The sequence below is a fragment of the Acomys russatus genome, chromosome 29 (genome assembly GCF_903995435.1).
Source record: "Acomys russatus chromosome 29, mAcoRus1.1, whole genome shotgun sequence".
Taxonomy (NCBI): domain Eukaryota; kingdom Metazoa; phylum Chordata; class Mammalia; order Rodentia; family Muridae; genus Acomys; species Acomys russatus.
Window position 1 is genome coordinate 36182281 of NC_067165.1, and position 109632 is coordinate 36291912.

The 109632-nt window shown below is 47.7% G+C and overlaps 4 protein-coding genes across 4 annotated transcripts; 2 read left to right on the forward strand and 2 right to left on the reverse strand.

Moving 5' to 3' along the window:
• The first annotated feature begins 31024 nt into the window (after positions 1 to 31024).
• Agmat (agmatinase) lies at positions 31025 to 45437 on the forward strand. The gene is made up of 7 exons (XM_051171959.1): positions 31025 to 31339; positions 34036 to 34238; positions 39295 to 39343; positions 40287 to 40482; positions 42283 to 42462; positions 44446 to 44530; positions 45184 to 45437. The coding sequence occupies exons 1-7, from the start codon at positions 31065 to 31067 to the stop codon at positions 45255 to 45257; spliced, it is 1062 nt and encodes a 353-aa protein (XP_051027916.1). The 5' UTR covers positions 31025 to 31064; the 3' UTR covers positions 45258 to 45437.
• Positions 45438 to 49692: 4255 nt separating this feature from the next.
• On the reverse strand, positions 49693 to 80143 carry Dnajc16 (DnaJ heat shock protein family (Hsp40) member C16). The gene is given in 16 exon segments (XM_051171272.1): positions 49693 to 50355; positions 51619 to 51789; positions 53534 to 53632; positions 53713 to 53793; positions 54774 to 54850; positions 55001 to 55183; positions 57150 to 57333; positions 58433 to 58467; positions 58470 to 58565; positions 61193 to 61351; positions 62058 to 62162; positions 66761 to 66945; positions 71173 to 71506; positions 73136 to 73202; positions 78181 to 78365; positions 79936 to 80143. Coding segments are annotated over 15 exon segments (2319 nt in total). The 5' UTR covers positions 78348 to 78365; positions 79936 to 80143; the 3' UTR covers positions 49693 to 49979.
• Positions 80144 to 82956: 2813 nt separating this feature from the next.
• Positions 82957 to 96692, forward strand: Casp9 (caspase 9). The gene is made up of 9 exons (XM_051171661.1): positions 82957 to 83088; positions 85469 to 85868; positions 89833 to 89867; positions 91522 to 91698; positions 92086 to 92175; positions 93260 to 93407; positions 94321 to 94500; positions 94978 to 95087; positions 96175 to 96692. The coding sequence occupies exons 1-9, from the start codon at positions 82957 to 82959 to the stop codon at positions 96262 to 96264; spliced, it is 1362 nt and encodes a 453-aa protein (XP_051027618.1). The 3' UTR covers positions 96265 to 96692.
• Positions 96693 to 97648: 956 nt separating this feature from the next.
• LOC127211440 (chymotrypsin-like elastase family member 2A) lies at positions 97649 to 109303 on the reverse strand. Its single transcript, XM_051171318.1, has 8 exons — positions 109258 to 109303; positions 108831 to 108925; positions 105281 to 105378; positions 104792 to 104920; positions 104351 to 104487; positions 102132 to 102277; positions 100925 to 101077; positions 97649 to 97748 (listed from the first exon to the last, which is right to left on the reverse strand). The coding sequence occupies exons 1-8, from the start codon at positions 109295 to 109297 to the stop codon at positions 97731 to 97733; spliced, it is 816 nt and encodes a 271-aa protein (XP_051027275.1). The 5' UTR covers positions 109298 to 109303; the 3' UTR covers positions 97649 to 97730.
• Between the last annotated feature and the right edge of the window lie 329 nt (positions 109304 to 109632).

Here is a 109632-nt window from a genome sequence, read left to right on the forward strand (position 1 = left end):
TGCTATGGGAGAGACTTAAGTAAGCAGATCTTCCTAAAAGAGATGTTTCGAAATGGGAATTGGGTCGTTTTCGTCTTGGTAATGGACGTAGGACGAAAACTCAAATCCTTACTTTGATCCCTAGAACTACCTTTGCTGTGCTCCGGGGCCCATCCCCGGCTTCGGAGGCCCAGTGCAGTGCGCCTCCACCTCGGTGCTGCTGGCAGCCACACCACTCAGTTCCCCTCTGTCTTAAGTTACCTCACTCTCAGACTGCATCCTTTTCCCAGCCTTAGCAACTTCAGCATTCAGCACAGGGCCTTTACTGGGCACAGTTTAGAATCTATTTGTTATACTGGGACTGGTGGTACAAACCTGTCATCCCAGCCACGGGGGTTGGGGTGGGGGTGGGGTGGGGCCATTAAACAGAAGACTGGCAAGTTCAAGGCCTGCCTAGACTATATGAGTTCCAGGCCAGTCTGAACAACTTATTTTGAGAAGGTTGTTGCTAAATAGCTCATTGATAACTTGCCTAGCACTCAACAAAACACAATCCCTTGCCCCCCCGCCCAAAAAAAGTAAATATGCTGTTTCAGTGGCCACCCAGTTCTTAAGGAGATATAGAGACCAAGGCATAAGAATGGTAAAAATCAAGCCGGGCGTGGTGGCGCACGCCTTTAATCCCAGCACTCGGGAGGCAGAGGCAGGTGGATCGCTGTGAGTTCGAGGCCAGCCTGGTCTACAAAGTGAGTCCAGGATGGCCAAGGCTACACAGAGAAACCCTGTCTCGAAAAACCAAAAAAAAAAAAAAAAAAAAAAAAAAAAAAGAATGGTAAAAATCCAAAAACTCCTCAGGGCCCACTAGGATGGATGATCACTGCAAATACGAGGATTCCCACTTCTGGCACCAGGGATCGGGCAGCCTCCTCTAGCATAACAGGAAGGAAATAGGGAATAGAATGGCTGTGGATGCTGCAAGAACTTTGGTCTGTTTGCAGAAAAGAATTGATGGGTGCAGACTTTTACAAAGACAGAAATAGAGAAGCTGGGACCCGAAGACAGATCAAGGATCAACTGACAGAAAGACCGGCCACTGTGCAAACAAAAGGAAAATTGTAATGAGGGGCTGGAGAGATGGCTCAGAGGTTAAGAGCGCCGCCTGCTCTTCCAGACATCCTGAGTTCAATTCCCAGCAACCACAGGGTGGCTCACAACCATCTGCAATGTGATCTGATGCCCTCTTCTGCAGATAAAGCACTCATGCAATAAATAAACAAATCTTAAAAAAAAAAAAAAAAGAATAAACTCGTCTTAAAAAAAAAAAGTAATGAAAACAACTTAATGAGCCTTTAAAAATGGAGTTAGGCCAGGCGTGGTGGGGCACGCTTTTAATCCCAGTACTCAGGGAGGCAGAGGCAGGTGAATCTCTGTGAGTTCCAAGCCAGCCTGGTCTACAAAGTGAGGCCAGGACAGCCTAGGCTACACAAAGAAACCCTGTCTCGAAAAATAAAAACAAAAACAAAAACAAACAAACAAAAAAGGAGTTATGAACCGGGAGTGGTGGCACATGCCTTTAGTCCAAGCACTTGGGGGGCAGAGGCAGGTGGATCTCTATGAGTTCTAAGCCAGCCTGGTCTACAAAGCGAGGCCAGGATAGCCTAGGCTACACAAAGAAACCCTGTCTCGAAAAATAAAAACAAAAACAAAAACAAACAAACAAAAAAGGAGTTATGAACCGGGAGTGGTGGCACATGCCTTTAGTCCAAGCACTTGGGAGGCAGAGGCAGGTGGATCTTTGTGAGTTCAAAGCCATCCTGGTCTACATAGTGAGTAGCAGGAAAGCCAGGGCTGTTACACAGAAAAACTTTGTCTTGAAAAAACAAAAACAAGCCAGGCATGGTGGCCCATGCCTTTAACCCCAGCATTCAGGAGACAAAGGCAGATTGCTGTGAGTTCGAGGCCAGCCTGGTCTAAAAAAAAAAAAAAAAAAAAAAAAAAAAAAAAAAAAAAAAAAAAAGTCTAGGACATCCAAGGCTACACAGAGAAACCCTGTGTCAAAAAACCAAAAACAACAACAAAACAAAACAAAACAAAAAACCCAAACATAAAACAACAACAAAAATGGAGTTAGGAAATATAAGAAGATTGCTGAGGACAGTAGATGCCCCTCAGGATGTGAACTCTGGTGACCTCCACACTTCAATTGTGTCGTCTGAAAGAGATGACTACCTTGTGCCTTGGTATTTAACTGGATCAAGATATTGTTGTATGAATTGTTCATTTAAAAATATAAAATTTTGCCTTTAATCCCAGGACTCGGGAGGCAGAGGCAGGCGGATCGCTGTGAGTTCGAGGCCAGCCTGGTCTACAAAGTGAGTCCAGGACAGCCAAGGCTACACAGAGAAACCCTGTGTGGAAAAACCAAAAATAAATAAATAATAATAAAAAAAGAAAAGAAAGAAAAATATATAAAAATTTAAGATGACCAGTGACAGTGGTACACACTTTTAATCTCAGCACTTGGGAGGCAGAGGGAGGTGGATCTCTGTGAGTTCCAGGCCAGCCTAGTCTACACAGAGAAACCCTGTCTCAAAGACAATTTAAATTGTATATGTATGTGTGTTGGGCCTGAGTGCTTGTTGGTGCACCAACTGTGTACAGTGCTGGTGAGGGTGAAGAGGACATCAGATTCCCTAGGGCTGGAGTCACTGACAGTTATGAGCCAACATATGGGTGCTGGGAAATAAACTTGGCCCTAGCCTCTGGACGAGCAGCCAGCTCTTATCTGTTGAGCGATCTCTCTAGCAGCCCCAACCCTTTTTTGATAGAGGGTCTCACTAACCCTGGAACTTACTAGGTAGTGCAAGTTGGTCTTGAACTCAGAGAGATCCACTTGATTCTGCCTCTCAAGTGCTAGGATTAAAGGAATGCACCACCATGCTGGCTTGAAAGCATCAATCACATAAAGCCTTTCATACAACTCCAATTCTTTCCCAGTTTCAATGGCGTTTCTCTACTCACCCACTTCCAACCAAATTCTCCCTGCCTTCTTTATTGGAAACCCTGACTCTACATTCTATGAACCAGTTACACCTGACTTGCCATTCCTACTAATCTAGCTTCTGAGTTTGGATTGGCAGATGTTATCTGGGGCTTTCACAAATGACGGTTTGTTTTCTCACAGGCCAGGGGCCCAGATGGGCAGCTGTTCCGGTTCAGTGGCTCAATGGTATAAGGATCTCTAACGATTCAAAAATTCTTTTGGCTTTTCCCCAACGATTGTGGTGTGGCTGGAGTCTCCACACCGTGAGTCATTTTCTTGTCCAAGGTGGGAGCTTGCCAAGAAGTCAGTCAACCAATTTGTGGCTTGTATCTTACTGGACAGACCTGTGTCGAGCAGCTATAAGAGAGGCTAGGGAAGCAGTCTCTACAAGTTTTAATGGACACGGTCAGGGAAAAGAGGATGAGGATATTACTAGGTAAAACATACGGGACGGGTCTGGGCATGGTGGCACACGCCTTTCATCTCAGCACTCGAGAGGCAGAGGAAGGCAGATTACTGTGAGTTCAAGGCCAGCCTGCTCTACAAAGCAAGTCCAGGACAACCAAGGCTACAGAGAAACCCTGTCTCAAAAAACCAAAAACCAAAAAACAAAAACAAAAGCCATACCTGATGCTTTCTAGAGCAGAGAAGGGTTAGAGCGAGTTAGCCAAATGCAAGAGGCTTTCAGAGTGGTATTGGTTCAGCTGAGGTGGAGTTTTGAAATATACATATAATTTTAAGTGTATAGTGTTTTGCCTACGTGTATGTGTGTGTGCCACGTGTCTGCTCATGCCCTGGAGGCTAGAAGAAGGCATCTGATCCCCTGGCACTGGAGTTGCAGGTGGCTGTGAGCCACCACGTGGGTGCTGGGAACTGAACCTGGGTCCTCTACAAGAAGGACAAGTGCTCTTCGTGGCTGAGCCCTCCCTACAGCCTGTCTGTGATGTCCTTGCTACAAGTGCTCAGGTTCTTGGTTCTGCAAGAACTTATTTTTCTGAACGTGGCCATAACAATCACCCCTGTCCTATATGCTTTTCCTCCCAATCAGAAGTAGGGTGTGGCCAGGCGTGGTGTGAGTTGAGACTAGCCTGATCTCCAGAGTGAGTCGAGGACAGCCAGGGCTGTTACACAGAAAACCGTGTCTAGAAAAACCAACCAACAAATAAATAATAAACAAATAAATAAATAATAAAAGAAGTGGGGTGTGGGGCTGGAGAGATGGCTCAGTAGTTAAGAGCTCTTCTTGCTCTTTTTTTGTTGGTTTGTTTTTTGTTTTTTGAGACAGGGTTTCTCTGTGTAGCCTTGGTTGTCCAGGACTCACTTTGTAGACCAGGCTGGCCCCAAACTCACAGAGATCCGCTTGCTTCTGCCTCCCAAGTGCTGGGATTAAAGGCGTATGCCACCTTTCAGAAGATCCTGACTCAATTCCTAGCACTCACATTGGGTGGCTTTTGCGACAGCCAGGGGATCCAATGTCCTCCTCTGTGTCTTTGGATACTGCATGCACCGTGGTGCACATACATACATGCAATCACATGCACACACACACACATGTATAAAATAAAGAAGTCTAAAAACAAACAAAAAGAAGCTGGGTGTGGTGGTGCACGCCTCTAATCCCAACATTTGGGAGGCAGAGGCAGGTGGATCATTGTAAGTTCGAGGCCAGTCTGGTCAACAAAGTGAGTCCAGGACAGCCAAGGTTTTGAGAAACCCTGTCTCAAAACAAACAAAACAAAACAAAAACCAAAGCAAAACAAAAAAATAAACAGAAAGAAATAATATGTGACTGGATATGGTGGAACATATGTGTAATCCCAACACTCGGGAGGCAGAATTGAGAGGACTGCCCGTTTTCAGCACCTGACCAATTATTCCAACTATTGACATTGTGTCTCAAGACAAGGTAGGAGTGGGGCTGTGGCTCAGCTGGCAGAGTGCTTACCTAGCACGAAGGAAGCCCTGGCTTCAGCCTCCTGCACTGCATACACCGAAGCAAGGGCACACAGGCCTGTGATCCCAGCACGCTGCCATAGAGGCAGGAGGATCAGAAGAGCAAGGCCATTTTGAGACCAGTTTGACCAGGGAAGGTGGAAGTCCCTGCGTTTGAATTGTGTGTAGACTGACTCTGTGTATGCTGTATATGGCTTCTGAGCAACTTGGATTTAACCTGGTTCTCTTAAACAATCCGCTCTTGGGATCCAGTGGGGAAGCCCATATTCATATTCTCTCTCTCTCTCTCTCTCTCTCTCTCTCTCTCTGAGACCACCCTGAAGAAAACACAGAGCCACTCCAGGCAACAGCTGCTCACCAGGAAGACCTAGCAAGCATCTGAGTTTAGAAACTTCCAGAAGAACTCAGCCCTCGCCACTGAGTCATCGACAGCCCTTGAGACTTTCCAGCTGAGGCTCCAGACATCTCGGAGCCGTCTTCCTCTGTATGTTGTGCTCTCTGAATTTCTGGCTCCCCGAATCGACGACTAATAAAATGCAGTTGTGAGTTAAAAACACAAACAGGCACCACCCACTAGGGTGGGCATGGCAGCAAGTGCAGGAGGACAGGGGGAACTGTTAAAGGCTCACGGTCAGTGGTGGCCTTTGGGGGAAATGACACCGTTGTGCATTCATGTAGCTTTGGACTCACAGTTGAATGGAATGCTGGGGGATAGTGGATAGGGCCTGACGGGATGAAGTGAGTTGGTGATGTCATCCCTTTGAAGGGTGTAGCTTGTCCCAGGTTGGTCTCACCCCCTTTCCCTTTCTTCTTTCCAGCTTTCTTTCAAGAAAGGAACAGCTTTCTCTGTCATGTGCTACTACCTCTGTGGCGTTTTGTGGGGGTTGATCTAGAGCCACCACATATTCAGATGTTAATTGCTCCCCCCCCCCAGATTCTTACTGATCTGCAAGCAAATCCTCACGTACATCAAATGATGTCGAGAGGAAATACTCCTGTATATCAAGTGATGGTGTGTAACCTTGCCTCCAAAATGATCCCTGATCGGCTAAGTAAAGTTGCCTTCGCACCTGGGTTGGACAGAAATAAGGTAGCTGGAGCTAAGGTTCAAGGGCTTAGAGGACAGAAGCATCACTGGATAGGAACAAGGAAAGACAGAAGAGGAGGAGGAAGAAGAGAGATCACCCTGGGTTAGCGCAAGGAAGAGCCATGTGACGGAGAGGAGCTTGCTCTGAGGATCTGCGAGGGAGGGAAACAGCCCAGATGGAAAGCTTGGGGAGTATTTACGGATATGATGGATGGGGAGTAGCCCAGATAAAAACAGTTAAAACCCATGGCATGGGATGTGGGGCTGGGAGGTAAAAGGTAGCTTAAGGGTTAGTTTCTGTTCAGTGCCAGTGTGTAGGCATATTAAAGCTATAACAGGTGTCTGTGTCTTCTATTGACATTATAACAATTTAGATGATAACACCACAATAATTATATGGATTAATAGTAAACATTAATAACCATTTTCTACAACAATGTTATGCTTTACCACATCCCCACGCTAATGGAAAAAATAAAAATAGACCTTGGGCCAAAACCTTTTAACCATGAGCCAATGTAAATTGCTCCTCCTTTAAGTTGGCATCCCTAGGTAACTGGTCACAACAATAAATAAATACATAGTTGACTTTTTAAAGCCTGGTGTGGTAGCACATGCCATTAGTCCTAGTACTTGAGAGGGAGTGGCAGGTGGATTTCTAGGAGTTCCAGGCCACCCTGGCCTACATAGTGAGTTCCAGGACAGTGAGAGATACATATTGATTTTTGTCTTGTTTTGTTTTACTTACTTTTATTATTGTTTTGCCTGTATGTATGTATGTATGTATGTATGTATGTATGTATGTGCACCATGTTGGGGCCTTGTACACTCAGAGGTCAGATGAGGAAGTCAAATCCCCTGAAACTGTAATTACTGTGAGTTATTGTGTGGGAGCTGGGAATTGAACTCAGGTCCTCTGTAAGAACAAGAATTATTCTTTTTTTTTTTTTTTTTTTGAGACAGGGTCTCTCTACAGAGCCCTGGATATACTGGGAGAATAACAAGAGTTCTAAATTGCTGAGCAATCTCTCCAGATGACAAAAATTAAATAATTAAAAAAGAAAGTCAAGCCAGGCATGATGGCACATGCTTGTAATCTCAGCACTCGGGAGGCAGAGGCAGGGGGTCTTCATGAGTTAGAGGCCAGCCTGGTCTACAAAGCAAGTCTAGGACCACCAAGACTACACTGAGAAACCCTGTCTTGAAAAACAAAACAAGAGCCAGGCATAGTGGCGCAAACCCTTAATCCCAAGCACTCGGGAGGCAGAGGCAGGCAGATCACTGTGAATTCAAGGCCAGCCTGATCTACAAAGGATCGCTATGAGTTCGAGGCCAGCCTGGTATACAAAGTGAGTCCAAAACAGCCAAGGCTACACAGAGAGACCCTGTCTTGAAAAATCAAAAACACAAACACAAACAAAAAGAAAAATAAAAGAAAGTCAAACCCGGCATGGTGGTGCACACCTGTATCCTAGCACTACAGAGGTAGAGGCAGGAGGATCTCTGTGAGTTCAAGGCTCGCCTTTTCCACAAAGTGAGTCCAGGACAGCTAAGGCTACATAGAGAAACCCTGTCTTGAAAAACAAACAAAAAAAAAAAAAAAAAAAAAGAAAGAAAGAAAGAAAGAAAAAAAGAGATAAATGGTATGGTTCTAAGCATATGAAATATCTGAGAATGAAAATCAATAGAGACAGAAAATGTATTTGTGGCTGCTAGGGGCTGATGGTGCTGTTGCAAGATATTTGCTCACGCTGAGCCCCTAGATTGTGTACTGTAAAAATGTGTTTCTTGTTGTGGTATGGCTCAGCCCTAGCACACACCTTTCATGCAAGAACTTTCTGTTTATTGTAAGCAGGTAGTTGTGGCTCAGCCCTAGCACGCACCTTTAATCCAAGAGCTTTCTGTAAACAAGATTAAAGAAAGTCAACCACACTTCAAGAGGGGGAGTAAGCAACCAGTTGACAGGGAATGAACATAAGAAAAAAAAAAAAACATAGGGCTGGAGAGATGGGTCAGTGGTTAAGAGCACCGTCTCTTCTTCCAAAGGTCCTGAGTTCAATTCCCAGCAACCACATGGTGGTTCACAACCATCTATAATGTGATCTAATGCCCTCTTCTGGTATGCAGGTGTACATGCAGGCAGAACACTGTATACATAATAATAAATAAATAAATCTTTAAAAAAGAAAAAAAAAAGAGTGAAAGGAAGTCTGGGGGATGAATAGGGAGACACAAAGGAAGTAGGAAGGAGAGAGATTCAGTTTGAAGGGTTTTAAAGACAGCCTGGAGAAGGAGAAGGGTTTTGTCCTTCTGGGACATCAGCTGAGTAGGAAGGTCAGCTGGATGCTTTCTCTACGTCTCTGAGCTAGTAGGCTTTCACCTCAGCATCTGGCACCTGAGTCTTTATTGATAAAATCGAACATTTGAGATTTTGTTTTAAACACACACACACACACACACACACACACACACACACACACACACACACACACCAGGGCTGGAGAGATGGCTCAGTGGTTAAGAGCACTGGCTACTCTTCCAGGGGACACAGGTTCAAATCTCAGCACCCACATGGCAGCTCACAACTGTCTATAATTCCAGTACCAGGGGATCTGACTTTTGGGAGATGATGAAAATGTTCTAAGATTGGGTGTGGTGAAGCTCATATCTGATCTAGCTTGGTAGTGCACACCTGTAAATCTAGCACTAAAGAGGTTCAAGTTGACTTGGGAGGCAGAGGCAGGGCATCTCCAGGTTCGAGGCCAACCTGGTCTATAGAGTGAGTTTCAGGACAGCCCAAGCTACACAGAAAAGCCCTGTCTTGAAAAACCAACCAACCGAGCCGGGCATGGTTGCACACGCCTTTAATCCCAGCACTCGGGAGCAGAGGCAGGTGGATCGCTGTGAGTTTGAGGCCAGCCTGCTCTACAAAGCTAGTCTAGGACATTCAAGGCTACACAGAGAAACCCTGTCTTGAAAAACCAAAAAAGAAAAGAAAGAAAGAAAGAAAGAGAAACAAACCAACCAAATAAATAAATAAATAAATAAAGAGCCAAATCCAGGAGCACAAAGTTCTCTCAGCTCCTTCTGGTCAACTTGGTTCCTCTCATGCCTCGCCCCATTTGGACTCTAGTCAACTGCCTCTTGGGATGTGATTCAGAGTGTGGACTTTTGTCCACTCACCCTACAAGGCGGACTTTGTACTTCCATCCGCCTGTCACCATTAATGACTGGAGACATTTCAGTCCTCCTTCCTAACCTAGGCTGGAAGGGTTAGAAGCAGGACACTCAGAACCTGGAGTTTGCTCCAGGGCTTACCAAAAATGGATCCCGTTAATTAGTCGCTGCTGTCAAACATCTTTCTTTTCTTTCTTTCTTTTTTTCTTTTTCTTCAAGACAGGGTTTCTCTGTGTAGCCTTGACTATCCTGGACTCACTTTGTAGACCAGGCTGGCCTCGAACTCACAGCGATCGGCCTGCCTCTGCCTCCCAAGTGCTGGGATTAGAGGTGTGTGCCACCACTGCCCGGCTTCTTTTCTTTTCTTTTTTCAAGATTTATTTATTATTATACAGTGCTCTGCCTGACTGTACACCTGCAGGCGAGAAGAGGGCATGAGATCACATTATAGATGGTTGTGAGCCACTATGTAGTTGCTGGGAATTGAACTCAGGACCTCTGGAAGAGCAGTCAGTGCTCTTAACCTCTGAGCCATCTCTCCAGCCCCACCAAGCACCTTTCTAATGAGCACTACATTTACCCCAATGCTCACTGTGTGCCAAGAACTCCTCAGAGCACTTTGTGTGTGAACCCTCGGGAAGATCCCATGAGATAGTTATAATGTCCATTTTACAGATGTAGAGGTATAGAGGGGTCAGCCTGCCACCTAAGGACATGAGAAAACTGAATAGCAGCTCCGGGAATTAAAACAGGCAATCGGACTTGAGCCTACAATCTTGTATATTTTTTGAGATAGAACCTATGTAGTTTAGACTCACCTAGAACTCTCAATCATGTTGCCTAACTGAGCCTACAGTCTGTTTCAGGAGCTTTTGTGTCACCAGGCCCAGCAAGCCTACAATCCTAACCCCTATGTTAAGATGCCTCATATAGGAATTTGCTCTTCAAAATGTTTCCAGAGATGGCTGGGTGTGGTGGTGCACGCTTTTAATCCCAGCACTCAGGAGGCATAGGCAGACTGATCGCTGTGAGTTCAAGGCCAGCGTGGTCTACAAAGTGAGTCCAGGATAGTCAAGACTACACAGAGAAACCTTGTCTCGAAGCCCTCCCCCCCAAATGTTTCCAGAGGGACTGGAGAGATGGCTCAGAGGTTAAGAGTACTGACCTCTTTTCTAGAGGTCCTGAGTTCAATTCCCAGCAACCACATGGTGGCTCACAACCATCTATAATGTGATCTAATGCGCACTGTATACATAATAAATAAATTAAAAATAAAAACAAAATGTTCCAAGAAAGCCTCATTTTCATTTCATGAAAGAAAACTGAGGCCTGGGGACTTTACTTTCCTAAATACACACACACACACACACACACACACACACACACACACACACACACACACACACACGAGAGAGAGAGAGAGAGAGAGAGAGAGAGAGAGAGAGAGAGAGAGAAATCAGGAGACTTTTCAAACTGGAAGAAGGTAAGAATCTAAACTGTTGGCCTGGAGAGATGGCTCAGTGGTTAGGATCATCCTGTTCTTGCAGAGGACCAAGTTTAGCTCTCAGAGCCCATGTGGGCTAGCTCACAACAGCCTGGAACCTCCTGGAACCCATGTGGGCTAGCTTACAACAGCCTGTAACTCCAGCTCCAGTGGATCTGAAACCTCTTCTGGACTCTGTGGACACCTACTCACATTCCCTCACACATATGAATGTAATTAATAATAATAAAAAAAAAATCTAAACGTCTATTTCTTCCCTTAGCTGGAGCACAGGCTCTCTGCTCACACCTGTGGCAGTGCTGTGCTCCAATGCCCCTTGGTTACTCCATGGTCCCTACTAACAAGGTTCCTGCTTCCTCCTCCTCCTCCTCCTCCTCCTCCTCCTCCTCCTCCTCTTCCTCCTCCTTCTCCGTTCTTGCTTGATTCTTCTCTGCTTGAAACAGCCAACCAAAAAAGAAAAAAAGAAAGAAAAAGAAAAAAAAAAAAAAAAAGAAAAAGAAAAAAGAAACAGCCAACCAGTTAAAGATACCTGCTCCAATTTTGCTGTTTTAATTGTGAAAGCATACTTATTTATGAATGCTGTGTTATGTGTTGGTGGGTGTGCGCATGCCAACAGGTGCACGTAGAAGTGAGAGGGCAATTTGCAGACTCAGTTTTCTCCTTTCATAGTGTGGGTGCGGCATTGGCAAACTCAGGTCACTAGGGTTGGCAGGAAGCACCTTCACCTGTGGAGCCATCTTACCAGCCTGTTTCGGTTTTGAAGACAGGGCATCTCTGCGTAGCTCTGGGTGTCCTGGAACTCACTCTGTAGACCAGGCTATCCTTGAACTCAGAGATCCACCTGCTTCTGCCTCCCTAGCGCTGGGATTAAAGGCCCAAACTGTCATAGCCTGGTTTGTGTTGTTTTGAGCCAGAGTCTTATTATGTAGCTCTGGCTAGCTTCACAGATGCCTGGCACCTCTCTGTTCCAAGTGCTCAGATTAAAGCGCACCACCACCATACCCAACTGGCAGACTCTAATTGTAAGACATCATTTCAACTCTGTATGGTGACAAAAATCTACCAAGGGCATCTCCATAACATCCAACTAACAGAACTGAGGTAAACACTAGAGACACACTGCAAAAATGGAGGGCCCCCAGCCTGATGCTGTACACCTGTAATCCCAGGTGCAAGAGGCAGAGGGAAGAGCATCACTGCAAGAGTGAGGCAGCCTGCTGCACACAGTGGGCTCCAGGCCAGTCAGGCCTACATAACAAAACCATCCTTCAGAAACAGCAGAACACAAACCACAAGCCCAGGCTGGGAGTACTGGGCGCTGTCTGACTTGGTAAAGTGTGTTTGCTGTGCAGGCGTGAGGACCTAAGTTTGGATTTCCCGGTATTCATCAAAAAAGCCATCAGACCTGGTGCCTTCAGCTTTTAATGTGGATCCTGGGAATCCACCCCCTTCATTAGCCTTGTGCTTCTCTATCCATTGAACCATTATCCTCGCACATGATGGTTGATTTTTTTTTTTTTTTTTTGAGACAGGGTTTCTCTGTGTATCTTTGACTGTCCTGGACTTGCTTTGTACACCAGGCTGGCCTCAAACTCACAGAGATCCACCTGCCTCTGCTTCCCAGAGTGCTGGGATTAAAGGCATGTGCCACTGTGTCTGGCTTTGCTGGTTGATTTTTAAATGCCTTATATTGTAAATACTTTTTTTTTTTTTTTTTTTTTTTGAGGCAGGGTCTCATTATGTAGCCCTGGCTGCCCCAGAACACTCTAGACTAGACTGGCTTTCTACTCACAAAGAGCTGCCTTCCTCGGCTTCTCCAGTGCTGGAGTTAAAGTTCCCTGTCATTCGGGGGCTGGAGAGATGGCTCAGTAGTTAAGAGCACTGACTGCTCTTCCAGAGGTCCTGAGTTCAAGTCCCAGCAACCACATGGTGGCTCACAACCATCTATAATGTGATCGATGCAGGCATACATGCAGATAGAGCACTCATATACATAAAAATAAATATTAAAAAAAAAAAGTTCCCTGTCATTCTCAGCACTCTGGGAGACAGAGACAGGAGGATCTTTGTGAGTTCTATGCCATTCTGGTCTAAAAAGGGAGTCCAGGACTGCGAGGACTACAAAATAAGCCCTCTCTCAAAAAGAGAAGAAAAGGAAGAAGAAGGAAGAGGAGGAGGAGGAAGAGGAGAAAGAGGAGGAAAGAAAGAAAGAAAGAAAGAAAGAAAGAAAGAAGGAAAGAATTCCTGCCATTCCCAGCCTTGTAAATACTTTTTGATACTTTGGAATTATTATTTTTCTTTAGGGAATTACACATAGAGGTTTTTTGTTGTTGTTTTGTTTTTTGGTTTTTCAAGACAAGGTTTCTCTTTGTATCCTTGGCTGTCCTGGACTCATTTTGTAGACCAGGCTGGCCTCGAACTCAGAGAGATGGGCCTGCCTCTGCCTCCCAAGTGCTAGGATTAAAGGAGTGCACCACCACACCCGGAAGAGTTCTTTAAAAGGTCTCTTTGATTAATCCTAGCACTCAGGAGGCAGAGGCAGGAGGACCTCTGCAAATTTGAGGCCAGCCTGGTCTACAAAGCTAGTACAGGACAGCCAAGGCTATCATAGAGAAACCCTGTCTGGAAAAAAAATCAAAACAACAACAACAAAACCCCAACAAACAAACAAACAAAGGTCTCTTTGAAGCTGCTCGTCCCAGGCGCATGCCATCTTATTCCTCTTAATTTCTAGCTATCATATGAGTAGATAGAACTTAATTTTATTTGGTTTATTTCTTTTTGTTTGATTGGTTTTGTTGTTGTTGTTTTGTTTGTTGTTGTTGAGACAGGGTCTCCCTGTATAACTCTGGTTGTCCTCACGTTCACTATGTAGACCAGGCTGATCTTGACCTTACAGCCTCTCTTGTGAATTCACACATAAACTTCCTGTTTATTTGGCCTGGATCATGGGCACTCGTGTAAGGTGCCAGCCGCTCCCTTGTCAGATTCCAGTCCCATACATTCCCAGTGACCTCCTCTCCAATGCACCTGTACCCTGGATTGTGAAAACATTTCAGATAAGCTTGAACTTTGCTCCGTTCTGATAGCGGGCACCATCATTTGCTGCCTAACTCCTATGTTTGGAGCCAAAGACTGATCGTTTGAATGCAAGAATCAGCCTTGGACAAAACTACAAACTGGGTCAAAGTTGGTCTGTGGCTAGCTCAGCCTCGTCGCTCCTTCCTCTCCTCCTGGACTCTTCTCGTTTGCTCCCACTTATTCTCCTGTACTCTTAAGTAAGGTCCTTTTTCAAAACCTGCTCTTGTTGGGTATGGTGACATATGTCCTTAATCTGGGCATTTAGGAGGAAGGGACAGGCAGATCTTTATTCCTTTGAAGCCAGCCTGTCTACATAGGGAGTTCCAGGCTAGCTACGGCAACACAGAGACCTGGCCTTAAAACCAAACAAAACTCAACATGCTCTTTAGAAAGGGCCTGAACTAGCCCTAATATCTTTTTGTTTGAATGTTTATTTGTTTGTTTGTTTGTTTGTTTTGGGTTTTTCAAGACAGAGTTTCTTTGTGTAGCCTTGGCTGTCCCAAACTTGCTTTGTAGACCAAGCTGGCCTCTAACTCACAGCAATCCACCTGCCTCTTCTTTCCCTGAGTGCTAGGATGAAAGGCATGTGCTACTATACCTGGTTTTAACCCTAATATCTTTATGGCTGCTGATAATTTGTTTTTTTTCTGAGGTTGAGTTTTGATCGGGAATAAAATTATCAGTTGGAGGCTGCAGGTCCATAGGTAAGCTCTGAGGAAACTTCTGGGCTCAAAAGAATCCACTTACTGTTGACACCTGAGTGGGGATTTGTTACTCTAGCCTGGGCACTCCTACTTCAAGATCCCCACCTTGGTAAGAGAGATGAGTGGTGGTTCCATTTTTCTATGCTCTGAGGTGTAGTGTGCCACATGTCCATAGTCCCAGCACTCAAGAGACAGAGAGGCAGGAGCGTCACAAATTTGAAACCAATGTGGTTTGAAACTTCAGTGTAAGTTCCAGGACAACCAGAGCTACAGTTAAACAGCATCTCAGAAAATGAGAAGAGGAGGCAGCCCCATGTGTGTCCTTCTTGGAAAACTATAAGTGTGAAGGGATTTTAAAGCTAAGATTATAAAGAAGGCAGTTGGGATAATTCAAGTCTACAATTCTAGCACTCTGGAGGTGGAGGCAAGCTCATTATGAGTTCAAGGCTAGCCTGGGATCCAAAACCAGTCCCAAGCGCTCTCAGACCAGCTCCAGGAAGAGAGAAGAGAAAGTCTTAGTGGTTCCTTGGTAAGGAGAATTGAACGGGCAGGCAACAGCTGGTGAAGGGAAACCAACTGTTGTTTAAACATAGCTAGAGGAAGTAGTTGTTGGGGAGAGATTGAAGAATAGACAAGAAAAGAAATTTAAGATCCAGGCATAAAATGCTGTGCAAACCAAAAGGTCTTCTAGCCCAGGAAAACTTTTTTTCTTCTGCTTTCTCTGTCTCCTTGGGCCAACCTCAATACTTTATTTAAAGTGAAATTCAGTTTGTTTGTTTTCATTACAGATTATATCGTGATTTTCTCATCTTTTACAATCAATAGAGCCTTTAAAAATCAACAGAGCAAGAAGACAGTCTAACAAAGAAATACAAACAGTTCTATATAACCTACAATAAGGCATATAGCAAAAATCCTTCAATTTCCAATCAATGGTCAGCATGACCTGATTATTAGTTCTTAAACAATACTTGGGAAAATTAAATCATAAATTTCCCTGGGCTAAAGCCATTGTACTTACATGATTGTCATAGCAACATAGCTTGAAACTAAATGTCCTTAACGCAGAAAAAACTTGACTTACTTCCAGTCCCAAACCAACAGATATGCTATCCAAGCCTAGGCTAACTGCCAAGGGGTCCTCTATTGTAAAATACATATAAAGCATGATGTTCCAAGCCTACCTTCTATTACTTTCAAAGCAGATTCTAAAGATGCAAGTTTTACTTTTCTACAGCTAACCATCTAACCAGGTGCTGTTATGTCAAAGTCTTAACTTTCTTTTCAAGCAGTTTCTGCCTAGCTGCTCACAACAGTCAGAGCCAAGGCTCTCTCATTGTCTCAAGCCTTTGGCCAGATGCCTTCTTTCAACATTCTCTGTGGAAAGACATTTTCCAGTGTGAATTTCATTAGGGCTGAGAAGTAGAGAGAAAAGCAGTTTAGGACAAAAAGCAGATTTCAAAGTAGTTTTTAGGCAAAATTACACCCGGACCATACATAATATTTAAGGACAGTGACGATCCTCTGGAGATCTTTGGAACTTGGTCACGCAAAGCCTCAACAGCTGTTCTGGATCTCTAAACACCATGCTGGACAGTCGGAGGTCTTTGGAATATTGGTAAACAAAGCCTCTACGACGTGTCCTCATGTCTGTGACATCAAGCCATTCTGGACTCCAGAGTGAGACACTGTCTTATGAAGCCCAAATTCAAGCTGTTTAAAAACAGAGTAAAAAGACACAACTTTAAAGAGTCAAAGTAGTTACATCTCCCGAGTGGGCACTACCAATATTTTGGGTACAGTCAAAGGCTTTTTAGTCACTGGAGATAACAAAACAGAGCAGTTTTCTGTTTGTTGAGACAGTCTCATGTGGGCTCAGCTGGCTTCAAACTCACCTTAAAGTCCCTCCTCCATCTCCCACATACTCAAATCGCAGGCTTGTGCTTACTCAGTATGCGTAGTTCCAAGAATTGAACCCAGGGCTTTTGCACATGCTAGAAAAACTACCAATTGAGCTGCGTCCGCAGACTATATGGGCTGTTTGTTTGTTTGTTTGTTTTTTCTAAAAATTTATTTATTATGTATACAGTGCTCTGCCTGCATGTACATCTGCAGGCAGAGGAGGATATCAGATCACATTATAGATGGTTGTGAGCCACCATGTGGTTACTGGGAATTGAACTCAGGACCTCTGAAAGAGCAGACAGTGCTCTTAACCACTGAGCCATCTCTCCAGCCCCGTTTGTTTGTTTTTCAGAGCTGAGGACTGAACCCATGGCCTTGCGCTTGCTAGGCAAGCACTCTACCACTGAGCTAAATCTCCAACCTCCATATGTTTGGCTTTTTTTTTTTTTTAAGATTAATTTTATTTCATGTGTACCTGTGTTTGCCTGCTTGCAGCACGTGCATACCTGGTGGGATGGATCCCCTGGAACTGGGGTTACAGATAGCTGCGATCTGTCTTGTGGGTGCTAGGGCTTGAAGCCCGGTACTGTAGGGGAACATCCAGTGCTCTTAACCACTGATCCATCTCTTCAGCCCCCAGACTATAATCTTTGTTTGGTTTTTCGAGGCTGTTTCTCTGTGTCCCCTTGGCCCTCCTAGAACTCACTCTGTAGAGCAGGTTGGCCTTGAACTCAGAGATTTGCTTGTCTCTGCCTCCTAAGTGCTGAGATTAAAGGTGTGCACCACCACCACCACCAGCTCAGGCTATCGTGTTGGTTTTGAGACATTCTTTCTATGCATGTACCTTGGCTGGGGGACTACTCACTATGTAACCTGGCTTCACTCTGAACTCATGGTACACTTCCAGTCTCAGCCTCCCAAATTCTGGAATTACAGGCATGCCCCCTCTCACTCCTGGCTAGACCCTGTTGAGAGCAGAACATTTATTCTTTTTATTTTTATTTTTTGAGACAGGGTTTCTCTGTGTAGCCTTGACTGTCCTGGACTCACTTTGTAGACTAGGCTGGCCTCGAACTCCCAGCGATCCACCTGCCTCTTGCTCTGCCTCTCAAATGTTGGGATTCAAGGTGTGTGTGAGCCACCACCGCCGTGCTTAATCTTTTTGTTTGTTTGTTTGCTTTTGTTTTTGTTTTTTGAGACACAACGGTTTTTTGTGTAACAGAGGCCTGGATGTCTTGGACTTGCTTTGTAGGCCAGCCTGGCCTCAAACTCACATTGATTCACCTGCCTCTGTCTCCTGAGTGATGGGATTAAAGGCATGTGCCATCTCGCCTGGCCCTATTTATTAATTTCTTCCAAAAGTACTAACCTATGGCATGCCTGCCTTGAGTGCATGCCTCCATTTGCTGGAGGGAGGTGTCAGAAAAGATGTTTTTGGCCTGAAAGTGTGGCACAAGCCTGTACACTGGGAAGCTGGAGGCAGGAGGTTCAGGAGTTCTGGCCTGGACTTCCTGATGCTTCCAGTGCGTGAGTTTTTTTTTAAAGCTTGCCCCACACAAATCATCTCAAATCTCTTTTATATTAGTCACTGTTGGGTTTGGGGTGGAAGCCGAGAAAACTCACTTCAGACACAGAAGCTTTGTTTTCTGAGCTCAGGGAGGTGGCCAGTTCAGGATCTGAACCAGAGAAGTTGTATTGCATATTTAAAGGTGAAAACTGTAATTAGCTCATGGGGTTGGTGGTGGTGGGGAGGTAGATGGTGGAGCAGGGCGGTGAGCTCTGACTCAAGTTATTTTTGCTAACAAGAAGTCCTAGCTGACCTTGAAAATGTGCCTGGTAGCTGGGAGCAGCTGGGCTTGTGGCTGTGGAATCTTTGCTTATTAATAAGGCCATAGGGTACGCTGAGCATAAATATCATTTATGGTCAACCTGACCATGTATAGAGAGGTTTTTAACATCAGCAAAGAGCTGAGATGATGTGGCTGGTGGGCCTGAAATAAAATTACCTATAGTTATGCAACCCAAGAGGAGCAGGCCTCAACAGTTACTATGCATGTTGGTCTTCAAAACATCGAACAGCCAGGTGGGAACAGTTATAAACCAGTTCCTCTTAAAATTCATCAAGGAATGAGCTGGGCGTGGTGGCCCACGCCTTTATTCCCAACACTGGGGAGGCAGAGGCAGCCAGATCTCTGAATTCTGAATTCGAGGCCAGCCTGGCCTCCAAAGAGAGTTCCAGGACAGCCAGGGCTATTATTACACAGAAAAATCCTGTCTAGAAAAACCGGGGGGGGGGGGGGGGGGGAAGCGGTGTAATTGTTGGGCAGCACTGGGGAATACATAAAATCATGACTCAGAAGTAAACTAAAGTACAGCAACTACCCCAGCAGCCATATGCCCGGATGCAGTCTCTTTTTCCAGGCAGGCAGAAGCAACTCCACATCCTTAAAGTTCATCCTTTGTCACGAAATTCCTTTGGCGTCAAACCGGTTGCCGAGAAGTTTTTCTTTCCAGGGAAGTCAGATTTTAATCTAAAATGTGAAATGTTTTGTCCAAAGGAAACGCTTCCCACGCAGACTCACGAAAAGCCTTTGAAAGGCACGTCTGCCTCCCTGCAGTCACATCTCCCCAGGGAGCGCTTGTCTGCAGCTGCCTTCGCCTCCACTGCGCCTGCGTGGTAGCACCAGCCTGGGACGCACGCGCATAACGGGCGGTTCTGCTTACGCGTCACTCTCTGGTCGAAGACCACTGACTGATAGTGTGTGGCTGTGGTTGCTAGGTGACCGTACGGCGCGGATGCTACGGAAGTAAAGATCCAGCCTTGGTCTTGCGGAATGCAGCTTCTCCTTGCTGCTGCTCTCCCCTCAGTCTAGGAGCCCGCGAGTTCTGGAAAGCTCTGAATCCTGAGGGAACCAGTCGGGGTGTGGCTGGGCTGCACCCACTCAGGGACTTTATCTCCTGCTTCAGAGAAAGGGCGAGGTCCCTCGTGGTACAGGGATGGGGCGGAGTCCTGGGCATAACTTCCTCAAGCTTCTCTGAGGCTTTGGTCAGGGCTGGTTGGTCATGCCCAAAGGAGCTGTGCCTTAGGGACTCTGCGGCCGCTCGTCCAAATGAGATTTTGTGATGGAGGATAACTAGTTCAAGAATAATAATTCAACTTATAAAGATAAAGCAAAGGTGCTGAATGAGGTGTGTGACTCAGTGATAGAACGCTTGCTTAGAATTCTCTGGGTCTCTAGGTTGGTTGAATCTCCAGCAACAGCAGAAGCCTCCCGAAAGGAAAAAGCTCAAATACTTAAATAAAAAATAATAATTTTTGCACCTTTTGAGACAAGTGCTGGGATTACAGGCACACTCCAACACGCTGAAGTACTGCAGATGGAATCTAGGGCTTCAACTCTTGGACTCAAATGCTTCCTCAAAGGCTTAGAAGTAGCTCCATTGGCCAGGCGGTGGTGGAGCACGCCTTTAATCCCAGCACTCGGGAGGCAGAGACAGGCGGATTGCTGTGAGTTCGAGGACAGCCTGCTCTACAAAGGGAGTCCAGGACAGCCAAGGCTACACAGAGAGACCCTGTCTCAGAAAAACAAACGAACAAAGTAGCTCCATTACAAGAGAGCTTACCTAGCATGCTGAAGGCCCTGGGTTTGATCCGTAGAATACCATGAATTGGGCATTGAGGCATAATTCTGTGTTTACTACTCTGGGGAAAGCGGTAGGCGCTGAAGGCCATCCTCAGCTAAATAGCCAGTTTGGCACTGCCCCGGATTATATGAGGTCCTGTCTCATATAAGCAGGTTGTGATGGTGCATGCCCTTAGTCGAGCATTCCAGAGGCAGAGGCAATCAGATCTCTGTGAGTGGAGGCCAGCCATAGTGAGTTCTAGGACAGCCAGAGCTACATAGAGAGACCCTGCTTCAATAAAAAACATGCTGGGGAGATGGCTTAGTGATTTCTTTTTCTTTTTTAGATTTCTTTTATTTTATTATTATGTATACAGTGCTCTGCCTGCATGTATACCTGCAGGCCAGAAGAGGGCATCAGATCACGTTATAGATGTTTGTGAGCCACTTTGTGGTTGCTGGGAATTGAACCCATGACCTCTGGAAGAACGGACAGTCCTCGTAACTGCCTGAACCATCTCTTCAGTCCTGGCTCAGCGATTTCTTAATTGCTGCAGGAACTCCTACAGAAGACCTAGGTTCAGTTTCCAGCACCTCTATCAGGTGACTCTCTGGCCTTCAAGGGCACCTTTGAATACATGGTACACATAAAAATCCAGCTACACACATATAATGCAAAGTTTAAAGACATAATAGCTGGGCGGTGGTGGCACACACCTTTTAATCCAAGCACTTGGGAGGCAGAGGTAGGCAGATCTCTGAGTTAGAGGCCAGCCTGGTCTACAGAGCAAGTTCCAGGACAGCCAGGGCTACCCAGAAAAACCCTATTTTGAACCTCGCAAATACGTATATTAAAAACATAGCCGGGTGTGATGGTGTATGCCTGTAATCCCAGCACTGGGGGAGGCAGAGGCAGGTGGATCTCTGTGAGTTCGAGGCTAGTCTGGTCTACAAAGCCTAAGGCTACACAGAGAAAACCCTGTCTCTAAAGACAAAAAACCAAACCCCCAAAAGAAAACAGAACCAGAAAAACACGACCCCCCCCCAAAAAAAAAAGAACAGCAACAAAAACTCTTTCAGGGCTGGAGAAATGGCTCGGTAGCCAAGAGCACCGGCTGCTCCTACAGAGGACCCAAGTTGAGTTCTCAGCACTACGTGGTGAGTCCCAACAGTCTCTAACTCCAGTTCCAGGAGCTCTGACGCCCTCTTCTGGCCTTCTTGGGTACCGGCATACAAATAGTTCATAGACAAGCATGCAGGCAGAATGCATATAAATGAATGTCCAAATCTCTTCTACCTTGACTATATCTTATTGAGCTTACAGCCAATTACTCCTCGGGGAGACGCCTATTACCTCGCTTCTTATCCCCGACAGACTTAACCAGCACCTGTCACTTGCCTGATACTCAGCAAAAGCTGGGCTCCATGGTAAACTATTTCTAGGCAGCAGCTGCTGAGCAGCTTGTGGTGTTTTCATCCAGCATTTGTCGACAGGCACCTTCTGCCTGCCAGCAGCCAGCCAGGCAAAATGGCCACTCCTGAGCCTTGTAACCCGGGACTGTAACGGTCTGTGAGAATGTCGGGATGGCTGTACAGTACAGAGGCAGGGTGCTTGCACTGCGCACACAAAGCTCTGACCTTAATGCCCAGCACCACAAAACATACAGAGCGCCATCATTTCAGCCATATGAGGGGCACCAGCTGCACAGGAGGATGGCTTGAGCCCAGGAATTCCAGATACATGTGTTCAATGGAGAGACAGTCCATGTCAAAGACTCTTGTGCCAGAACCTGTTCGGGTGTCATGATGAAGTCAGATGACTCGGCTGTTTTGGGGTGGGTTTGGAGGCTTCTGGCTCCCAGCTTTAGGGGCTTTCCAGAAGTCTCAGAAACTTGATCTGTTACCTCTGATAAGCTTTTTGGAGACAGAAACTAGGGTGTGAGTCGGCTAGGCAAATGCTCACCCACTGAGCTACGTCCCTGCCTCCCTCAGCCTCTGTTTGAGAGGAGCATATACAAACTGTCATAACAGTAACATAAAACCATGCCATATGCTTGGATGGTTGCAGGAGAGCTCTGTCCAGTGCTCTGAGTCCACCCCTTCTTTTCTCTGTTAGATGACCATGCAGAAGATTTTGTATCAGCTGAGCGTGGTGGCGCACGCCTTTAATCCCAGCACTTGGGAGGCAGAGGCAGGCGAATTGCTGTGAGTTCGAGGCCAGCCTGGTCTACAAAGCGAGTCCAGGACAGCCAAGGTTACACAGAGAAACCCTGTCTCAAAAAACCCCAAAACCAAACCAAACCAAACCAAACAAAAAACCAAGATTTTTTTTTATCCCCTCCCACGTCTGAGTCCAACAATGTTTAACTGCAGTGACCTTTCCCCATCTCTGGTTGGGTCTTTCCTGTATGTAAATTCATGTCCCCTCACTTTCTCATGCTCTAGGAAGGTCATTTTAGACTAGACAGGGAAGCGGAGGCCAATTACCTGGTGCCTGGAGCTGGATAAAATGGTTGTTTGGACTGCCCAAGAGTGGTATAGTAATAGGCCTTTAATTCTAGCATCTGGGCGGGGGGGGGGTGGGGGGGGCTGGAGAGATGGCTCAGCGGTTAAGAGCACTGACTGCTCTTCCAGAGGTCATGAGTTCAATTCCCAGCAACCACATGGTGGCTCACAACCATCTATAATGTGATCTGATATCCTCCTCTGGCCTGCAGGTGTACATGCAGGCAGATCTCTGTATACGTAATAATAAATAAATAAAATATTTAAAAAAAAACTTCTAGCATCTGGGAAACGGAGGCTGGCGGATCTCTATGAGTTTGAGGCAACCCTAGTCCCTGATCTACATTGGGAATTCCAGGCCAGCTGGGTTTACACGGGGGAATTAGGGGTGTAAAAGCCAAGTTGTTGCTAAGGACACTACAAACCTAATATAGCAAGAAGTCTCCACCCTGGCCTCGGTGTCTGATCACCCTCAGTGTCTCCTCAGTTCTCCCTCTACCATCCTGCTGTGATATCACTCAACCTTCTTCAGCCCTTGGGAGGCAGAGGCAGGCAGATCTCTGTGAGTTCGAGGCCAGCCTGGTCTACAAAGTGAGTCCAGGACAGTCAAGGCTATCACAGAGAAACCCTGTCTCGAAGAAAAATAATACAGCCTAGACTCACCTGAGAAGGGAACCTCAACTGAGACATTCCTTAGAGCTGATTGGCCTGTGGGAAGTTATCTTTGTTGATAACTGATGTGGGAGGACCCAGCCCACTGTGGGTGGTGCCATCCCTAGGCAGGTGGTCCTGGGCTCTATAGCAAAGGCAGCTGAGCGTGAGTCTGAGTGAGCTAACAAGCAGCGTCCTCCGTGATTCCTGAGTGAGTTCGTTGATCAGAGGTTGTGCAGAATAGCACAAGTTCCTGTTTGAGTTTCTGCCTTGTTGGGCGGTGACCTGTAAGCTGACCTAAATCCTTTCGTCCCCTAAGTTGCTTTTGGTCCGAGTCTCTCTTTTTTTTTTTTTTCTTCCCAAGACAGGATTTCTCTGGGTAGCCTTGGCTGTCCTGGAACTTGCTCTGTAAACCAGGCTGGCCTTGAACTCACAGACATCCACTTGCCTCTGCCTCCCTAGTGCTGGGATTAAAGGCATATGCCACCAGGCTGGGTGGTCAGAGTGTCTTACACCAGCAACAGCATGAAACTAGAACAGCCTGTGATGGTTCCTCTTTGTAATTCCCCTCCAATGATCACTCCCTCCCCCAACTGCTAGGGTATAAATTCCTACCTGATATGTTGTATTGATTTGAACTAGTCTCTCCTGCTGCTGGATCACCTGTCAAAGCACTCCCTAGCCCCATTACTGTTGTCTACCTTTCCATGTCTTCTCAGGTACGATTGTTTGTTTTTTGTTTGTTTACGAGACAGGGTTTCTCTGTATTATCCTTGGCTGTCCTGAAACTTGCTCTGTAGACCAGGCTGGGCTCGAACTCAACAGACATCTGCCTGCCTCTGCCTCCCAAGTGCTTGGGATTATAGGCGTGCACCACCCCTGCCTGGCTTGTTTGTTTTTATGTCACAATAAAATGTACTCATGACGCTCTGGTTCTGTGCACTTTGTCCCTGAAAGGCTGGTGTGTCTGTGTGGCTTTAGGAGGCTTAATGGGAAATGATTAAGTCATTTATTGTGGTGTCATCCTTGAAAAGAGTAGACTACTTCTCAGGGCATGGCAGTTCATTCCCAAGAGAATAAGATGTTAGGAAAAGTGCATTCCTGCCCTTCCTCAGTCTTTGGCTTCCTGCTTCCCATTTGATCATTCCCACATACTGCCTCCCACTGAATACCTTTCTTTCTTTCTTTCTTTCTTATTTGTTTATATTTTGCTTTGTTTTTTGAGACAGGGTTTCTTTGTGTAATAACCCTTGGCTGTCCTAGACGCACTTTGTAGACTAGGCTGGCCTCAAACTCACAACGATCCACGTGTCTCTGCCTCCCAAGTGCTGGGATTAAAGGCGTGTGCCACCTCCGCCTGGCTTATTTATTTATTTATAATTTATTTTTATTTTATGTGCATTGGTGTTTTGCCTGCCAGTATGTCTCTGTGAGGGTGTCAGATCTTGGAGTTACAGACAGTTGTGAGCTGCCATGTGCGTGCTGGGAATTGAACTTGGGTCCTTTGGAAGAGCAGTCAGTGCTCTTAACCACTGAGCCATTGGCTTTTGTGTGTGTGTGTGTGTGTGTGTGTGTGTGTGTGTGTGTGTGTGTGTCTTTTTGAGGCAAGGTTTTCTGTGTAGCTTTGGCTGTCCTGGACTCACTTTGTAGACCAGGCTGGCATCAAAGTCATAGTGATCTGCCAGGTCTCTGCCTCCCGAATGCTAGGATTATCGGTGTGGACCACATTCCATGCCTTTTTTAAGGGCCTAACCTGATAGTGTTGTCCAATTTTGGACCTTCAGAGTCCAAAACTGGATCAAATAAACAACTCCCTCCTGTTCTTCGTTTTCTTGTCGTCCTCTTTCTCCTCCCTCTTGGGATCTCATACAGCTCAGGCTATGCCCTAACTCATTCCATAGCCCAGGATAACCTTGAACTTCCCAGTGCTACCTCTCAGACGCTGTTGCTACAGGCCTAATCCACCAGATCCGGATTTGTGCTGTGTTGGGGACCAAACCCAGGGACTTCGCTTTTGCTAAGGTGTGGGACTCTGCTTGAAGTCTTACATCTCCGGGAAGCCATTTTTGCACTTGGTCTATGACGTGGACTCCCTTTTCTCAGGCAGGTTCTCACTCCACCTCATCCTGTAACCTCAGATTTTGTAAGGAGTATTTCGTAGCCCTCAAGGAAAATGACAGGCCTGACCCTTTCCTGATAAGGAACTTGTTCAGCAAGCACAGGGAATTCCTGGAAGTACCCCACCCTGTGCTGAGGAGATCCTTGCCTACAGTAAATGACCTCTAATCCTACCTAGAAGTTATCCCCTCTCCCATAGGATAATTATGTACTGTGTTCTCCTTCACATGATAGGGCCCCATGTTACCGCATGTAAATGAGCTACTGTACCACTGTATGTAAATTAAGTATCCTGGCACCCTTAGCCATAGCGACTCAGACACACTCATCCTCAAACCCCGACTGACCAAGGTTTATAAATAAAGGCTTGCTTGCTCTCATGTTCACTGTCTCAGACTTTATTTATTCTGGGGAAGACTCTCTGCTGAATGCCGGAGCTTGTCTGCTGGTTAAGGTGGTGAAGGCAGCTATGGCAGAGCTGCCTTGGCAGCCACTCCGCTGCTGCTAACTAGGTGCTCACTCTTGGTGAAGCCCTGCTGGGCTTGCGTCTCACTGGACCTGCCTGCTGATTTGGACGTCCACCTGCTTCCTCTCCTGTGCTCAGCAGCTCAAGGAACAGTAACACTTTGGGTTATCACAGGCTTACGGAGCTCCTGAGTCTCCTCTGCCTCCTGATACCAGCACTCTCACTCTAAAAGAGCTAAACTCTAACACTCCATGGAAAACCCATTTTCCACCTTCCCTGATGAGACCAGGAACCTGGTCTAGTGCCCAGGCCAGAAGCCTCACCCTGAGTGTTCTAAGCTGCCCCTGAGCAAGAAAGCAGACCTTGGGACCTTTGATCTCAAGGCCCTTCCACTCTCCCGAAGGAGGCAGCACCTGCACCAACCGGACACTGAACAACACTAAGGCAAATATTTTGCTAGCTGATCTGCATCCAAGGCTAGTAAACCTCTTTATAAGTAGTCGGCTTCAGGTATTTTGTTATAGCAGCAGAAAAAAGACTAATGTACTATATACTAATATACTAATCATAGTTTTTAAACTGTTATTGGCGCTAGAGAGACCACTCAGGGGTTCAGAGCTCTTCCAGAGTGCCCAAGTTCCGGTCTAAGCTCCCACATATGCTCATAACCATCTGTAACTCCAGTTCCAGAAGATCTGACCCTCTTTTGGTCTTCATGAGCGTTTGGTGCACATAGCCAGTCGTGGTGGCGCACGCCTTTAATCCGAGTACTCAGGGAGGCAGCGACAGGTGGATCTCTGAGATTTGGACGCCAGCCTGGTCCACAGAGCGAATTCCAGGACAGCTGAGGCTACACAGAAAAATCCTGTCTTGAAAACAAAAACAAAAACAAACAAAAAGGCATTAGCCAGCCCTGTGTGTACCTGTAATTTTTCCACTGAAGGAACTGATGCAGGAGGATTGACAGTTGGGTGAACAGATTGGGCTAAGTAGAAAAGGAAAAAACAAAAACAACAACAAGAACAAATCACACACAAAGCAAAGTAAAACAAAAGGGTTGAAGCCAAGGAGGTGCTGGTGAGAAAAGCATGGTGGGAAGAGCGTTGTGTCCTGAGTGGCACATCGAGCCGGTGTTGTCACATGTCATGTCTAGGCCTCTACAAGCAGAGACAAGTTCAAGTGCTGACTCCTACAGAGCCCTTGCCTCGCTGAACAGGTCAGAGGGAGCTGCACAGGCGCTGAAACGCACAGGGTTTCCTCAGTCTTGGGCTCTCACTGGTTTGTTTTTCTAAAATGGGCATCATCCCCAGAGCCACTCTGCACTGCCCCAGAGCTGTTCAATCATTCACTCACTCACAAAACATTTCCTACATGTTCCCTACAAAGTTCAGAGACCAGCTGGGAGTGTGAAGCCTAGAGTTTGCAGGGACAGCGCCTCCCCCACCTTCCTGTCCTGTAGTTCATTGGAAGAGTGCTGCTTTCCACCAGGAGGGTGTGGGGAGGTGGGGAGGGGGAGGAGTGTAGGGAAAGATTCAGTTTTTTTCTATTAACAATCCACTGAAGTAAACTAGGAGACAGTGGTGGAAGAAAGTCATATTTGGAGAAAAAAGTTAGTTTGTCTTCTATATTTTGAAGCTCTGATTTGAACACACTTTCCTTGCAGGCTGATGGTCATTGCCCCTGGCCAAAGTCTGTGCATCTGAGACATTAAATTTGTGTGACGTTACCCTGCCCTTGTGTTACTGAGGCATTCGTCAACTCTGTTCAAAATGGCTCTCCAACAGGACGTGACAGACACAGGGAACACATAGGGTTGGCCACCTGGGCTGCTACAGCCATAGGCTCCAGCCAGTGTTGGTGCCTGCTGCCCCTGCCCCAACAGCTGCTTTCTTTCTTTCTTTTTTCTGATACAGGGTTTCTCTGTGTAGCCTTGGCTGTCCTGGAGTCACTAAGTAGACCAGGCTGGCCTCGAACTCACAGTGATCCGCCTGCTTCTGCCTCCCAAGTACTAGGATTAAAGGCGTGGGCCACCACACCCAGCTCTCACCAGCTGCTTTCTAAGTACCTCATCATCCTGCTGTGTCCTCTGAACCCACTGTTCCAGTGGAGTCCTGGGATGGGTTTGTTCATTTGTTTGGAAGAGCTATTTTTTATCTATTTTTCATTTATTTTAAGTGTTGACAAGAAGCACCTTGAGGTAGGCTTCCTTCTTAAGTTTATTTTAAACTTATTTTTATGCACATGAAGGTTTTGTCCCTATGTGTGCATGTGCACTTCATACGTTCTTCATGCCAGTGGAGGCCGGAAGAGGGCATCAGACACCTGATTCTGGACCTGAAGCTCCACCTGAAGCTGGAGTTACAGGCAGTTGTGAGCCACTGACATGGGCCGTGGAACCCAAGTCAGGTCCTGTGCAAAAGCAGTGAGCTCTCTTGATGGTGGAGCCAGGGCTCTCGGCCCAGAAGGCCCAGGTGCACTTTCCACTTTCTACTTGGCCTCTGAGGTGGTATCAGCAGGTGTTTCTGCTGAGCTAGTGCCTCCTTGTGGGGATGGCAGGGTGGGACATTGGATTGTAGAGGCTTCTGCATGAGGAATTGTTCATCTGCAGAAGAAAACCATCACTTCAGTATGAAAAGAGTGTTTTGAGGGAAGCTGGGGCGGGAGAAATGCCAGATCATGCATTCGGAAGGCGTTCTTTGGAGCATGAGGAGGGAGGGTTCCCCAGTCATGAGCAGAGAGTGTCGACACACAGTGGGCATCCATAAATATTTATGAGATGAATGAAAAGAAGACCAGCAGTGAGAAAACGGTGTGTTCAAGGGCAAGTGATGGGAGAGAAACCGTATTAGAATACGGCGTCGAAAGGACACACTATTGCATTTGTTCTAGAAAATGGCCAGACCTGCCTAGAAACCTCTTCTAATGTTGAATACTCTCAATCCCAACCTCAGAGAACTTTGCCCTGTCCTCCAAAGTGCATCCTAGAGTGAGTGATGTGGAGTTTAGGAGGTCGTGCACCAAGGCACACAGTTTTTTTTTTCCATCCAGTATTAATTGCTAGAAGAAAAAAAAAAGAAAAGAAAGAAAATTAGCGTTTGTGGCTTTTGGTTTTTTACATTTATTTGTGTTGCATATGTGAGTGCACGTGTGGCCCGATGCTCCTGTGGAGGGGCAGAGGACACCCTTTATGAGTAAGTTCTCTTCTGCATCAAACTCAGTTTGTTTGGCTTGCCAGCTGATTCTTTTACCAACTGAGGTATCTTGGTGGCCTGAGTGATTTTTTTATTTCCTTAGACTTAAGAACAATACTGGGCATAGTGGCACACACCTTTAATCCCAGCACTCAGGAGGCAGATCTCTGTGAGTTCGAGGCCAGCCTGGTCTACAAAGTGAGTCCAGGACAGCCAAGACAGAGAGACCCTGTCTTGAAAAACCAAAATCCAGGGCTGGAGAGATGGCTCAGTGGTTAAGGGCACTGACTGTTCTTCTAGAGGATCGAAGTTCAAATCCCAGCACCCACATGGCAGCTTAGAACTGTTTGTAACTCCAAGATCTGACACTCTCACAGAGGCATACTTGCAGGCAAAACACCAATGCACATAAAATAAAGGTAAAACAATTATTTAAAAAAAAAATAAATCTTTAAAAACAAAACAAAACAAAACTAAAATCCAAGCCAAACAAACAAAAACACAAGTGCCCTGGCTGTTCTGGACTCACTTTGTAGAGCAGGCTGGCCTCTGAACCCACAAGATGCACCTTTTTCTTAGCCTCTGGAATTCTGGGATTTAAAGGCCTGTGCCACCATGTCTGGCAAGTTTTGCTTTGTTTGTGTTAAGGATGTCACTCCGCGGTGGTGGCACACTCAGTTGTTAAGAGCACTTCCAGAGAACTCAGGTTCCATCCCGAGCACCCACATATGCTCATTAACCATCTGTAACTCCAGTTCCAGAAGATCTGACCCTCTTCTGGTCTTCATGAGCATTTGGTACACATAGCCAGGCGATGGTGGCGCACACCTTTAATCCGAGCACTCGGGAGGCAGCAGCAGGTGGATCTCTGAGTTTGAGGCCAGCCTGGTCTACAGAGTGAGTTTCTGGACAGTCAGAGCTACGCAGAAAAACCCTGCCTTGAAAAAATAAACAAATAAACAAAACAAAAAGCAGGATGCCACTATGTAGCTCTAGCTAGGCCAGTACTCCTCAGGTAAACCAGGCTGACTTCGCTCTCTGCCTCTGCCTCCTTGTGTTAAAGGCTAATATTATCTTGCCCAAGTGTAAAGCATTTTTATTTTATATTCTCTTTACTCAGAATGCAACTGAAGGTCTTGCAGATATGACGCAAATATTCTACCCCTAGCTATCCTTTAAAAAAAAAAATTATGTCGCCGCCAGGCGTGGTGGCGCACATGCCTTTAACCCCAGCACTTGGGAGGCAGAGGCAGGTAGATCACTGTGAGTTTGAGGCCAGCCTGGCCTACAAAGCAAGTCCAGGACAGTTAAGGCTACACAGAGAAACCCTGTCTCGAAAAACAAAAACAAACAAACAAAAAAACCCCAAAAAAACAGAAAAAAAATTATGTTGATTCTGGTGTCAAATGCCTTTACTTTGTGCTGAGGCAGGTGGATCTCTAAGACTTTGAGGCTGCAGCCTACTTCCAGGCTGGAGCAGAGAAGTCTACATAGACAGACCCTCTCAAAAAAAAAAAAAAAAAAAAAGCCTTCTGTTTCCTGAGATTCCCAACCTTAAGCATTTCTTTATCTCTTCTTGTCATCATTTATTTATGTGTATATTCTTATTTCTGCGTGCTTGTGTGAATGGCTGCCTCGGGGTGCCAGAAGAGGCCAGTGGAATCTGGAGTTAAAAGCAGTTGCAAGCCTCCTGGTTATGTGGGTGGCAAGAACCAAAACCCGGCCACACATGTTCCAGAGCAGCCTGGGCCACAGACTGAGACTATTAACAACAGCAAACAAAGCGAAACAAAACTACTCTAAATAGGCCAGGTGTTGGGGTGGGATGGGTGGGGGTGGGGTACTCCTTGCACTGACAAACCTGGAGTGGGGCAGGTGGGTGTGAATGGAGAGCCCTGGCCTGGCTTGTTAACCATCCAGGGGCTGAACTCCAGGGCGGGGGGTGGAGGGGGACAGGTGGAGAACTGCTTGGGCCCTGGGGCCCTCCCTGTCTCTTTGATCCCAGGGTGTCCCTGCCCTTTGAGCCCTGCAACTGGGGCCTGGCGCACTGGCCCGGTTGGCTTTCTCAATAGGCGGCATGCTGCGGCTACTGGCATCTAGCTGTGCCCGGGGCCCAGGGTCCGGGGTGGCCACGTGGCGTTCCTCTGTGGGGCTCTTCCGTCCTGAGTGCCTGGGGATCCGCCAGGCTTCAGATGCCCCATGTCACCAGTCCCCCAGCTCTGAGTCATTGGTACAGCCGGTGGGTGTCTGCTCCATGATGCAGCTGCCCTTGCAGTCCTCCCCCGAGGGACTGGACGCTGCCTTCATCGGTGTGCCTCTGGACACGGGGACTTCAAACCGGCCCGGGGCAAGGTAAGGCCAAAGCATCTGGGCTTGGGAACGTGTAGCTGGGCTGAGCTTAGCAGCCAGAAGCGCAGAAGGCACGTGGGCTTGCACCTTTTTATCCAGGTCATTTTGAGATCAGGGCAGGCCTTGGAGAAAGTGATTTCTCTCTTCCCTCAAGCAACGCCAAGGGCTTAACACAGGGTTCAAAGGCCAGCAGTGATATCTCAGGGTCATCAGTAGTTAGGAATGGCTTCAGTTTACTCTTGTAACCTCCGGACGCCTGGACAGCGCTCAGAAAGGTCAGCCTGTGCTCCAATAGCAAGCCAGGAGAGTTTCTAGAACCCCAGCCTTGCTGGGATGGTAGGTGTGCACACACTCCTAGTCCCATCCCAGGGACCACTGGTTTGAGAACAGAAATTGGTTGTCCCTTCCTGGTTCCTCTAGCTAGCAAAGTCAAAGAGACATAGGATCTATTTTCCTAATTAGTAAGCACCAGCAGTTTCTGCTTAAGCTCATTACATCTGACTGGGTTGGTCTGAATTTTAAAAGCTGTCTTTAAATGTCAAGGAACCCTGGTGGCGCATGCACACCTTTAATCTCAGCACTCAGGAGGCAGAGGCAGGTGGATTCCTTTGAGTTTAAGGCCAGCCTGGTCTACAATGCAAGTCTATGACAGCCAAGAAAAAAAAAAAGTTAAGGAACCCATGATGATTTTGCAAAAATGACCGTGTTTAATTCTTACAACCACACCATGAAATAAATATTTTATTTATTTTAAAGAGCTGGAAACAGAAACTCAGATTAAGGAATTATCTTGTCTTCTAATAAATTGGTGGGGAGTGGGCTCTTGAATCAGGGATAGAGGGGTATAGTGGAGCAATGAAAGTCCCATTCAGTGTGCGATGCTCCTGGTTAGATCTCCAGCAATGAACAGGCAACCAGGCAAAGAACAAAGTGGGGTGTGTATCACATGCTAGTACTTTTTTTTTTAAAAAGAGGGCATCAAATCACATTATAGATGGTTGTGAGCCACCATATGGTTGCTGGGAATTAACTCAGGACCTCTGAAAAACAGACAGTACTCTTAACCTCTGAGCCATCTCTCCAGCCCCGTGTTGGTCCTTTTTTTTTTTTTTTTTTTTTTTTTTTTTGGTTTTTTCGAGACAGTGTCTCTCTGTATAGCCTTGGCTGTCCCAGACTCGGTTTGTAGACCAGGCTGGCCTCGAACTCACAGCAATCCACCTGCCTCTGCCTCCCGAGTGCTGGGATTAAAGGCGTGTGCCACCACGCCCAGCTTCATGTTGGTACTTTTAAAACATTTTAAAAAATTATTTTTTGGTATTTTTTTTTTTTTTTTCAAGACAGGGTACCCCTCTGTGTACCCCTGGGTATCCTGGAACTCACTCTGTAGACCAGGCTGACTTCAAACTCACAGAGATCTGCCTGCCTCCGCTTCCTGAGTGCTGGGATTTTTTTTTTTTTTGTAAACCAGGCTGGCCTTGAACTCACAGCAAATTGTGAGTTCTGCCTCTGCTTCTTGAGTGCTGAGATTAAAGGCGTGTGCCACCATGCCCGGCTAATATATCTATTTTTATGTTATGTGCACACATGTTCTTGCTTGCATGTATGTTTGCACCCCACATCTCTGCCTGGTGCCGACTAGCCAGGAAGGGACTGTGTTACACTGTTGGATCCTCTGAGAACTGGAGTCAAGGGCGATTGTGAGCTGCTATGTGCGTGCTGGAAACCAAACCCAGATCTTCTGCAAGAGCAGCCAGTGCTCCTAACTGTTCAACCATCTCTCCAGGCCTTTAAAAAATGTTTGCCAGGCAGGGGCAGGCAGATCTCTGTGAGTTCTAGGCCAGCCTGGTCTACAAAGAGAGTCCAGAACAGCCAAGGCTACACAGAGAGACCCTGTCTCACGAAAAAAAAAATGTTTACTTCATATGTATGCTCATGTGCCTACATGCCACAGCCCACTGAGCTGTCTTTCTGTATAGCTGTCCATCTTGTTTGAGACGGACTCTCTCAGGGGACTCTCTCAGATCACTGGGTAGGCTACAGCGGTGCCACAGAGCCTTTACCGACCCTCTGGTCCTGATTCCCAGTGCTGGGATTCTGAATGGGTGCCACCATACCTGGCAGTTACCTATGGGCCTTACCTAGGGCTCAGACCTGGATCTTTGCCCCTCACATGGCAAGTGCTTAAACTGACTGCGCCTTCCTTGTACTAAAAACAATAATCAGCCTCAGATAGCGTGTTACAGCAGTGGACAACTAATAAACTGAATATGATCAGAAAGAGTTAGCCTGCTGTGATCGTGGCATATTGGTAATCCTAGCACTCAGGAAGCTGAGGCAGGAGGGTTGAGCTTTTGAGGTGATCTTGGGCTACACAGTGAGTTTGGGCCAGCTTGGCCTTTATCACCAGACCCGGTAAAACAAACAATTAAAAAAGGCCCAAATAGACATAGATGAGTGGTTCTCAGCCGGCCTTGTTTTATACCCAGTGGTGATATCTGTTAACAGCCGGACAGCCCTACTTTTTCTGGGTGCAGGTTTGGGGAATAGGTACTCCTGACTGCTGGTGGTTACAGACTGAAAAAGCAATCGGACAGCACAGTCTGTCCCAAAATGTTAAGAGTTGAGAGAAAAGTACCACTGCACTGAGAGCCTTCAGAGCTCTGTAGCGGCTGGACACAGAGCCGGTTCTTCCCCTCCAGATTTGGACCCCATCGCATCAGGGAGGAATCGGTGATGCTGGGAGCTGTCAATCCCAGCACAGGCGCCCTCCCCTTCCAGTGCCTCAGGCTTGCGGACCTAGGCAACGTCAACGTCAATCTTTACAACCTTCAGGACAGCTGCCGGCTAATTCGAGAGGCCTTTCAGAACATCGTGGCAGCTGGCTGCGTTCCTCTGACCCTGGGTAATGGCTGCCTCCGGAAGGGCAAGTGTAGCCTTTTCATGGTCGTGGGGGAGGGCGGTTATTCCATATAGGCCCATGAACAGCTATTTCTCCCGGGGAAGCTACTGTGAAGATGGACACAGAGGGAAAGAGAACTTCAGTTCACTCATTTTTATCTCAGGGGAGAGGAGACTTAATGTTTTGGTTTGCTGAGCAATGGAGGATACATTGTAAGACCCTGTCTCAGGAAAACAAAACAAAACAACAATAACACAGCAACAACAAGAAGACTGGTTAACTAGAGTAAAGGCCACTGAGGCATTTGCCTTGGGGCAGAAAAACAATCAACAGTTAAGATTGATAGGATAGGAGAGGCAGAGGCAGGCAGATCGCTGTGAGTTCGAGGCCAGCCTGGTCTACAAAGGGAGCCCAGGATAGCCAAGGCTTCACAGAGAAACCCTATCTTGAAAAACCAAAAATAATAAATAAATAAATAAATAAATGAATAAATAAATGAACTAGGATAAATAACCTAGTCCCTGCCTTTGCTTTAAGGCCCGGTTTGACAAGGAGAATTCATTACTGACTTTGCTGTTGTTCATCAAAAAATTTCTTTTCTTTTTTTTTTTTTTTTTGCATTGATTTTCAAAACTATTATCATTTTGCAGTAGTATCTATCTTAATTAAGTTGTAGGGTTTTTTTCCCCTTCTTTCAACTGTTCTCTTTGCATGTATGACACACCTCTGCCACTTCCCTCTCAACCCTCCAACTTATACCTGGCTCACACCTTCCTTACCTTCCTCCCTGCCCTCCACCCCAGACCTGTCACCCTCCTCCCTGCCCTCCACCCCAGACCTGTCACCCTCCTCCCTGCCCTCCACCCCAGACCTGTCACCCTCCTCCCTGCCCTCCACCCCAGACCTGTCACCCTCCTCCCTGCCCTCCACCCAGACCTGTCACCCTCCTCCCTGCCCTCCACCCCAGACCTGTCACCCTCCTCCCTGCCCTCCACCCCAGACCTGTCACCCTCCTCCCTGCCCTCCACCCCAGACCTGTCACCCTCCTCCCTGCCCTCCACCCCAGACCTGTCACCCTCCTCCCTGCCCTCCACCCCAGACTGTCACCCTCCTCCCTGCTCTCCACCTCAGACCTGAAGAAGGCTATCAACAGGGGCTTAGTTGTGGCTTCTCAATTTTACAAACAAAAATGTTTTTTGTTTGTTTGTTTGTTTGGTTGGTTTTTCGAGACAGGGTTTCTCTGTGTAGTCTTGGTGGTCCTGGACTCACTTGCAGACCAGGCTGGCCTCGAACTCACATCGATCCACCTACCTCTGCCTCCCAAGTGCTGGGATTAAAGGCGTGCACCACCACACCCTGCTCAACAAAATGTTTTTAGTGAATGTGAGAAGGGCAAGAGTGTCATTTGTTTGTTCCTTGATTTTCCCTTTTTATTTTCCTTTAATTTTTTTTTAATTTTTTGAGACAAGGTTTCTCTGTGTTAGCCTTGGCTGTCCTGGACTCACTTTGTAGACCAGGCTGGCCTCAAACTCACATCAATCGGCTTGCCTCTGCTTCCTGAGTGCTAGGATTAAAGGCCTGTGCCATTATGCCTGGCTTTTCTTACATTGATTTATTAGTGTGTGACCATGCACACATGTGTCACAGTATACATATAGAGGTCAGAATATAATTTTTGGGCATTGTTGTCTCCTTCTACCATGTGGGTCCTGGGGGTCAAACACAGGTCACTAGGCTTGGCAGCAAGCACCATTACCTGCTGAGCCATCTTTCCTGCCCTCCAGAGGGTATACTGAACTGGTCAGGATTTGTATCAGCCTACAGGGCAGTGGTTCACTTTTCCTCTCTACTTCTTTGATTCTCAACTGCAAACAGCATGAGAGGGACTTTATTATTATTGTTGTTGTTGTTATTATTAATTTTTTTTTTTTGTTTTTCGAGACAGGGTTTCTCTGTGTATATCCCTGGCTATCCTGGACCGGCTTTGTAGGCTAGGCTGGCCTTGAACTCACAGGGATCCACCTGCTTCTGCCTCCCAAGGGCTGGGATTAAAGGCGTGCGCCACCACACCCGGCTGTGAGGGTCTTTGTTATTATTATTCCTGTTAATTTTTGGTCAGTTTGGGTGGCCTAGCTACCAGTGTGGCAGCAGTAGGGAGGGAGGCTTCAAGGTGCCAGTTTTGACATCTTAACCCAGCTCTCACAAGCTGCCTCACAGGGGCTTGTGGCTGGGTGCTTGGCTCCTCTGTCAACAGGTAGAGTGACAATGCCTATCTCACTGCATTTTGTGTGGGGTGTGTAGTTAACAAGCACATCCTTCTGCTCGGAGATCTGAAGCTTCAATAAAACTCAGCTATGGTTACTATCAATAAGTATCAATGCTGGACTGGAGAGATGGCTCAGAGGTTAAGAACACCGGCTGGTCTTCCAAGGGCCCTGAGTTCAATTCCCAGCAACCACATGGTGCCTCACAACCATCTATAATGAGATCTGGTATCCTCTTCTGGCGTACAGGTGTACATTCAGGCAGAATACTATACAAATAAATAAAATTAAAAAAATATAAGTATCAATGCTAATCCTGATTGAGCAGCCTGTACGGTTCAATAGGGTAGTCTGTAATCCTACTTATTCCTGAGACTAAGGCAGGGAGACCACAAGTTCAAAGCCAGTCTGGACTGCAGAGTGAGGGTCCTGGGGCTAGCCTGGGCAACTTAGTGAGATGCTGTCACAAGAAGAAGAAGAAGAAGAAGAAGAAGAAGAAGAAGAAGAAGAAGAAGAAGAAGGCAGTACCATCAAAGAGCACCATGTCACCATACCTAGATATATACAAGCAACACTAGATGGATAAAACAATGACAAGACTTCTCTATGGTATGGCTAAGGGGAAGGTTTTTATTGTAGAGGAGAGAGAGGAGAGAGAGGGGGGTGGGGTGGGGTGGGGAGAACAAACAGCCAGAGACATCTGGAAGAGTCTAGAGCAGAGATAAAAATAAGTCTGAGAAGCCTGAACATGGCCTGTAGAGAGAAGGGGAGGAGGATAGCTAAAGAACCAGCAGGGTTGTCAGGAGAGTGAGCAGCTGGGGGAGGGAAGCCCATGAGCTGGAGGATTCTAGGGGAGGGGAGCAGGTGATGGTATCACGAACCCTGAAAGGTGTTCCAGGCATCTGTGACAGGGAGGGAGGCTGGAGGCCAGCACGGGCTTTGGCATGCTAATAGGCACCACCCACGGCCACTTGTGCCTTCTGCCAGGCATAAGGGAAATGGCTCCTCTTGGTAGAGAGGAACCAGCTTTACAAGTTCCCGAGGGATGTTGGCTTTTGTCTAGTCACCAGAATTTGGGGAAATGGAGTTTCCTTTGCAGAGAGAAGCAAACAAACAAATGATGGGATTAGTGTGACAGTCCTCTTGCCTGGCATGCGTGGGTTAGCGTCTGAGATTAAAAAAAAACGAAGCAACAACAACAACAAAAAACCAGGTGTGGTGGCACACGCCTTTAATTGGAGCACCCAGGAGGCAGAGGCAGGTGGATCTCTGTGAGTTCAAGGCGAGCCTGGTCTACAAAGTGAGTCTAGGACAGCCAAGGCTAACACAGAGAGGCCCTGTCTCAAAAAACAAAACAAAACAACAACAACAAAAATAGGGTAGCTGTTAAACATACGTTAAAACTAACTGAAGTATGGGTCTGCGGAGATGGGTCAGTACTTAACAGCTCTGGCAGTTCTTGCAGACAATTCAGGTTCAAATCCCAGCTCACTGTCATTCATATCTCCAGTTCTAGAGGATCTGATGCCTTCTTCTGATCTCTGAGGGCCCAAGGCATGATCGAGGTGCAGAGGCATACATGCAGGCAAAACACTCAAACACATAAATTAAAAATAAATAAACTGGGCATGGTGGCTCAGGCCTTTAATCGCAGCACTCGGGAGGTAGAGACAGGCGGATCTCTGTGACTTTGAGGCCAGCCTGGTCTACAAAGAGAGTTCCAGGATAGCCAGGGCCATTACACAGATAAACCCTGTCTTGAAAAACAAAACAAAACAACCCCCCCTCAAATATCCCAAAATCACCTCCCCCCCAGGGTTTCTCTGTGTAGCCTTAGCTGTCCTAGAAGTCCCTCTGTAGACCAGGCTGGCCTGGAACTCACAGAGAAAAATAAATAAATCTTTTCCCCCCCAGGAATTATTTATTTGTGTATACAGTGCTCTGCCTGCATGTAACACCTGCAGATCAGAAGAGGGCACCAAATCTCATTATAGATGGTTGTGAACCTCCATGTGGTTGCTGGGAATTGAACTCAGGACCTCTGGAAGAGCATCCAGTGCTCTTAACCTCTGAGCCATCTCTCCAACCCCAAATGAATAAATCTTTTTTTTTTTTTGAGACCGAGAATAAATAAATCTTTACATAAGAATTAAAGTAAAATATTTGAGTCATAGAGATGACTCCGTGTGTAAAAGTGCTTGCCGGGCAAGCCTAATGACTTGAATTTGATCCCTAGAGCATACTGAAGGAGGATCGACCTCGGATTGCTCCACATAGGCCATTAGTCACACACATCACAGACACACAGAAATAAAAATTAAAACAAATGTAACGTAGGGTCTTCAGCTGTCGTTATCAGGCAATGCAGGGATAGGCTGTTCACACCCTCCCTCACAGGGAGATGTGTAGGACAGGGCTGTTTTGTAGAACAACTCATAAGCCTTGACTTATGTAATTCCCCCTCATGAGTCTCTGTGTGCAAGTGAGTACAGGTGCCGGTGAGGGCCAGAGGTGTTGGTTCAGCTGGAGTTGGAGTTCTCGATGGCTTGCAAGCTGCCTGACATGAGTGATGAGTGTTGAATAGTCTGTACTCAAGCCATCCCTCCAGCTCCAGCTTTTAAACAACAGGGTTGGGGGATGCGGCACTTTCCTTTTAAAATGCCGCCCATGGCCGTTTAGCTGTGGAAACAGCTCTGTAGTATATCCAAAAGGGTGTCAGCGTCAGGGAGCTTCAGGATTGTTGCACGGGACGGTCTTGCTCCTGTTTGTAGGCGTCTGCTTTTTTCTCTTTGCAGGTGGAGACCACACAATCACGTATCCCATACTGCAAGCGGTGGCAAAGGAGTAAGTCTCTCAAAGTCGCAACCTTCTGGAGCTAGGGTGCAGTTGCTCCTGGGCGACACTGAGTGATCTCTGTGGACTCAGGTTATGGAAGGGTTAGTGGGAATTCCCCCACTGAGTTGTTTCTATGGCTCAGACCTAAGGCGGGACTCCAGGTGTTTCTGTCAGTCATCAGCTTGGCGCCCTTTCCCGTGGCCTAGATCCGCTGTGGTGCACACACTCTGCATTTGCAGCCGGCCTCTGAATTGGGACATGAGTCCCGAGTGAGACACACAACCTCAGCACTTTATGTTTGCTTTTCTTTGCAAGCCAAATACAAATATTGACAAATACAGACTCCTTTCTTGCCTGAACAACAAAAACTAGATTTTTCAGTAGGTTCAAATCGTCTCGTATTCATCAGCTTCGTCTTTTAGTTGGGGGAAGGGGAGAGGGTGGAAATTGAGGATGGGAGTTTTGGTTTTGGGGGAAGACGTGTGGGGTAGCAGCATCCTGACTGAGGGGTGGGTGGGGTCCATCTTGTCTCAAGCTGCTGTGCTAGCCTCCCGCTACTGTGGGCTGTGTTGCCTGATGATGCTCAGCAAGGCTGAGGACGAGGAGAAGGGTCAGAACATCCTGTTGGTGCCTTAGCTGGAGAAAAGGCGCCTCTGATTGGTTCCGCCTTAGGGCGAAAAGGCGCCTCTGATTGGTTCAGCCTTAGGGCGAAAAGGCGCCTCTGATTGGTTCCTCCTTAGCGGGAGAAAAGGTGCCTCTTATTGGTTCCGCCTTTACTGAGTTCCAACCTGTGCCATTGTCCTTCTCTCTGCAATTCTGGGTGGCAGGCCAGTGGAGTCTGCTTCTTCCCCGTTTGTCCTAGGTGCTGAGTGAGGTGAACCCAGAAAACAGATGCAAGGCAGGCAGTTGGTGCCAGGACCCCTTGACCTCTGAGCTGCCGCTTTGTCTTCAGGCATGGCCCTGTGGGTCTAGTGCATGTGGGTGCCCACACCAACACAACTGACAAAACTCTGGACGAGAAGGTCTACCATCGGACATCTTTCCGCCGAAGCGTGGATGAGGGACTGCTGGACTGTAAGCGAGTAGTGCAGATTGGCATCCGCGGGTCTTCCAGGACCTTGGACCCCTACAGATACAGCAGGAGCCAGGTGATGCTCCTCCCTCTGCCCCAGAGTGTCTCCTCCATTGTCAAAGAGGGATTCAAAAGGGCCTTTCCTGAAGTTCAGAATGTGGGCTAAGCTAGATATGGCAGCGCAGGTCTGTGTTCCCAACCTTCAAAAATCCAACATCGCCGAGCGTGGTGGCACAAGCCTGTAATCCTGGCACAGAGGCAGAGGTAGGTGGATCTCTGTGAGTTTGAGGGCCAGCCTGGTCTGCAAAAAGAGTTCCAGGACAGCCAAGGCTACACAGAGAAACCCTGTCTTAGAAGAAGAAAAAGAAAAAGAAGAAGAAGAAGAAAAAAAAAAAAAAAAAAAAAGAATCCAACTTTATTCTCAGCTTCATAATGAATTCCTGGCAAGCCTAGGCTACATGAGACCTTGAGGGCAAAACCAAAATGGGCTGGCACGATGGTTCACAGAATAAAGGAGCTTGCTGCAAGTTTGATGACCTGAGTTCAAGCCCCAGCACTCATATGGTGGAAGGCGAGAAACAACTCTAAAAGTTTGTCCTCTGACCTCAGCCTGTGCTGCGCCTCGCCCCCCCACCTCTTTGTCTGTCTGTCTGTCTCTCTCTCTCTCTCTCACACACACACACATGTGCTACACACACACACACACACACACACACACACACACACACACACAAGCAAGCAGAGAAGAAAAGTTGATTTTTTTTTTGAATCAGGTGAGTCATGTGGGCAAGAGTAGTGAGACTTGGTTGTTGGGTTTTGCTTCTGTTTTGATACAAGATCTTATTCTATAGCCCAGGCTGGCCTACAGGTCATGGTGATCCTTCTGCCTCAGCCTCCTGAGTTGTTAGAATTACAGGTGTGAGCCATTGTGCCTGGGAGACATTAATGAGGCAGAAGCTGCCTGTTGCCTCCCAGGAGAATGAAGCAGAAAGCAAAGCCCTTGGAGGCTGCTGGCTTAGAAGACACAGGGGTGTGAACCCGAGTCTAGGCTAGACGCTTCTTCTTAATGTTTATTCTAACGTCCAGCAGAAGGCTCTGATCCGAACAGATCAGATGTGTGCAAGGCTTTCACACAGACACCCCAGATTCTTTTTTTGGGGACAGGCTTTCACGATGTACTCCTGGCTGTTCTGGAACTTGTCATGTAGACCGGGCTGGCCTCGAACTCACAGAGATCCACCTGCCTCTGCCTCCTGAGTGCTAGGACTAAAGGCGTGCGCCACCACGCCTGGCTTAATCATACTTTTTATTATTATTTTATTTACATTGGCATTCTGCCTCCATGGATGTCTGTTTGAGTGTCAGATCCCCTGGAAATGGAATTACAGACAATTGTGAGCTGCCATGTAGGTACTAGGATTTGAAGCTGGGTCCTTTGGAAGAGCAACCAGTGCTCTTAACCACTAAGCCATCTCTTCAGTCCCCACATTTATTTATTGTGTGTGTGTGTGTGTGCACGTGTGTGTGCCATAGCATGAGTGTGGAGGTCAGAGGACACTTGTGATCTGTTTCCTTCTGCTGTGTGGGGGCTTGAGACTGAACTCAGATCATTAGGTTTGACGGTAAGTACGTTTACCCTAACCGAGCTTTCTGAACTGTCCAGCTCCTTGATTTTAGAGTGTGTCAAGGCCAGTGTTCTGAACAGAAGCATCTAGAAGCTTCCTCGTGTTTGGTTTTAGCTAAGCTTTGACCTTGCTTCCTGGCTTTATCAGTAGTGTGGGGACAGTGGTCCCCCTCATGGAAGCTGGGGTCAGCTGTATGAAGCTACGCTTGAAGCCAGCCATGATCTCCAGCTCTCTGGCTTTCCCATGCTTAGGGCTTCCGTGTAGTCCTGGCTGAAGACTGTTGGATGAAGTCATTGGTCCCCCTGATGGCAGAGATCAGGCAGCAGATGGGGGGCAAGCCTCTTTATATCAGCTTTGGCATAGATGCCTTGGATCCTGCCTATGCCCCTGGAACAGGGACACCGGAAATTGCTGGACTCACCCCTAATCAGGTAAGTGGGCTTCCCCAGTGGACTCCTGGAGTTTGTATGCGTGTGTGTGTGTGTGTGTGTGTGTGTGTGTGTGTGTGTGTGTGTGTGTAAGAGAGAGAGAGGGAGAGGGGGAGGGAGAAGGAGAGGGAGAGAGCAAGCTGTGTGTACAAGTTCTTGTAGAGGCCAGAAAAAGCATCAGCTTTCCCCTGAACCATAGCACCATCCTGAGGGCCCTGAGAATCCTTTCTCCTCATCTTCTTTTCTGCTTCTTCCCTTTTCCTCTTCTTCTTGGCTCGTTTTTTCTTTCTTTTCTCTTTCTTTCTTTCTTTCTTTCTTTCTTTCTTTCTTTCTTTCTTTCTTTCTTTCTTTCTTTCTTTCTTTCTTTCTCTTTTTGAGACAGGGTTTCTCTGGTTAGCCCTGCCTGTCCTGGAACTTGCTCTGTATACCAGGCTGGCTTGGAACTCTGAAAGCTGCCTGCCTCTATCTCCCAAATGCTGGAATTAAAGGCATGTACCACCACTGCCTGCCTGGCGCTTATTGTTCTTTCTGCCTCTAGTTCACCTGTAGTCAATTTGTGGGGACCATTTTGTGTCCCCGCTTGAGAACACTGAACTTAGGCTGAGGGCATGGACAAAGTCCTGTGGGCCATTCCCAGCTCCACTTATGGTTAAAATTGTAAAGTACACACATGGAGACTGACTTCCTAGCCAGGTGGCTAGAGCACTCTGTGGCCAAACGTGATGAGCTGTGCTGAGCTCTACAAGAGCAGGGCCTTTGCCCATTTCTCACTATGGGTGGCAAGTCATCCAAGGTGTAAGTAAACCGATCCATCTTCTAATAAAGGAGGGTGATCATAAGTACGTCACCCCCAGACACTCCCTGTCTTTTTTTTTCACACTCATTATTTTATTTAGTTTTGAGAAACAGAATTTCAGTTGCACATTTAAAAAGAAAAATAAGTATTAATTGTGGATTCGAGAGACTAAACAGACCCATATTCTGAAACTATATAGCTAGTAAAACTAACCTTTTTCTGTCATATTTCAAATACTTCTTTTAACAATGGTGCTATATTTATCACATAAGATATAATATGCCAAAATCACCTGATGCTAAAGAAATCAAGTGGGAGGGAGGGAAGAATGGGAGGAAACAGGGGAAGGGCTAACAATCGAGATGTAATATGAATAAATTAATAAAATTAATTAAAAAAAAAAAGAAATAGGTCTCTTGACAGTGTTGATGACATTAGCCGTATAAATCACTTTATTTATGGCCCTACTATTGAAGTTACATTTAATTAATCTTTAATGGCAAGAACCTGGTAGAAATTTTATCTCTGAAATGCTTAATTTTCTTTTAAATACAGTTAATATCCTGTGAAGAAAAGCAGATATAAGAACTACATTAGAGAAGACAGAGCTGGCAGTAATGTGGAATTAATAGAATCAATTGCTGATAAAATAAACGAACTCTGAAATAAGAAATGTCTTCTTTTAAAAATCAACCTTGATTTCTTTGGCACTCCCTGTCTTATCACAAGCATTTCTGGAGCAATCCTAACCTAAGCCCAAGCTTTTCATTTGCAGGGTGGAAACTTCTTTGGAGGAGGCAACTGCCTTTGTACCTGCTGCCCCACCCACCTCGGGCCATATCCATTTACTTGGGCCTACCTTGTCTCTGTCCCCTAGCCTGTGCCTCTGCCTAGAATGGGTATAGGGTCATCTCTTCTGCCAGTCCCTTAAACTGTTTGCACCTCAGGAAGCCTCCCCTAGCAGTTTCCTATAGATTGCTGACTCCAGACTCTTGACACCTGGCATCTTCTGGCTTCTTGACTCATCATACTGTGAAGCCTGTAGGAGAGGGACTGTGTGTTGTGACTTGTGTCCCTGGGAGGCCCACCAGTGTGGCTGTAGCCAGCACGTGTCTAGGTCAAGGATGTGTATCTGTGCCTCTATTGTCATTGCTTGCCATTGGAAATGACTGTCAGTTTCCCTCGGACAGGCTCTGGAGATCATCCGGGGCTGTCAAGGCCTGAATGTGGTGGGCTGCGATCTTGTGGAAGTTTCCCCACCGTATGATCTCTCTGGTGAGTAAAGAGGAGGACTGACGCGCTAGCAGCAGTTAGCTTAAATTAGATTCATTTACTGAGTAAGGTCTCCATGTTCACCTCGGGGACCAGGTGGAGACTGTCCAGCACTGAAGAAAGAAACCTGTTACCACAGACCTGATAAACACGAGCTAATGAACCTGAACAAAACCCGTGGGAGGTGCCAGGTGTTTGTAGTGAAAACAGAGCGCCAACAGCCTGCCATTTAGTGATAGGGTGCCTCAGTGGCATGCTCCGTTGATATTTTACTGCAAAGTGAATTTGCAAAGCATATTTTATGCGAAGTAGGGCATTGCTACAGGTGACATCTGGGCAAAGCAGATTATCATTCTTGTAATTCTATGGAATAAGAAAATAAAAGCTTCCAGTGAGGTCTTTTGGCCCGGGGGAGGGGGCGGGGGGGTAGTGGTGCATGTACAGCACCTGCCGTCAGCAATGGTATGGGTGGTCCCTCAGAGCTCTCATACTGTCTCCAAAGGATGCCTGATGAAACTGAAGGTGTGGTCACAGGCAGATGGCACCCCTAGTTTAGAAGCCGGGGCTCTGGGAAGGCTGGAAGGCTGCAGCTCCTGGAGAGTGGGCTTCAGGGAGGTGTGCACCACCTCCACAGCATCTCTCTTTCTCCTTCCTAGGCAACACGGCTCTCCTAGCAGCCAACCTGCTGTTTGAGATGCTGTGTGCTCTCCCCAAAGTGACAGCTGTCTGAACCTGTGTTCCTGCAGACAGACCAGACTGTGTCATGGACAAAGCCTCAAGGACTTGTGAACAAGCAATGCAAGGACCAAAGAAAGCTCTCTGAGAAGTGTCACTGCTGGCTGCAAGGAAGGACAATCCAGACTGTTAACAGTGTGTGTCTTTTCCTAATATTAAAACATTTATTATATTTTGTGTGCCTGAGTGTATCACACGTGTGCAGGAGCCCGTGGAGGTCAGAAGGTGCCAGATGCCCTGGAGCTGGAGTTACAGACAGCTGTGAGCCAACAGTGGCTGCTGGGAACTAAAACTGAGTCCTCTGTAATAAACAGTAAGTGCTCTTAACTGCAGAGCCATCATCCTCCCACATCTTTCCTTCCTTCCTTCCTTCCTTCCTTTTCTTTTCTCCTTTTTTTTTTTTGGAGACAGGGCTTCTTTGTGCAGCTACAGCTGTCCTGAAACTCCTTCTGTAGATCAGGCTGGTCTTGAACTCAGGGATCTGCCCATTTCTATCGCCTAAGCGCTGGGATTAAAGACATGTGCCATCACTGCCTAGCCAAGGGTCACATCTTCTAAGGAGAAACAGTGACCTGAGAAATGCAGTGGCCCCAGGGCTGCTGTGGCACCCTGGCGCACACCCTTGGCCCAGCACTTGAAGCTAAAGCAGGATTGTGACCAGTCTGAGGCTAACTAGGGCTCCAATTGCAAGAGTACAAGGCTGTCTCAGAGAACCAAAGCCTGTCCCCAGCCTGTCCAGACTGCTTCAATTTTGTTCCCTTTGATGGAAGGAGGTGGAGAGCAGGGGGAGAAGACGAGATGGTGTCAGGGAAGACGAATGAAATGAGAAGGCCTGGGAACTAACTCTGCAAGCACTCCGTCTCTACAGTGTCTGTCTTCAGAGTGTGCCTCCTCAGAGGGGCTCAGGGCAGCATCTGGGTTTACGCTATCACGAACATAAACAAGACGGAAGCAAGCTGCATGCAGAGCCTAGTAAAGACATTTGCAGTGAAGCCTGGGAGCTGGGTCTGGTGCGCCCACCTGCTACCCCAGCACTTGAGAAGCTGAGGCAGGGGAATCCATGCGAGTTCAAGGCTAACTTGGTCTAAAGGCGAGACCCTATCACTGCCTTTCACCTCATCAAGACTAAAGCAGCTGATGGCAGCTGGGCTGGGAGAACTTCCTGACCTTCTCTGTACAACTCGGCTCTGCAGTATCTGCCCCTTAGGCTGACACCCACGCAATGGCCTCCATTCCCTAAGCCTGCTGTGACTGAAAGCATGACAGAGTGGCATACAATTCTGGCAGTGTCCACGAGGAAGTCATCTTGTAGTACCAGAGGTGCCCCGAGAGCCATCACACATTAAAATAGTTTATTTGTTTCCAGTGTGTAATATTCTTAAAACAAAATAACATTAGCTTTAGTGCCTGTTCACAATACAAAAACAAAAATCCAAAAACAAACAAAACTGGAAAGTAAAAACATAAAACACAAAAGACACATTTTGCTAAATAAGTTATTTGTTCTTAATAAAGTATCAAAAGTGCAAAATATTCACCTTCCTCTCAGATCTGTCTCCCAGGTGCAGTCATTTTTCCTAACAGGCAGATTCAGCACTGCAAGGCTGCCCCTTTTCAAGGGTGAGGAGGCCAGATTTGTGGAGAGGAACTGCATTCCACCTGCAGCCCTTAGTTATTCAACTATTTACCTGTTGATGGTATGATGCTAGGATTATAGAACACAGGGCCTCATGTGTGCTACACAAGTGGTGACACCCCAACCTGCTATCACTTGTCTTTTGTTTGGGTTTGAGCAAGGGCTCAGAGCCCAAGCTGGTTTCACCTGCTCAAGCTGAGGATGACCCTGAACTCTTGACCCTCCTGCCTCTGCTTCCTGAGTGCTGGGATTATAGGCATGAGCCACAACATCTGGCTCTACTTAATCTGCCCCCCATCACTGTGGGCGTCAAACTAAGGCGCTCACACATGCTAGGCAACCGCTTAACCACTGAGCCAGATGGGAGTGCTACGCTGAAAGAAAACAAAACCAGAAAGGGGGGCTAAGTGCTTGCTTCCAGTCCCTGGTCCAAGCAAAGGAGATGGGGGGCAGAGCTTTCTTTCTTTTTTTAAGCACAGGAAAACACACATTGATGGTGGCTGCAAATGAATCACACAAAAGGCTGTGAACAGGAGACTAACCTACTTAAAAACAAGCAAATTGGGTGCTGGCAGGTAACGGGGAAGCAGCCTCTGCCTGCAATGTCTCAGGCAGCCTACTGACTCTGGGTTAGACCCACTGCAGCTTGGTCCTGAGTGGCATGGTGAAGGGACCCCAGAATGAGCAGGCTACTTTCACCCCAGCTCCTGAAAGTGACTCACAGGCTGCCTTGAGCAGACACCTCTCTCCTCACACAGCAGTATATGAACTGAAATCGGGTCCTGTGAGATTACATTCATTTGGCATTTGGCTGAACATAAAAATAGCTCGTATTTGACACAAAAACAATTCATGGGAACAACATTCTGGAAGAAAGGCTTGTGTCTGTCAAAGGTAGTGCACCTGTAATCCCAGTACTTGGGAGGCTGAGGCAGGAGGGCCTTCAGATAGAGGCCAGTCTGGGCTACATAGTGAGACTCTGCCTCAAAGCAAGCAAGCAAACCAAAACTCCCCGGTGTCCTCAGTCGATCCCCCCAATCCCCCTCTTCAGCCCCCATCAGATCTGCAGGGATGATGGACTCAAATGCGCCAGGGACAGTGTCAATCCCATCACCACTTTCCTCTGCCACGGCCAACACAAGGGCCTTTTATCTTCTTGGTATAGTTTAGAGAAAAGGACAAACATCTGGGGAGTTTTTGGTTTTCAGAAATTACATGTCAGGGAATTTTATCAGTTCCAGAAATGTGAAGACAAAATCTGTCAATGAGTTAAAACATACCCACAAAGGAGCCCAGCCATAAAAATACAGAAAGAAAAAAAAATTTGTGTGTATAACCTGGGTACGGAACTCAGGCTTTGTACACGCTCGGCAAGTGTTCAGCCCTAGCTCACCCTCAGCTCCAGAAACACATTTTGAGGACTGGGCACTGAGGAGCCAAGACTGCCTTCACTCTTTCCAGCTGGGCAGCTGCACAAGCGTGAATGTCTAGAGGGTCAGATGGAAGAATGAAGCCTGGCAATGAATTCTTTATTATTATTTTTTAATAAAGCTAAAGACTCTTTTTGAAAACTACAGAGTTCCTGGGCTCAAATAATTTATCACTTACCACTGGAGCTCAGTGTTTAAAGTAGTCAGGATCCGAGGTGCTTGGTTCAAAGCAATTACAATTGAAGAATACTAACTGAGTGAATGTCCAGTCCCTGATTTGTGCCCTTCACTTGACAAAAGGGCACTTGCTTGACAGTAGAACACACCATGCGTGACAGTTGTCCAAACTCCCCTCATGGCTTGGCCCTAAAAACAAAGGGTCTGCCCTTGAGTGGGCGAGCATGATCCGGCCCTGAGCCTGAGGTGCATGGAGCCAGGCAAGCTGGAGCTGATGGGTTTCATCTGGCAGCAGGAAGCAGCAAAAAGGAAGGGAGGAAATGATTAAGCAGGCCAGAAGAAAGAAGCTACCTGCCTGCTGGGCAGGGATCCCGACAAGTCTCAGCTCACAGTCACAAGAGACGACATGAAGATTCAGCACTTTGGGGACAACAATGTTCAAAATGCAACTGTCAGAGAGGTCAGGTTCCTTGGTTTGAAGACACGCCTGGCATTTTACTGGAGAACAGTGAGGCAGAAAGAGCTCCTGCACCTGGCTTTTGGCAGACAGCGTAACTGCCACCATCTTAAATCTACTGGCTCTATAGCAGCTTATCTACGCTCAGAGAACAAGATCACAGGTTATGGCTCCTAGTATCAAACTCTAAGATCCAGGGGTAGAGCATCTGGAGGCAGGCCAGCAGCTCAGCCATGCCAGCGCTTCTGGCTAGGCACACTGCCCTGGCTGTGGTGCTGCTTAAGTGGAGTGTGGTGAGGGGACAGGGATGGGGACAAGGGATGCTCACGAAGGATCACAGGGCTGTGCAACTCCAGTCGGTGCTCAACCCTCCCTTCTCTTGGTGGGGAGGACCAAATGTAAATGCTGCATCCTCATCCCCCTGCTCACTCCTTTTCTTTCAAATCCATGGCTGGCCTACTACTGTGGGGGATACCCCCAAAATATATGTCTCTATGCTTGCTCCCAGAAGCATGGTCACATGTAAAATTGCTTAGAACTAGGCCTCTTTCGAAGATGCAAGACCTAGAAGCTGTGGTGGGCTGTCCCATTGAGAGCATGCGCCTTGGCAGGAGCTTGGCTGGGGCCAGGCCAGAGCCTGCTGCAGGGAGTTAGGGAGGGGCGAGTGACCCACTGCATGACAGGCTCATGAAGACCCTGAGGTTCATCCAGACACGGCTCAGCGCCTGGGTTTCTCCAACATAAGGACAGGGTGGTGTGAGCATGTTACAGGGACGGTAAAGAAGAGGGGATGAAGAAGGGGTCAGTGGTCTGTTTTAAATAGTGCGGCATTCGTACAGGGATGAGACAACCCAAAGGGAAGGGTTTTCATCTAGGGATCAAACCTGTGCTGTATTTTGCTCCTAGGTGACAAAGGAAAGGTCTTCTAGTCATTGCTCTGGAAGAGATATCTAAAATCTAGACTCTTCTGAAAATCCCTGTTCCTGGGGCACATTAAAAACCTGAAGAGTCCATGTCTCAGTCTAGCTCAGGCCACGATGGGATGTAAAACCTCTGCAAGGAACCTTCCAGCAGCCGCTCCATCCACAAGGACAACTTGCTCAGCTTACCCTTGAGGGGCTTGGGCCCGAGACCACAGGGAGGCTTCCCTCGGGAGGAGTCAAGGTCGCAGGAGGCCACGGTCTCCTCGTCCACAGTCTTTAGGGGCTTGAAAAGGCAGAAATACTTCTTGTGGCCATTGAGGGCCAGCACATAGCCAGTGTAGTCTCGCTCCATAAAGTGCTTGTCATACTGGTTTGGGATTGGGGCTGCATCCTGAGCAAACTCTAGCAAGTACTCCAGCCACTCACGGTGTTTGTCCAGACTCAGGAAGGAGAAGTGGAGGCTGCTGCTCCTGTGGGAAGAGTGGATGAAGGTTCAGAAGGTTCTGGGAGTTTAGGTGCAGGTCATGGAGGGGAGTGCTAGCACCCTAGGCAGGGCCAAACAGCCAGGAGACCTGCTTAGGAAGGATTTGTTTTTTGAGACAGGGTTTCTCTGTGTAGCCTTAGCTGTCCTGGACTCACTTTTTAGACCAGGCCAGCCTCAAACTCAGTGGTCCTCCTGCCTCTGCCTCCCTAGTGCTGAGATTAAAGGTGTGTGCCACCACACCCAGCTAGGAAAGGATTTCTGAGGAGCTGAGGTGGGTTGCTCATGCTCTTCTGTTCAGAACCAGTAGGACATGAAAGTAAGGGGAGAGTGCTGGGGAGGCAGGAGGATTGTTCTGAGTTTGAGAGCAATTAGGAGCTGGGCTTGGTGGCACATGTCTTTAATCTCAGCACTCAGGAGGCAGAGGCAGACAGATCTCTGTGAGTTTAAGACTAGCCTGGTCGGCTGGGCGTGGTGGCGCATGCCTTTAATCCCAGCACTTGGGAGGCAGAGGCAGGCGGATCTCTGTGAGTTCGCGGCCAGCCTGGTCTACAAAGTGAGTCCAGGACAGCCAAGACTAACACAGAGAGACTCTGTCTCGAGAAAAAAAAAAAAAAAGAAAGAAAGAAAAAAAAAAAAAAAAAGACTAGCCTGGTCAAAAAAAAAAAAAAAAAAAAAAAAAAAAAGACTAGCCTGGTCTACAAAGTGAGATCCAAGATAGCCAAGGCTATACAGAGAAACCCTATCTCAAAAACAAACAAACAAACAAACACCCTAACCAACCAAGCAAAAACAGCATCTAGGGCTATACAGAAGGTAGCAGATCAAGCCAGCTATGTTCATGCATGTCTTTAATCCCAGGACTCAGGAGGCAGAGGCAGGTGGATCTCTGTGAGTTTGAGTGCAGCCTGGTCTACATCATGAGTTCCAGACAGCCAGGTCTATGCAGAGAGACTCTGTCCCAGCACACGTGCGCGTGCACACACACACACACACACACACACACACACACACACACACACACACACACACACACACACACCCAAAGGTAAGGTCTCAGTGATGGTAGCGTCTGGCCTGGGAAGGATAGAGTGCTTCTCATCTAGCGGGAAGTGTACAGCAGTCTTCTAGTCTCTTAAGCCAAGTGGAAAATCTCTTCTTTTTTTAGATACACACAACACACAGACACACACTCCCCCTCACACTGTGTGCTACACACACACACACACACACACACACACTGCTTACTTACCCAGTGAATGTGTAGACTTCCAGAGCAAATTTCTGCAGCAGGCTTGTCTTGGTGGAATTGGACAGGATGAGGACCACGTTCATGTGGCCTGGCCTCAGGCGCACCAAGTTGCTGGTGTAGGTCACATCTGTGAGTTCAGTTACCTCCACGAAGCCTTTTTTAGGAATCTTGCTGTGGAGAAATATGGGAGAGTTTAGACATTGTCAGGACAGGGGGAGTGGAAGCCAGTGGAAGCCACGTGTGATAGCACATGTTCAAGTCCTAGAGGCAAGAAGAAGCAGGAGACGAGAAGCTTAAGGCAAACCTCAGCTGTAAGGCGAGTCTGAGGATAGCCTGGGCTATGAGAACAAACATGCCAAGCCCCCCTAACCCCAGCAAAACAAAACCAAAACCAGTGAAGCAAAACGCCTCCTGCCTGGATGGGCTCTGCCTTTCACCACTGACTGCGAGCCTACGACCTGCTGGCTGCAGGATGGCTCTAACCCACAGGTGGCCCAGGTCTGCAGCAGCCCGGCTCTGGCTGCTTTTCTTTTTTGGTTTTTTGAGACAGGGTTTCTCTGTGTAGTCCTGGCTGTCCTGGACTCATTTTGTAGACCAGGCTGACCGCGAACTCACAGAGATCCACCTGCCTCTGCCTCCCTGAGTGCTGGGATTACAGGTGAGTATCATCATACCCGGCCTCTTGCAGCTTTTAATCCAGTGCAAAGGCAGCTGCAGATCCGAGCCAAGGAGGCCATGGATTCTCAGTCTGCTGCTAACTCAGACTGGTCCCTTGCTGGGGACATTAGCAGTATGAGTCATGGGGACAGGCTACCCCCAGCTTCTCATTTACCACCTCCCTTCTGCCTTCTCCTTTTTCTTTCTGCTTGCATTACCAAAGCTGGGATTGCAAATCTGAAACCACATAGCACTCGGTTCATCAGTCCTGCAGAGATCTAGTGAACCCCAGTCAGCAGTGGGAAGGGGCCCAAGACACCTCTCAGTGGTTAAGAGTGTGCACTGAGCCAGGAACGGTGGCAGATGCCTGTAATCCCAGCATTCAGGGAGGCAGAGGCGAGCAGACCGCCATGAGTTCAAGGCCAGCCTGGTCAAAAGAGTGAGTCCAGAACAGCCAAGGCTACACAGAGAAACCCTGTCTCGAAAAACAACAACAAAAACAAAAAACAAAATAAGATCATGCGCTGATCTTCCAGAGGCCCTGGCACTTGGTCCAGAGATTCACAAGAGTCTGGACTCCAGCTCTAGAGGGATCTGCTTATTTAATAAGCCTCTGAAGGCCACACTCACACACTCTCTCTCTCAAAAAATAACGATTACAAAAAACTTCAGAATGCCTGGGAACAGAAGTGCTTTGGAGTTTTGGGTTCCCCGTTCTCATTTTATGTATAAACATGCAATTGAGATTTTGGGGAGGTATGGCAGTCAACCATACACTTACGTCTGTTCATAAACTTCATCCCGAAGGTGACTTTACACATACTTTGGGTGCATGTGCCCTGGAACTGTGACTCACTCAATGAGGCACAGTCTTTTTATCCCCCGCCCCGCCCCCAAGATGAAGTCTCAATATGTAGTCCTGGCTGTCCTGGAACTCACTATATAAAACTCACAGGGAACCACCTGCCTCTGCCTCCCAAGTACTGGGATTAGAGGCACACACCACCATGGCAGGTACTCTATATGTGGCCTTACGTTGCTGGCCATAGTGGTACTACAGTTAAAGTTGGGGGTTAGGGTGTTGCTCGATGAAAGCTCTTGTCTAGCCCGTGTGAGGCCCTGGCCTTGTGCCCCAGCACTGAAAACCCCCAGAAGTAATAGCCATATTTTAAAGCCAGCCGAGGGGGTGGCTCTCAGCATCATCCATTCCATAGTGCTCTGTGAGGCTGAGAGCAGGGGTGTGATGTCTGGGAAGAACCTGCTGTTTTCCTTGGTGAAGCTTGGCTCAGTCTTCCCGGCCTTCTCAGGGACTTCTTCTTTATCTGGGGGGTGTGATTCTCGCTCTTCACTGGAGTCACTGAAGAATGAAACAGAAGTTGCTTTTCTTTTCTTTTCTTTAAATGGCCATGGCACATTGGGGCTCTCACTGATACTTACCTGAAAGCCTGGACAATGACAGTGCCAAAGAGGATGAAGAGGGCTGAGAAGATGAGGGACAGCAGGGGCATCATCTCCCGCCTGAAAGGAAAGGCAGCTGTCAGCCCTGCATCTGCTGGGGCTAGTGTTTTGTCTCTGTGCCTCAGGAGGAAAACGTCCCAAACCAAAAGCCTTCCACACCAAGAAACACCATCATCACTAGACAGGCTGTTCTGGGGTGGGGGAGGGAGGTGGGGCGGGGAGGAGGGCATGGACTATTTCCTCAGTGTCCTAGTCACAGAAACTGGTGCTGGAAGGCAGCTTTGGCTATGTCTAACACATTCCGTATAAAGAGATGAAGACTGAAGTTGACATATGAAAGAACTTTCTGATGCTGAGGTATCAGTGGCTTCAGAGTCTGGAATGATTTCAATTTAACTGACTCTTTGTGGCCAGAATGCTCAAAATGTGGCCCAGGGAGTGTCAAAGTTGGCTTTAGCTGTCAACTGGACACAAACTAGAGTCACCTGGAAAGAGGGAACCTCCTCAGGAGAGTTGCCTCCATCAGGCTGGCCTGCGGGCATGTGGGGATTTTCTTGATTACTATTGATACAGGAGGGCCCAGGCCACTGTGGCCAGTGCCACCCATGGGCAGGCAGGCTTGGGCACATAAGGATGGCAGCTGAGCAAGCCAGCAAGCAGCTGTGCTCTGTGTTCTTTGCTTCAGTTCCTGCCTTGGCTTCTAGGCTGAAATAACCCTTTTCCTCCCCATGTTTGCTTTGGTCATGGACGGACATGTCTGTGCATGTACACACCAGACTCTACACGTCATGCCCCGTGCTGGATGGCAGAATACCAGCTGAATACCAGCTCTGCTCACAGGGTGGCCAGCTGGAGATCCCTCCCTCCCAGCAGGAAGTGCCAGGCAGCAAATGGCCAACAGCAAGGAAAGAGAAAGGGAGCCAGTCACTGGACTTTCCCACTGAGCAGCACTGGACAGTGCACACGCTGATGCCCGCACACTGACACCCAAGAGTTCGAGGCTGGCTTTGATGGGAAAAAGAAACCCCACAGGGCCATACCAGTTACTGTGCAGCATGCTCTCCCAGAATTCCGAGAGGGAGTCAGAAGCAGAGTAGAACCAACGGAGGAAAAACACCTATAGAGAGGAAATGGGCAGTGGTCAGGACTGAGCCAAGAAAGAGGTCCCACATCCCAACAGAGCGCCTCTGTGAATCCCTGATTGCTCCTGCCACTCGCAGTGTCCCCAGCCCTAGCCATGGCCCATCTTCCCAACCCTGATGCTCACAGGGGCAAGTTCATCGGTCAGGTCTGGGAGCACAGCTTCTGAGGACAGAAATGCTGGATCTTTCCGCAGCTGGTCAAGGTAACCCAAAAGCATGAACTGATCACTCTCACTGCCAGTCCAGGGGTCTTCTAGGGTCTTAAACACCACCCTCCCTGCAGTGTTTCTCCTTTCTAAGATGGACACCTGGGAGAAAAAGAGAAAAGCCATTAGGAGTCTCAAAAGCAGCAGGATATAATGACACCAGTGAAGGTTGAGGCAGGAGAATCAAGAGTTTGAGCCCAGCCTGGACTTACACAGCTAGATCTTGTATATAAAAAAAGTAAGCTGTAGGTTGTCTGTGTTTTTTCTCAGGGAAGATGGGCAAAGGGCCTCATAAGGTCATAAATTATCCTAAAACACAAATATTGATGAGTCTAGGGTATTTGTAAGAGGTCTTGAGGTCTTTTCGACAAAAGGAATCATTATTATTTAAGCTCACTGAGTGAACTTGCCTCCATCTCCCCAGCATCCCTGCTTTATCATAGTAGGTAGGGGGCTCAGGGCCTTGTGCAGACAGACAAGCATTCTACCAACCGTGCCCCGTCCTCAGCCCAGGAACTGGGATTGCTTGAGACAAGGTCGCGTTATGTTACCTAGGTTGGCCTTAAACTCCTAAGCTTAAGAGATCCTCAAATCTTGGCCTTCCCAGAACAGTACTTTAAATAATTTTTGCTTTGTTTGTTTTTTGGAGACATGGTTTCTGTGTAGCCTTGGCTGTCTTGGACTCATTTTATAGAGGAGGCTGGCCTGAAACTCACAGGGATCTGCTTGCCTCTGCCTCCCCAAGTGCTGGGATTGAGGTGTGTACCACTGCCCCTGGTTAATTTTTGCTTCTTTAAAAAAAAAAAAAAATTTTTTTTTTTTGTAAATTTGAGCCAGGCATGGTGGCACACACCTTTAATCCCAGAACTCAGAGAGGCAGAGGCAGGCAGATCTCTGTGAGTTCAAGGCCATCCTGGTTTACAAATCTAGTCCAGGACAGCCAGGATTCGCTATACAGAAAACCTTGTCTTGAAAAACAAAAACAAAACAAAAATTCATGGACTGGGAGAGGTGGCCTTCTCAGGCAAGAGCACAGCATTTGGCTCTAAAACATAATATACTGGTAGTATACAAACTGAACAGGTTGGCTGGGTGTGGTGGCACGCCTTTAATCCCAGCACTTGCGAGGCAGAGGCAGGTGGATTAATGTGAGTTCGAGGCTAGCCTGGTCTACAAGGTGAGTCCAGGACAGCCAAGGCTACACAGAGAAACCCTGTCTCGAAAAACCAAAAACCAAAACCAAAACCAACTCAACAGGCTATATTTAGGAATGTGTGCATATACAGATACGAAAGCAGTAACAACCAACAACAAAGGACATGAAGCCTGGGCGTGGTGGCGCACGTCTTTAGTCCCAGTACTCGGGAGGCAGATGTAGGCGGGTCGCTGTGAGTTCCAGGCCAGCCTGGTCTACAAAGCGAGTCCAGGACAGCCAGGGCTACACAGAGAAACCTTGTCTCAAAAAACAAACAAACAAACAACAACAAAAACAAAAAAACCAAACAAGCCAAAACCAAAATCACCTTTCCATGGCAACTTATGTCTCTGAACAGAAGAGATGGCAGGTGGTTCTCTTCCTTTCTGTGTGCTGGGGATGAACCCCAGGGCCTCATGCTTTTCAGACAAGCACCCCATCACCAAACTACAATTCTCACTGCAAAAGAAGAGCCTCAGGGGCTGGGGTGGTGGTGAGAACGCAGGCAGAGCACACGAGAATGGACAGTCCTGAGCATGTTAGCAGTGGCCTGAGATTTGGTGAACGAGGCTTGCTCCTGAGTTCTGTGCTACCATACCTGTCCTGAGGAAAAGCTGTTGGAAAAGGCTGGCACATCCCAGCCTCCCCTCATGGGAAGTGACTCAGTGGTTCAGCTGGGATGGAATCCAGCTGGAGGAAGGAGAGCCTTCTAGGGAGGTCTGGAGCCCACATGGGAGATATAAAAAGGCTAAGCCAAAGACAGAGGTCAGAATAAGATCCAATTGGGTCTCAGCTATTTCTGGATGTCTGGACTCTGTACACAGCACTCCCAAGGCAGGAAGAATAGGAATGGGGTTGGGGTCCATGGCTTACCCCTGACTTCCCTTGAAAGGCCTCAATGTCCGGTAGCAAGGTGCTGGCAAACTCCTGCTGCCGGCTGCTGTAGACATGCACGAACCGCACTGTGTCTTGCGAGTTTGCCAGTGCAAAGGACAGGAAGGCTTCGAAGGGTTTGCCTAGCTTGCTAGCCTCGGCTGTCAGTAAAACCACGCAGTACCTGCACACAAACAGGAGAGGAGGTCCTAAAACCAATCCTGGGCAGGGTCAGGCTGCCAATGGCTGCTAAGGGGAAGAGACACCTGCATGATGAAAACCTCTGTTTCTGGCCGGGTGGTGGTGGCGCACGGCATTAATCCCAGCACTCGGGAGGCAGAGGCAGGTGGATCACTGTGAGTTCGAGGCCAGCCTGGTCTACAAAGTGAGTCCAGGACAGTCAAGACTACACAGAGAAACCCTGTCTCGAAAAAAACCAAAAAAACCAAAAGGAAAAAAAAAAAAAAAAGAAAAGAAAAAAAGAAAGAAAACCTCTGTTTCTATGAGGAAGCTTCCTATCTCAGAGAGGCAGGGTTGGATCTATCTTAGGGCAAGGTGACCGGACCACATTCTGAAGGGGCTGCCAATGCAAGGTTCTGGCGGAAGCCTAGCGTTTATCCATTCATGCTCCCAAACATTCACCGTGCTCTCAGGCAACACTCCTACATTCCAGTGGAGAAGACTGATGGTAGATACACAGGCACGTCAATGGGTAAAGACAGTGCTGTGAGAAAAGGGAGTGGAAGGGACAGAGAGGCTGGGGAGGAGCAGAAGTCTTTCTCCTGCAGGCCAGGAAAATGCCACCTGATATCCGAGCAGAGACTTAATGAAGTGCGGTGTGGGAGAGGAAAAGAAGGCAGAGCAACTTGACTCGACTTAGGTTTGAAGAGACCAATGGCAGATGTGTGGGGAACTGACAGGAGGGTAAAGGAGCAGGCTGGAGTACAGGACGTGGGTGGTGGTGGCCTGCTCAAGAGCGGCAGCAGGGAAATAGTGAGGCCTCAGATAGATCTTAAGATGTGTGTGGGGGTCAGTATGCGGGGGTCAGCTTTCTCCTTCCGACATGTGGATCTCAGAGATCACACCAGGCGGTCAGGCTTGACAGCAGTACCTGTGCCTTGTTGAGCCATCTGGCTGGCCTCCAGGTATCTGCTAGATATGGTGGCCCACATCTATAACGTCAGCATGTGGTCCGAAGGTGCCCTGGACTCAGACACCCCACGCCTTCACAGAGGTTTGATGCTCCCCCCACTTCAGTGGGAGGCTGAGCCCTAAGTTCTTACTTCCTCTGTCGGTGAGACCGCTTCACGGGACACAGAGTTCCTGGAACAGCCTCTGGTTGGTGAGCCGAGCCGCCAGCAGGTACTTGTTCTGGCTGATGAAGTCCTCCATGACCTGCTTCTTTAGCCCTCGAGCCTGGAGAAACACCAACAAGCACTCAGTTTCCCCCGCACACAGGCCCTCCTCCCCAGCTTCTGAAGACTGAGGCTGACCCTGGCTAAAGCCACATCACAAGGCAAGAAATGTGTGGCCTACCAAGGAGAGACTTGATACCCTATGAGCATATACAGGGGGAGGAAGTCCCCCTCAGTCACAGTCATAGGGGAGGAGAGTGATGGGAAAATGAGAGGGAGGGAGGACTGGGAGGATACAAGGGATGGGATAACCATTGAGATGTAATATGAATAAATTAATAACATATTTAAAAAATAATAATAGTATCAAAAAAAAGAAAGAAAGAAAGAAAGAAAGAAAGAAAGAAAGAAAGAATGTGTGGCGATGTCTCTTAACAACTCAGGTAGCTGGGCATAGGGGCGCATGCCTTTAATCCCAGCACTCGGGAGGCAGAGACAGGTGAATTGCTGTGAGTTCGAGGCCAGCCTGGTCTACAAAGTGAGTCTGGGACAGTCAAGGCTACACAAGAGAAACCCTGTCTCGAAAAACAAAAACAACTCAGGTGTCGGTCACGATGCAGCCAGGTCATGCTCTGGAGAAAATCAGGGAGTTTCCTCCGCCCTCCCCCAAGACAGTGTTTCTCTGTGTAACAGCCTTGGCTGTCCTGGTCTCCTCTGTAGACCAGTCTGGCCTCAAACTCAGAGCACCACCTGCCTCTACCCGTCAAGTGCTGGGATTAAAGGGTGTGACACTGACACCACTACCCAGTTTAAAGAATGTCAACTTTTTTTGTTTTGGTTTGGTTTTTTGAGACAGGGCTTCTCTGTGTAGCCTTGGCTGTCCTGGACTCACTCTGTAGACCAGACTGGCCTCGAACTCATTATCCACCCGCCTCTGCCTCCTAGAGTGCTGGGACTACTGACATGTGCCACCGTGCCAGGTGACACCCTTATGCTGAATGGGTTGCCTATTACAGCGGGTAGAGAGTGCCTTTGCTTCCTTGACTTACCCTCTTTAGGGTACAGTCTAACTATGGATGCCCCAGTCAGTCTTGTATTCTCTACACAGCAGTCGGGCAACGAAGTGTTTATGAAATGAAATGGCCAACATAAAGCACATTATTTTTATTTGTAATTATGTGTGTATGTGTGTGGGTATGTGCACGTGAGTATAGGCAACCACAAGGTCCAGAAGAGACTGTCAGATCCCCTGGAACTGGTTATAGGTGTCTGTGAGCCACCCAACACCTATGCAGGGAACGGAATTTCTGAAACTTTGGGTCCTCTGGAAGAGCAGTGTGTAAGCATTCGGTTATTGTGTAGTTTAAGTTCTGATTTTCTGTCTAAATGTTGTGTAAACTCTGCTCCCCAACTGTCCCTCTGTTATGCCAATAAAGCAGCTTACAGCCAATCAGTGAGCAGGGAAGAGAATAGGGCTGGACTTCCTGCCAGCCAACAGAGGAGGAGTTAGGGAAGGAGCAATAGAAGAAGGCAAAGGAAGTGAAGGAGGAAGGCGCTGGAACCGAGGCAAACTACAAAAGTGCAAGTATCGTTGGGATATTGGCTGGAGTGAGACAATACAGCATAGAGGGTTAAGAAGAGACTTGAACTGCTCAGACTGTGTCGTAAGCCTTGTATTATAAGAGTCAATTATTTGTGTGGTAGTCAGGTTAAGAGATAAGCTAAGAGAAACAAACACAGCTGTATAAAAATAACTGCAACAGCAGTACATGTGTTTTAACTGCTGAGCCTTCTCTCCAGCCCCCAAATAAAGCTTTTAATAAAACTTATGGTAGCTGGGCGTGGTGGTGCACACCTTTAATACAAGCACTCGTGAGGCAGAGGCAACCTGGTCTACAAAGCGAGTCCAGGACAGCCAAGGGTACATAGAGAAACCCTGTCTCAAAAAACCAAAACCAAAACCAAACAATGACAACAACAAAACACAAACAAACAAAAAACATAAAACAAACTTATTGTAGTCTCACTTAAGATTCAAGGACCAGTGGGCATGATGACACCCACTTTAAATCCGAGCACTTGGGAGGCAGAGGCAGGTGGATCTCTATATAGTGAGTGAGACTTTGCCTAAAAAGCAAAATCCTAAAACCAGCAAAAATCTCTTTTCTCAAACCCATATTCTCCTGCCTCAGCCTTTAGAGTCCTGAAATTCCAGGTATATGCCATCTGAGACATTTTTAAAGAAGGAAAACACCACTGTGTTGGATTAAACAAAAACAGTAACAACAACATTGAGTCCACCAGTAAGAAGAAATGCCAAGAGTTCCTCCTTTGCAAGTTTGTCTTTCTGTGGTTTATTCATGAGTGTGCACGTGTGTGCCTGAGCACACTCAGAGGTCAGAGGATGATGTGCAGGAGTTGGTTTTCTCCCTTTACCACTGGGTCTCACGGACAGGACGCAGGGATCAGGCTAGGCAGGGATCAGGCTAGGCGGCAAGCACTTTTACCCAGAGTCACCCGGATCCCTCCCTCCCATTCCTTCCTCATTCTTTGAGGCTCAGGCTAACCTCAGACTCATTATGTAGTTGAGAACGACCTTGAACTCCTGATCCCTCCAGTACTGAGAGAAAAGCTTGCTTTCCAGTTCACTTCTGTTGCTCAGTTACATGAGGGCTGAGGCTCACATACCTGGATCACGTCGGCAGGCTTGTTTATGTGCTCTTTGAAGATCAGCATGGTGGGTGCATAGACGTTGACGTTGTACTGCCTGGTCATCTCCTCTGCGCCTCTCAAGCCGACGTACACATACCCAAAGGACACGTAATCTTTGTATGCAAAGGCTGTCAGCTGTAAGGGTGTAAGAGAGGAAGAAATGAAAGGGACAGCTCGCCATTGAGCTTACGAACCGAGTGGACCTGTTAATATCAAAGCTAAAACGAGCTGCCAGCTGATGGAGACCTGTGAGTCTTTCTCACCCTCCAACATCGACTGCAGAAAGTCCATGGTACTCCACGCACAAAAACTGAGCAAAGGTAAACACAACTAATTTTCTCAAGAGATAAAACAAGATCATCATTATGCTAAAATCTTGCCTGGGTGCATAAGTGTCCGTGTGTGTCCGTGTGTGTGTGTGTGTCCGTGTGTGTGTGTGTGTGTGTGGTGTCCATTCCAGCAATAAATTCCCACAGGCTGAGCAGCCTTATCAGAAACACTTGAGACCAAAATGGTTCCGACCACTTCAGAGTTTGGAATATTAGCAGGTCCATTATGAAGTATTCTTGGGGACAGCACCAAATTTAAACCTCAAATCTGTATGTTACACACAACAGGTGAAGATAACTGCATACATTCCGTGTGCCTATGTCTGGACCGTGACCTGTCACATGAGGTTGGGGTGGACTTTTTTGCTGTGGCAAGGCACTGATGTTCAAGAGTGTTCTGATTTGGGATTTTTAAGTTAGAAAGGCTCAAATACATAACTATACGAAGATAAGCAGGCTCAGGCTGTGACACAGAGCTGGCCCACTGCCAGCTGCTCTCGGGGACGACTTACCTTGTACAGCAGTGGCACCGCCGGCGTCTGGCCAAACAAGAGGGCGTGAGGCTTATTCTCCTGCTGCCAGCCAGAGAGGAATCGCAGGTAGTTTTTATTTGTAACCTTAAATTAGAAATAGAAGGTTAGTTGCAATATTTAACTAAAAAGAAGATTTATCTGTGTATGAATGTTTTGCCTGCATGGATGTATGGGCACCACACATGTCTGGTGCTCATAAAAGTCAGAAGAGGCTATCAAATTCCCTGCAACTGGAACTACAGCAGTTGTAAGCGTCTATCTGGGTGCTGGGAACTGAACCCAGGTTTTCTGGAAAAGCAGCCAGTGCTCTTAACTACTGAGGCATCTCTTTTGCACCAATATTTAATTCTCAACAACTTATACTTCTGTCAGTATATGACATATAAAGACCTTGTTTATAAAAACAAAAAATAAAAAGATGTGGTCCTGATGGGACTTGATAGGCTGGGGTCAGATGGTAGGGGAGGAGGGCTCCCTCTTTATGAGGCTTAGGATGGGGAATGGGCGGAAGAGGGAGGGATGGAGGGACAGGGAGAAGACAAGGGAGGGGGCTACAATAGGGATGTGAAGTGAATAAATTAAAAATAAATTAAAAATATAAAGTCACTTCTCAAGTTGGTTCTTTCTTATTTGGTTTTTGGTAGGAGTCCTGGGACTGAATCCAGGGCATCTTTAAGCACAAGCCAGGCCTTGGCCCCCATAGTGGACTTGAGCAGAAGGTACCCAGTGCTCATCCTGTAGAATGGCTTCTGTCAGGCTGAAGGGATGCTCAGCAGGTAAGGGAGCATGCTGTTCTTGTAGAGCACCCAAGACTCAAACACCAACAAAACTACGTTTATTTATTTTGTGTATGTGTGTAGGTACATGAGCTATGCATCCATGTGTGGGTCAGAGGGTGCCTTTCAGGAGTCAGTTCTCCTTCCACCATGGGGGTGCTCGTGGCAAGCAGCTTGTCTCTTTAAACACAAGGCCTTCTCGCCGGAAACAGGTATGAGTTTGGCCCAACACAACAGGTGCCCAAGGGCCCAGAAGAGGGTATTTAGATCTATACAACCTTGCTTTGATTTCAACATGATATTGATTGCTGTTCAATGATAATAGTAATATACAAAGACTACTAAATTATATCAGTCTAAAGTATGTGACCTCAAACTGCAGAGCAAGCAGGTAACTTATATTGCTTAGCCCGCTACATGGGAATAGCTTTGAGACTGGCTGAGACATAAATGTCTATGCACAGCTAATTATTTCTTGATGGCTACAGAATCCCATAATTTATTATTACATGCCATTCTTCATATGGCATAAGTGAAGATTTACAGATGTCTTTCTCCTGCTCATACACCCAAAAATTGGCAGGAAGCAACCTTAAGAGAACAACATTCCATTTCCATTAACTTGGGGTGGTTAGATTTTGGTTGTTTTCCTGGATAGTAGATGCTTTGTGCTTTAAAAAGGTTACAAGTTATTAATGGTCTTATTCAGAGAGAAAACGAAGTTAGACTCGGGGATTTCTCTTTTTTCTTTTTCTTTCCTCTATCTTCCTTCTTAGGTAAGGAGAAAAGGGTTGAAAAGAAAGAAAGGAGATATAGAAATATTTTACAGGAATAATAAGACAAATGGTGGGTTATTATATCTACTCTTCAACTTATAAATATTGTTGTATTTTAAAATAAGGTTATTTTAATATATTGATACAAATTCAAGGTTAGGTTACTTTGTTTTATATACACACACACACACACACACACACACACACACACACACACACCTACTCTAGCATGAGGTACTGGACCCATACAACTCTGTATAATATGAGGTTTACTTCCAGTACTTTTTTTAAAGATTTATTTATTATATATATTTTAAAAAATTATTTATTATGTATACAGTGCTCTGCCTGCATGTACACCTGCATGCCAGAAGAGGGCATCAGACTTTATTATTGATGGTTGTGAGCCACCATGTGGTTGAACTCAAGACCTTTGGAGGAGTAGCCAGTGCTCTTAACCTCTGAGCCATCTCTCCAGGCCCTATTTCCAGTACTTTTAAAGCCACTATTACAAGCTGTTAGGATAATTAAATAATGCAAGTTAATTGTTGATCAACTCATGGTCATGTCAGATACTAGTCTAATTTAGCATAGGAATATACATCCTATGTTTAATGATTCTATAGATTATATAAAAGTGAATCAGCAGGTGGTCTTCAAAACCTCAGAGACCTACAGAAAATGGCATTTAAAGATTTTTTTTTATTTTAAGGATTCTTCAACAATGAGACAAGTCAGCTCCTCCTGGAAGCAGCCCCAGCCTACCTCAAAGCCATATGGAGATGGCTTCAAATGTGGCAAGCAAAACACCTGTTCTCATTTCTACCACAGACAGAATTTTGCCTAAAATGAGCAAGCATGGAAGACAGGGTAAGCAAGTCCTTAATAGTTCCTGCTTCACAAATATACTAGACCACAAGGCTGAAGATTATGTTCCAGCGTTACAGAGTTTTTGAATGACTGTCCAGGCAGTGAACTATCTCTATCATTTTTTATTTTTAGAAGTTGCTAGCCAGTACTTCCTGCTTACTTAGGTAATTAACTTTACTCCTTCTCAAGTCTCTGCTGGGGTTGAAGACCAGATAGATATCGTTTTACAGTTAAGCTTAATTGCTTAGGAATTAAGAAGGTATTTTTAGGTCTAGATAGATGTTTTTAGGTTAACAGATATGAGATATGATGTAGACTGATTTAAGTACAGAATTTTAGAATCATCAAGATAGGAAAAATAGTATTTTTTCCAAGGTTGCCAAAATACAAATAAGGAAAACACTATGAATGTAACTTTCATATATGGTTTTCCTGATTGTTTCGTGGTTCTTCTTGCTGTTATATACATGTAGAATAATATAGATATGGATGTAAAAGAGAGCCTTTTATTAGACCAAAAAAGGGAATTGTGGAGGAATGGCTTTGGCTTTTTTTGTTTTTGTTTTTAGACAGGGTTTCTCTGTGTAGCCTTGGCTGTTCTGGACACCCTTTGTAGACCACGCTGGCCTTAAACTCACAGTGATTCACCTGCCTCTGTCTCCCAAGCTCTGGGATTAAAAGCGTATGCCATCACACCCAGCTGGAATGTCTTGTATAGCTGCAGCAGTTGTCAATAAAGAGCTATTTGGTGGCAAAAGCCTTTAATTCCAGTACTTGGGAGGCAGAGGCTGGCAGATCACTGGGAGTTCGAGGCCAGCCTGGTCTACAAAGTGAATCTAGGACAGCCAAGGCTGCACAGAGAAACCCTGTCTCAAAAAACCAAAAAGAGCTGTTTGGCCAATTAGCTGGGCAAAAGGACAGGAAGTGGAAAGTGGGACTTCCTGGTAGGGAAAAAGGAACTCTGGGAAGGAGAGAGAAAAAGGTTTTTTTTGTCAGGTGATATGGAGAAGAGATGTGTTCATGAATGCTGGGAGGATAACTGAGCACGTGGCTGTAGGAACAAACTGGTGGAGTGGAAGCCACCCTGGGAGTCATCAGTTTGGCAAGTTATTGGTTTTTAATCTGGGTTTAAAGGTACTAGGATTAGTGTAGCTTAGATTCTGCCCAGCACAGTGCTTATAGCTTAAAAATAAATCATATAGTCTTTCTGTGTCTGTCATTAGGGAACTAGCCAGTTAAAGAAAACTACTGCCAGCTGGGCGTGGGGCTGCAGGCCTTTAATCCCAGCACTTGGGAGGCGGAGGCAGACAATTCTCAGAGTTTGAGGCCAGCCTAATCTACAAAGCAAGCACAGGATACCCAGGCCTACACAAAGAAACCCTGTCTTAAAAAAAACAAAAACAAACAAACAAACAAACAAAAAGAAAACTATTGCCTTAATAATTTACTATATTAGTTCACACAGAATGTTTCATTCTGTTGGGTCTTTGCTAATCACATTCACGTTATCAGGCCTGGCAACAAGCCCCTTTACCTTCTGAGCCAGCTCTCTGGCCCTCAATTAGCTTTTACTTTTTGTTTTGTATTTAAGACAAATTCTCTCCAAGTAGCCCTGGCTGTCCTAGAACTTGCTATATAGGTCAATCTAGCCTTGAACCCACACAGATCTGCTTTCCTCTGTCTCTCAAATGCTGGGATTAAAGGCATGCACCACCATGACTGGCTCCTCACTAAGCTTTTAAAGTTCCAGAAATAATACAATGTAATCTAATTTTCATATTTTCTTTCTTTTCTTGTTTGTTTCTTCACTGGTTTGGGTTTTTTGTTTTGTTTTGTTTTTGAGTTAGGGTTTCTGTGTAGCCCTGGCTGTCTCGACTTGCTTTGTAGACCAGGCTGGCATTGAATTCATAGCCATCTGCCTGCCTCTGCCTCCTGAGTGCTGGATTATAGTCGTGCGCTACCATGCACGGCTTGCTTTTCTTATTTGCACAGGACAAATACATGCATATGAATAAATGAATGAGCCATAAATCCCACCATGTGACCTAATTTTGTTGTTGTTTAGGAAACAGGACTGTAGCTTCAGATCAGATTCCTATGAGCTGCTTATTAACAGCAGTGCGTTCTCTCACACTGATTTAGCCTTCAGTCTCCCAGGCGCCATCATATGATTTGGTGTAAGGAAATGGTGTGTATCTTGACTGCTCAGAGCGAAGACTGTGAGGTTCCAGCTGGCAGGAGCATTCTCAGGGACACTCACCTTCTCCACCAAGTTCCCTGGAAGAAGATTCTCTACGAACTGCCGTAGGTTCTCATGAACCACCGCATTGTGGAAGAAGGAGATTTTCCCATTGATGATTCCTAGGATGGATGGGGTGCTGTGTGCTCCCAGGTGATGGGCCAGGCGTCTTTCGTACCCAGCATGGACAACACCGATCCCTACACCTGAAAAGCATAGAAGAACTCCATGAAGCTTTCCTGAGACTGGCAGGAAGGAATGCTGACAAGTCCTTTGCAGTGGAAAGGAAACCTATCTGGGCTGGTGTCAATAGTTTTCTCATAGCTTGCTTAGCATTCTGTCACTCTTAGAACTCTAGATTAGTCAGCTTCTCTATACAACAATCTGGCAATAGTTACAAATGACTGTAAGCCTGAGTATCTTTTAAGCTTGTATTTCTAGTTGTCGGAGCAGGTTATGAGGAAATTCTTTAAAAGGAAAGAGGGTTAGAGAGATGGCGCCGTGGGTAGAGGACCTTGCTGTCAAGCCTGAGGTCCATCCCTGGAAGCCACAAGATAGAAGGAGAGACCTGCCCTCTGGCCTTTGCACACTATCTTGTGAACACACACACACATACACATACATACACAAAGTAAATGAGAGAGAGAGAGAGACAGAGAGAGAGAAATCTGTATACCATGTTCCTATCCATAAACAAACATGTATGAACCACCTAAGAGGCCAACAACTCAGCAACAGTACCTCACCCCGCACCACTGCCTATGACTTACCAACAGGAGAAAGTCACATCTCACCCATGGGACTGACACATCTCCCCTTTCTACACACTATATTGAAATGCTTAAATGTACAAATTCTGGGCCTGTGAGATGGCTGTGCTTGCTGTACAAGGTGATCATCTGAGTTTGATTCCTGGCACTCACGGGAAGATGGGAGAAGAGAATCAGCTCCAAGGGCTGCCCTCTCTCCTCCACATGCTTGCTCTTGCATGTGTGTGTCTCCTCACACCCCAATACACAATAAAATAAAATAAACTACCAATTTGGGGACTGGAGAGATGGCTCAGAAGTTTTGTGTTTTTGTTTTTTTGAGACAGGGTTTCTCTGTGTATCCTTGGCTGCCCTAGACTCACTGTGTAGACCCGGCTGGCCTTGAACTCACAGTGATCCTCCTGCCTCTGCCTCCTGAGTGCTGGGATTAAAGGCATGCACCACCACCACCCAGTGACATGATTCAGAAGTTAAGAGCACTGGCTGCACTGTGATCTAGGTTCAATTCCCAGCATCCAAGTGGTGACTCACAGCTGTCTGTAACTCCAATTCTACAGGATCAGACCCTCCTCGGGCACCAAGCACACATGTGGTACAGTGATGTCCATGATGGGCCACGCATGATGGTGCACACCTTTAAACCCAGTACTAGGAGGCAGAAGCAGGTGGATCTCTGTGAGTTTTGAGACCAGCCTGGTCTACACATCAAGTTCCATGCCAGCCAAGGCTACATAGAGAAACCCTGTGTCTTAGTTACTGTTCTATTGCTGTGAAGAGATACCATGACCACAGCAACTCTTATAAAAGAAAGCATTCAATTAAGGCTGGCTCACATCTTCAGAGATTCAGTCCATTGTAATCATGGCAGGGAGCGTGGCGGCACCCAAGCAGACACGTGTTGCTGGAGAAATGGCTGATAATTCTACATTTGGATCAGCAAGCAGCAGGAAGAGTGAGCCACTGGGACTGCCTTGGGCTTTTGAAACCTTTCCTCCCAGCGACAGACTTCTTTTAAGAAAACCACACCCATTCTAACAAAGCCACACCTCCTAACCCTTCCCGAGGACTGCTACTCCCTGACTATGTATTCAAACACAGAAGCCTATGGGTGGCATTCTTACTCAAACCACCACACCTTGTCCCAAACAAATAAAGCCCAGACATGGATATGGGCAAAATGCTCATTCACATAAAATAATAACTTGAAAGGATTGTAAAAATACAAATTACTTTTCTATCTTTTACTACTCCTCTTTTTCTTTTTCTTTTTGGCTGGCTTAAACTTTTATAATGTAGATTAGGCTGGCCTCAAACTCATATAGCTCTACCTGCCTCCTGAGTGCTGGGGACTAAAAATGTGCACCACTAGCACGGCTACAAATTCTTTAGAAAGTAAAACAAGGGTCCAGGAGATGGCTTAGTGGGTAAAAACAGCTTGCCACACAAGCCTAATGACTTGAGTTCAGATGCGCAGAACCCGGGTAAAAAGCTGGGTGTAGTGGTGTGCACCTGCAATCTCAGCGTTCCTATGGAGAGACAGGAGGCAGAGAACCACAGAGAAGCCTGGGGGCCAGCAATCTTGGAGTACAGAGCATGGCAGACTCAAGAGACTTTGCCTTAAAACAGCATGTAAATCAAGAGCTGATTCCCAAAATCTCTGACCTCCACTTTTTTGAGACAGGGTTTCTCTATGTCACCTTGGCTGTCCTGGACTTGCTGTGTAGACCAGGCTGGTCTCAAAACTCATAGAGCTCCACCTGCCTGGCAGTAATGATTAAAAAAAAAAACTTTAAAAAAGTGAACAAAGTTAGGTAGGCGTGGTGACACACACTTGTAATCCCAGCACTTGGGAGGCAGAGGTAGGCAGATCTCTGAGTTCGAGACCAGCCTGGTCTATAAAGGAAGTCCAGGACAGCCAAGGCTACACAGAGAAACCCTATCTCAAAAAACAAAACAAGCCGGCCATGGTGGCACACACCTTTAATCCCAGCACTCAGGAGGCAGAGGCAGGAGGATCTCTGTGAGTTTGAGGCTGGTCTGGTCTACAAAATGAGTCCAAGATAGCCAAGGCTACACAGAGAAACCCTGTCTCAAAAAACCAAACCAAACCAAACCAAAAAGTGAACAAGTTAATACCATCAGGAGCCCATATAGCATATGAGCTGCTGGCAGTTTTGTATTCAGCTGTTCACTCCCTTCTGTGTGTGCATAAGCAATAGAGTAGGGTCGCCTGATGTCTCACTTTTCACCTGATACTTGCTTCACTTAGTACCCATGTCCTCTCATGTTCTTTATTTGGCCAGTATGTCTGGAGGGCCAGGTACTCTCCTAAGTGCAAGACTAACAGCCAGTAAAGAGACGTAATTTTGGTATCTGGTGACTTGAGTATCAAGCCCCTGAAACTGAACTCCTGGTCTCCTCCCACAGCAGCTCCACCACTGCCTTTGCCATTCCAATACAATATGGCAGCTCCATTCCTCCTGTCACACTGCCCAATGACACTGCCCTCACACCCACATGCAATCTGGCAGCAAGCCTCCTGGTCCTCTCTTCAGAAGATGCCAACCATCAGCTTTGACCATGTCTCTATTTGTCCTCCTCTTCCGCTTCCTCTCACTTCACTTTGTAGCCAAGGATGATCCTGAACACCCAATCCTCTTGCTTCTGGATCCCTAGGTGCAGATCATGCAGGTGTGCACTTTGGCACACAGCTTCCTTATCCCTCTTGGCTGGCGGCTGCAGTGGTCTTTTAAGCAGTTTTTCCTGTTGTAGCCTGTTCTTAACATAACGAACAGACTGTTCTTCTAAACGATTCACACACTATTCTGTGCAAACCCTGCAAAGCAGCACCCAGACCACTTGGGAGGAAACCGTGATTTACAAAAAGACAATGTGACTCTGTGATGTGTTCACTGGTCCTGTGAACCATCTGGTTCCCTACTCTTTTACCTCCTTAAACTTAGCTTGCTCCAGCCCCAGCATTCCTACTCTCTGACGATGCAGGGATACTAAAGCTTTGAGGCTCGGCCCTGGCGCACTGGCCTTTCTGTAACCTTCACTGACTTCAGGTCGTTCTAGGAGGCTTATGTTGGCTTATATTAAAGCTATGTTCCCCACACGCAGCATTTCCTGAAGCCCACTTTGTTATTCCACGGCTTACTGTTTCCACAGTGGTCCTGGGGGACTGCAACCAGGGTCCCAAGCATACTAAGCACAAGCTACCACTCAGCTGCACCCCCGTGTATGTGAGTCTGTGTGCACCTATGGAGGACTGAGGTCAGCCTTACATCATTCCTCAGGTGCCATGTACCTTAGCTTTGGAGACAGTGTTTCTCTCTTAGCTTAGGATCTGCTGATTAGGTCTTGAGAGAGAGAGAGAGAGAGACAGACAGACAGACAGACAGACAGACACAGAAACAAGCAGCTCTTACAGAGGACCTGGACTCAGTTCCAAGCACCCACAGCGCAGTTTACAACCACTTCTAACTCCAGCCCCTAGGAATCTCATGGCCTCTTCTGGTCTCCAGGGAGACCATATGCATGCAGCATATACACATACATGTGGGTGAACGTACACATAAAATACTTAAATCTTAAGAAGAAAAAAGCATGACTTTGTGTGCCACTCCTGTACAAATGTATGCTAATGAGGAAAGGACTTACCCAGTCCTTCCAGCTCCTGGACCACTTCTTTCCAGACAGGCTCGATATGGATACAGCTAAAGCACCAATCTGACGTGATCTTGATGAGGTAGGGCTTTCTGAAGCTATCAGGAACTACTTCATTCACATAGTGTGAAAAGTGCAACAAGTGCTTTTCATCGATTGAGTCTCGCCGCTCCGAATTAAAAGGGAAGTGAAAAAACGACTCGTCGAAATAAAAGTTCTCATGGAAATGGCGGAAGCGATACTCCCGCTGTTGCTTCTGGTAGCCTTGGCTCTCACCAGCATCACCATAGTGGTCGTAGTTTGTTCTCTTTTCCTCATTGGACAGGATCTATAAGGAAGAAGAGGAGTCTAAAGGACGAAGTGTTCACCAAAGGACTGTCCCTTCTCACCCTCCCCACTTTTCTTTTGGAATGGAGGACTGAAGCCAGGCCTTGTGCACACTTGGCAAACCCTTTACCACTTGGCATACCCTAGCCCTAAATGGCTTTACTGAATGCAGCCTAAAAGACAGAGGTAGATTTCTAATAAATGTTTAGTAAGGATGCTGAGTTCAACCTCCAGCAAGGGTTGGGGGATGGGAGGGAGAGATTGATTATCACCTGACTGACCATTCCTAGAATCTACATGGCAGGAGACAGCTGATTTCCACAAGTTGTCCTCTGACCTCTACGTGAGTGCTGTGGCTATATAAACCCACAAAATACACACATACACAAAATAAGTTAAACTCAAACTTCCAGAAACATTAAAACCCCAAAAGTCATTTGTTGAGATCTTTACACTCATGTTGACATTAAAGCCATCAACCACTCCAGTAACACCAAATGAGACCTGACGTAACGACATCACCAGATCCATCGAAGACCGTAACCCTGGCTGTACGAACCTCTGGAGTTAAGAGTCATCTGGACCAACCTATGGTAAGCTTCAACGTCTGAAAGTAATCAAAGCGTAGAGGCCAGTGCCATATGTGCGAGCTGACTTCAGTGTGGCACTCACATTTATTTAATGTCTGCCAGAGCACAGGTGTGAAGGTCAGAGGACAACTTGTAGCAGTCAGCTCCCTCCTTCCCTCCATGGGTTCTGGGTTACTCAGCGCTTAGGCCTGATGGCTGGTACCCTTACTCATGAAGCCAGTTCACCACAGACTTTGTTTTACTGAAACCTAGCTTTGAAGACTAACATTGATAATCCTCTTAGGGTGATGAGGCAGAGGCAAAGGTGGATCTCTGTGAGTTGCAGAATAGCCAGGGCTATTACACAGAGAAACTGTCTTGAAAAAAAAAAAAAAAAACCAAAAAGACCCCCCTCCCCCCAAAAGCTACTTGTAACCTTGTAAACAGGCAAACTGGTGTGAGACTCTTTAACCTGAGTGTCTACGATCAAAGCAGACATCTGTGTGGAGAAGTGCACAATTCTAATTAAAACTTTCAAAGTGGGCCAGGTTTCCAGGAGCTGCAATGTGCATGCGCTTACTTCAACATGCTGGAAGGGGCAAAGATATTTTCTCTAACATCATGAGGAAACTGCGTCCAGCTGTGGGCAACGTGCCCCGCTGAGGGGATGTTACAGTATTCATCACCTCTGGCCTGCTCTCCCTTATTTTGCTTTGAGTAAGTGTTTGCATTTCTGTTTGCATGTCTGTGAGCTCCCAGGCTTGTGGAGCTGCAAGGCCGGTGCCAGTTCTGCCCAGTCGCTCTGCACCTTATAATTCTTTGAGGCAGAGTCTCTCAGCTGAACCCAGAGCTCTCAGATAAGGCTAGGCTAGCTAGGCAGCTTGCCACAGGGAGCCTTTCTAGGCCTTCTGAGACCTGAGATTGCAGGTGGCATTTGTGTGAGTTCTGCAGCTCCGAATGGTGTACCTCCTGCTTGCGTGGCTGAGATGCTGAGCCACCCCCAGTCCTTGCACCCCATTTTCTAGGAGCCAATAGAGGCACTGCAGCAGCTGACAGGGTACCTCGTAAGCCTTGCTGATCTGAATGAACTTGTCCTCTGCTCCGGGGTCTTTGTTTTTGTCAGGATGCCTGAAACACAGATGGCAGCCAGTGAGAAGAGAATTTTTTACACACGGTCATTTTATAACCTTACACACACAGCTCACAACACCAGAAGCCAAGGGAAAGTTGTTTAGTTAGGACAGTTTCCTAAAATAAATGGTAGACATAGTCAGTTGCTTCACATGACTATAAAACAATGCAACTTTAATGCAGGAATGTTCTCTCAAGATGCTCCAGCTGGGCATGTTTTCAAAGCACCAGAGACCACCAAAGCACACTACTGAGGAGAGGTGACACGTGTGTACCCTCATCCTCAACTCAAGCGGGCTCAAGGTTAAATCAGTTACTCATGGCGTCCCTGGGCAGGAGTGTTTCCTCCCTGTGTCAGGGTCATTCTGCAGGTTGTTTGAGTTTTTCCCCTTCCCTTCCCAGGCAGTGGGTGCAGGCAAAGCTGCAGCAGTACATTTCCCATGCCTGCTGCTCACTCTCAGATCAGAAGCTCGGCTTCTGCCATGGCCCCGCCGATCCCACTCTGCCTTTATTTCCTACACATGGGCAATAGTTTCAAGGCCATGTGTTTAAGCTGTGAAAAAACCCAGAGTCCATGCAAGGTTATCACAGGTAATGTCAGAACTAGTTGGCACCTGCTGTTTGCATTTGCAGCCATGCTATTCTGCATCTTTTCATGTTTATAGTCACATTGTCTTTGGGAACGAAAACTGCTTTTGACACAGGGTCTCAGGTAGCCAAGGGTGGCTTTAAACTCCAGGGCCTCCTGTTTCTACCTCAAAGTGTGGGACTGCAGGTGTACACCACCTCCTGCAGGCAGCTCTGGGAATTTTCTGGGGAGCAGGGACTAGCCACACTTGCTGCCCCCTAAGATGGAAACCAGACTTCATAAAGACTCAGTGGTCATGGAATGAAGAGACTATGTGGCTGTTTGACACAGAATCTTGGTACGTAGCATGGCTGGCCCCAACTCTTCATTCTCCTGTGAGCTGGGGTCACAGGACTGTTCTACCATGCCCAGCCCCATTTATTCTTTGCTGTTGTTTTGAGGCAGGGTCCCTCTATGTACCCTTGGCTGTCTTGGGACTCTTTGTAGACCAAGCTGGCCTCAAACTAACAGAAATCTACCTGCTTCTGCCTCCCAAGGACTGGGATTAAAGGTGTGTACCATCAAGCCCTGCCCCATTTATTCTTTATCTAATCATTTCTGCTAACCTTATGAAATTTCTCTAGCAAACATTCCCAGAAGAAAAATAATTCACAGGAAAGTAGAAAAGACTGACAACATACCAAATGCACTGAGATTAAAAAAAAAAGACAACTACAATACAGTAAACTTATTCAAGCAGGAATGTCTAAGTGGGTTTTATCCCGTATTTTCCTCTCTCTAAAAACAAGGACCTTCAAATGCGTCGTGTTTGGACACTGCCCTTAACCACTAAATCCTTGCCATAATATTGGTGAGGTCAAAAAGTAAATGTCAAGCAGGCACCCCCAAAACAGCCAGACTTACAGGACGGGATGGGGTGTTTCTGGCTGACCAAAATAAAGGGCTTTAAATATATCAACTCAGGCTAAGGGACAGGTGGATAAAATTGTGCAGCCTGCAAATGATGATTTAACACAAGGAGCTATACAAAGGGGAGGAGAGGCTTTGCAGGCACCCTGCTGGTGGCAGCTAGGTAGGAGACGGATGGGCCGAGAAGCTCAGGAGGCACCCTGAAGATGGAGGACCTCTCAAAGTCGCAAATACTTGGAGAAGGGTGCTCAGCCCTGGCTGAGTACTGTCCAATGCTGTGTTCAGGGAATGAGAAGAATTCATGAGTTGCCTTGTACGGGGCAAACTTTCCATTTCAAAGTGAAGAACACACTGTGTATGGCTCAGCTGTTAGCACTACCTCTAAAGGAATAAAAATGAAGACACAGGAAGCAATTTCAGCTAAGAATGAGGCAGACTGATGTGCTTTGGCTGAGCAGACTATGTTAGCCAGGCTGCTTCTCCTAGGGGGCCTTGGTACTCTGCTAACACAGAGAGCAACCTATGATAGGATGATTTTCCCAGCAGAAAAAAAAATCTGCCATTTTACATGGTTTCACCAAGCATTTTTTTTGTGAGGTTTAAGAAACAGTAGGAGAGCCAGGCACAGTGGCACATGCCTTTAATCCCAGCACTCAGGAGGCAGAGACAGGCAGATCTCTGTAAATTCAAGGCCAGCCTGGTCTACAAAGTGAGCCCAGGGCCAGCCAGAGCTACACAGAGAAACCCTGTCTCACAAAACCAAAAGAAAGAAAGGAAGGGAGGAAGGAAGGAAGGAAAGAAGGGAGGAAGGAAGGAAGGGAGGAAGGGAGGGAGGAAGGAAGGAAGATAGATATAGGAAAGCACTAGGCAAATCATACCCCAACTGCTAACCATTCTCCCCTGCTATGGATCCCTCTGGAAATCAAGCAGGGATATAACGCTACTTTCAGTGTTTCTATAGAACCATTGAGAGGTAACACAGACTAAAACAAGTGAGAAAACACTGCCAGGGTCCTAACAGGAGAAAACGGGAGGATAGTAAAAACGTGTGAGCAAAAGACGAGTTCAATGCACAAATCCAACCCTGTTAATCTGTATGGTTATGGATTTCTCTAAGAGAGACTCCAGTAGGAAAAGAAGAACACAGTTCCGTTAGCCAACAGCAGAACACTTTTTAAAACTTGAGACAGAGCCAGGCGGTAGTGGTGCACACCTTTAATCTCAGCACTCCGGAGACAGAGGCTGGTGGATCGCTGTGAGTTCAAGGCCAGCCTGGTCTGCAAAGTGAGTCCAGGACAGCCAAGGCCACACAGAGAAACCCTGTCTTGGAAACAAACAAATAAACAAACAAAAAAACCCAAAACAACTTGAGACAGAAAGGTCAAAGTTGTCCACTGTAGTGGGCCCATATCCTTAAGCTACCATTCTGCTCAGCCAACGCTAGATAGCCTGTTCAAAGAAGGCTATAATTTATGAACTAACCACAAATTGTCATTTTACTTTAAGTACAGAGAGGCAGGGCCCTGAAATATTACTGTAAGCCAACTTGGCAGAGAACTGCTGGAAAGAGGCCACGCATTATTCGACACTGTGTTTTCAGCATCCAATTCTAGATTCCTCACGATATGACTATAGCCCCAAATATTATTCATAACATTATACCCTTTACGTTTACCACAATTAGTTTAAAATCAAGCAAAATCTGCCCAGTGAGGAAAAATGGTGTCAGCCAGAGCCATGCAAGGTTACAAACTCATTTGCTCAGGGCAGCTTTGTGGTTGCTCAACTTCACACTACTTCTTGCCAAAGCACTAACCTGCTTAACCTCACTCATGAGCAGATGGGCAAGTGATTGCAAAGCCAAAAACCAACACCAACCGACTGATGGTGTGGAAGAACAAACTGTGGGCCTGAGAGGCAATACCGGTTTACCAACTCTGAGATTTGACTTTGCCATCTGTAAAGCAGGTTGAAGCATCTCTCTCAAGGGCACCCAGAGACACCCAGAGCCTGGAGGTGAGCATGAGGTAGGTGCTCAGTAATGGTACTCCTGTTACTCTCTCTGCAGTGACTTAACACTTGTGCCTCTTTGGCTTGGCTGAAACTGTCCCAGGAGAAGTTTGCCCAAAGTAAGTTTAAACAGTTATGGCTTCCCCGCTAATTACAATCCTCATAACAACAGGTAAAATTGTGATAGTTCTCATGCGCACACACAGCACTCAGCAGGCAAAGGGATCTCTGAGTTCAGGGCCAGCCTGGTCTACATAGTCTCAAAATGTCTCAAAAACATTCTGATAGTTTTCTAATATAAAAGTAATACACTTGGTTCTTGAATCTTTTAAAATTGGGAGGCCAAAAGTACCTATTCTAAACTTTCTTAAGTCTTAGAGATTTAGAGAACAGAGCTGTATATGTTCCCGATAACATTTATAGCCACAGAGAATGGCTCTGTAGGGGCTGGAGAGCTGGCTGCGCTTACAGAGGACCCGGGTTTAGCTCCAGCACTCATGTCAGGCAACTCGCAACTGGCCATACTCCATCTCCAGGGTATTCAGCAGACTGTTTTGATATAGACTCATAATTATAGGTCTTTGGGTTTTTTGAGACAGGGTTTCTCTGTGTAGCCCTGGCTTTCTTGGACTCACTTTGTAGACCAGGCTGGCCTCGAACTCAGAGATCCACCTGCCTCTGCCTCCCAAATCCTGGAATTAAAGGCGTGTGCTACCACACCCAGGTTTAAAAATAAAACCTTTAAAAAACAGAATTACTTTAGAAATAACACACAGCGAGAACAGTGGCTCACCACTGCTGATTACTTGGCTCTTTTATTTGCTCTAGATCCATCATTCTCAGCCTTCCTCATGCTGTGACCCTTTAATACAGTTCCTTATGTTCTGGTGACCCCATCAAAAAATTAATTTTGTTGCTGCTTCATAATTGTAATGTTGCTACTGTTATGAATCATAACATAAGTGTCTGTGTATTCTGATGGTCTAAGGTGATCCTGTGAAAGGGTCATTCAAACTCAAAGTGGTCATGACTCACAGGTTGAGACCATCTGCTCTAGTGGACCTGGAACTTGCCATCACAGCCTAGGCTGACCTCAACTCAGGGTGGGTGAGCCTCCTGCCTCTGCCTCCCAGTGCTGGGATCATCAAATGTTAAGGTACCATGTCCACTTTGATTACGCTTTTTTTTTTTTAAATCAAAGTTACGTCTTACTTGAACATTGATTGTCCTAACATTGTCTAAGACAATGCTCTAAGCAATAGCATTCCTGAAGGGAGTGTGCGTCAGAGTAAGCATAGACCATGGGTCACTAACGATGATGACGCACAGGCTGTGAGCTGGACATCAGTGCTCTGGACAGCTCTACATATATACTAAACACAGAAACAGACAAGCCATCATAATTTAGGCTTCAGCCACTGCTGACTGCTTGGCGTGTATTAAATTTCCATTCCTAGTTTCACCTACCATTCCCGAGCGAGCTTCTTATAAGCCTTTTTAATGTCAGCCTGACTGGCTGTGCGGCTGACCCCTAGGACTCTGTATGGGTCAAAATCCAACGCAGACAGACTTTGCAGGATCAGAACCAGAACTAGCAAGAATTGCCAGGAAACGCTCAACTTTTTCACTTCCATCTCTCTTCCTTCCCAGAGCTGAAATGATTAAGAGTTAGTTTTCAGTTCAAGAAGCAGAAACCTGAACAGCCTTGCTTTTTTTTTTTTTCCAGGTTGGGGATAAAGACATTAAGATGAGAATTAAGCAAAAGATTTTTTTAAAAAAAAGGGAACGTGTCAATCTAGTTGACCCTATCTTTAAAAAAAAAAGTCACTATTTTTGAATATTGCACATAAGAACTATTCTAGATAAAAGATAAGTTACAATAGATCAGAAAAGCCTTTTTAAAAATCGCTGAAAATGAATGAGTTGGAATAAGTACTGACTATGAGAATATATTCAGGATAGCCAGGAGATCACACCTCAAATGCCACTTTCATCTATCAAAACAAAAAAAACTTAGGATAACTGGCTTCATAGTAGCTCGCTGAGACTGTATTAAATCAACTCACAAATTCATCATGGCTTATCATGTACTGAATCACAATCTGGGATGGCTGTGGCATTTCTGGGCACTAAATAAATATGAAACTGTAAAAAATGATTATTCAGCAATATTCAGTAAGCCTATTATTTTTCCACCACATTCATTCAAACAAGAAAATGGGAAGCTGTTCTTTAATTAGCAATTTGGTTATTGAGTTCGGAAACTTCAGATACGAATAAGTGGTTAAGGAAAAAAAATACTTAGTTTTCCATCTAAAAAGAACAGGAAAGAATAGGCTTTAAAATGTTTTAACTACAACTCAGCTGAAGGGTTGAATTCAGTGTAGGTTTTGGAATAATCCTGGCTGGTTGATGAGGAGATAGTGCGGTGCTGGTGACACACACTGGGTTATGATCTTTTATACCATACACTGTTTTCATGGACCACATTCATCTTGACCTCACAGTGTTAATGTTTAGTGGCTGACACCTTTACTCAGGGGGGTGGATTTTGACAAGTGCAAGATACAAATGCTGCTTCAGAGTCTTTACGGACAGTTGCCCACTGTTTAGAATTGCACACATGTTAAGTAAAATCCACAAGCAAGCCAGTCTCTCCCTTAAGACAACATGATCTGAGGTATGGCTAAGCTCACCAGACTTTGGGATCAGACTGGAGGGTCTGTCTGTTCACCACCGCTCTAGGACCAAAACCTGTGTTTTTGTTGACAGGGTGTGACTGAATACTAGCACCTAGCAGGATCTTCAATGGGCGGGGGCGGGGAAGAGTAAAGCGGGTAAGGGGTTTTTACTAAGAACCCACAAGCAGGGAGGGTGCGTGAAGTGTCAGCCCCGCAGAGTGGGTGAGGTGGAGATGTTCTTTGGCTGATATTCTCCAGCTCCAGGGGCAGGGGACGCGCTGGCCAACAGGTAGCCCTTGGCGTCCCCAAGCGCAGAAGCGCGGCGGCTGCCCCGGACGCTCTGCAGGACTAAGCTCCATACCGGGCGCCCGCCAGGGTCGCGACCTTCCGGGAGGCGGCCCCCTCCCCCGCCGCCCCGGTTCCTGTCCGCTCCCGGGTCCCCCCGGGCCCAGCGCGGGCTGAGGACGCGGAGGAGCTCACGGGAGATCCCTCAGGCTGCCAGGCCCCGCCGCGTCCGCGCGCCACGCCGGGAAGGAGTTACCGGGAAAGGGCACCGGCCCAACCGGCCGCAGCTTCCGTGCTCCAGTGAATCCGCCGGGGCCAGCGCTTCCAGTCCACACCAGAGCACCTGGGGAGGGGAAAGAGGCGGGGCCCAGGCCCGGGGCAGTCACGTGTCACTTAAAGACAACGCGCCTCGAACGCGCCCACAGACCGGGTGTAGGCCACGCATTCGGCGGACTTATTTTGGCCGTGCGGTTCACCGTAGGCGCGTGGATCTCGCGCGGTTGCTATAGGAACGGAGCGCGCTCTTCGGCTGGGTCCGAAAGCTTGATCTTGACCAGAGAGGCCAGAACGTGCCTTCTAGCGAGGCAGAGTCGCTATGCATTAAGGGATAGCAGGAAGACAGCCGGGACCCAGGGAGGGCTTTCCACTGGTTGGTAGAAGATGGCCCACGTCTAGCAACAGTTGCTAGGACGGGGACGCCGTCGCTGGTCCCAGTTCACTTTAACCCTATTCATAGACTCTTAGAGCGTCAGAGTTTGAGCCTACCTTAGGGATTCTTCGTAGTCCAACCTATCCATATAGCAAGACCCAGAGAGGGCCAAAGACTTGCCCAAAGCTTAGAATCCAAGACTCCAAATTCTGTTTATCAACCCAAGAACGTTCTAGACTGGCATTCAAGCAAGCACTGGAAAGGGGGTAGTGTGGTGAATGAGGTTGACTTTTTGCCTCCCCGGCCCCCACCCCCCTCCCCCGCCAGTGACCAAGGTCTCTTGGGAGATGTATTTTCTATTCCATGCCTCGTGTTGAGTTCTTATGTAATCGTTTGCTTTTAGCACTTATCTAGCATATTGTTTTTGTTGTTTTTGAGACAGGGTCTCACTGTGTAGCCTTGCCTGGCCTAGAACTCGCTAGGTGGAATAGGCTGACCTCGAACTCACAAAGATCCACTTGCCTCAGCCTCCCGAGTGCTGGGGTTAAAAGCGTGCACTAGCATGCCTGGCTGTATCTTTTATGTGTTGATTTCATATTGTCTGTCGCTTGCCTCTTTCAGGAGTGTAAGCTCCTGTAGGTAGGGTCTCTTACTATTCTGCCCTGTATCACTGTCTGCACAGGCCTTGGTTTGTACAAGCTGCCAGTGAATATTTAGATATTTGCAAAATAAATGGGGAAAAAAAAAAAAAGAGGTTAAAGCCTGTTCCACCCCACCCAAGTGGGGAGTAAAGTGAGGACCTCATGCATGCTAGGCAAGTGCTCTGCCACTGAGCTCTACTTCCTTTCTGTGCATAACTGGTTGTTTTGGATTGAACTCCTGCCCTAGAGCCAATAGAACAATCCAGATTCATGTTATTTATTTTTTTTTTTAACCAAGATGAAATCAGGTGAGAGTGGTAAATGCCAAATCCCAGCATGGTAAATCTCCTCTGCTTTGAGTCAACTGATCGCCTTTGAGTTTCTTGTTGCTGCTCTCCTCAGACTTCCTCAGGTGCTCATCTGAGTGTGCAGCGTACTTTATGGTTGCTGGATACTACGATCAGGAATCAAATGTAATATTGTTTTATTTTTATAATTTTTATTTCATTTTATTTTATTCTGGCATATTCCAAAGTGGATTTTTGGTTGAGTCTGTTCCGGTTCAGGCTTGAATCGTAGATGCCTCTGTTGGGGTCAAGCTGTGCCATCCCTGAGGCATCTGCCAAACAAGGACCTAACTATATCCCTGTCGGGAACGTGGCGGGGATGAATAACATAAGGCGTGTAAAGTGCCTATCACAGTGCTCAATTACTTGTAAGACGTGAAAAATGAGTGGTTACGAAACTGTGAGAGAGCCGAGGACTAGATGCCAGTGGGAGGTGCTGTGGAGGGCAGGTGAGGAGGGGGAGATGGAAGTCTGGTCTTAGTTCGATGAGGCACTAAGTACTGAGAAACATCAGGTGGAGAGAAGAGAGTAGAGGGCGAGGATGGGATCTGAGGTTTCATTAGCTGCAGCGGACTGGGTCTCGGGGGGGGGGGGACACCCCCAAAACCAACCAACCAAACAAACAAAAAAAGGAAGCCAAAGGGCCTGAAAGATGTGGGGTAGACCTGTAGACATGGTTTTATTTTCCCTTCCCTCCTGTGACCCTTAGAGAGTGTGCAGAAGTAGGGTCACTGTGAATTTTGGTAGAGCAACCGCCACACGAGGGAAAAAGGTACGATGGGCGCTAAGCCGAACCAGGAAGAGGGTGCAGGGTAGCAAGTAAGGCGACCACCGGGGAGGCCAGGAGGAGCTTCAGAGACGCGGGGCGGGACGGAAAGTCACGTGGTGGCCCAAGGGGCAGAGCAATGTTGGGTTGAATGCGTGTTAAAGGCGGGGCGAAGCCTGGTCTACAAAGTGAGTCCAGGATGACCAAGGCTACACAGAGAAACCCTGTCTCGAAAAACCAAAAAAAAAAAAAAAAAAAAAAAAAAAAAAAAAAAAAAAAAAAAGGCGGGGCGAGAGGGCAGGAGCTGGATTTGAGAGCTTGGCGAGGGGCGTGACGGAATAGCGCCTTAGGGAAACAGGGTGCGTGTGGGGCCTGAGTACCGGGCTAGGGAGGGACGGAGCAGCAAGATGGGGCGGGTCCTAGAGGCGGTGGGGAGAGAAAAGAGCAGGGGAGTGGGACAGGGGACGGGTTGAGGGACACGGCAAGGCCAAGGTGTTGGCCTAGGAGACGGGGAAGGGCCCGTCGTAGGGGAGGATCGTTATTATGTGGCGGGTGAAGTGAGATGACAGGCCGGGGCTTGAGTGCAGGGCCAGGGGGCGTGGCGGAGCAGGACATCTTAGGGCGTGGCGAAAGGCCGGGGCGGGGCCCGAGAATCGGGGGTGGAGGTTGAGGCGGGGTGGCGGTGGGGTTGGCAGTGACGTTAGGTGGGCGTGGGAGCTGTGAAGTGGATGGGGAGGCGGAGGCGAGTGGACCCGGTGACTGCTGACCTGAGTGGGATCCCTTGATTAGGCGATGTGGGGGCGTGGCGTGGGGGCGTGGTCGGGACCCGAGGGCCGGAAGCGGACAGAACCCGGGGTCCAGCAATCTTCCTGCCATGGAGGAGGCCGACCGACAGCTCCTGCGGCGAAACCGTCTGCGTCTGGTGGGCGAGCTGCAAGTCGCCGAGCTCTGGGACGCTCTGCTGAGTCGACAGCTCTTCACGCGCGACATGATCGAGGATATTCAGGTGGGCCCTGCCCCCATTGTGTACCCCGCTTTTCTCGCGGCGCGGGTAGGGACTGGGAGGCTTCGCCACCACCGAGTTTCTGGCCTCCTCTCCCGCCTTGCACCGTGGGCAACCCACGCCCTAGGAAACCATGGTGAGGGAACTCCATTTTCAAGACCTTCCAGAATCTAGCCTCTGAGACCTCCAGAAGAATAAACAGAATCCCAAGCACCTCTTTTTCGGAGTGTTTGCTTAAGTGACTCTGTAACCCGCACCCTCTTAGTACTTCCGTTTCTTTTGAGAAAGGAGGCGTGTATTTCTCCTTTTAGTATAAGGGTCCTAGAGTAAATACCTTGGGGCATCTTGGTGTCCAGTGCAGTTTAGCCTTGCACTGCCTCGTTGTGTCAGTCACCTACCCTCTTTGAACCTCAGTTTCCCGGGCTGTGAAGCGGAACAGTGGTCATCCTTTCTTAGGAAATAACGGATGTGAAGCGTTTCTGTGTTGGACACAGCACCAGGACCCAGCATACCCTGTCTGTTTTGGCTGGGACTTTATATATCAGGTGCATGCTTTATAAATGAGTTTGAAAAAGAAGGGATTTGAGGTAGGTAACAGAAGAATAAAATCAAACATTTAATTAAAAAAAAAAAACCACACTTTAGCATCTTTGTTCTAGTTGACCCCCACACCACAGATCTGAAAAGGGAACATTTCTTACTGAGAGGCTACGAGTGGCAGGCCCTGGGGGACTGCCTAGAAGGCTGTCTTCAGCGTCTGCATTATCATTCCAGGAACCTGGTCTGGTCCAGTGAAGGAGAAATAGAAGTAAGCAGTCTAGAGTCACGTGATCAGTAATAACAAAAGCATCTCAGGAGCACTTTCTGAGAGGCCCACAGTCATCTAGGGAAGTGGTTTAAAGGTAAAGTCCTAGCCTTCAGGGCACATTAAGAGGCCTCACAGCTGAACTGCCCAAGGGCACCAGCAACCTCTGTCTTGTTTCCTTCTCCAGCTAAGTGTGGTCAGAGCAGTGTTCCAGCCCAGTGTTGGCCTTGGCAAACTGTTTGAAAGGAGGCTGCTTCCAGGGGTTGTAGCACATAGCTGGACTTCCAGCGTTACAGAGGGAGAGGCAGGAGGATCCGGTGTTCAAGGCCATCCTTGGCTGTATACTGAGTTTGAGGCCAGCCTGGTTACATGAGACCCAGTCTTCAGAAACCAAGGGCAGGAGATCTGCCTCAGTGAGTAAGAGTGTTGGCTGTTGTTCTTTTTTTTTTTTTTTTTTTTTTTTTTCCGAGACAGGGTTTCTCTGTGTAGCCTTGGCTGTCCCTGACTCGCTTTGTAGACCAGGCTGGCCTTGAACTCACAGCGATCCACCTGCCTTTGCCTCCCGAGTGCTGGGATTAAAGGCGTGCACCACCACCGCCCCGCTTGGCTGTTGTTCTTGCAGAGGACTTGGTTTCAGTTTTCAATGTCCCACATGGCGGCTCACAACTGTCTGTGACTTCAGTTCCAGGGGATTTGACACCCTCTTCTGGCCTCCTTAGGCAGCCAGCACATAGTAGGCACACATATAACACACCCAGATACACACGTATGCATATGTACAAGTAAGTATTTAAAAGCAAAGCCAAAGCAAGAGACCAGATGTAGAATTCGCTTGGTAGAGTGCCTGTCCAGTATACACGAATCCCTGAGTCCAGTCCCCAGTGCTCCATAAACCAGGCCTGGTGACTCAGGAGGCAGCAGATCAGAAGTTCAAAGGTCATTCCCAGCTATGTAGGATGTTGAAGGTCAGTTTGGCTACTTGAGAACTTTTTCCTCCTTCAAATAAATATAAAAGCTTTCCTCCCATACAAAACAAAACCAGTTTCCCCCTGAAAAGGAGAAGGTGGAAACCTTGGGTTTGGTTTTGTTTTGGTTTTGTTTTTTGTTTTTCGAGACAGCTTTCTCTGTGTAGCCCTGGCTGCCCTGGATTCACTTTGTAGACCAGGCTGGCCTCGAACTCATAGCGATCCACTAGCCTCGGCTTCCCAAGTACTGGGATTAAAGGCGTGTGCTAGCATGCCCAGCTGGAAATCTTGATTTCTATATTCAATTCCCTTATGTTAATGTTAGTAACAAGTTTAGAAAATTTTAAGTACCTTGTGTAAACTACTAGCTACCATCTTGTTATTTTTATTAGGGCTAATTATCACTTAGCGCAGTACCGGACACACAGTAGGTGTCTCTAAAGTACTGCCTAGATAGATAGGCAAAGGCTGCAGAGCGATGTGCATTCTGTGCACTTCCGGGTTCGTTTTTGCCCACCTGCCCCAGGCTTATGCTCAGTGAAAAGTGGGAGATAGGGTGAGAGCCGAGGAAATGTCTCTGGATAATGAGTGTCTGGTTTTTCTATCCAAACAGCGGGCAGGCTGTGGGTCTCGGCGGGATCAGGCCAGGCAGCTGGTCACAGATCTTGAAACCCGAGGGAGGCAGGCCCTTCCTCTCTTCATCTCCTGCTTAGAGGACACAGGCCAAGGCGCCCTGGCTTCATTCTTGCGAACCAGTCGGCAAGCAACCGAGCAGGATCCAGAGGCTGTTAAACCCCAAGATCACCTGGTACCTGTGGTCCTGGGACCAATAGGACTCACACCAAAGGAGCAGAGCGTACTGAAGCTGGAGCCATCGCAGCCTGCCGTGGGAAACCTCTCCCCAGTGGTGCTGGGGCCTGAAGAGCTCTGGCCTGCTCGGCTCAGGCCAGAGGTTCTCAGACCAGAAACACCCAGGCCAGTGGACATCAGTGCTGGTGGAGCTCATAATGTCTGTGAGTATTGAATGCTTGGTGGGTAGGTGCCATCATGAGGCTATTGGGGTGTGCCTCTGGGTACAACTTGGGTTGAGATTTGGAATTTAATTCCAGTGTTTGTCTTCATGAATGCTCATAGGAGATGAATGGAAGATTCCAATCAGTCTATAGGAGATGTGATTTTGACAACACATATGAAAAGCAAGAGTCTGTTCTGGATGCTCCCTGCTTCTCTGAGTGTTTCCAGAAGAAGCTGTTGTTGCCCAGGCTTTGCCTTTGGGTTCTGGTGGGTGACTGAAATCACCCACGCCTGACAGGAGGAGTGGGGAAGCTGTTTGTCAGAGCTCTGCCCTGCACACATATGTGCTGCAGCACTCACCTTCCTACATCCCTGCAGCCCTGCAAAGCAGATGCTGTTAGATTCAGCCCTGTCAGCAAGGAATCAAAGCCCCAGCGAGGTGAAATGATTTGCCTACGATGACAAGGCGGTAGTCCATACTGAAATGTACACACCCCAGGTGTGCATATGTCTACAGGTTGTCACCATTCACACTGTCACAGGACATTCTAGTAGCCTAGGAGACCTTGTCGTTATTTAGTCAGTAGCCACTTCTGCAACTGAGGCAATTGCTGTTCTGGTTTCATCGACATGTGTCACTTTGGCTGGTCTTTGTACATCAGTGAAAAGAAAATCCTACTTTAGGGGCTGGAGAGATGGCTCAGCGGTTAAGAGCACTGGCTGCTCCTCCAGAGGTCATGAGTTCAATTCCCAGCAAACCGCATGATGGCTCCCAACCATCTGTAATGGAATCTAAATCCCTCTTCTGGTGTGCATGAAGACAGAGCACTCATATTCATAAACTAAATAAATCTTAAAAAGAAAACCAACCCTACCTTAGGAGCTCTGTTGAGTCTGGCATCTCTCAGATCTGCATTTCATTCATGGTGTTCTCCTCTTCGGACCACAGGTCTCTCTTGTCCATTGCTAGGTGGCTGTAGCCCCTGTTCTGAAGAACCTGAAGTTATTTATATGATCTCTCTCCCTCCTTCCTTCCCTCCTTCTCTCTCCCTCCCTCCTTCCTTTCCTCCTTCTTCCTCTCCCTCTCTCCCTCCCTCTCTCCTTCCATCCTTCCCCCCTCCCTCTCTCTCTGTGTGTGCCATGTTTGTGCAGATGCACATTGATGCACACGCATGTCAGTGCACATGCATGTTGGTGCCCGTGCATGTTGAAGTCAGTAGGTCAGAGGACAACCTTGGGTGTCATTCTTCAGGAGACATCCAACTTGCTTTTCTTTTACTTAAAAAGTATTCGTTTTGTGTGTGGTGTGTGTGTATGTGTGTGTGCTTGAGTGTTTTGTGTGTACTACATGAGTGCAGAAATGCACAGAAGTCAGAAGACAATGGCGGGTCCTCCTGGAACTAGATTTACAGGTGGCGGTTGTGACCCACCATATGGGTCCTGGGAACTATCACAGCAGTAATCTCTTTCAAACACTGAGCCTTCTCTTCTGCTTTCTCTCTTTGGTTTTTTGAGATAACGTCTCTCCCTGGTGGAACTCATTGATAGTCTAGGCTGGCTAGTGAGCCCCAGGGATCCATTGCCTGCCTGTCTGTGCCTTTGCAGTATGGGAGTTATGTGCCAACAGGCCTGGGCTTTCTAGGTGGGTCCTGGGGATGGAAATCAGGTCTTCATCTTGCATGACAAGCATTTAACATGCTTATGTTGATAAACACGTGGGTTTTTCTTTGAGAGTTTACCTTTATCCTATTGTTAAAATTATGTGTGGGTATATGCACATGAGTGCAGTGCCATTGTAGTCCAGAAGAGGGCATCAGAGTCCCTGCTGCTGGAGTTACAGACTTGTCAGGGCAGGCACGCAAGGCATGAGCCTGGAGTGGAAACTTGTGAAGAGGCCATGAAGGAATGCTTGCTTTCCGTGGTTTGCTCAGCCTGCTTTCTTACTCAGCTTGGGACCACCTGCCCAGGCATGGCACTGCTCACTGCTCACTGCTCACGGAAGCATTTCTCACTGAGAGGTCCTCGTTTTGACTCTAGCTTGTATCAAGCTGACATAAAACTAGCCCAGACCCTGTACTTTTGACACCCATTAAAGCAGAGAAGCCGCATTTTGCTGAGGCAGAAGGAAGAGGACTGATCCTGGATTTGTTCCTATGTGTAGTTCCCGAGTGGACAGGCAGCAGGCGATGCCGAGTGTGCCCACGGCTCCCCTCCCTCTGGGGACTGTCAGGTTGGGTCATTAGGAACAGCAGTCTGGGCTCGAAAATTGCTGTTCTTGTGTAAGTTTTATTTAGTTTGACTTTTACTGTGTGTGTGTGTGTGTGTGTGTGTGTGTGTGTGTGTGTGTGTGTGTGCACGTACACATATGGGTACACACAGGCACACACACGTATACTCATCATTGCACATGTGTGGAGGCAGAGGACAACCTCGGGCGTTGGTCCTCCCTTACACCTTGTTTGTCACAGAATCTCCTGTTTATCACTCCACAAGCCAGGTGAGCTGGCCTGTGAGCGTCTTAGGGTTCTCTTGCTTCTGCCCCCATCTCGATGTAGGAGTCCTGGGATCACAGGTGCATGCCACTGAGTCCTGTGGGATTCTGAGGCTCCAGATGCAGGTCCTCCCAATTGTGTGTCATGTGCTTTCCCCACAAGCCAACTCCTTAGCTCTTCACAAGGGATGTTTTTAAAATTTATTTTTTAAATAATTTATTCAGATTACATTCCAATTGTATCTTCCTGTTCCCCCACCCCCTTTTGCCCTATTCCCCTCCCCTAGACCTCTGACAGAAGGGGACCTCCTCCTCCACCATATGACCACAGCCTATCAGGTCTCATCCGGATAGCCTGCTTTCCCTTCTTCTGAGTGCTGTTAGGCCTCCACACCAAGGGGAAGTGGTCGAATTGGAGATACCAGAGTTCATGTCAGAGGCAGCCCCCGCTCTCCCCACAACCCTGGAGAAGGAGCTATCCATTGGCTAGATCTGAACCAGGGGTCTAGATTTACTGCATGCATTGACCTTGCAGTTTTTGCAGGCCCCCTGGGTCTAGATCTGCCAACCTTGATGATCTTCTTGTGGGCTCAGAAGGGACTTGATGTCCCGTCTTTGTGAGTATTTATTCCTAGTAGCAGCACAGTTCTAAGGATAGAAATGTATATGAATATGTTTATGTGCTGCATGCACTTCTGGTGCCCACAGAGGCCACATAGGTTGCCAGGTCCCCTCGAACTGGATGATTATGAACTGCAGTGCATTTGCTGGGAACCGAACCTGGATCCCCTGCAAGAACAGCCAGTGCTCTTCCCTGCTCAGCCATCATCTCTCTACCCCTCACCCCCACTTCCCTTACTCCCTTCTGCTGTGGAGTTTCCAATGAACAGAATCATATGGTCTGTGTTTCAGTGGCTGGCTTCTTTGCTTTTCCCATAGCCGTTTGCTGTCTGGTTTACCTGAGGCAGTGTGTATTGCTAGCTGGCTCTTTAGGATGGCCCCCTGGATGGTTGGATCATAGTTGGAGGCTTTTGTTTTGTTTTAAGATTTATTTATTATTATGTATACAGTGCTTTGTACATGCTCTTCCTGCGTGTACACCTGCAGGCTAGAAAAAGGGCATCAAATCACATTATAGATGGTTACGAGCCACCATGTGGTTTCTGGGAATTGAACTCAGGACCTCTGGAGGAGCAGTCAGTGCTCCTAACCTTTGAGGCCATCTCTCTAGCCTCAGTTGGAGGCTTTTGAATAAGACCTTGGTGAGCATTCTCAGCTAACACTTTTCAAGGGTGTAAGGGTGTGTTTGGCATTGTTGGCAACTTTTAGACACTTCTCTGTGGGGGCTGCGCCACTTGACTCTGTTCCAAAGTCCCTGCTTCTCTCTGTTGTTGGAGCTGTCTTCATAGCTCCTTGACTTTTCCCCCATTGAACCCCAACACCCACGTTTCTTCTTTCCTCTGTTTTCCCAGGTGCTCCAGAGACGATTAGGGGACATGCAGATATGGTGAGTCTCATGTGATTGGAGTTTGTCCCTCCCCCAAGCCCTTCCCTTTGGCCAAGCTAGGAGCCTGAAGGAGCTCTGCCTGGCTGGGGAGTACCGTTGCAGTCACCACTCTCCATGGCTCCTCACCCCAGCTGGAACACTCTGTCCCATCCTGCCCATCAGCCTCTGTGGTGTCCCCTCCAGGGCAAGTCACTCAGGCTGCTCCTCTCATGTATATACTCTGTGGCTCCCCTGTGCTGCCCTAGTGTTCCATGCTGGGGACAAGACCACTTGCCCTGCAGAGCCCTCTGCTGGGGACAGGAGTCAGGCAGAGAAGTTTTCAGATAAACAGGCCATGGAAGAGGAAGTTCAAGGGGCCTGAACCTGGGTGAAAGCTGCTGCCCCAGATCAGAGGGTGGGCCCTGGCCTGAGAATGCTGTGATAGCTCCTACCACATGACACTCGGTTGAGCCCTTAAGTCAGTACCACCAAGTGGTGTGATGTTTAAAATCCCTTTGGGTGAATGTGCCTGGGTTAGTTGGGATTTTTTGTTTGTTTGGTTTTTCGAGACAGACTTTCTCTGTATAACCTTGGCTGCTCTGGACTCTTTGTAGACCAGGCTGGCCTCAAACTCAGAGAGAGCTGCATGCTTATGTCTTCCAACTGCTGAGATTAAAGGTGTGAGCCACCACACCCAGCTAGGAATTATTATTTTATATATGTGGGTGTTCTAAGTACATGTATGTCTGTGCACCACATGTGTGCAATGCCCATAGAAGCCGCCAGAAGGAGGAACTGACTCCTGGAACTGGAGTTACAGACAGCTGTGAGCCACCGTGCAGCACTGGGGACTTGAACCTGAGTCCCCTACAAGAGCAGCCGGCACTCTTAACTGCTGCACCACCACTCCAGCCCCGCCCCCCCCCTTTTTTTTTTTTGCTTGTTTTGTTTTTTTGAGACAGGGTTTCTCTCTTATACAGAGCCCTGGCTGTCCTGGACTCTCTTTGTAGACCAGGCTGGCCTCGAACTCACAGAGATCCACCTGCCTCTGCCTCCTGAGTGCTGGGATTAAAGGCATGTGCCACCCATGCCCAGCTTTTTTTTTTTTTTTTTTTTTTAATTTTTGAGACAAGCGTTTAGTGTTTTTAGCCCAAGGTGCCCTAGAACTCAAAATGAAGCCTCAAGTTCACTCTGAACGTACGACATTCTTCCTCCTCAACTTCCCTGGTGTTGGGATGACATGGGTTTTTGTTTGTTTGTTTGTTTGTTTTTGTTTTGGGTTTTGTTGTGTTCCTTTGAGACAAGGTCTGTCTGTGTAGACCAGGTTTGAACACAGAGGTCTGCCTGCCTTTGCTTTTCACGTGCAGGGACTGGAGCTGTGTGCTAGGATCATGTGTGGAAGCCACCTAGCTGGGTTAGAAATTTTCATCCCTGAATACTAAAACGACATTCAGTTCTCTTTGGCGTGGGGCACACACTTGGCGCTTGTCTTGGTGCTCCTATGGGTTTCCTCACTGGAATGTTGGGTAGGGACCCCACTGCTCCCTCAGTGGGAAAGAAGACCCCATGTCCTGTGTAGGCTGAGATCTGGGCATCTCAGCCCTTCCTAAGGGCTACACTGACACCCCTCTTCCCTGCCCTCCATGTCATTGGAAACCCGTCATTCATTGCACAGGCATACATCCTGGATTCGGACCCCTGTGGCCACTGCCTCATTATCAACAATGTGAACTTCTGCCCTTCCTCGGGGCTCAACATGCGCACTGGCTCCAATGTGGACTGTGAGAAGCTTCACCGCCGCTTCCGCTGGCTGCACTTCATGGTGGAGGTGAAGCATGACCTGACTGCCAAGGTACAGTCGCTGTCCCACAAGAGACTCCCCAGACAAGCCTCTGTGCCCCTAGGACTATGGAGGTGACACGGGTAACTGGTTATGGAGTCAAGAATCAGACTTTGAGAGAGGGTCTGAGGACTGGGTTTCTCAGTGCCTACCAGCTGACCTCTTATGTCTCGGTTTCTCTGTTTAGAAGCAAGAGTAATTGTTCTCATAGAGTTATTGTAGGGATTAAATGGCAGGGACCAAGCATGGCACCTTAGCCTCCAAATGGTGCCAGTGTGCTGATTGTGTCCATCACAGCTTTGGCACTGGGAGCAGGGTGCTGTGTCACGGCCTTTGGCTGGATCCTGCAGATCAGACCTCCACTGATGCCCCTGCCTTAACTGTAGCCTTCCCTTGTAGAAAATGGTTGCAGCTTTGGTGGAGATGGCGCACCGGGACCACTATGCCCTGGACTGCTTTGTGGTGGTTATTCTTTCTCATGGCTGCCAGGTAGGAGCCCTCTCTCCTTTCCCAATCCTTGACAAGCTCCTTGACAAGGTAGTCCGATCCCTTCTGTGACCATGGCATCCTTAGCTTTGGGGAGAAAGAGGCGAGGACTGTCTCTCTCTGGCTGTGTCTTTATGGCCCTGTGGTCCTCTAAAGAGTTGCATCGTGGATAGGAGGTGGATGGGAAGCCCTGCCCAGCCTGGGAAATGAAGTAATAAGACCTGTCCAAATGCAGCAGTCCTGGTTCTCCACCTTTGATGTGTTCCTTGGGGTGTGGTACAGGCCCTTTACTATTGGATGGGACACAGGACATAGGGATCCATCTGGTGCTTGGCCACTAATGTACTAATTCATTGTGGCTAGGCCCTACCACTCTTCAGGTCGCAGATCTTTTTTTTTTTTTTTTTGGTTTTTCGAGACAGGGTTCCTCTGTGTAACCTTGACTGTCCTGGACTCCCTTTTAGACCAGGCTGGCCTTGAACTCAGAGCGACCCACCTGCCTCTGCCTCCCAAGTGCTGGGATTAAAGGCACGTGCCACCACTGCCCGGCAGATCCTTTATCTTTTAAATTGAGGAGTTGGGGCGAGTGAGACGGCTCAACAGATAAAGGTGCTTGTTGCAAGCCTGGCCGCCTGGAACCTCCATGGTGTAGAGAGAGAACTGACTCCCACAAGCTGTTCTCTGACCCCCACATGCATGTGGGCACCCATATGCACATGCACACAACAACAACAAGAAGACAAATGCTGCACTGTGTTTAGCTGCTGTGGAGGGCCTGGGGCGCCTGAAGGCTGACTTTGGAGGTCTAGGTCTGGCAATCAGCATTTTGTACAAGTCTAGGGGTCATGCTGACGCTGGCGTATGGACACACCTGTCTAGGTACAGCTGGCCTGCACTCTGGGGCTCCTTGGCTCCGATAGTCAAATGAGTCTAGGCCCCTTGGAATAGATGCTGACCAGCCTATCTCAGTCAACCCAGTGTCCCTGCCTTGGGCCTTCTAAACATGGATCTCCATACACAAAGCCTTGGGACCGGCCTCTGGATTTCTATCCAGAATCTTTTGTAATCAAGGTACCTTGTCTTCCAGGCCAGCCATCTCCAGTTCCCGGGTGCTGTCTATGGCACAGATGGATGCTCTGTGCCCATTGAGAAAATTGTGAACATTTTCAATGGGACCAGCTGCCCTAGCCTGGGAGGAAAGCCAAAGTTGTTCTTTATCCAGGCCTGTGGTGGCGGTAAGTGACACTCAAGCCTCCTTGCAAGCACAGCTGGCAGAGAAGGAACCACTGCCTGCTTCCTTCCCCACCTAGCCCCTCAGTGTCTCCACACACATCGCTGGTGTAGAGCAGGACTCCCACCTCACCACCACAGGCCTAGCAGCAGCTGAGGAGTTTGGTGCAGTGATGACTTCAGCCCCAGAGTTTGAATAAAAAGAAAGCAGGGCAGGAAGGTGCAGAGACAGCTCCATCTGTAAAGTGCTTGCTATGAAAAAATGTGAGGCTCTGGAGTCTGAGCCAGGCACAACGGGGGCTGACCCATAATCCCTTTGCTGGGGAGGTGGGGACAGGCTTGCTGGCCTGCTAGTCCAGTGCCACACTGGTGAGCTGGGTCAGTGTCTCTAAAATGCATGTGCACAGATGTGCACTCTCATACACATGCTAACATTAACACACACATACTCACACACTTTCTCTCTCTCACACACATACACACACTGTGTGTCTCTCTCACACACACTCTCTCACACATAAGCACATACACTCACACACACACACACACACACACACACACACACAGTAAAGGAGAGTAAAAAACCTGTTCGTTTTCCTTGGCACCATTCCCCTGGCCTCTGCCATCTAGTTAAGTCCCAGGGAAAGTGCACTGAGTACATCCTGGCACTTGGGAAGCAGAGGCAGATGATCTCTTTTGAGTCCAAGGTCAGCCTGTCTCCATAGTGAGTTCCAGGACAGCCAGGGCTACACTGTGAGACCCTGTCTCAAAACAAAACAACTGCACCCCACCATATCCAGCTTCGGTTTACTTCCGGTATTGGCCGAGCTCACAAGTGAAGCCTCCAGTGAGGCCTGTCCCTTTTCTGAAATACTGTGTGCTTTAGTGATATTAGGTGTCTGTTTTTGCGTCCTGCAGAGCAGAAAGACCATGGCTTTGAGGTGGCCCACACATCTTCACAAGGCAGAGCCTTTGACAGTGACTCTGAACCAGACGCTGTCCCATACCAGGAAGGCTCAAGGACCTTTGACCAGCTGGATGCCGTGTCAAGTTTACCCACCCCCAGTGACATCCTTGTATCCTATTCCACTTTCCCAGGTGAGCTCGTCTGTGCATCCACCCGTAACCCAGAGGTACCTATGCCCTAAGGTCTTGTTTCTGCCAGGCACAGTCTGTAGGGTCCTCAGCAAGTCATTTCACTTCTCCTAGGGCCCCCTCAGGGTGAAGCAGGCAAGGCTCGCAGGCAGATTAGCGTGCAGACTAAGAGCAGTAATCCTGGTTGGGGTTGTCTTGGAGAGTAAACAGGGGAGGGGGCTGGCACTTCCTCAGCACAGTGCCTGGCACACGGTGGGAAGGGAGCGGTAAGATGCATCCTCCAACCCTCTGGAGACCCCTCAACTTCTCAAAACATTGGTTTTCATGCTGAGAAAGCCAGTCAGGTGGTGTTGAAGTGATGAGTAGCGGGGAGCCACGGGTGGGGCCGCCCTTGCCACGTGTCTAGCTGCCACCTGCACATTCCACCAAGGAGTGCGCCACTGTGCTCTGTGGCGGCGTTCAGCGTTCCTCCTCCTGCAGGCTTTGTCTCCTGGAGAGACAAGAAGAGTGGCTCCTGGTACATCGAGACCCTGGATGGCGTCCTGGAGCAGTGGGCTGGCTCTGAAGACCTGCAGTCCCTCCTTCTCAGGGTAAGCCCTTCTTCCTGAGGGCAGAGAGCCCCAGAGTGCAGGGCAGCAGGCCCTAGCCAGATGCAAAGGCTGATGCAAAATGCCACCTTCCCCTGCCTACTTAGAGGCAGACACCTAGTTCCCAACTGAGACTAATCTTAAGTGCCAGGTGGGATAGCTCAGTGGAGAAAATATGGTCCCCTGAAGCTTGGCTGTGTGCTTCTCCCTGAACCTCTGTGTAATCCCCAACATGCTCTCTTTTTAGATAGGGTCTCAGGTTGGCCTAGAACCTGCTATGTAGTAGGCAATGACTTTGAACTTTCGATCCTCCTGCCTCTACTTCCCAAGTGTTGAAATTACAGGTGTTGGTCACCACACCCAGTTTATGCAGCACTGGGGGCCAACTGAGCTACATCGGCTGCCCCACGCATTGTGATTCTGTCTAGTGTGTCCCCTTCCTGGAGGCCTCAGTGAGAATGAAAAGTGGGGGAGCATGGTAGTGCCTTGCTCCACTCTACCTCACAGGACACTTGCTCCCCATGAGGGGCTTTCCACTGCTCTGCTTGGGTGCATGCCCCGGGACTGTAAGAGTCACTTCTGATCCTGAGCTGGGGGTCCTATAGAGCAGGAGACAGCCAGGGCCAAGCAGGACACATAGGTCTCTGGGTCATCTTCCCCATTTTCCTTGCCCCCAACCTTTCAGTCTGATTGGAATTGTAAGTTTTTGTATTAGAAGATTTGACCAGGTGGTGGTGGTGCACTCCTTTAATCTCAGCACTTGGGAGGCAGAGGCAGAAGGATCTCCAAGTCCAAGGACAGCCTACTCTACAGAGTGAGTTCCAGGACAGCCAGGGCTACACAGAGAAACCCTGTGTCAAAAAACCAAAAGCCAAAACAAAACAAAACAAAACCACCAAGAAACAACCCTTGAGTTTTCCTTCCTTTTACAGTAGCTGAGGTGTTTCTTTTATAACCCACCTCAGGAAGTTGTAGGTGGAGTCACCTTCAGATGGTCCCTTCAGCGGCCCCCTCCTTAGGGTCCCCTCTTAGCCCTCGCCTCAGTCAAGGACACTGAGCTCACAGATTCCCCTGTGGTTCTGTTTTGCAGGTCTCCAATGCTGTTTCAGAGAAAGGCATTTATAAGCAGATCCCTGGATGTTTTAACTTTCTCCGGAAAAAACTGTTTTTTAAAACTTAACGAGGTTTGGGGCTGCTCACTGCCTCATTCTTCTCCTCAAAACCTTCATGGCCTGGAGGTGGCTGAGGCCAGAACCGACCTGCAAAGCAAGGTGTTTATAACTGAGGCAGGCTGCACTCCCTGTTGGTGGCAAACAGGCGGCTCTGGTGGGAGACATGCTGTGGCTGCCCCCTGGCCTTTTCATCTGTGGTTAGGGACTGTGACCTGTGACCTCCAGGTCCTCTCTAGGGCTTCTCCCACTGCACTGCTGATGTGGGGTTGCATAATCCTGTTATAGGACTGTCCTGTGTGTTGTGGTGTTTTGAGCCATCTCTGGTCTCTACCTGCCAGCTGCCAGGAGCACCCCTCCCAAGTTCTGCCAACCAGAAATGTCTTCAGACATAGTCACATGTGTCCTGGGGGACATAACGGCCTCACTGGAGGACAGTGGTCAATGTCTGTTGACATACCAGCATCTCTCCTTCCTAGACCCACAGTCCAGCTGGCCCATTATGACTACCTGGATCTTTGTGTCTTATTGAGGTTTCCAGAAAGGTTCATTTTTCCTTTAGCACATTACTCTTAAAAAATAAATCATAGGCAAGAGGAGTGTTGTCCCTACTCCCACCCCATTTTTTCCCCCGATTCTTCCCTCCAAAGGAGACTTGCTTTTTTCTGATCATTTCTCCCTGTCTTCTAAGATCCCTGCCTCAGCCCAGAGGCTGACTGTGGTGGAAGCCAGGAGTCCCCACAATTCACGTTTTACCCCACTGGAGACACGGGACGGAGCTCGTCTGTCCTGAGTCTCCCCGTGTCTTCCTGGCCACGTGAAACTGGTCTCCAGAAGGCAGTGCTGGCAATAGTGAGGGACTGGACCTCCCTGGAGAAGGTGCTGTCTCCAGTTCTTTAAAGCTTTCCCGACTTATACTTATTTTTCTTTTTTTCTGATTCCATCTGGTCTTTGCTTTGTGAACATCCCCTTGAGCTTAGATGGTAGGGGTGCCAAGCCTTGTTTATCTATATTTGAGCTGGGTTCTGACTTTGTAGCCCAGACTGACCTCAAAATCCCCATCCTGCTGCCTCCTGAGCACTGGGATCACAGCACGTACCACCTCCTGAGCACTGGGATCACAGCATGTGCCACCTCCCCAGGTTCCTTCACAGACTTCATTCTCAGGACCCTGAGGTTAGGGTGTCTGCTTAATAAAACAACAGACTCATACCAGGATGTGATTTACATAGTCACTTGATTTTTTTTATTTTTTATTTTTTTGTTTTTCAAGACAAGGTTTCTCTGTGTAGCCTTGGCTATCCTGGAACTCACGTTGTAGACCAGGCTGGCTGCGAACTCACAGAGATCCACCTGCCTCTGCCTCCCAAGTGCTGGGATTACAGGAGTGTGCCACCATGCCCGGCCCATATAATTACTTCATTACTGTTTTCCTTCTGCGACATCTCTGAGGTGACAGTCCTGGAGACATCTTTGGTTAGTTCCTTGCAATCACCTGCAGGACACACAGCAGACAGTGAAGAGGTTAACCTGATGGCTGAGCACTTAGTTCAGTGACACTCAGGAAAAAAGAGTCCTGCTTGGGCTTCAGCCAGGAGGCCACCAATCTCTAATGATGACATGCCAAATGTACAGATGAGGGTGGCTTTTGATGTAACTTGTTTCTTTGTTTTTTCTGAGAAAGGGTCTCACTTTGTAGCTGTGTCTGTCCTGGAATTCATTATGTAGACCAGACTGGCCCCGAACTCAAAGAGATCTGCCTGTCTTTGCCTTCTGAGTGCTGGGATTAAAGGCCACTATGCCAGGCTAATTTCTTAAAATTACTATTTGAGACAATAACAGTATATTGGGGATTTGGGCTGTCATTTTATTTTCAAGACCAGTTAGCAGGATCAAGTACTTTTTGGGGTGTGGGTTTTTGGTGCTGGGTTCACTACACCTGCTCCTACGTAATAGCCCTTGGAGACTGGGATTTCTCATAGCCCAGGATGCTCTCAAAGTTACTATGTAGCCAAGGATGACCTTGAATCCCTGACCCTCCCACCTCCACCTGTGCTGGGAGTCCCTGTGAATTTTAACATACAGTCTCTATAACCCAGCGGAGCTGCTGGGTTCTGTAGCACAAGCCTGAGCTCAAAGTCCGAGGATCTGGCTCCCAGGCTGCTCATATGTAGCCCAGGCTGACCTTAACACAACCCTCCTGCCTCTGGTTTCCAAATACTGGGCATTACATGCACCGCCATGCCTGGCAATGGAGGATTTTTGTTTGTTTGTTTTGTGTTTCTGTGTTTCTGTCTTACGTGCATACAAGGCCCAGAAGAGCACGAAGATTAATATTCACAGTGATTACCTCTGTAGAGTGGGAACAAAAGTTAGAGCGAGGGGATCTTCATGGCTTACGCGATATACACTCCTATGTTCCTTTTATAAGCAGTTATTTTTAATAAAGAAATGTATTCCCTTCTGAACAGAGCAATAAAGCTGTGATTGCTGAAGGCTCTCCCATGTCGGCATTGCCAGTTTTTAATGGACATTTGCTGAAAGGATGAAATGCCTCGGGCTTCTCCATCCCCTTGGGGTTGCCTTTTGTTGGCAGCTTGCTAGCCTTGGCTCATCACCTCCAGCTGTCTAGACAGGTGCTCCCAGGCACCCTCAGGGTTGCAGCTGCTTGTGACTCAAAGGCTGCATGCATGTGCACACTGTGGCCTTGGACCCCCCATAGCTCCTCTACAGCTGCTGGGGCAGCCTTCTCCGGGGACAGCTGGCTACTCAGTTACTCAGCTCTCTACCCCATTCTGCTGCACTGGCTGCTGGGTTCTGCTTAGGTAACCTGCAAGCTGGGCTTTCCCCTTTTGGTCTTCCTGACTCTCACCCCCTCCCATCTGCCTGGCTGTGTCTGCCTGTGGCTGGGAATAGCAGGTGCTGGGACAAGTCATGCTTTGGGTCCCAAAGGTACTGCCAGGCTCAGCTGCATAGTAGCTAATGCAACAGCTGGGACCACAAAAGAGGATCCTAGGATGTGGCTGAGACAAAGCCCAGAAGCATCATCCCATCTAATCATGGAGGCTCCTTTGAAATGCTCTAAGCTGGTTTTAGATTTCTCTCAGTCAAAATTTAGTCATGGCTCCCCTCCCCAATTCACAATCATAACAAATGAAAAGGGGGAAAAAAAAAAAAGAACCGTTCTAAGACTTAACTTCCCTCTTAATTTTCCTTTTTTTGTCTAACTTACTTTTAAAAAGAAGCATTTATTGTATGTGTGTGTGCACGTGCGCGTACCACAGCAGGTGTAGAAGTTGGAGAGGACATTGGTGGGAGTCTGTTTGCTCCTACTATGTGGGTCCCAGGGATTGAACGTGGGTCATCAGTCACGCTTGGCACTAAGCGCCTTTATCCCCCTTGGTTTTTTTTCCAAGCCCTAACAAACTTGCTGGGATGCTCTGAGGCTGAGTCCAGTTGTGGGCTGCACAGAACCAGCAGACCGCCAAATGACTGGCAAGCTGGCAGGTGTGCGTGGGCAAACTTGGAAGCAGCCTCGGGCCAGCTTTGACAGCCCTCTCCCTCAGGCACTTGCTTATAGCTGCCAGTTCACATTTGGTTTTCTAACCATCTAATTCAATTTAAGGTTCCCTGCAAATTGAACTGGAGACAATGAGATGATGCCAGCTTCCCTTCTTTGTGGGCTCTGTTGCAAGTGCCACCGTCCTTGCTGTTCCTGGCTGTACCTGCTGAAGAGTCTGGCTCAGTTCAAGTCCCATTTTACAGAAAAGCAAACCAAGGGGGCGGCCACACAGGAGTGGATTAAAGTACACCCTTGTGGGCAGAGTCCTTTCCCCTTCTAGCTCCATGTCACCTCCGTCCTCACCCAGGGCCCCTTGATTGTGCCAATGTCCTGCTATTCTGGCAGCTTCTCTGACTGCTGCCTGTGACCTCAGCTGTTCTGGCTGGCCAGCATGGTCTTCCTATGTATGTCTGTCCAGCACTGGGACTGCCAGCACTGGCTACCATGCTTGGCTTTTTATGTGGGTCCTGGGGATTGAACTCAGGTCCCTGTACTTGTTAGGCCTGCACTGTACTATCTAACATTCCTCCTATTATTCTTTTGTTTGTTTTCTTTCTTTCTTTTTTTTTTTTCAGACTGGGTTTCTCTCTGTAGCTCTGGCTATCCTGGAACTCATTCTGTAGACCAGGCTGGCCTTAAACTCACAGAGCTCCACCTGCCTCTGCCCCCCCAAGTACTGGGATTAAAGGCATGCACCACCATTGCCTTCCCATTATTCCTTAATAATTTGTGGTTATTATAGTAAAAAAGGAAACCGAGTTTCCAGGAGAGGTTGCTCTGGAGACACACAGGCACAGGAAGATGAACTTAGGCCCATTTGCCTGGGAGTGGCCCAGCATTAGTTCTTTGTCCTGGGGCAGATGGGGACAACTGGCCATGTTATGGGGGCTGGGGGAGCACTCTTCAGGGTGACTTAAGTGCTAAAAAATGATTAAGTGGTAGGGTTCTCAACCTGGGTGTGGGCTTTGTAAGTAAATATGATCGCTGACAGCATTGGAGGGTGGGGGGTCTGGGACTATATAAGAAGAAATGAGATATACTTGCTGACCATGGGAACCCCTGCAGGCCTTATGGCAGACAGTGGGCCCAGAGATGGCAGTGGTTCTTACCGTGTTGATCCAGTTGATGTAGTTGGAGACCCTGGTGAAGACAGATGGCTTGCGGGGATAGTTGCAGCCCAGAGTAGAGCCGAAGCTCACGATGCCGTGCACTTGCCATTTGCCGTTAGATGCCTTGCAATTCAGTGGTCCGCCAGAGTCCCCCTGAGGAAGCCAGAGTTGGGCATGAAAGGAGGAAGAGGGTGCCCAATGGGGCCGGTTCCTAGCATATTCATATTGTTCTATGAGGTCACTGTCCTCTGAAACCAGCCCTGTGGTCACAGAGCCTCACAGTGGGGATCTCCTGCCTCTGCCTCAGAAACGCTGGCATCCAGCACAGACGTGGATCATCATGCTGGCTTTGCTCACTTCTTTTTTTTTTTTTCTTCCAGGCTGAGCTAGAACATGCAACAGTCCCCCCTGCCTCACCCTTTCTAGTGTTGGGATGATAAGTATGTGCCCCAAGTTGCAGTATGCACTTTCTATGCCTCTTGTCACCCTCGCAGAAGCCTGTGAGGCCAGCATGAGTTTCTCAGGCTCACTGGAGATGGCATCTGAGTGTTCTGGGGCTGAGGCTTGCCTGAGGGAGACTGTGGAGTTGGGGGAAGGTGCCTATGTAATTAAGTCACTGATTGCATCTGAAGGTGTGGGGACCCCCGTCCCCCTCCGTTCTTCTCTGCAGAATCTGCCTATAGCAAGTCCTTTGGTTCCTTATACCATCTTTAAAAAAATTTCTGGGGGCTGGAGAGATGGCTCAGCGGTAAGAGCACTGACTGCTCTTCCAGAGGTCCTGAGTTCAATTCCGAGCAACCACATGATGGCTCACAACCATCTATAATGTGATCTGATGCATACTGTATACATAATAAATCTTTAAAAAAAAAAAAAAGATTTCTGTAGCAGCTACCCAAGGGGCCACCTTGGGCCATTATAGTGGGATGGCAGTAATGAGAGACCTGGATGAGATCTCAGAAAAGACTAAAGACTTCCCAGCACTTAGGCAGAGGGCACACTACAGAGCAATGGAGCTTATAACGTCTTTTCTGGGGACGATAAGAGCAAAGGTCAGGTTCTGAAATGTTCCAGAACAGTTTCCAAGGCTCCTCTTCCTGCCCAGGAAGGAAAGAGAAGATGGATCCTAGGACACCCCCACCGGTGCTTCTGCCACACATCCCCGCTGTGTTGTCCTAGCCTGGGACCCCTGGTTGTGGATACTCACATTGCAGCTGGAGGTGACACCATCACCGCCAGCGCACACCATGCTGGTCTTCACGGAGCTTCCCCACCAGCTAGAACTGGAGCAGATGGCATGGTCCACAACGAGCAGGCGGCCCTGCTGCAGGATGTCAGGACTGGCTCCGTTGGCTGGATGAGACCAGAGAGAAGGTGTGAGCGGGCAAAGAAGCTCCCAAGTCAAGAGGAAGCAATGGGACTGCCGGTTAAGTGTGTGCCGCGAAACCGTGAGGACCTGAGTTCAGATCCCCAGTGCTGGTGGAAAGAGCCAAGAGTGGTCATGGCTGTGGGGGTGTGGACAGAGATAGGAGGAAATCTGGAGCTTGTTAGCCATGCATACAAAATGGGGTGTGTGTGTGTTGGGGGGGGGCGGTGGAGAAGAGTCACTGCTGAGTTTCTGTCTACCCCTTTCTGGTCCACTTTACTTTCTCGCACCCACAGCGTTGCAGTGGAGGCATGGGCCATGTTAGTTTGCATTGTGTCCTCAGTTGATTGGTTGGTGTTCGGGCTGTTGGGAATTGGTTCAGGGTGAGCACCTGACTCAACCTAAATCCGATGAGCTCCTTCCTCTGGGATTTTGATGTGGGCAGTGGCTGCCATTTTCTTTTGCACGAGAGGGAAAGACGCTCTGAAGGAGAGCTTCTGGGTTCAGACAGGCTTCAAATGCCTTGTTCTAGAATGTTCCTGACACCTGGCTGTGTGTCTACTCCAGAATTAGAATTCCTCTTTTTTGCTTGGCTAGTTCCACGGGTTTCTTTTACTTTACTACAGCTGGGAGCCTTCTGGGGGAAAAATTCTGTGGTGAAGATAGTTTTCCTCATGGCCTCATTGACATTATAAACGACACTGCCACGGTTGGCCAGGCTAAAGGTCATTTTCACTCTGTGTGTGTCCAGAGGAATATCTGATACGTAATCCTGAAAGGGATCAGGACCCATGACCCACAGGTTGAGATCCAGTGCCAGCTACCTTGACTTGTGAGCCAGGAGCTATCAGTAGTTTAGGGCTCACCCAAATGGGTGAGGCTGGGTGGCTATTGAACCCCAGAGATTTCCCTGTTTCTACTTCCCCGAAGCTGAGATTATAAATTTACACAACTGCCCCTGGCTTCTTTACGTGGGTTCTGAGGATGTGTATCCCACACTTGCAAGGCAAGTGCTCTATCAACTGAGCTATTATATTGCCCACCCCTCGCTATCAATCTTTAATTGCAGTTTATGAGGCTCTCCAAGCAGGCCGGTCCTCACAGGAATATTTATTCCTGTTTGACAGATGGGACACAGGATTTAAGAATCTTGCTCAAGACTGCTCTAATTAGCACACAATTGACATTTGGTTAACCCTTTCCAGGGGGCAAAGCATTTCATACACAATTTGATCTTCATCGCAGACTGTCCACTTTACAAATGAAGCAATAGTATTTAAGTGGCTTTACGAAGAGCCCATCGCGAGCAATGTGTGTGTATCATGACGCCTGAGCTACCTCCCTACTTTTCCCTCCCACTTTCCTCGCTTGGCAGACCCGCCTCATTCCTCTCTAGGGAAAAGGAAAATGGCCGCCACTGCAAACAGCTCTTTGTCAGGGAGGCGTCTTCTCTATTCCCAATTCCTATTGGTTTAGCTTGAGTCAGGTGCTCATCCCTGAACCAATTACCAGTGATCAGAACGCTAACCAATCAAATGGGAGGACACAGTATCGCCAAACCCGGCGCAGTTTTAGACAGTGAGAAGAGGAGCTCACCAGGGCCCTGGAGACTTTGCGGAGCTCCAGAAGCCTGAGGTCACCGAATACATGCTATTCTGAGCTCTGGCCTTGTGTCATACAAAGGACACAGTGTGGTCTGTACAGCTCTCACTTCACCATAGTGACAGGGACAACCTATGCATCATTGCTACCAGTCGTAGGGACTCCATGGCCTGACTTCTCCTGCCTGCTCTGCACCTTGTCACCTATATATAGCTGCAACCCCCTCCCCCTCCCGCTGCTGTTCTCTGCCTCATTTTACAGAAGAGGAAGCCACCAGAGAGCCTCAGGAGTGGGCCTAAATCACACAGCTAATAAAGCTAAGATTTGAACCCAGGCCTGCTGACCAGTCTCCACTAGCCCGCTTCTCTAAGGCAGCCAAACCCCATAGGGCCAGAGGTGACGTCACTTCCCTTCCCTGCCAGGCTCTCCCTGGGGTTCCTCTGTTTGCTTTCACTTACTCTGCAGCCTGCCCCAGCCTGTGACATAGCAGGGGAAGTTGTTGGGGAGAATGGTGCCAGCGGGTGGGAGGCAAGCGGTCTGGATCTTGCTGCTCAGGGACACTGGGCTGGTCAGTTTGAGCAAGGCAATGTCATTCCTGGCTCAGGAAAAAAAGATAGGGCTGAGTTGAGTACTCCTTCCTGCCCTTTTCCAACCTTTGCCATTTTTCCGTGTATAATCCCAGGCCAACCTGTAACAGGATCTCTCACAGTCTTCGCTTCTCCCTCTGTCTGATAACTCCACCATTCCCACCTCAGACCCCAGCAACTATGAGGGTGGCTCCATCTCTAGGAGGGGAGAATGCCTTCCCTTCCCTTACAGAAGGGGTGGGTTGACCCCTCTTGATGTGACTGCCAACCCTCCCTCCCCGACCCCCTTGCACCAGACTGGGCAGAACATACCCATTGGCGATCTTTTGGGGGTTCCATCCCTCATGGACCACAAGCTTGGAGACCTGAACAGCCACTGAGCCGGATTCCTGGGTGGAGAGGCTGTGTCGGCCCAGCACCACACGATAGGTCTTGGAGTTGCTGTGAGGGGCAGAGGGACAAGTCACTGACCCCCTTTTTTCCCAATCTCTGTGAGCAAAGACACCCCTAATGCAGAATGCTCTCAAGGAAACAATCCCCTGTACAAAGCCATCACAGTTTTTCCCAAGAAGGCAGGCACTGGGCTTCTCCCTCCTCCTCATTCTCCTGGCACGAGGCGTTCAGTGTATGCCATGTATGAAGGATGCTCAACAGCACAGGAAGTCTTGTGCCTCTGCCTCAGGCAGGCACATGCTGACACTCCCTGGGCTCCTCTCCAACACGTGGATCAGACCTCTAGGGCTGAGAGTCATTCGATGATAGGGCGAACAGCTGGGTGAGCCGGGAAAGGTGCTCAGTTACCTGATGCAATGGGCAGCTGTCAGAACCCAGTTGTTGGCCACCAGGGAGCCTCCGCATGTGTGGTACCACTTTCCGTAGGAAAGGTACTGCAGCGAGACCTGGAGGTGGGGGTGAAGGTGGGGAGCACAGGCGCATAAGTGGGAGGAACTGGTTTCTGAGTTCTCCAGTGGCAGAGGCAAGCTAGGTGGGCAGGGCACTGGACTCAGTACTTAAGGGCACATCTCCAGACTTCAACCATCGAGATAAAAGCATTTTTCTCCCCGCCAGACAGGGTCTACTGGTATATAGGTAAGGATGACCTAGAACCTCTGATCTTCCTGTCTTCACCTCCTGAGTGCTGGGGCTACAGATATGTGCCGCCAAACCCAGTTAAGGTAAAAGCATCTTAATGCTTTATAGAAAAAGAAATGAACACAAAAGCTGGCTGTGGTTGTACATTGTCTGTAATCACAGTGCTTGGAAGGCAGAGGCAGAGAGATCAAAGCCAGTCCTGGCTACATAGCAAGTTCAAGGATAGCCTGGCTTACATGAAACCTTGTCTCAAAGCAATAGCAAAAACTAACACAAACCCATAATAAACAAAATATTAAAAATTTCACTAAGTTCGGCATGATGGTGTTGACTGTTTTGTGACAGGATCTCGCCATGTAGGCCTGTAAGATCTAGACTCAGAAAACCATACCCAACATCAAATACGTTCTATATAGGCAACATTTTTTTTTTCCGAGACAGGGTTTCTCTGTGTAGCCCGAACCCTGAAAATGTTTAACGTGGACACAGCAAGGGATGGTGAGAGAGCTCAGTGAGTGACCCTGACAACTTGAATTCAGTCCCCAGGGCCAGGTGCACCCACACAGAAGGAGAGGACCGACTCCTGTAAGTGGTCCTCCGTCATCCACTTGAGTGTTGTGGCATAGACAAATCCCTATCCTGCAGATAAATGTTATAAGATAAACAAAACAAAGGAAGATACGCAAAAGGGTGCTGCTCTGATCTAAAATACACACAAACCTCCCAAGAGATAGAAACTTTTCCCCGCCATGGGCAGAAAAGCCAGGACTGAAACATATATTTTGATTTTGAAGGGTAACCAGGCAAGTCTATTGAGGAGTAAGGAAATAGCTACCTACAACACGGAGGAGACTTGAAAACCAGTTGTCTTTTAAGTGCTCCTTTTTTCTTTTCTTTCTTTCTTTCTTTTTTTCTTTTTTGAGATGGGTTTTTGTAATCCAAGCTGGTCTCAAATTCTTTATATAATGAAAGATGACCCTGAACTCCTGATCCTCCTGCCTTCACCTCCCCAGTGCTAGGATTGCATTGATGCACCACCATGTCCAAAATATTATGTGGTGCTATGGATCAAGCCCAGGGATTCTCACAAATACCAACTGAGCAACGTACTCAACCCCTGAATCAAATTTAAATTTTGAGTCTTCCTCAACTCAAGGGGGTGGCTTTGGGCTGCTATACCACCATTTAGAGTCACAGTCCCTTTATCAGAAAACCGGGGACCACTTAACCAATGCTCTCTGCATCCCTAATAATTCTGATAGAACAGCGCTCTGAACTTTAAATATTGTAACAGTTACCATGTGACACACATCTATCAGAGCTGGGCACAAAGTTGGGCACAGTGGCATACGACTTTAATCTCAGCACTTGAGAGGCAGAGGCAGGCAGATCACTCTTAGTTTGAGGCCAGCGTGTACTACAGAGTGGGTCTGAGACAGCCAAGGCTACACAGAGAGACCCTGTCTAGAACCCTCCCAAGCAAAACAAAACAAAACAAAAAACAAGACAGAGCTGAGCACATGAGTAATTTTCCATCATTCCTGTGACCCAACAGGGCACAATTTATTATCTAACATGCCCATTTTGCATGTGAGTAAACAAAGGCAGCTGTGTGCAGCAATGCCAGTGGGACTGTTAACTATTTCCAGTGTGACCTATGGAAAGAGCTTAACTATTCCACAGCAATAGTCAGTACTTAGGCTGGGAATGATGGATCTTAATTTCCAGCACTCAGGTGGGTCTCTGAGTTTGAGGCCAGCTTGGTCTACATTATGAGTTCCAAAATAGCCAGAGCTGCATAATGAGATCCCAGCTAAATCAATCAGTCAATCAGTCAATCGACCAATCAAACTTTCTGGGTTTTATTTATGTGAATGAATGTTTGCTTTCCTGTATGTATGTGCACCATGTGCTTTGTGTAGTGCCTGTGGGGGCCAGAAAAGGGTGCTGGATCCTCTGGAACTGGAGTTCTAGGCTGTTGTAAGCTGCTTTGTGGGTGCTGGGAACAGAAATCGGGTCCTCTGAAAGGGCAGCAAGTGCTCTTAACTGCTGAGATTTCTCTCCAGCCCCCCCTCCCCCCCAGGAAAGCTATTTTAAAGCATACATACTTCAGACGTTTAAAAAACATTGTAATTCTGGGCAGTGGTGGCACACGCCTTTAATCCCAGCACTCGGGGAGGCAGAGGCAGGTGGATCTCTGTGGGTTCCAGGCCAGCTGGGTCTACAAAGCTAGTGCAGGACAGTCAAGACTACACAGAGAAACCTTGTCTCAAATATAGAACATATTTGGTGTTGGGTATGGTTTTCTGAGTCTAGATCTTACAGGCCTACATGGTAAGATCCTGTCACAAAAAAAATCAACAGTAACAACAACTCTTTTCTACAGGCAACTCTGCAACTGCCAAAGGCGAATTATGCCAAGTAAGAGAGGTCTTTTTGTTTGTTTAATTTTTAGTTTTGGTTTTTTGAGACAGGGTTTCTTTGTGTAGTCCTGGTTGTCCTGGAACTTGATCTGTACACCAGGTTAGCCTTAAACCCAGAGATTTTCCTGCCTCTGCCTCCCAAGGGCTGGGATTAAAGGCACCACTGGTGAGAGATTTTCTCTGAAATATCAATTGTAAAGGCCACACATGTCCTGTGAAAGATCTAGCAATTTGTTCCTATGCCAAATTTCAGTTTTGATATGGCTGTGATAATATCAATGTAAGGAAACAGTTAATTTCATTGGTAACAGGGTAATTAAGAATTAATTCATGAGGGCTGGAGAGATGGCTCAGTGGTTAAGAGCTCTGCCTATTCTTCCAGAGGTCGTGGGTTCAATCCCCAGCAACCACATGGTGGCTCGCAACCATCTATTTATACTGGGATCTGATGCCCTCTTCCAGCACACAGGTGTACATGCAGATACAGTACTCATATGCGTAGAATAAAAATAGATACATTTTAAAATATTAATTCGGATAAACAGCCCTGACTTGTCCCTTTAAGCAAAGAACATTTGCATAGGAGAGGTAACTGACTCGCACAGTAACCGAATGTGCCAGCAAGTGTCTAACTTCAGATCAACAGGCTTTGCCAATGTGTCTAAGAGTAGTCCCCCGCCCCCAGTCTCCTGGAGAAGTTACCTTTCCCTCAGTTCCAGAACTGACCAAGGTTGAAGGAATGCATTGTATGAACGAAGTTGCCCACGATGCCCTCTGTGTTCCCACCAGACCCCATCTTTGCCTCCACATTAGACCCACCAGGGTGGTCAACTTACCTGCCAGGGCCAGCTGTTGGGGGTGGCCTCTTGACCCCCAACTACTCTGCTCACATCGTGCTGGACCTCATAAGTGGGGTACCCGCAGCTGAGAGCTATGAAAAGAAGAGCACAGCGTTGCTTGGGAGTGCCATCTGTGGACGTACCCGAATCCCAACAGGAAACCCTTGCTTTGGGATGATTTGAGGGGTCCGTGAGTCCTAGCCTCCAACCCACGTCCTGGCTCATCTTTGAATTTGTTAGGTAACGGAGGCTGGCCTTAAAGTTGGGATGCTCTTGTCTCAGCCTCCCGAGGGCTGGGATTATAGGAGTGGGTCATCATCAAGCCCTGATCTAAGCTTCCTGTTAATGAGGGCCTGGAGAGCGGACAGCTGCTCTAGGAACGGGTGAGAGTGTCCAGTCCCCAGCTTCGCCAGACAGAGGTTACCTCCAGCCACCAGTGCCAAGAGCAGCAGTGTCCTGATCATGGTGTGTCCGTGGATGTCTGTAGGTCTGGCCCTGGCTGAGCTTTGTTTTTATGAGTGGGCTTATCGGCCAGTGACACAGAAGGAGTGTGCAAGGTGTAGATTTTCCCAAAGCCCAGTGGAATAAAAGGCTGGAGTCCAGATAGTTTTTTTCCATTTCTTTCCACCTGTCGCTGTGGACGTACATTGAGAAACATACCAAAGATAGGGACTGAAGCCTGGCTTCTGCTGGGTATGCCAGCACACACCTGGAATCCCAGCTCTGGGGAGGTGGAGGCAGGGTGATTAGGAGGTCATCCATGGCTACCTAGAATGCTTGGGGCCAGCCTGGCCTACAC

Coding starts and splice junctions, on each gene's coding strand:
- Agmat (XM_051171959.1), top strand. CDS start 31,065: ATGCTGCGGCTACTGGCATCTAGCTGTGCCCGGGGCCCAGGGTCCGGG. Junction 39,344..40,286: donor CTGCAAGCGGTGGCAAAGGA/GTAAGTCTCTCA, acceptor CTTTGTCTTCAG/GCATGGCCCTGTGGGTCTAG. Junction 40,483..42,282: donor ACAGATACAGCAGGAGCCAG/GTGATGCTCCTC, acceptor TCCCATGCTTAG/GGCTTCCGTGTAGTCCTGGC.
- Casp9 (XM_051171661.1), top strand. CDS start 82,957: ATGGAGGAGGCCGACCGACAGCTCCTGCGGCGAAACCGTCTGCGTCTG. Junction 92,176..93,259: donor TTCTTTCTCATGGCTGCCAG/GTAGGAGCCCTC, acceptor CTTGTCTTCCAG/GCCAGCCATCTCCAGTTCCC. Junction 95,088..96,174: donor TGCAGTCCCTCCTTCTCAGG/GTAAGCCCTTCT, acceptor TCTGTTTTGCAG/GTCTCCAATGCTGTTTCAGA.
- LOC127211440 (XM_051171318.1), bottom strand. CDS start 109,297: ATGATCAGGACACTGCTGCTCTTGGCACTGGTGGCTGGAG. Junction 105,379..108,830: donor CCAACAGCTGGCCCTGGCAG/GTAAGTTGACCA, acceptor CCCCACCTCCAG/GTCTCGCTGCAGTACCTTTC. Junction 104,488..104,791: donor CCCCAAAAGATCGCCAATGG/GTATGTTCTGCC, acceptor TTCCTGAGCCAG/GAATGACATTGCCTTGCTCA.